This window comes from Sebastes umbrosus, chromosome 13, assembly GCF_015220745.1.
Source record: "Sebastes umbrosus isolate fSebUmb1 chromosome 13, fSebUmb1.pri, whole genome shotgun sequence".
Classification (NCBI taxonomy): Eukaryota; Metazoa; Chordata; class Actinopteri; order Perciformes; family Sebastidae; genus Sebastes; species Sebastes umbrosus.
The window spans coordinates 1,281,927-1,423,460 of NC_051281.1; the positions used below are offsets into that span (position 1 = coordinate 1,281,927).

The following is a 141,534-nucleotide window of genomic DNA, read 5'->3' on the forward strand; positions in this document are numbered from 1 at the left end:
TGTAATTTAATAAGGTGTGTATTGCCAAAGTAATCAATAATAAGCAATATAAAATGTAATTATGATATAATAACAACAAAAATCAGTCAATAATGGTAACATAAAAAAATATACAACAGATCATCTTTGTTTTTTTCTTGTGATGCTGATGAGAGGCTGTCTTTACCCACAATGCACCGCGACACAGCCACTTAATCATCACCTAGAGTTCAGACCCATCATCATCATCATCATCATCATCACAGCTCTCTGTGTGTGTGAGCTGCCAGCTGCTAGCTGCATATGGCAGATTGCAATGTCCCTGATGACTAAATATATAATGTGACTAAATAAATAAATAAATAAAAAAGTAAATATTAAAATATATATATTATTATTATTTATTTCCAACAGTTCTCCATCTTCAGGTTTAACACATCTGCACACATACATACATCTATTTACCTGCATACCCACATAAATACAGCCATTATAGGGTGTACTTCTACTTTCAATTTATTTAAGATTTTAATATTAATTTTTCAGTTTAACTGGGAATAAAAACATATGTTTAATTTATAAATATTAATTTCCCTGATGTTTTATTACCACAGATCATCTGTGTGTTTTATTACAACAGATCATCTGTGTGTTTTATTACAACAGATCATCTTAGTGTTTTATTACAACAGATCATCTTAGTGTTTTATTACAACAGATCATCTTAGTGTTTTATTACAACAGATCATCTGTGTGTTTTATTACCACAGATCATCTTAGTGTTTTATTACAACAGATCATCTGTGTGTTTTATTACAACAGATCATCTTAGTGTTTTATTACAACAGATCATCTGTGTGTTTTATTACAACAGATCATCTTAGTGTTTTATTACAACAGATCATCTGTGTGTTTTATTACAACAGATCATCTGTGTGTTTTATTACAACAGATCATCTTAGTGTTTTATTACAACAGATCATCTGTGTGTTTTATTATTCTGTGATGCTGATGAGAGGCTGTCTTTACCCACAATGCACCGCGGCACAGCCACGACATCATCATCATCATCATCATCACAGCTGCTCTCTGTTAGCCGTTAGCCGTTAGCCGTTAGCTCTCTCTACCAGCAGCTTCTATCAGAGGATCCACAGGATGCTCCTCTCCTCCAGGTAGATATGAACACACCTCCACTCTCTCAGGTCACTCTCTCAGGTCACTCTCTCAGGTTACTCTCTCAGGTTACTCTCTCAGGTTACAGTCACACCTGAGTGTTCTGTTCAGGCTGTTAGCTGTTAGCTGCTCTCTGTTAGCTGTTAGCCGTTAGCTGTTAGCTTCAGGCTGTTAGCTGTTAGCTCTGAGTTGTGTTGGTAATGCTAGTAAGCTGTTAGCTTCCTAGCATGCTAACGTTAGCTGCTGTTAGCTGCTAGGCTGGTTCTGGTTCTGGTTCTGGTTCTGGTTGTTGGTTCTGGTTCTGGTTCTGGTTCTGGTTGTTGGTTCTGGTTCTGGTTCTGGTTCTGGTTCTGGTTCTGGTTCTGGTTGTTGGTTCTGGTTCTCTGATCCTGTAAACTGGCTGCTTGTTTTATAGAAACACGGAGCTGGTAGTTAAAGAGATTAACCTGATATATCCATGATTCTAACAAACAGACCAGTTTCATCATTATCATCAATATATCAATATAATCAATATATCATTATATTATATCAATATATTATTATATCAATATATCATTATATTATATCAATATATTATTATATCAATATATCATTATATTATATCAATATATTATTATATCAATATATCAATATATTATATCAATATATTATTATATCATTATATCAGTATATTATTATATTATATCATTTTATCAATATAATCATTATATCATTATATTATATCAATATATTATTATATCAATATATCAATATATTATTATATTATATCATTATATCAATATAATCAATATATCATTATATTATATCAATATATTATTATATCAATATATCAGTATATTATTATATTATATCATTTTATCAATATAATCATTATATCATTATATTATATCAATATATTATTATATCAATATATCAATATATTATTATATTATATCAATATATCAATATAATCAATATATCATTATATTATATCAATATATTATTATATCAATATATCATTATATTATATCAATATATTATTATATCATTATATCAGTATATTATTATATTATATCATTTTATCAATATAATCATTATATCATTATATTATATCAATATATTATTATATCAATATATCAATATATTATTATATTATATCATTTTATCAATATAATCATTATATCATTATATTATATCAATATATCAATATAATCAATATATCATTATATTATATTATTATATCAATATATCATTATATTATATCAATATATTATTATAATCATTATATCATTATATTATATTATTATATCAATATATCAATATATTATTATATTATATCAATATATCAATATAATCAATATATCATTATATTATATCAATATATTATTATATCAATATATCATTATATTATATCAATATATTATTATATCAATATATCAATATATTATTATATTATATCAATATATCAATATAATCAATATATCATTATATTATATCAATATATTATTATATCAATATATCATTATATTATATCAATATATTATTATATCATTATATCAGTATATTATTATATTATATCATTTTATCAATATAATCATTATATCATTATATTATATCTATATATTATTATATCAATATATCAATATATTATTATATTATATCATTTTATCAATATAATCATTATATCATTATATTATATCAATATATCAATATAATCAATATATCATTATATTATATTATTATATCAATATATCAATATATCATTATATTATATCAATATATTATTATAATCAATATATCAATATATTATTATAATCATTATATCATTATATTATATTATTATATCAATATATCAATATATTATTATATTATATCATTTTATCAATATAATCATTATATCATTATATTATATCAATATATTATTATATCATTATATCAATATATTATTATAATCATTATATCATTATATTATATCAATATATTATTATATCATTATATCAATATATTATTATATTATATCAATATATCAATATAATCATTATATCATTATATTATATCAATATATTATTATATCATTATATCAATATATTATTATATTATATCAGTATATTATTATAATCATTATATCATTATATTATATCAATATATTATTATATCAATATATCAATATATTATTATAATCATATCATTATATTATATCAATATATTATTATATCATTATATCAATATATTATTATAATCATTATATCATTATATTATATCAATATATTATTATATCAATATATCAATATATTATTATAATCATATCATTATATTATATCAATATATTATTATATCAATATATCAATATATTATTATAATCATTATATCATTATATTATATCAATATATTATTATATCAATATATCAATATATCAATATAATCAATATATCATTATATCATTATATCAATATATAAATAGCAGCAGAGGTTCATATCAATTGTGCCACCAAATTTAAAATAATAATTTGTCTAATTAACCAACATAATAACCTTTTTTTTACTAATTAATGAATGAATTAATCTATTTAATGTATTTGTTTGACACAGGATGTGGTAGAAACATGTAATGGCCTATATATAAAAAACACAGACAAAAGATAAAATATAAACATACAAAATCAATAAATCAGTAGATTTTCATTTAAAATGTATAAAACTGTAACACCAAATTTAAAATAATAATTTGTCCGCGGGACTCGAGCTCATGCATATCTCATTAACCAACATAATGACCTTTTATTTTATTAATTTAATTAAATAACTTTAATTTATTTGTTTCACACACGTAGATACAAATAACTTGATTGAAATATAAAGTATGTGTGAGGATGTGGTAGAAACCTGTAATGGCTTATATAAAAAAATACACACAAAAGATGAAATATAAATTTACAAAATCATTAAATCAGTACATTTTCATTAAAAATGTACTGGTGATTTAAGTAAATCATAATAATACATTTTAATATATTTCATGTTTCAAAAAATGTAATATTAAATACATTAAAGGGACTGTTTGTAACTTCTTAGACATATAAATCTATCGGGTCGTGTTCCCATGCGTGCTCGCGTGTGGCCGGAGTCTCTGCTCCTCTGCCTGCCTTCACTCACATACCGCGCTCCTTCTCTCTCCACCTCTCACGTGCATGCTGCTCACTCCACACTGCAGAAGAGTTAGTTTAGCTCTGAGAATATCTAGTGAATGTTCAGTGGACGTTTGTGCAGAAATAACTGCTGCAGCTCCTCCAGACCAACAGAGGTTTCCCGTGTCTTGTGAAGTGACGGGGCTCCGCAGAGAGAAACGTTATCGTCTCCGACCAAAACTCCGGTGTCTCCCCTGTTCCCTCCGGCCGCGGTCGGGAGGCTGAGGCGGGAAAAGCCAACACTAGGATCAGCATTGATTCATGGAGAGCCCTTCGTCTGGTCAGCTAACATTACTGCCAAGCAGCTGAAATATAGAGTGATATTGTGCTTTTAGCTGACGTGTGTCTCCTCACTGTGTTGAGCGATGCTCCTTCATGTCTATGTAGAGCGAGCACAAGCGCCAGCAACAGGACGCTGACTTTCGTTGACTTAACGGTCATCAGGTGTCGCTGTTAACAAGACATTCTGAAAGTTACAAATAGTCCCTTTAACAGACGGGTTTCACTAGATACAACCAAGACGTTTTGGTGCTTCCGTGTAGTTTGTGTTGGAGTCTGAGACTGAACAGCGTAGCCACACGGGAGCGCGCATGAGACAACGACCTGGATTGATTTATACGTGTAAGAAGTTACAAACAGTCCCTTTAATAATAATAATTGAACTGTATTTGTCCATCGTTGTTGTCCTTGTATGCAGGTCTCTAATGGTTTATTGCTTTAAATCTTTCTTAATAACAAAACACACTGTGAGTTCCCCCTCACTGTTTTTAGTGCTGTGACACCATAAAGAAGATCATTTGTCTTTATGTTTAGACATATGATTTAGACGGTTTGGGCTTAACATGATGCTCGGTTGTGGACGGTGTGACTCTCACTGACAGTTCACCAACATCACTCACTTTACATCCAGGTTTCAAAGGGATCTGGAGGAAATGTCAATTAGGCAGGATATAGATCGAAGGTATTGATTGAGAATTGCAAACACATTAAGTGGCCATATGTAGAAAATAGCAGTAGATAGCACTGTGAGCCACAGAAGGAAACTTTTGTAACTCTTTGGAAGAAAAGAATATATATATAATATATATATATATATATATATACATATAAAGGACCTGCACACCTATCGCTGCACATTTATTGCTGAGATGCTAAAATAAATTGTTGAATATTTCATGTTGGTTAATAAGAGAATGAACTGAATGAATGCTTGAGCCTTTTCCAGCAAGCAATGAAGTGAAGTTAGCAGTTATTGCAGCTTGACAATTATTTACATTACCCATATACAGCAGAATAATCAGCACATTGGTGCCATCCAGTTCATTTCTCAAATGTCTTGTAAAACTAGAGAATATAAATAAGGTCAAGTTGAATCAAATAAGGCTGAGCAATTTTTTGAAAATATCCAATTGTGATTGTTTTGACTGATATTGCAATTATGATGTGATTTGCGATATTACAGGGAATAATCATCATTTTCGAAACATATGAAAATGATTATGGAGTGATTTTTGCGGGGATCTGTACCAAACAAAGATGTTTTCTTAAGTCTGTAGAATATGATGTGTAGGACGGGACGTCTCTGCAGCACCGCAATATTTAATTTAAAATGGTATTTTGATGCACATTTCAATTTAGCAAATAATGCACCTCCTGCGGTTTGAAAATTTGCCATATTGCGATTTTGAGTGGGTCTGCAACTAACAATTACTTTTATTATCGATCAATCCATCAATTATTGATAAGTCATTTAGTCTGTAAAATGTAGGGCTGCAACTACCGATTATTTTCTTTATCGATTAATCTGCCGTTCATTTTTTCAAATAGTCGCTAACAGAGCCAAACGGGACATCTACAAATGTCTTGTTTTGTTCAACCAAATACTTCCAAATACTAGGGATGTCAATAATTAACCGTTAACCGACATTAAACATTTTAACTGATTAACGGGATCTTTAAGGAGAAAAGCTGGTCCACCTTAACAGCCCACCTTAAGAGGCGGAGCTGGAGTTGCAGGATACCGGAAGTTGGCTCCGGTCTCTCTGGCTCGCTTAAGAGGAGCGGAGGAGTTGTAGTTTCATAGCATTTATTCACCGACAAATAAACTGTAGACACACTGCTACACCTACGATCACAGCTAGAACGCCACCAACAACCTCACACTCACCGCCCACACACACACACAGTCTGTTGGAAACTCACTAAAGTTACTCAGACTGTGTGTGGCGGTGGCGAGCAGGAAGCCTCCGGCAATGCTAGAGCGGCTAACGTAGCACAAACACACACACTGTTTGTTGGACACTCGCTAAAGTTACACCGGACAGACACACAGCTGACAACCTGCTAAACTAAACTAAATGTGCGGTGGAGACTTTTACTGGGAAAGTGGCTGCATGTCCGCGACACTACACGCAGCATCGGAGCTGCTGAGTTAACGCTCCCGGACGGTGAACTGGAGACAGTGAACGCAGCATCGTAGCTGCTGAGTTAACGCTCCCGGACGGTGAACTGGAGACAGTGAACGCAGCATCGTAGCTGCTAAGTTAACGCTCCCGGACGGTGAACTGGAGACAGTGAACGCAGCATCGTAGCTGCTAAGTTAACGCTCCCGGACGGTGAACTGGAGACAGTGAACGCAGCATCGTAGCTGCTAAGTTAACGCTCCCGGACGCTGAACTGGAGACTCCTGTCAACCAATATCTGTTGTGCTCCTGCAGCTGGTACACCGCTGCATGCGAGGCACAAATCTTGTCGGTTAACGGTTAATAATCGGTTAATGAGAGTCCGTTATCGGTTAAGAACATTTTTCAAAATGAGCATCCCTACCAAATACCCAAAATATTTAGTTATGAATGATAAATGACAGTGAAAAGCAGCAAATCGTCCCATTTAAGAGGCTTGAATCAGAGAATATTTGAATTGTTTCACTGTTTCTGGTTGAAAAAGACTGAAACATAAAGTTGTGTTAATGCATTAAAGAAATTAGAGGTGTTAAAACTAATTTGCGTTAATGCGTTGTCACGTTAAGTTTGACAGCCCTAGTTTGAACAAAATGCATGGTTAATTAGATATTGAACATATTGTGAATACACTCTCAACAAACCTTCTTCCCTTTCTGATGTGTGTCTGCAGGGCTTCAGTGAGACTGCCAGAGCTGTAAGATGTCGATGGTGGTGTTTGCCTCTGTGGTTCGGGTCGGGGACGGCCTGCCGCTCTCTGCGTCCACTGATTATGAGCAGGACAAAGAGCTCCAGGAAACCAAGAAGCACCTCAAGGGTCTCTCCAAGAAACTGGGCCAGTTCCCCGACCGCTGCACGCTGAGGACCGGAGCGTACAATGTCAAGTAGGTCATATGAGATGTTCATTTAAAGGCTCCCTTTACATTCAACCCACACATTAATTAAACACAGTATACCCCGTTATTATACTCTGAGGGTAAAACTGTTCATAAGTGCGGGATAGGGCTACAAATTCATTCACTCAACGTATTTTCAATACAGTTTAGAGAGTTGACACCCATGGGTGATTAAGCAGTCTACTGCTGACGGTCTGTCTGCTCTCTTCTTGACCCTCTCACACAACTTTGATGGAAAAATGCTTTTTAATTTGAGTGATGTGACAGCTCGGCCCTCATTTGAGGTGTCAAACTGTGTCTGAGAGCCCCGCTGGTGCTCAGGGAAATGCTTTGAAACTCTCTCAAGCGCTGTTTGTTAAGAGCTAATTAGTCTTATTAAGACAGAGAACATGAACTCAAAATAAACTCAGAATCATCAATGAGCCAGTTGTTTATAGCTTTTCAACAACCAGAGTCTCTTTCATCAATGAGAGCCAGAAGAAGAAGAAGAAGAAGAAGAGGAGGTCAGATTGAGGCAGACGGTGTTTAAAGTCAAAGGTTAATCTGTTCTCTGATATTCTGACCCTTTAGACGCTGTTATGTCTCTTAGACGTCATGAAAGCAGGAGGAGATTCCTTGTATCATCCTACGTGAAAATGACTCATCGGTGATTTATAACGTTAACAGCTGAGTTAATTTGGACATTTTTGGAACACAAGGTCACTTGTTTTATTAGTATGTTCTGTATGTAGAGATAAACCCATCCATTATAGTACTTTGAAAGAAAGAAAATTGTCCGGTGCATGTCTTGTATTGACACAACTAGCTTGATGGTGTAAAAAAAAATATGTAAAAACTAAACAAAATAACATCTATTTGCAAAGAGGACTTTCTACAAGCTAAAAGCATGAAACACCATTCAGACATGTGTGAAAAATATCCCAAAAATGTGTGAAAAATAGTGGCGGTGTTTTCTTCAGACATTTTTCAGATCTTTTTTTAGGTCTTTTTTTTCGGACATTTTTTCATACATTTTTTTCAGACTTTCTTTTCAGACTTTTTTCAGATATTTTTTTTCAGACTTTTTTTGTCCGACATTTTTCAGACTTTTTTTTCGGACATTCCTTCTTCAGTCAGCTTGGTTCTCTATTGGCTCTCGTTCTTTCCCACGTGACGGCGTTCATCTTTAGAACCATCAATAAATCCGGGCTTTGCTGATGATCGTCAGGAAGAATCGAGCCCAAAATCAGCTTGATTCTCATGTAGTGTGAAACCGGCATAAGGTGCGCCCGCCTCTCTGATATTTGTGTTTTAGTCATACACAAATTCTACATCATACAGGCATGGATGTAAACTGAAGCTTGACTGGTGGGCGGAGGCATACAACCACGAGGCGCTAATTTTAGTTTTATTTTTTGTTTGTTTAGCTGCATGCTAATCATGACATCCGCCGGTATTGACATTTATGTTCCACATCAATTTAGATGTTGTTGTGATAACCGATGCTCCCCTCAGTCGTTGCTCTGAGCTGTTCAGATAATGTACAAGTCTTTGTATCTGGGGAATTTAATTTGTGCTCGGCGTATCAATTAACACCGCAGGGCCAAAAGATACGAGTGTCTGCCGAGGTGCATGTGAATGTTTGAATGTTTAATTAGCTGTGAACGTGTGAATTTTAGTCACTAATGTGCTGAAATAGTGTTTGTTCTGTGTTTTAGAGCTGCAACCAGCAGAATCCCAAATGCCATTCTGTGTTAGTTTGGCATCCTAATTACAGTTTCCCCAGTTTCTGTCAACAGAAAAGAGTGCAGTGCATGAAGTGTAAAGCAGTAATGTTTGTGTGTGTTTCAGTTTTACGAGTGCGCTGGGCGTTGGGTACCTGATGGTGTGCACCGCAAACTACCCCAACGTGCTGGCCTTCTGCTTCCTGGACGAGCTACAGAAGGAGTTTATCGTCACCTATGACTCCAAACGAATCCGCAGCGCCGTGCGGCCGTACTCCTTCATTGAATTCGGTGAGCTCCATTTACAGTTTTACAGCCAACTGTCACGTGGTAAACCTTCTGACGCCAGCCGCTCATCAATAATACGCAACATAAGAAGACGTACGTAAAGCTGGCGTCTGAAAGAAGACGTGATATGGAGACGAAATAGGCCCAAATCTCTAAATTGACCAGTGCATGAAAAAGCAATGACATTGCCTGGGGGGTATCTCCGCTTAAGTAATTCTCTGTTGATTGATTTATTAGTACTGAGCTCTTGTTTTGACCCTTCTCTGTGCATGTCCCTTGTGTTGCTCCCTTGTGTTGTTAACCACGCTGACTTTCCTCCGTCAGACACCTTCATCCAGAAGACCAAACAGCGCTACAACAGCCCGCGCTCGCTGTCCACCAAGATCAACCTGGCTGACATGCAGACGGAGATCAAGCTGCGACCGCCCTACCAGCTCTCTCCTGAGGACCTGCGGGCCATCAATGGATTCTCAGTGCACACGCCCTCCAAATACAAAGGCATAGGTAGGACGTGAGCTGCTGACACACACACACACACACACACACACACGCACACATCATCCTGGTATCAAAGAGGTTTACTATTGTAATGCTAACTACTTTGTTTCCCTTCTGGGGATCGATAAAGTGTTATCTCATCTTATCTTACTGTCATTAACACTCGTAGAACTGCTCTTTGTGACACGATGACACAGAAAGGTCACTGGTGATTCCTCAGAAGACTCTCTCTGTTACTACACCAGTAAAGGAACAATACTGGAAGCACCGGTGCACCTGTCGTTGTTCATATCACTTGTTGAGCTGTTGGGTTTTAAACCAGTTCATATTGATCAATGTTTAAAGAACCAGAGCTCATTCACAAATATGCATTTTTAGTAGGTTATCTTCTGCTGTCCTGTTTTGTACTGTAGCGCATCAGCAGAAACCTTTTTTTAGTTTATTAAATATGTATTAATTTAAACACTTGATTTATTGGAATTGGTTTATAGACTTAAAATATCACATGAAAACAATTCCATCTTTCTGTTGGAAGGTACAGTACTGAACGATATCAAGGGCTCGTTGTTTTCGCTTAAAACAATTATAGAATTTGAAAAAAATAATTGTGAAAATCTTATTTAAATCAATTTAAATAATTTAAAAAATCATTTCAAAACACGTTTGCAGCATTTTTTGTTTTAATAAATTTCAAATTTTTGGTATAAAGTAGGGTTGTCAATCGATTTAAAGTCGTTCATTTTTTATCTGTTCAAAATGTATCTTAAAGGGAGATTTGTTGAAATATTGTCGGACAGTCGGATGAATTTCTGAAATGTCAGAAAGTTTGGTCGTCCGACAACGCCACAGACCCCTGGCTCCTTTTACGTTCACACCCTCCAGCTGGCTGTTAACGAGGGTCTTTTGGCACAGAGAAGTACTCGTATCGGTACTCGGTATCAGCGAATACCCAAATGTAAGTACTTGTACTCGGTCTGAAGAAAAGTGGTATCGGTGCATCGCTATTCTCTACTATCCACGTCTTCCTCACCACAAACTTTATCTGCCTCGGAGCTTTCAAACTTGTCTTTATTGACAACTGTCAACAGCACTCGGGTCGTGGCTGACGATCGGACCGTACAAATCGTGAGCTGTGGTTTTACATCGCAAACAATCTACTTGTACAGACGGAGTAGGAATTACACAACACCATCTCTAAAATCGTACCGTGTATACCCATCTTTAGAAACAGAAACATGTGAAAGTAGGTTCCAGGTTGAAGAGTTGCTCCCCTTTAAGGAAGCTGCATGGTGGTCAGATAGCACTTGGTTTAGTCCGCTCCGTTGCTCAGCCTTCCTTCCCCCTCAGCTCCTCCAGACGACAGCCCCTCTCGTACGCCCCGTCACACCTCAGCCGCCCCGAGCTAAGCGATGCCACCTCGGGTCACTTAGAGCTGTTGTGTTCCCCCTGACATCCTCTTCAGGGCAGCTCTCTCCACGCTTTGTTCACTTTCTGTTGGTTGCCCTTGCCCGTCTCAGTTTTCTGAGAACATAAATCATTTTGTCCTGAGGGAGGAAGTATGCTAATCTGATAACGGTGACGCATCGCTCTCTTTTTTACCGTGCCAGAATACATTGGAAGATTTAAAAGCAATGTATGCTTGGCTTTTCATTGCTATTCAAGGATTTACTCTTTTATCCTGCATATAAATGTCTTTATACATAATTACATTGCAGATAATGTATACATTTTGTCCTTTGGAAAGCAGATTTCTTCCTAATGTTTTTGTAGTTCATTTATCAGGCAGATTTTGCTGAGCCTGTAATAACACCGTGTCCTTTCTCTCTCTTCCAGCTCCTACCCAGATGTTGGAGCCGGTGACTCTCTCCGGCATCGTGTCCTGTGTGCTCAGCATCCTCTGCGGAGGCCTCAACCTGCTGCGAGGAGTCCACGCTATAGAGAGCATACTGCAGGTGAGCACATAACACTTTCTCTTAAAGGGAAATCTGGTTTCATACCACCTTGGTTTTTTATTTTCATAGTAACAAACTTCTGAGATCTGGGAAGGTTAGTCAAACGTAGCTGAGAAATCTGTAAAATTATAACCAAACTGTATGTTGTAAACATCCATCATAGTTTATAGAGCGACTTCCTGGCTCAACTAATGACAAAACAAAATAAGACAGGATAAGTGTACACGTGAAAACAACAGAAAACATAAAAACAATTCAACAATTTAACAGTTTGAGACTTTCTGAAAATGTAATAAAGTAGATTTAAAAGCTACATTAACTGTAATAATAGTAAAACAGTGTAAAATAAAAACTAGATTATTAAAATAACATTAAAATAGAATAACATTTTACAACTTAAATAGAATCCAATAAGGGATTAATAAAAATAACAATAAAATATAAAAATGTACAACTTAAATACAATAAAATAAATGATTTATAAAATTATAAAATTGTACATCTTAAATGCAATAACATTTAAGTGATTAATAAAATAACATTTAAAAAATGTACAACTTAAATACAATAAAATAAGTAATTAATAAAATATAATAACATTTTACAGCTTAAATACAATAAAATAAGTGATTCATAAAATAACAATAAAGTTTTATAAAATGTTTACAACTTAAATAAAATAACAATAAAATAGATTATTTTTACAGCTTAAATACAATAATTGATTAATAAAATAACAATGAAATAGATTAAAATTGTACAACTAAATTACAATAAAATAAATGATTAATAAAATAAAATAGTGTTTTACAGCTTAAATACAATAAAATAAGTGATTAATAAAATATCAATACAAAATAATAAAATGTTACTGGTTAAATGCAATAAAATAAATGATTAATAAAATAAAATAGTGTTTTACAGCTTAAATACAATAAAATAAGTGATTAATAAAATATCAATACAAAATAATAAAATGTTACTGGTTAAATGCAATAAAATAAATGATTAATAAAATAAAATAGTGTTTTACAGCTTAAATACAATAAAATAAGTGATTAATAAAATATCAATACAAAATAATAAAATGTTACTGGTTAAATGCAATAAAATAAATGATTAATAAAATAATGAAACTGAATAACATTTTACAACTCATATACAATAAAATAAGTGATTAATAAAATAACACAAAAATTGTAGAACTTCAATACAATAAAGTAAGTGAATAAAATAATGTAAATAATGTCTATAAACTTTTGTTAATCAAAGGCCTGGCTGAATAGGAAGGTTTTAAGTTTACATTTAAAGATTTCAACATTTCTAGCAGCTCTCAGATCCTCAGACTTCCAGCAGCTCAGATCAATACAGAAACTGACAGGCAACCACTATAAGGACTTTAAAACAGATGTATTGTGTTCTCTCTGGTCAGCACTCGGGCTGCAGAGTGTTTTTGTCCTGTATCATTGTAGTTCTGTGCGCCCACAGTTGATTACTGACATTACATGTCGGGTTTCACCTCCTAATAAAGTGGTTTAGATCATCTGTCTAATTGTGTGACTACTCCTGTCCCAACATTATCATACATTGTAAAAGTCATAACTGATAAAACTAATGATTAAAACTACCAAAATCAGATCGTCATTAACCTGACTTTTCAGTCCATTCTGTTTCTTGATGTCAAATCAAATTCCTATTAAACAAGTTGAGACTAAAAAATTAATTTTCGTGTCATGTTTTTTTACGACACCTCTTCGAGACACTAAAAAAAATGTCCCTTTTCTTCCCGTCCCGCAGAACGACGACGAAGACTTTAATTACGTGATTGCCTTCTTCCTCGGCACAGCGGCCTGTCTGTATCAGGTAAGTGATAGTCTGCGGTAAGAGCAGCCATCGCTGGCTGACTGGCTGACTAACAGCCCTGCACTTTACAGCTCAGCAGCTTGTCAGCTAGACCAACATTAGCAGAAGCTCGATGCCTTTCAGCCCCACTTTCTTCCTCTGAGACGTTTTCATCAGCTGCTTGTGTGCAGCTCCTGATACTAAATGCAGGGAACTACTACTTACTGAGCAGACGTATTGTCCCATGAAGGACATTAATGATGAAAATATGTCACCATATATCATTTCAGCATCGACGTCGTGACGTGTGCATGCAGAATAGTCACTTCGCAGAATGTGCGATGTCGGCAAATTAACTCAAAACACGTCATGCTCCAACTTTTTTGCTGCTTGATACAAAAGGAAAACTTGCATGGTTCTCATTTTTCATAATTAATCCAGTGTTTCACATTAATAACTTAAAGTCTAGATAGACCCGCCGCCACAGTTTCATAACCAACCGTCCATATTTTTACACGTCTCGGTGTTACCGGTGTTACACGGTGTTCGATCATACATCGATTACATTGCTTGTCCACCGCACCCGCCGTTGTTTGGCTTTTTTTAATAGAAATAAAACCCATTTAGTTAATTTTTGCATATCAGCGCCGTGATATGTAAGGTATAATGTACATCGAGCCGGTCATTGTTGTGAAACAAACCCCTTCAGGGCGATACGGAGGAGTCTTACATTCTCTCTTACAGACTCTGAAGCGATCCTTCAGAGTCCGACATCACCGACCAGAGAATGCTGTGATTGACCGATCAGTATCGAGTATTCGACAAAGCCGTGTAATAACAATAGATAGTCGGACGACGGACGCTACAAACTGAAAGTGAATGTGTCTGCTCCGTACGGAGTCTCAGCCCAGAGCAGCAGGAGTCACATTTAACATGTTTATTGTCACTCTGGTTATACAAGTACGATCGTGTGAAATGCTTTCGCTGGGAGGCTCCATAAAGGAAAGAAAATGAAGAGTAAATATGAAATGACATGTAAAATATAATAACAAACAAAATATAAGAAGCAAAGAGGTTGCATAATGCACAGTGACGAGATGATGGCGGAGGATATTGTGTCAAAGCGAAAAGCAAAAACACCTGTTTGGCAATATTTCTGATTTAAACCCAATGCTCTACAGATATTGAGCTCCATCTCTCCTCGTAAAAATGTCCGGTGTAATCGGTAACACCGGTGTTGTCACAAGTTTATTAACCGGTGGGAAAATGTTCTCACCGTGACAGCCCTATTCTTGACGGATGCAGCGCAGTGTGCTGGGGGCGTTTAACTTGGCGTGATCCTCTCCCCGCTGCTGGCTGGCCCTCTCTGGGCGCATTTCGTCCACATGTGCCACGACCAGTTTTAGTATTTGGGCTTGGAAAGGCCCAGGATGAAGGAAGGTTGCGGCTCCAACCGTGAGCTTTACAGCATCCGTTGCCTGGACCTCGCCGTCTTCCCGGGGCTTCTCCCTGCAAGGATGGACGGGGCTCCTGACACGACTTTCATCCAGCGCTGCAGCAATGTCGGCGACCCACCCGACCCGTCTCGAAACACAGAGCCCGTCTCCTTCAGCATGCTGCATGACTGTTTTGCCGTGTCATCACCATTCTTCTCTATGCAACCAACGTGTTTATGATTACAGTGTTTACAAGTGGACAAAATTGCTTGATTTTGCTCTCAAAGTGCACCAGATTGATTTTCAAATATACAAAACTTTGAGTGAATAATTGTGTATCTTTTCATATTTATGGCAGAATATGAATAACTATTGCAGCGTCAGTGCTCTCCTGCTGGTCAACGTCACACAGAGTGTGCAGCATTGAATTTCTTCTCTGCCGTTCTCCTTTCAGTGCTACCTGTTTGCCTACTTCTCTGTCTGGAGGAACAGTAAGTCCTTCCTGGCATTTGCACTCATCTGTCTGTCCAACATGTATCTGTTTGAACTGAGGAACATGTGGCAGATCCTCTTCCATGTGGCCGTGGGGGGCTTCATGACCCTGCAGATCAGACTGAGGCAGCCACTGGGCAAAGCGCCGGACTACAACGTCTGACACAAGTCTTTTAAAACACAAAGAACAAATGGGCCTTCAGTCAGACGCTCCCGCACATGTTCTGGAAATACAGCGGAGACGGCGCTGGAGACAAACTATCCTCCTGCTTCAGGAAGAAAAACCAAAAAAGTCTCCATCCCAACACCAGTGGACAGATCTCAGCGTGGACTCGGAGGAAACTCTGCCCGACATCATTCATGGATTTTATTGGATTGATTGTGAACGTTGTCTACTCCCCACCGTTGTCTGATAAATGTATTTACTTCCTGTCAGAGCAGCCATAGTTTATATCAGAGTCCTGCATGTGTCCAGTTTGGCAAAACTCGTCTTCTCCCTGCACCCGCAAATTAAGGATCGGAACCGACCTGTTACGTATCGTACAAATGCAAAACCTTCCAGTACCAGACATTTGATGACAGCTTTCGATACTCGATCTACAGACACATTTCTGGTTGTACCCGAACATTTGTAACCTTCAATAGACCCTTTTACAGTTGACATCATCAAAAACTCTGCGTGTGCATGTTGGCAACAGAAGTTGCGTTTTGCCCCAGCGAACCTTGATGAGTTTGCAAACTTTAAACATCGAATTGAAACGGATACCAGCATCAAAATGTCTTGATTGCGTGTTCGGTTGTGAGAAACAAGTTCTACAGAATTCCGACAAGATCAGGACCGTTTCACCGCGGGACGGAAGACTAGAAAAGCACTATATAAAAGCAAGTCCATTTACCATTTACCATTTCAGAGCAACAGGTGTTTCAGTTTAACGAGTGACCGTGTTAACTGGTGACTTTCAGCTGTACATGTGTGGTTACTCATAGTAACTTACATAAGTGGTTGGCATAGATGATAAACACAGATTGATTGGAGGCTTTTAAGAGGACTGGACTGGGCAAGATGACAATATATATTGTCAAAATGATATACAAATATCCATCATATATATGTTTCTAGATGGTTTCTAATCATGATATAGGCTAGACCTTTATTTATTTATTTCCTTTTTCTTTATAAATTCATTTAAAACTTTGTTTGTTTTGCACTCAAGTTCTTAAAATGAGAAAATACTTATATACCAAGTAAAAATACTTACATACTATAGTGATAGAAGATTTTGGCCATATCGCCCAGCCCTGTTTTCAACAGCTGTCGTCACTGCGAGTAACCACAACATGTTTGGCTGAGTCACCAGTTAACACGGTCGCTCGTTAAACCATAACACCGGCGGTGTCCGTGGCTGCAAGTGTTCACTGACCTGAGGACACAATCTAAACTGCTTGTGTTTTTAGTGACCATTTTAATACTCTGTCATGTTCTGTATGTTACGTTCTGTGCATGAACACAGATAACGTAACGACGTTACATGCTGGGTTTCTCCACCAAATGCATGTATACATCTGACCACTGGATATTGGGCCACTTGCTAATATCCTCTACCTACTCTCTCACTGATAGCACACTAATCTCATTTTGTTTCCGTTGCAATCTTTGGTGGATATTGTCCTTAATACGCATAACTTGACAAGCTATTGCACTCCGCCGTACTTCCGTTGCCAAGCTGCGTCTGCACACTCCACTCCACTGTAAACGGGTCTATACCCAGCCCTGTTATTTCTTTGAGCTTGGCCAACAACCCGTGTGGACTTATGGTTAAACAGATGTTTAACAGCGTACAGCTTGAATTAAACACACAGTAATCTCTGTTTTATGTACGATGTAATTGTAAGCGGTTAGGACTAAATTTACTTCCTGAAAGATGAACATAAAAAGACTACAAGACGACTGGGCATTCATTTCAATTTCTTGTCACCCACAACTCGTTAATCGTTTTTTTTTTGTGTGTCCGTTACATGCACTCTTTGCACATGTGCTCGTCGTACACCTGACCCGGTGCAGGACTCTGGTTTAGGTCTTTGTTCAAACTATGCAACGCTGCCTTGTGTGTGTGTGTGGGCATACTTTATTTTGCAGATATTTGTCATTTTGTAGACAATTAATTTTGCTATTTATTATTAATGAAAATCTGTAGATTTTATTAGTTTAATTTGTTTTATAATTGCTCCATTTTTTAATGCAGACTGACGCCTAGTTGTCACAGAGTAACTCCTGCTCCAGCATTTCATATCCGACTCCCTCGCCCACTCAGCCTCGAGCATATGCCAGTGTCAAGTGACTATGTTAATAAGCAGGACCGCGTTGGCAGCGGTAAAAGATGCGTCGCTGTGTTGTCGAAGGCCAGAGGCAGCGCGTGTCATCTGAGCAGCCTGTGGCATGCTTTTCCTTCCGTATACAAATAAAAAAAAACTCAGCATACCATATTTACAGTCAGGAGATGGCACATTCATCGTTATTAAGCAGCGTGAGATTTGTTCAGGGAATTATGGGAAGATTTCCTGCATCATTCCAAACCAATAATGGCAAACAACTGGAGAAGGGTAGAGGAGTGAGTCAAGTCTTTATTGTTCATGAGCAGCTCTGCCAGGGTTTTTAAAACAATCTCTCGCTCACTGGAAGAAAATAAAAAGGAGTATAGCTGCACAGCTCCGCTCCGTGTCCATCTGGCATCTGCACTACAGATCTGTCGGGGGAGCGCCGCAGCACTTCAGCCTCGTATGATTCATCATCACACTCTCTGAAATGTTCCTTAGCGTTCCAACAGCGGCACCACACCTACATGACCTAATCGCTCTCTTCACAATACGGCTCCATTTGGATCTGAGCTGGGCCTCACTGGCTCACATTGTTTGTGTTCACTTTCTCCTTTTTCCTCAGCAGTTACAGTAAATGTGTAGCGTGGGTGTTTGTGTAGAATAGGAACAGTGAAACTCAAGGCTTTTTATACTGGTTTATATCCAAGTGTGGAAAGTGAATGGGGTCTAAGAGAGGTCTTTAAAACGTGGGAATGAACTGCTGAAAACTTATTGTATGTATTGTTGTACTCATTTTTCTTATTTTAAAGAGGACCTATTATGTGTTTTCCCGTTCCTTTAGTGTGCTATAGAGTTTTTTGTGCATGTAAAGTCGCAGAGTTACAAAGTCCACCCCAAAGGGAGTTACTCTGCCACACAGAAACACTGCTCCTGAACTGAAACGCCTCGATTAAAGTCCCGCCTTTTCTTCCGTAACGTGGTGATGTCACCAAGTAACACGGACATGAGCTGACGTGGAATCGTGACGAGGAAACGTTTGGATCTTTTATACTCCGTGCGTGTTTCTCCTCGCGACAAACCGACGCTCTCAAAGCTCTCCCAAGTTCTCTATTTTCTCCGCCAATCTGCGACCGTATGTTAGATCAATTTGGATGTGTGCGCACCGGTGAAAATCCGCCGCACAGACACCCCAGGAAGGGCCGTGTCTGATGGTGTGACATCACTTTGGTCGCGCGGACACTCGTGAACCTCACGGATGACGCTTAATACGTGCCAGGGTCTGAATTAACTTTTTAAAGTATTTTGTTGTCTGACGCTCAGAAATTTTCTCTCTGCACTAAATGAAGGAATAACATTTTAGATCCCGTGTCATTCAATGTTTGATATATTTAACACAAAAAACATGATATACACGGTAAATTACAGTACGCTGCTGTACTTTGTTATTGTCATCTATAGTGGTTATTTGCATAAAAACACAATTCAAATGATTAGGAAATAAATGATTGTATTTTTATTTAAATATTTGCTTTGATTAAAAAACATCTTGGCATCAGTAGTTCTAATTATGTATTATAAGCTGCTCGGTGTTAGTATTAGGAAGTTAAATACATCATGATGACGTTGTAATTTACCTTCGCCTAATCATTTTTACTGAGCAGAGCTTGAATGCATCATAATGAACTGAATGAATGGCACCTCCGTTAACATTAGTAGCTCCGTTATTTATCCAGTCAGGACTGTGCTGCTAACGGCTGCTAACAGCTAACATTACTAACTCTCCTCGTGCTGATTTTTGTTGTTCAGTGCTGCATTATCAGGGAAAACATCGGGTGCATCCCCTCAGGTTTAGTCGTAGTAGCGCCATGCTTTTGAGCGCTTTTTTTCTCTCTACGTCATGGCTCCGATCCCAAACAAACTTCATTGTGTATGCGTAACCGTTGGAAAGCATCACTAAGAGGAATCGGTAGTCATGGAGGCATGAGATGCCAAGGAACCAACTAGGAACCGATTCACTATTCCCATCACTAGCGTTTTCTCTGTCTGCCAAAGTGACGGCTGGCCCGACAATTTTACCCGCCACTGCCAACAATTTACCGGCATTTGGCGGGTGCTAATTTCTGACCCTGATACCTGCTTAGCAGCTAGTTCGGCACGCCCTCAAACAAAGCTAGTTAGAGCGGAGTCTGAAGAGTTTGGTTCGGTTGACCAATCGGAGAAGGCTGGGCTTTTTTGGGGACACAAAATAAGCGCTTTTCTTTAACACTAAATCATGTAAACATGTTCTAGTAGAAAAACCCCAAATACAAGTATGAACCTGAAAATGAGCATAATAGGTCCTCTTTAATTAGTTTTATTTGACACTAGAGTGTATTAAACACCTTTTTAAAGTTCCCCCTTCATGATTAGAATACACAAATATTATGAACAATTATATCTGATGTTAAATTCAGCAAATGAAGATCTGGATGTGAAATGTAAAATGTGTTGGAACACTGGATTTAAAGCATATCTGAGACCAGAAGTGCTTAAATGATTTCTGTTTTGCTCTTCTTCAGTCCATTTGAAACATATCTGCTGTTGTGTTTGGGAGAGTCTTTGTCTCTGAGCTCGACTCTGGAACGGTGAACATTAAATAAAACTGGGACATTATTACCATTACAATGAGATCTAACGTTGAATGTGGTCTTTTATTTTTTTAACGAGGCTCTCGATGAGATCTGATGCGTGTTGCTGTGATTATGAAAAAGATTGTGTAATAAGAGGCATATCACATCCAAGTCCTTTTATAATTTAAAGAACACATTGAGCTCACCTGGGAGGCTGCAGCCTCCAGCAGACGCTAAACGAGCAGCGGTGGAGCTTCAGCTGCTCAATGTGTAAGAACTGCTGAGTTCAGGTTAATTCCTAAAGTCATGCAGCAGATTACTGAAACACTTTCCAGGAAGCACTTCTTCTTTTAAATTTATTTCACCAGTTAATGGCACAAGATGTTATTTGTGGGCGCCTCATTATAAGCAACAGCAATTTCCTCCAGATGTAGATTAATGGAGCAGGAACAGTTTTTTTTTTTTTTCCCTGTGCAGCAAAATATGTGGATTTTAATGACAAACGGGAGCCGCAGGTGTAAATTGCAGACTACTTGAAGCACAATTTGAGCTCAACGTGCTATAAGTGAATGTCAGTGGTGATGATGTTTTTTGTGTCAAAGCTCACGCTGTCGGGCGCTCGCGGGTTGGCTGTTCAAAAAGGTCACAATCATTACGTCTGTTTGCTCTCTTTGAGTTCCCCTGAGAAGAGCTGCTGTTGTGGCTACCGCCTGCAGTATAGTGGCCTTTTATACCATCACTGAGCTTTCCTCCACTCCTTACATTTGATCTCATTTAAATAGAGAAAAATTAATTAAAATAAGTTGAATTAACTATTAACCAAGCCCCTTAATTCATTCTTAAATCTTAATGTAACAAGCAGTGGTTTGACTTCTATATAAATATTAGATATTAAAGCTGTAATGGATGAAGTAACACTCAGGCTGCTAATCAGCAGATTAGCATTTCATCGTCCCTCTCGTCCATCATATATAAACAGTAATCAGGATGAGCAGAAGACAAAGGAGCTCGTCTATACACCGAGTGATGCAGTGCTGCTGCCATCTGTTGGTGAGCGACGGGAACAGGATTAACAAATCCCAAATGATGCACGAGACGGCTTTAAAACAGAGATAGTTTCTCACTATAGATGCTTTATGGCCAAAAGTATGTGGACAATCTGAGCTTTACACCCACATGTGATTGTTGAACATGCCATTTAAAGGAATACTTCACCCCCAAAATGATCATTTCTAGGGCCGTCAATCGATTCAAAATGAACCTTAAAGGGAGATTTGTCAAGTATTTAATCCTCTTATCAACATGGGAGTGGACAAATATGCTGCTTTATGCAAAATTAATGTATATATTTATTATTGTAAATCAATTAACAACACAAATCAATGACAGATATTGATCCAGAAACCCTCACAGGTACTGCATTTAGCATAAAACAATATGCTCCAATCATAACATGGCAAACTGCAGCCCAACAGGCAACAACAGCTGTCATGGTACGTGTCCACAGGCTCCGTCATTTCAACGCTCCCCATTCATTGTCTATGTAAGCAGCCGCGCAATGCATTCTGGTAGCGTGGCGTCGCGATTTGAGACTAGGCGTCACAACGCCCGCTCCTCATTTGCATAAAGTTGAGGGCTCGTCTATATGCAAATCACGGGCGTCTGACGCGACTCGCCGCCTCTCAAAACTCCCGAGGATCTTTTAAGCTAAACGTTGTTGATCCAAAATAAAGACAGATTCATCAGCTGCATGGATTATTTCTCGCCTCAGATGTTTTCAGAAACACATTTCAGTGAACTATTTACGTGAAATAAGAGAAGAAAGTTTCCAAACGAGCCTCCAGACTGGTTACGGTTTGAAAGCTGGGAGCAGCAGCCGGCGGCGGGAGATCGTTCGTCCAATCAGGAGCCGAGTGCCTTGTTTCTAGGGACAGCACACCAAGCGTCTGATGCTGGGAAGTGTCGCGTCCCCTCGCGATAAAAAACGCCCCTGTGAACACGTACCGTCAGTGTCAGTTTTTCCTCGCCAAAAATTAGCACAAGTTTGGAGCGTTATTTAACCTCCTTCATGACCAGCTAGTCTGACATGGTTGGTACCGATGGATTCATCAGGTTTTCTAGTTTACTATGATACCAGGATCTTCACTCTGAGCTCGCTGCAACCTAAAAATCATGCGTTATTATCCTGTTAACTTTGACAGCCCTAATAATTTCTATACCAACTACTCACCCCGTGTTACCTTGAATTCTTGAATTGTTTCTCTCTCATGCCTCCACGGTGAACGGAGAATCAAGAAAAGTAGAAAGGTCTTGATGAACTGGAGTAAATGGAGGCCGTGTCACAACTGGTGCAGAATAATCCAACTCTCATTGATCCAGTCGGATGATCACGACTTCTATTTACAGCCCTGTCTCCCAAAAGGAACGTTCCCATACAACTAAACTGCAATCTCAATTATGTTTTGAGGGGAAATTATATATATATTTTGACTGTTTGTCTTTGACGTAACACAAATACGTTTGTAATGACAGTCCGAGGAGGGCTGTAGCATGAAGCGACGTAGCACAACGAGCGACGCACAGAGCAGGTGACGGAGTAGAACAAGAGAGCATTAATGGAAGTTACGTGGAATAAAAAGTGTTATAATAACTAGTAGAACTACGAGTATAACTTGCAGGTTTGTGCAAAAACTCTCGTGAGACTACCCGACAACCTTTCCTGACCTTTCCTAACACGCTGTCCTCTGGTGGAGAGACGGGTCTGTTGCACACTGTGGCGTGATATCAGGTTGCATTGTCATGTTGAAACCAGAATGGACGTTCCCCAAACTGTTACCATAAAGTTGGAAGGACAACATTGTTTAAAACATCCTTGTATGCTGCAGCATAAAGATTTCTCTGAATTGGATCTAATGTACCAAACAACAGGGTGTCCACATACTTTTGGCCATGACGTTCTGTCAGGGATGAAAGACTGAACCTTTATCTGCGGTGCTGTACGAGTCTGCTGAGACGACAGCTTGAACAAAGCAAACATTCATTCATGTAAGTCTGTTAGTGAGCTGACAGAAGAGATGAAGTCGTGTTGTACCTGTGAAACATCAGCAGTTTATTGGACTGTAAAAAAAAAAAAAAAAGAGCATAGTGTTTGGCATGACAACAGAAAGAACCCACGCTGCCTCACCTCGTCGTCTCATCATCAGGAGGTTAGAGATGAGGAGGAGGTGAGCAGAACCCCCTCACCTCTGATCCTCCTCTCCTCTCCAGCCCCTCCTGGTTTCTATAATGGCACATGTCTGCACAGTAAAGAGTAGAAAAAGGGCTCACATGGGCGTAGCATGGCACCACGTTCATTGAGCTCTAGTGGTGGTGGTGGTGGTGTGTGTGAAGATAAGATAAAATATAATAGATCCAGCAGTACAGTACATTAAAACAGAAACCACCAGAGTGGACCAGTGCAAGGTTCAGTTCATTCTAACGACTCAGAGCAGCAAACGTTTGGACCAAATGACAAGTTTCTCTTTCTCTCTCTTTTAAAAGCAAAAACAGCAACAGTTAAAGGAGAAGACTGATGCTAATAAATGGATTTTAATATGTATCACACGAAAAAAAACTAAATCATCAAGTATTGCCCGTGTAGCAAAACCCAAATATATCTTATCAATTTTAAAAAGCTGTTACAACTTATTTAAATATATTTGCATTTAAATGATGGATTATAGAACTGTGAGTAAAATAGAAAAATAATAAATTTGCTTTAATGAGTTTAATACATTTCCTAATTCTGACAAAATCATCAAATAATATTCCATTTTTAAATGCAAAGTAATTTAAAAGAAATGTTCTTAACTTTAACCTTTCCATTTTTTACCTTTGTTTCCATTTCGGGCCCAATTTACGGTAATTTAAAGATGCGTCACCTAAAACAAACTGAAGCCCGACGCACAGAGTAGCAACAGGAGCTCTGATTGGTCAGACTCCTGCCAACACGTTGCAGCTGGCCAATCAGAGCTCAGCAGCTGCTCTGTGGGGTTTAATTATCTTTCTAATGTCTAATTATCTTCCAGTATTTTCTATTAACTCAAGAGTTTTTTTGTGCATAATTTTAATTAAAATTGAATTAATTAAATAATTAATATTAATTAATTTGTAATTCATTTCTGACAACTATTTGAAATTTACATATTTATGAATGGATTCTGTAAAAGTCTATAATATTCCAGTGGCATGGTCAAGGCTCCATGCACTAGTTGTATGCAATGTAGTTTATTTGGAGTCAATGCCAGTAAATACTCACTAATGCAATCCACCAAATGTATATAAAATACACAAATAATCCCAATAAATGCTTTATTTGCTCCTATTTGAGTAACGTTTGCTAAAAACGACAGTGATTGATGATTTCGTTTTTTTCCGTAAGATTTGTTGACAACAAAAAATATATAAAGCTAGCTTCATCCTTTAAAGGGACAGCACAGCACAAAAATCCAAGCTACATATTGTTCCTCTGCCCTTTAGAGCTATTTATCAATCTAGATGTTTTGGTGTGAGTTGCCGAGTGTTGACGGGAAATGGACAAAAATAAAGAGAGATTTTGGTTATTTTTTTATATTTATTAACTACATTTTAGTCTCGTCTTTTTTCGTCAACGTTAGTGTTTAATGACGTTGGTGCCGTTTCGTCTTAAGTGGTGGACACACTGCCCGCATGAGACGCGCGTCTGAACACGCAGTCACTTTGAGAGCTCGAAGAGTTGATAAAGTTTGGGGTTTAAATCAACACCTCCTGCTTTCATTTTGAAATAAAAGCCCTAAAGCGGGTTTTCTTTGCACAGAATTCCTTCATTTGTTAACACGGGGCTTTTATTCTGAAATATGTGCCGGACAGTGATGTGGAACAAGCAGTGACTTGGAAAGCATCATAAATGAATACAGTACGGAGTTTTAATTGTGGATTATTACTATTATTTACGAATAACCACACGTTTCTGAACCTTTCTCTGTCTAAAATAAATATAAATGATATTTATCATGAAGTTAAATGGCCATTAAAAGGCAAACTCTATGCAGAAAGAAAGGGCTGACAGCAGCAGCAGAAACACAGCTGACAGGCAGCCGACACGCAGCCGACACGCAGCCGACACGCAGCCAACACACGTCTAGTGTGAACACCAGAAGCCTGCATCACGCAGCCACCATGCGACGCAGCCGCCAGGCGCTCTTGATGCGGGTAGTGTGCCCACGGCTTTAGTCGTGGAAAAAAAGGTCGTTGACAAACATATTTCATCATAGTTTTCTAAATGAAATTAACACTGCTGTCGAGTTTTTTTTGGCGATTTGAGCACCACAAACCGAGAGACTCTATGGCCGATATCTTCAACACCAAAACAATGTAGATAGATAGATAGATATCACTACAGGTAAGAGGAACAATATGTAGTTTTGATTTTGGGGTGAACTGTCTCTTTAAGCTTGATATATTCCTCAATATTCTCAGGTAAAAACTTGACACTGTGTCCAGACATTTACTGATTATACTGTAATCTGTGACTCAGCCAAGACAAACAGAACCAGCTGTAGTGTTTGGTAATAACTAAAAAGAAAATCAAAAGAAAAATCACTGAAACCGGCAGATTAAAGACAGTTAAAGTTTGTCTGCTGAGTAACGAACGCTGTAATACTGAAGAACTGCTCTGATTGGAGAAAAACAAAGAACAAAATAAACCAGCAGATTTAAAGGAAACATTTCCTCGTGGGCTCGTGTGTCCCCGTCCACAGGATGAGCATCAGTACAGAGTTCATATTAAAGGCCTCATCGGAGATCATTTGACATTCATTGGGTCGTACCATCTGATTGAGCAAGCAAAGACGAGGGGGGGGGTGCAGAGAGGGGCGGACGGCTGAAAGCACTGGAGTGCAAAAAGACAGATGCATTCGCCTCTCGTCCTCTAGTCTCTCATTCAAAGTGCGAACACGCTCGGTTCGGACGGAAATAATCAGAAATAAACGCTCCAACGAGGCGTTCAGGGGCGTCAGTCAGCTGTGGCGCTACGTTAAGACCAGGCAACGCCAGCGAGGACTTTGATGAGTGATACAGTATGTACATCTGAATACACATTGGTGTTTATAGATAGCTCTCTAATATATATTAATGTACAAAATATAGAATCTTAAAATATCTGCTAGCGTTTGGTGTTCTGAAGTCAGAATACAAAATGTCGAAGATTAGAAAAAGTTGACATCCTCTTTGTGTGTTTTCGTGTGTTTATATGCTGATGATACTGTAGTGTACGTTGGTGAATTTACACGAGAAGCTTTCTGTAAACACCGCGGAGTCTCTGTTCGTACAAAAAGCAGTCTCACCTCGTCTCCGATAAGACACGACTTCTGTTAATTACTGATCAGATATTGATACGAGGGGACGGATAGTGCTGCGGCGCCGGCTGAGCGTCCACACTCGAGTGATTCGTACCACGACAACATGGACATTTAACGTACAGTACATAAAATAATACACATAAAAACTGTCCCGTGTTTTACATGTATACTTCAGCAGGAGAAAGGCAGAGAGGAAGAGGAGGAAGTGGCATAGGTCGCGTCCCGCTGCAGGTTTGTCCCAGAAAAATCTGGCAAAATCTCTCGGAGAACATTTCTTCCTTTTAGGAGTTCGACTCACACAGCTGGGAAACATCTGTCTTTATGCACTGATTGGACGTCTTTGGTCTCCATGGCAGATTCAGGCTAGCTAGGCCTCTCCCACTCAGTCTCCCGCCGTTGAGGGGACGCTTCAGTCGAGTCTCAGGCCGCCGTTTGCTATCAGGGGTCCGTGAGCCTGCTCGCTGTGTCCATCGGTCACTCAGTTGAGGTTAACTGCTCGGCGGTCCATTGGTGAGGAAGTAGGTCATCATCTCACCTTTGCCCTTCACTGTGACCAGCCCTCTGTATTCCAGTGTGTAGTTATAGGAGCTCAGTACCTGGTACAGGTCGGCCGTCACCTGAGGACAGACAGGGGAAAGGGACAGTGAGTGGACAGCAATGTCTTTATTAAACTACTAATGGCGTCCATTTCAAAATAAAATCATTCTAAAATTATCTAATTTACTTATTTTGAGAAAAAGCAGAATTGTATTTTATTTCATAGCTCTTTAACGTCATCTTGGTTTTTGGCCGTCGCCATCTTGGTTTTTGGCCGTCGCCATCTTGGTTTTTGGTAGTCGCCATCTTGGTTTTTGGCCGTCGCCATCTTGGTTTTTGGCCGTCGCCATCTTGGTTTTTGGCCGTCGCCATTTGTTTTTTGTTTTTTGGTTTTATACACATTATTTTTTACTGGTTATAAATAAACAAACAAAGTAGAAAAAATGTGAGAAATAAACTGTAATACAAACTATTTACACGTTTTATCTGAATTCTATTTGTGGCTTTTTGGAGACGGGTACGGTCCGTTAGCTAAACCTGCAGGTCCAATAGATTTTTCTATTTGATTCCAGGTCAAAAACGACCTATAAATAATTTAATATTATAATATCTCTTCATTTGTTGTTCTGCACTGTTGACAAACATAAAAGACATTCTGTATAAAAGCTCCTTTCATCTCTTTTGACAGGTTTTATGGGAATATTTCATGTTATTGTCAGCGGTTCCAGTCGTGGCGTTGCTTTGTCACTTTCATGTTAATCAGGAGGCGGCGGTGCATGTTGGCTCCGGTGTAAATGAGTTTTCAGAAGGTGCAGCAGAGATGAAATTAAAGGTCCATCTGTGTTCAAAGTAGCTTTAATGATTTTCACATCTGATAGAGCAAAACCAATAAGTCCGTTTTTAATTAACATTTTTCATTAACGTGAACAGACTTTTTCTGAACCCGTCAGCTCCGAGCTATTCTGGTCAGAAATTAGAAATTCATTTAATGTGCTCAAGCTCTGAAAATCTGCCCTTCACACAGCAGACGCTGCTTTAATCACTTCAGTCTCAACATTAACGTCTTCCTGAACTCTGGCAGGAGGACCAAATTAATATTAGGAGAATGCCATATTATTAAACTACTAATACAGAATGTGATGGGATGTATAGAAACGAGAGTATGCGATGGTTACTTTAATTAAAATCTTGCTGTGTGACGTCTTCTATTCGTGACATAAATAATAACGTGATTTCAAAAGTAAAATGATTCTAAAATCATTTAATTTACTTATTTTGACAAAAAGCAGAATTGCATTTTATTTTATGGCTTTTTACTGTGTTTAGTGAAATGACTCGTTAACGCCATCGTGGTTTTAGGCAACCATCTTGATTTTTGGCCATCGCCATCTTGGTTTTGTCCATCGTGGTTTTTGGCCGTCACCATCTTGGTTTTGTCCATCGTGGTTTTTGGCCGTCACCATCTTGGTTTTGTCCATCGTGGTTTTTGGCCGTCGCCATCTTGGTTTTTGGCCGTCACCATTTTGGTTTTGTCCATCTTGATTTTTGGCCGTCGCCATCTTGGTTTTTGGCCGTTGCCATTTTGGTTTTGGCCGTCGCCATCTTGGTTTTTGGCCGTCGCCATCTTGATTTTTGGCCGTCGCCATCTTGGTTTTGGCCATCTTGATTTTTGGCCGTCGCCATCTTGGTTTTGGTCATCTTGGTTTTAGGCCACCATCTTGTTTTTTGGCCGTCGCCATCTTGGTTTTGGCCATCGTGGTTTTAGGCCACCATCTTGTTTTTTGGCCGTCGCCATGGCGGTTTTTATTCTACAGCTCTTTACTCAGTGAAATGACACGTTAATAATAAGAGAATATTTAGTCAGTGCAGCGTTACCTGGATCCTCTCCGGTACACCTGTGCTGTCCATGCGACTCGCCACATTCACCGTGTTCCCCCAGATGTCGTACTGAGGCTTCCTGGCCCCGATCACCCCGGCAACCACCGGGCCGATGTTCAGACCTGAGAAACAAAACAAATTAACAAATAAAAGACTTATGAAAGAACTTAATCTTACCTTTCACAATAAAAGCCCTCGACAAATAATATTCACAGGCGAGTATTTTGCATTTTCGTGATGTTTATCCGTCACGCCGCCGGAGGGTAAAGCCCTTCAGTCTTTCTCTTCTGAGAGTAACCGTTAACGACGTATATAATCTCAGAGCAGCAGCATTATTCTTTTCTGCAGCTCACCTATTTTCATCTTGAAGTTGTTAAAGGAGTGCTCGTTGATGTATTTCATTTGGTCCATCATCCTCATGGCGTAGTCGGCCAGGGCGCGGATGTGCGAGCGCCCGGCCTTGTCGTACGTGGAGTCGTTGAGGCCGGAGGCCGCCATGTAGGTGGAGCCGATGGTCTTGATCTTCTCCAGCTGACGGAACTGGTCCTCGCTGATGATCTGATGGAGGCAGGAGAGGAAACGTTATATATTTATTTATTTATTCTAACAAAGCTCCTATTGATTTTTTTATTTCCTCTATTTATCAGTAACAAACAGCGATTTACAAAACACACTGAAACCTGCATTTAATCTGTACTTCTGATATTTATATGGTCTATTGTTGCAGACTATCTGATGATAATTGTAGAGCATTTTAGCAGCTAAAGAGACAGATATATTTCTCAAACCAGACATAAAGGAGAGAGAATATTAGACTTAAATTCATCAGGTGATAATAAACATGACTCCAAATGCATGCTAGAGTTGCTCCGTGTCTACCGGAGGCGTAATGAACTTTTATCGTTATTTTATAGTGCGTCTATCTTGAAGTCTAAAGCATTAAGAACATTAAAAACCAGACAGAAACCAACCTACTCCTGACTTTACTGTGAACCAACAGGCTCATAAAGCACCAGTGACACCAGTAGGTCCCACAGTGGAAGCCACAGATTTACATCCTCACCTCGTCGAAGTCGGCGATGATCTCGTTGAGCAGCCGCAGACACTCCACTCCCTCGTTGTTGGCCTCCAGCTCCACGTAGAACTCTGAGAAGTTGCTGATGGAGGCGAACATGACGGCCACGCACTCGCACGACTGGTAGTAGAGCTCGTCGTTACGCCGCTCGCGCTGCAGGAAGTGGGCCGCCACGTCTTTGGGCAGGATGTTGTGGAGCAGACGGCGGTTGTAGGCCTGAAGCTCCTCCATCTCCTCCTTCTCCTCTGTGGCCTGTCGGCGTTCAATACAGAAATTACACATTAAAACTATACTGGTGAAATTTAGTAGAGATATTCATGGTCTCCAGAGGATGATGGAGCCATAAAAAATAATGAATCTGTAAAAGGATAAGAAAATAAATATGGAAATATAAAGAGAAATAAATAAAAGAATTAGTAAATAAAAAACATGGAAATATAAACAGAAATAAATACAAGTATTAATATGAAAATAAATAAACAGGGAAATATGAAGAGAAATAAATAAAAGTATTAGTAAATAAAAAACATTGAAATATAAAGAGTAATAAATAAAATAAATAAATGGGGAAATATAAAGATAAATAAATAAAAGAATACATAATTTAATAAATAAACAGGGAAAACACAAAGATAAATAAATAAAATTATTAGTAAATAAAAAACATGGAAGTATAAAGAGAAATAAATAAAAGAATAAATTAAATTGGAAACATAAAGGCAAATAAAATATGAAAGAATAATTATGAGCATTTTCTTTTATTTTCACATTTATTTAATTATTTCTGTATATATGTTTTCATATATTTCTTAAAATATATATATATATATATATATATATATATTTTTCATATAAATTACTCTTTTTAAAAATTAATTTTATATAATTTAATTTATTTTTACCCCTTATTTTTCGTTATACTTTTTCCCCAAACGTTGACTTATTTGCTACATAACTTCTGCACTTAAACAACACCACTTCCGTAGTAAGCTTTTCCTAACCAAGTTGTTTCCTGTGAAGACGGATTTGTATTTTGAAAAGACTGTATGAACTTGACACGTGTTGCTGGACATTCGTAGGAGAACGCACAAATAATGAGGACTAACTTTTCGTAAGATATCCTACGAACCGTTGTACAAGGACACGCTGCACGTGCACACACACACACGCACACACTGACCTGCAGCTTCCAGAGGAAGTCGAGTCTGGCCGTGGACTCCACCTGCTGGGCGTGAAGGTAGAGGGCGAGAACGAAGACGGTGATGACCACCGGGGTCATGATCTTCAGAGGAACCTTGGTGTCCATCACGCAGCTGGAGGTCCACACACACACACGCACACACACATTAGGTTTACAGATGTACTGAACACCTCATCATACAGGTGTTGAGTGATCCTGTTTGGGTGTAAAGACACTTTACGGGCACAAAAAGCAGCTGCCCTCTAAATCCTGTCTCGTTAGCGTTGGCATCTGTTGCCTGCAGGTCATTACAGTTCCATGCACGCTGCTAATGATGCTGTTAGCTTAATCAGATGACAGAGGTGATGCTTGGGGTCTCTGCGGTAACAGAAGATATATCATCAGTCTCACCTTGTTCCGTTCATGTGCTCGCTGTGAGGGGAGGAACAGAAGAGAGCCAATCAGAGATCACATTGAAACACTCCAGGCGTAATAAGAACACACACAGCCACAGCGGCGGTGACTCACACTACGTTGACGGCGTTGGCCATCACCAGCAGGTCCTGGTTGTCGAAGAGGATGACTTTGGGCACCTCCATGATGAGGAGGTAGAGCAGCTCGATGAAGAGCATGAGGAAGAGTTTACCGAGGCTGCTGATCTGCAGGAAGACGGAGCAGGCCAGCAGGCTCAGCAGCACGCAGGACGAGAAGTACTGAGGGGACGTTAGGAGACGGGACATTTCACTTTAATGTTTATGGCTCAGACTGAGTGAGTCACATCCAGACGAGTTATAAAACACACAGCGTTGACCACTGAACTGCTAATTTAAACATTACATTCATACCTGCTATTACCCTCACTTAGCATCCATCTGTTCTGCTACTGTTCAAAATGATATTCCCTCGTCTGAAGCATTGGCATTTTAAAATATACAATTACAACAAGTCACTGTGACAGAACATTTGTATCCTTTTTATTGCAGTGATGTATTGTTCTAAAAGCAATACGGTACTTTACAGCAACAAATGAGAGACGAAAAAGAACATTTTGCCTCATTTTACCCAGGAATTAGTCTGCTGCAAATTTTGGCAATCTACATAATGTCATGTATGTTAAGTAGGACTGTCAATCGATTACATTGTTCTGTTCTAAATTAACATTAAAGGGAGATTTATCAAGTATTTAATCCTCTTATCAACATGGAAGTGGACTAACATGCTGCTTTATGTAAATGTATGTATATATTTATTATTGTAAATCAATTAACAACACAAATCAATAACAGATATTGATCCAGAAACCCTCACAGGTACTGCATTTAGCATAAAACAATATGCTCCAATCATAACATGGCAAACTGCAGCCCAACAGGCAACAACAGCTGTCAGTGTGTCAGTGTGCTGACTTGACTATGACTTGCCCCAAACTGCAGTTTCATATGATGCCAGTATCTTCACTCTAGCTTTAAAACTGAGCCGCTACAACCTAAAAATCCGAAGTTGCATTAATGCGTTAAAGAAATTAGTGGTGTTAAAACGAATTTGCGTTATCATGTTAACTTGTGACAGCCCAAGGTTTAATGTTCTTGTTCATGTTCTGATGACATTTTATGCTTCTGTGCCAAGCTTGCAGCAGCACTAAAGTGTTCTTTGGTTAACGAGGCTGACTAAACATTTGTCACAGATGTATTTGATCAATTAGTCACAAACGCATCATGGTGAGTTTTCTTGCAGAAACTTAATTGGCTTCACTGCTTCAGACACAATAGTTCTGTTCATGGCACCACCAGATTGGCTTGTTGTTGAAAGAAACAATAGAATAAACGGTGTTCTTTTGATTTAAAAGAAGGTATTTGCAGACAACACAACAGACGGAGAACAAGGCGCTCCTGTACCTCCGGTAAGCTGCAGAGGAGGGCGTCGTCTTCACAGGGGATGTGCTGAGAGTCCAGGCTGTAGTTGAGCTGGTGGGCGTGGCACGCGTTCACAGCAGGCAGACTCATGTTGAGCTCCGCCATGATGCAGCTCCGCAGGTCCATGCTGCTGCAGGTGAACTAGACGAGGTCAAAGGTCAGTAAGGACACATCAGAGGAGAATGAGGCTTGAAGGTTTCTAACTGAGTGAAATGACCCAGAAGTGTCTGAGCAGCAGCCATGATGAGAGCTGAGAGAGTCCTCTAAATGCTCAGTAAAGGTGCTTCAATGCTTCCTTTATCATCTCCTTCAGCGTCGGGTCAAAGAGGCTACACACAGTGTTTTATGAAACGTGACTTGTTTATGAGATTTCAAAATGCTCACTGCTTTGATTATCTTCTTATTCCTCTTTTGTGAACTGTGTTGAACTTACAATGTTGATGAAAGCAGAAAGAAAGACGACGATGATGGTGAAGACGCCCACCAGGGTGCTGTTCAGTCTGGACTGGACTATCCTCTTGGAGAGAGTCTGCAGAGGGACCGGGAAGAGCTGGCGGGTACGGAGGGTAAAGTAGAACATCAAGAGAGGAACTCAGTCAATGGATATTGAGTTTGAACTCATTTAGATCTGATAAATAAACCCCCTGAATACTGCAGGTTACAGTCACCTGATGTAATATCTGACATGTATCCTCTCTGTGCGTTCAGGAGATATATCCAAACAGAACCATGAATCAACAGTCCCTGATGACCTGTCAGCCGGCGCTGAGAGCAGGAAGTGGACGGATTAAAAGCCTCCTGAGGTTTGACCTTTGAGATCTGCTCTTTGGCATCATCGCCCTTCCTGTTGTCTTAAAGCTCAATTTCTATTTATCACCAATCAGTGAAAGTCTCCCAGATGTTCACTGATGCTTCTATAGAAACGATTTTAATGTTTCTAAGGGTTAAAGGTCTGACTGCATAAAGAGTTCATTACTGAGCTTGTGAATGAGACATAAATACGACAACATAATTATGTTAGATACAGAGCACTTCCGCACTTAAGTAACGCCACTTCCGTAGTTATTTTAACCCAAACGTTGACTTATTTGTTACGTAACTTCCGTACTGAGCTGCAATAAACAGGGAAAATTCACAGAGATTGATGTTTTACTAAAAAACTATTCCTTAAATCATCCTTACTTTATTTCAATGCTGCCTAACAACCTGTTTAGCTGTCAGAGGTCAAGGGACCCTTTGAAAATGGCCACGACAGTTTTTCCTCGCTAAAATTTAGCGTAACTTTGGAGCGTTATTTAACCTCCTTCATGACAAGCTAACGTTTCCTTAGGTTTTGTAGTTTCATATGAAACCAGTATCTATCTATCTATCTAGCTTTAAAACTGAGCCCGCTACGACCTTAAAATCTCATTAAAGAAATTAGTGGCGTTAACACGTTGTTATTATCACATTAACTTTGACAGCCTTAGTATTTTTATATCACGAATGGTGACGTCTGCACTTTGCAACAAGGAGTTTAGTTAAAACTCTCATCTGAAAGAACTTGTTATGAGGTCAAGAGCAGACACTGACATTATCTGGAATCAAGAGCAAGTACGGCATCAAACCACAGCCTGATAAAACGTTTATCAGATCTCTCTGATACTGAAGTTCCATATAAAGAAATAAGAGCCAGCCCTTCTCTGTTCTTGCTGAGATAGATATTCTACAAAACTGCATCCTCGTAAAAATCCTAAAAGGGCTCCTATCTCTTATCGCTCTAGAAAAGATCTGCACCAGGCGTCCGGTTTATTATGGTGATTTCATTCATCACAGGCGGAGAACACTCACCCCAAAACAGCAGTACACAGTGGAGACGAACATGACGGCCGTCAGGATGACGAGACAGGTGACGAAGAAGCCGATCATCAGGCTGGAGCTGCAGACGACACAGTCAGGATGTCATTATATTTCATATCGGGTTTATTTCTGGCTGCGTCTCTGTTTGTTTCTAGGAAGGTAATAACACTGACATTAGTTTCAAGGCAAGCACATTAAAGAATGAGAGGTGGTGAGGAGACGAGGAAGGAGGGACTCTGAGGTATTAAGACAGGAATAAAAGATGAGAGGGGAGTGGTGGGATGAAAGGAACAAGGAGAAAGGTTAATAAAGAGACGGACTAAAGAAGATCGATACTGAGAGATGGGCAGAGAGAAAAGTCTGAGTGTAGGAGAGATTAAAGAAGAAGGAGGGTTTGCCTCCAGACAAAATCTGTGAGAGCTCTTTGAATCTGGCTTCAATGACACTGATTTAGATTTGATATTCTCTTTTAAACCTCATCTGTTCAGCTTTTCCACTTTTATAATAGAGAATAGAACTGGCTATAGATGCTGTAAGGACGAAAGCAACGTGCAGGAGTTCTGAAGACTAAAGGTACACACTGAACAGATTAGCCACAGTTTAAAGAGAATCTCAGGGATGTATAACAAACTGATTATGTAACTAATCAGGCTGATCACATTTATTGTTTGTTGTTATAACTACGAAAAGTAATGCACTGTAATTCGTATATATATCCCACGTACTGTATAATCCACGTAATCGTGAACCAGGAAGTTTAAGGAGCGTGAAGCGCCGCGTAGGGAGGAGGTCGGGGTGGATGGATGTTGTGTTTATCACACAACATCTGGACTCAAGTTACGCCACTCCCAGAGTTATTTTAACCCACACCGCCATCTTTTCCTAAACCTGAGTAGTTTAGTTTCCTAAACCTAACTAACTATTTTTGTTTCCTGACATATTATCTTGTGACTTTTTATGACATTTTTGATGACATAATATACAATGACTTTTTTTCTGACATACCATAGTATGATTTTATATAACATACTGTGCTACGACTTTATGACTTTTTAATGGCATTTTTTTAAGTGACATATTATATTATATATATATGTATTTTTTTTTTACAGCGTTTTTACGACATACTATAATATGACTTTTTTCATGAAATTTTTCATTTTTGGACTATACTATGACTTTTTTTCCTTAAAACTTTCGACAAACTATACCATGACTTTTTTTTCATAACATTTTTGGACATACTATACTATGACTTGTTTTCCTTAAAACTTTCGACATACTATACAATGAATTTTTTTTTTCATAACATTTTCTGTCATACTACACTGACTTTTTTTCATGACATTTATCGACAAACTATACTATGACTTTTTTCCGTGAACATTTTCGACATACGGCCATGACTTTTTTTTCATTAAATTTTTCGACATACTATACTATGACTTTAAAAAAATAAATAAAATTCGACATACTATACTATGACTTTTTTTTCATAGAATATTTCGACATACAATACAATATTTTCGTGAAAATTTACCACATTATACTATGACTTTTGTTCGTGAAATTTTTTCGACATACTATGACTTTTTTTTTTACATATCCTACTATGACGTCTTGACATATTTTCGACACACTATACTATGACTTTTTTTGGTGAAAATGTTCGACGTACTATACTATGACTTTTTTGTCATTACTATTACTATTTCGAGATATTTTTGGACATACAATTCTATGACTATTTTCGTGAAATTATTTTCGACAAACTATATGATGACTTTTTTCATAAAATATTTTTGAAATACTATACTTTGACTTTTTTTTGTGAAAGTTTTCAACATACTAAAACTAGGACTTTAAAAAAAAAAAAAAATTCAACATACTATTCTATGTATTTTTTTCGTGAAATTTTTCAACATGCATAAATGTCATATTAAATCATTCTATTTCCTCATTCACAACATCTCTTACTAAAAGGCAGGAAAAGGGTATTGTACCTACACAAATATACTATGAACTGTGCTTATCTTTGACCTATGACTTTTTTTTGTGAAAATTTTCGACATATTATACTATGACTTTTTTGTCATTACATTTTTCGACAGCCAGCTCAGGAAGCTCAACCTGCCTGGGAACCAGCAGCAGAGAAAGTCTTTGGTGCCAGCCTGCCCTCCATCCAGGACTTATACATCTCCGAAATCCAAAAACAGGCAGGAAGCTACACAGCAGACCTTTCACACCGCGGACTCAACCTTCAGGTTCTCCCCTTTAGTAGATGCTAAAGAACACTGTACGCCAAAACAACCAAACTCATATTTTGTAATATGTACACCATCTGTCACTGTCAAAATGAATCCTACTAACTGTATATACAGTATATAGACATCTTTACATGTACATACTGTTCATACCCATCCAGTCCGTGTATAGCCATTCAGTATTTATTTCTTTGCACTATTTGTTTGCAGCTTACAAAACACTTGACTTGTATTGAGACGTTTTATTTAATTTCTTGTTTTATTGTTGGTCATTTATACCACTATTGTTTCACTCCTTGTGTACATAACAGTACTGTCAATACCTTGTCATTATTTGTCCAGCTTTCTTGTTCCTAGCTGTTATTTATATTCCTGTGAAAGTAGATTGAGAGAGATTCATAAAACCAGACTAAAACTCCTTGTATGTTTATATTTTAATAAATCTGATTCTGATGACTATTTTTATGATTTTTTTTTTGGCATCTTTCTTTACAAACTATACTATGACTTTTTTATAATATCTTTCTGGACAAATTATACTATGACCTTTTTTTCATTACATTTTTGGACATACTATACTATGAATTTTTTTCATAAAATTTTCGACATACTATACAATGAGTTTTTTCCGTGAACATTTTCGACATACGACTATGACTTTTTTTCATAAAAGTTTAGACATACTATGACTTTTTTTCAAAAAAAATTTGTACTATGACTTTTTCTCATAAAGTTTTTTGGACATACTATACTATGACTTTTTTCCCTTAAAATCTTCGACATACTAATATGAATTTTTTTTCATGAAATCTTTCAAAATACTTTTTTTCATACATTTTTGGACATACTATACTATGACTTTTTTCAAACATTTTTTGGACAAACTATAATATGCCTATTTGTTCATATATTTTCAACATACTTTACTATGACTTTTTTTCATGAAATTTTTCGACATACTATACTATGACTTTTTTTCCTTAAAACTATTGACATTGACATGAATTTTGTTTTTCATAAAAATTTTCGACATATACTATACTATGACTTTTTTCCGTGAACATTTTCGACATACGACTATGACTCTTTTTCATGAAATTTTTTCGACATAATATTCTATGATTTTTTTTCATACATTTTTCGACATACTATCCTATGACTTTTTTTCAATTTTTTTTTGGACATACTAAAATATGATTTTTTTTCATAAAATTTTTGGACATACTATACTATGACTTTTTTTTATAACATTTTTGGACATACTATACTATGACTTTTTTTCATAAAATTTTTAACATACTATAATATGACTTGGTAAAACAACAGTAATGACACAAGTGTCTCTGAGGAGCCAAATAACTGTCACCCAATTTTTGAATAGCACAAATTTGAGTCGGTCATGGGGGGGGGGCATATTTCAGTGAGGGGATGAAGAATTTAAACAAATCTTTGGCGTAGTATTTCAAAGTGTTGACTCACGATGGCACAATGACGATCTGGATGAAGCAGATGAAGAGAAAGACGAGGGAGGCGCAGGCCACGTAAGCCCCGAACCTGGAGTCCACCTGTTTGGAGTACTGTAGGAGGGAACGAGGAGGACAATGACAGAATTTAAACATTTTTACATCACACTTTTCCTTTCTGCCCCTCTGAAAGCAAATAATAAAAAAAAAATTAGCCAAAAAATGTGCAAAAACTAAGACTTGACTTTTGGCTTTTTTGTAAATTTGTGGACTGTATTCTTAAAATAATATGGCTTTATAATTGAAATAACTATTGTACAGGTAAAAATGCCATGAAAAAGTTAAAATATAGTATGTCATAAAAATGTTGTTAAAAAAAGTGAAAGTATAGTATGTCATAAAAATGTTGTAAAAAAAAGTTAAAATATAGTTTGTCATAAAAATGTTGTTAAAAAAAGTGAAAGTATAGTATGTCATAAAAATGTTGTTAAAAAAAGTGAAAGTATAGTATGTCATAAAAATGTTGTAAAAAAAAGTGAAAGTATAGTTTGTCATAAAAATGTTGTAAAAACAGTTAAAATATAGTATGTCATAAAAATGTTGTAAAAAAAGTTAAAATATAATATGTCATAAAAATGTTGTTAAAAAAGTTAAAATATAGTATGTCATAAAAATGTTGTAAAAAAAGTTAAAATATAGTATGTCATAAAAATGTTGTTAAAAAAAGTGAAAGTATAGTATGTCATAAAAATGTTGTAAAAACAGTTAAAATATAGTATGTCATAAAAATGTTGTAAAAAAAGTGAAAGTATAGTTTGTCATAAAAATGTTGTAAAAAAAGTTAAAATATAGTATGTCATAAAAATGTTGTTAAAAAAGTTAAAATATAGTATGTCATAAAAATGTTGTAAAAAAAGTTAAAATATAGTATGTCATAAAAATGTTGTTAAAAAAAGTGAAAGTATAGTATGTCATAAAAATGTTGTAAAAACAGTTAAAATATAGTATGTCATAAAAATGTTGTAAAAAAAGTGAAAGTATAGTTTGTCATAAAAATGTTGTAAAAAAAGTTAAAATATAGTATGTCATAAAAATGTTGTTAAAAAAGTTAAAATATAGTATGTCATAAAAATGTTGTTAAAAAAGTTAAAATATAGTATGTCATAAAAATGTTGTTAAAAAAAGTGAAAGTATAGTATGTCATAAAATGTTGAAAAAAGTCATACTATAGTCTGTCCTAAAAAACGCCACAAAGAGTCATAGTATAGTATGTTGTCAAAAAATGTCATAAAAAGTCACAGTATAGTATATCATTAAAAATACTTCTTTATTCTCTAATACTCTGTATGACTCCTTCAAGATGTGTCTTGACTTGTGACAGTAGAAAGCAGAAACTTTAAAGACTCCAATTTTAAGATGGTAAAATCCCAGAACAATCAAAACTAAATAAGACAAGACAAGAGGTCGATATTATTCATCATTACAATAAATTATTAGTTCTGTTATTTAAAAATGATGCATTTCTAGGCGGCTCAGTGAGCCCCCTGAACCAACACACCATGATTTCTTGAAGAAATGCCGATTATGTAACATGCTAATATTGAATGTATTGTATTCAGACCTTTGCTCACTCAATAAAAAAGATTGTAACAAAAAAAAAATCATGTTTATATATTATTTAGTTTTTGATCAGGTGAACTAACAGATTGTGAGATAATTGAGAATATCTAAAACCCTGTTTAGTTATCTAAAAAATAAATAAATCAACATCAGAGACCTTAAAGAGAGGTTGTTTTTCTCATTTCATTTAATTTGACATATGACAGACTTGATACTCTATTTGCCCCATAAGTTTTAAAAACACCTCTGCATATACAGTAGTTCCTGGAGTGCTTCGAGGCTCAGACAGCTGGTAGCTGTGTATTACTGTTGTTTTCTTGTCTGCTATCAGACTGAGGATCTATAGGATGACGAGGCTGCGTATGAGTCCAGGTACTGAAGGCTGAGATGATCTCATCCTCAGCAAGCTGCAGGCTCACATAAAGTCCTTCTGATCTGCTACTGAGTCTTCACTTCTGAACGCTTTTACCGTGACAGGAAGAGAAGTGATTGAAACTTTAAAAAGCAGGATTCAACTACTTTTTCCCAGAACTCTTTCTGCAACGACCCGAGCTCTAACCTTTCTTCTCGGCCTGTCCTTCACTGTCTGAAGCAGTCTTCCTCTTCCCTTTAGTGGCCGTCTCTCCCCTCTTTAAACCCCACTTCCTTCCTTTCTGCGTTATACTTTGCTTTTGACCGACTTCCTCGAGGGACAGAAAAGAGCGAGCCGGAGGAGAGCTTTTTGCACGGGGAAGATTGCTTGTCACGGCCAATTATTTGCTGCTATATTGGCAGTGTGTGTCACTACGTGTGTGTGTCACTACGTGTGTGTGTGCATGCTAACCTTTTTCTCCAGGTCAGGCTCTCTGAAGGTGAGCAGAAACTTCTTGACGTGTTCGGAGCGCAGGCGGTCGATGCTGCGTGCGTCGATGGCTCGGCCCAGGAACTCGTCCACCTCGTCCTCTGGGTTCAGGTTCTCCTGCGTGTTTCTGAAATTGAAATGCCTGCATGACACAAGATGAGACCAGGTGACATCCACATGTCAGGACGACTGGCTCTGCAGATGTCACTGCAGCAAAACAAACCTGCAACCGGAGCAGCTAATTCCCTTAAATGATGTGTAATTGTCGTATGGTCACCCTGACAACCTGCCCCGAGGTGCAGTTACATTTAGCTAATCATACGCAAAGTGAAAAGGTGTAATTGACCTAAAAACACCGTCGCTCCCGTCGGTCTCAAAAGACTCTGACGAGCCGGTTCCTTTAGGACTAATCAAAGAATCTGCAAAACGGAAAATCACTTACAGTGATTGAGATTCTGCGGCCTCGTTGACGAGCGCTAATCAGCTGATGGAGATGTCACGCTCCTGTGATCACAGTGATTACGCTACTGTGTGTGTGTGTGTGTGTGTGTGGGGCATTTTACTGTCTGTTCCTCAAAAGAATGTTGTTGATGTGAAGCCCCAGTGAGAGCAGGGTGAATGAATGAATGCGACAGCACTTAGAGAACATGCATGTGGTGTAATGAGATCTTGATCTGTCAATTGTCACTTCACTTGGATGTTTGACCATCACTGTGCAGAGTGTCAGTCCAATATTCTCTGTCTTTTAGCTCCGTTTTTGGTCTCCACCATCTCCTAAGGGAAATATCTGTCTCTTTCCTACCAGCTGCCATCTCCCCATACAACCAGTCCTGTCCAGTTAGGACACGGTGGTCGGGAAGTGAAGCCTCACAGTTTCTCCCTGACAGACTAAAGACTAATACAAACATTCTCACCCTGGACTCCTTTTCTCTCACATTTAAATGATCTGACCCAAAAGTACACTCGTTTTTAATTAATACTTTTTTGCACTACTTGCACTATGTCTACCTCATAGCATTACACATATACTGTATATACAGTAAAAATATACTCAGATTTTATATTGCTAAATTTTGTTGTTTATTGCTATTTTTGTATATTGCAAAATTTTGTATAATGCTGAATTTTGTTTATTGTTAATTATTGTATATTGCTAAGTGTTGTATATTGTAAAATTTTGTTTATTGCAAAATGTTGTATATTGCTAAGTTTTGTATATTCCTAAATTTTGTATATTGCCAAGTTTTGTATACATCTAAATTTTGTATATTGCTATGTTTTGCTTGTTAGTTTTGTCTATTGCTAAATTGTAATTACTGCTAAATTTTGTATATTGCTAATTTAAGTTTATTGCTAAGTTTTGCATATTGCTCAGATTTGTATAATGTTAAATTTTGTTTATTGCTAAATTGTGTATATTGCTATGTTTTGTATATTGATTAATCTTGTTTATTACTCATTTTGTATATTGCTAAATTGTGTATATTGCAAAATGTTGTATATTGCTCAGATTTGTACATTTTTAAATTTTGTTTATTGCTAAATTGTGTATATTGCCAAGTTTTGTATACATCTACATTTTATATATTGCAAAATTTTGTATATTGCTAAATTTTGTATATTGCCAAGTTGTGTGTATTGCTAAATTTTGTATATTGCTAAATTTTGTATATTGCTAAGTTTTGTGTATTGTTAAGTTTTGTATATTTTTAAGTTTTGTATATTGCAAAGTTTTGTATATTGCTAAATTCTGTGTATTGTTAAGTTTTGTATATTTTTAAGTTTTGTATATTCCAAAGGTTTGTACATTGTTAAGTTTTGTATATTGCTAAATTCTGTGTATTGTTAAGTTTTGTATATTTTTAAGTTTTGTATATTGCAAAAGTTTGTACATTGTTAAGTTTTGTATATTGCTAAATTTTTTATATTGCCAAGTTTTGTATATTGCCAAGTTCTGTATATTGTTAAGTTTTATATATTGTTAAGTTTGTATATTGCTAAATTTAGTTTTCAATAAACCAAGAACATTGCAGTTCTCACCTTAACCCCTAAACCATGGAAGGTGTCCCCAGATGAAAGACTAAAAAATCTTAATCCTTGGCAAATAAAGCCATAATATCATGTTAAAGAAGTTTGTTTTGTATCAGTGAAAGAGTCTTTCTTCACTCCTGAATCATCTGCCTGGAGTCGTGGTTAACATTCAGGGTACGATACTGGTCAGAGAGGATTCTCGGAGTCTAATCCCTCATAAACTCCTCATAAATATGGACTCAATATGTGACTGCTGGCTGCACCAGACCACTCAGCTGTACAGACACATTTCCAGGCTAAGCTGTGATATTGTATCTGGCGATGCTTTCTAACAGAGCATGATAAAAAACGCAGCGTGTACTTCCTGTCAGTCTGTGTGCTGTAGCCCGGAGCGGAGGCTGTCAGCGTGGACGCTCCGGCTCAGCGTGATGTCAGAACAAACGCACAGATACAGAACAGATTGGGAGGAGGAGAGGAGGAGGAGGACAACTTCTTTAGAAATGACTGCAGTTCTTTGATCACTGACCGCCTTCGGGGGCTAAACTTCCCCTCCTCTGTCTTTATATTCTGGAGGAGACAGTCGCTGCACCACTTTATGAGCCGACAGTGGATGATATCATCTTTGAGTTTAGACAAAAAGAAACACTTTCCAAAGACGCTAAATCACTTTGTGCCCACGTATGTGGCTGCATTGCTTACAAAAGCTGCTAAATTATAATAATCTGTCAACACTAATAGTGTCAGAAATCATGGCAACAGATGGCAGACAGAAACTGCATCAACAAAAGAGATCTCAAGCTCAAACTAGCAAACGAAAAAATGCTAAGTGAAGCTTAAAAGGTACTATATGTAACTTTCAGAGAATCCCTGTTATTAATAACACCAATGGCTGTAAATATGTGAAAACTGAACTAAAAAACAGCTATGTGTAAAGAGGCTAAAAGCATGAAAAAACATTCAGAAATATGTGAAAGATATCAGAAAAAATTCTGAAAATTATTAGTAAAATATGTGAAAAATATCCAAAAATTATTAGTAAAATATGTGAAAAATATCCAAAAAGTATTAGTAAAATATGTGAAAAATATCTGAAAATTATAAGTAAAATATGTGAAAAATATCCAAAAAGTATTAGTAAAATATGTGAAAAATATCTGAAAATTATAAGTAAAATATGTGAAAAATATCCAAAAAGTATTAGTAAAATATGTGAAAAATATCCAAAAATTATTAGTAAAATATGTGAAAAATATCCAAAAATTATTAGTAAAATATGTGAAAAATATCCAAAAAGTATTAGTAAAATATGTGAAAAATATCTGAAAATTATAAGTAAAATATGTGAAAAATATCCAAAAATTATTAGTAAAATATGTGAAAAATATCTGAAAATTATAAGTAAAATATGTGAAAAATATCCAAAAAGTATTAGTAAAATATGTGAAAAATATCTGAAAATTATAAGTAAAATATGTGAAAAATATCCAAAAATTAGCAAAATATCCAAAAATTATTAGTAAAATATGTGAAAAATATCCCCAAATTATTAGTAAAATATGTGAAAAATATCCAAAAATTATAAGTAAAATATGTGAAAAATATCTGAAAATTATAAGTAAAATATGTGAAAAATATCCCAAAATCATTAGCAAAATATCTGAAAAATATCCAAAAATTATTAGTAAAATATGTGAAAAATATCTGAAAATTATAAGTAAAATATGTGAAGAAATATAAAAAAATATTGGAATAATGTCCGAAAAATGTGTAAAATATCTTTAACGCATTATGCAATTGTTCTTTCGGAGGTTGAAGCAGGCTCATCATATGAAACTATGTCTAACCTAACACCCGACTCCGTTACAGTCGTAGACGTCCTGCAACTCAAAGTAATTCATTCTGACTTTTCACTGTTCATTAACGGCGTCAATTACATTTCCTTTCAGGGCTCATGTTTGTTATTGATTTGGCTCATTGATTCTTTCTTTCTCAGTTCTTTTCAGGGACCAGATTCATTCAGACAGGACGAGAGGGAAGACACAATAATGTGGAGATGCAGTCACTACTCACTTGTCTTTGGGGTCCTCAAAGCCCTGCAAGACAAAAAAGAGAGACAGAAAAGTGAATTAGGATATGGAGATTAACCTCTTTTACCTGACAAACCTGGTACCCGGTAAGTGTATACTGTCCAAACAATGTTTAAAGTCAGAATCTTGCGAGAATAAAGTCATAACTTTACGAGAAAAAAAAGTCGTAATATTACGAGAATGAAGTCATAACTTTACGAGAGAAAAAGAACATAACACGTAAAATTACTACTTTATAATATTATGACTTTATTATCAGAATACTACGACTTTTTTTTCTCGTAAACTTCTGACTTTATTCTTGTAATATTATGACTTTATTCTGGAAATCTCAGATTTATTTTTTTCCTCAATTTGGCCCTAATATTCCGTCGTACCGTCGTACCATAGACCTACAACAATGATAAATAAAAAGCCACTGGAGAGGAGCTGAAGAGCTGCAGGTTGCTGACCTCTGACCTCTGACCTAGGAGAACCACATCTTCCAGCACCCTAGAAGATTAAAGCTTCTAGTGTTCAAACAGTCTGATAGCAAACTTTATTTTGACCTGTTTCAAACCAGACTGGTCTCACTTTTTTTTACTTTACCCCTAATAATCAATAACAAAACTGGCACAGGTTTATGAATCTCAAGTGACAGAATATGATGTTGTTGTTTTTAAATCGATTAAGTAAATTATGAAGCGATGATGCTAAACGATTACCGCTCCCAGCTTCTCAAATATGACAATTTGCTGCTTTTCTCTGTTTAATCTCTTTGTAAATTTAATTATTCTGACTGTTGTCTGGACTAAATAAGCGATTTGAAGCTCACTCTGAGCTCTGGAAAACTGTGATGAGCATTTCTAATTTTATAGACAATAAGGGATAATTAGTAAATGATGAACAATAGACAGAAGGAGTTCTATTAGTTCAGCTCAGCAGTGATGGCCACACAGTTTAAAGCTGAATTATACATCTACACTAAATGATTTAGACAACATTTAGTTTTGATGGTGCTATAACGTCTATTGAACCGCTGCAACAAATCACTTTAATCTCCTACGTGTCTTTTTTTTTCTAAATTAAAAACTGAGTTAAAGAGCTTCAGCCCACCAATCATCCGTCAGACGACACATCAGCTGGTTCAATACAATAATAATAACTGTCAAATTCAATGCTGGCACCGTAATTTTAAAAGCTAACTGTTTCCTGGAAGTCTAATGACATAATAACTAGGCTGAGAAAATGAAATAAAACAGGAGGGATGGAGGGAAAGGTTCCCCGTGGCTGCAGGGAAAAAACAATCAAGCAGGTGTCTGATAGAAAAGGAGAGATATTTGCGTCAAACTGGGCTGAAGATCGGCAGCGCTCTATTCTCATCTCAGCCCGCCTCAGCTTTGCACAGCAGGAGACAAAGAACGTGGTCAACACGCAATTATAACGACAAGTACTGGAAGATAAAGGGAGATGAGAAATAGACAAATATGACGATTTCCACCTGTTAGTTTTGCTTTTTCTTTTCCCAAAATGCACCTGAGTAAGAGTGGAAAGCATCGAGGTTCATAAGTGAACATGAAGAGGAACGGACAAAAGTCCACGGAAATGCTCCCGAAGCCGAAGCCGAAGCCGAAGCCGAAGCCGGAGCCGAAGCCGAAGCCGAAGCCGAAGCCGAAGCCGCTCCCACGTTTGCCACAACACTCCCAAGATCCCCCCCCCGACAAACCCAAAGGGGAACACCGCTTCAGCTTACCAGGAAAACTCTGCACCATCACACTAAACACGCACACGAGAACCCGCACATGTCACCCGGTCCACCTGCTACCAGCAGAACCAAAACCCGGCACCAGGAACTAAATCTCTCCCTACCAACTACAAGGTAAGAACCAAAGCTACAAAACGTATATTCTAAACCACATACAAAACTCCACAAATCAACTTACCCTGCTAAACCTGTCATATTATTTGTCATAACCCGGCCCGTGGGAGATGACAAAAACAGGAACGGACACAAAATGCCAAATAATATAAAGTATTTATTATAACAAATAATATAAAATGAGAATCAAATTTAGTTATGTAGTGTGTTAGTCAATGCGGGCGTGCTTGAATAAGGTAGTTTGAGGTGTTGTGAAGTAAAAAGTCCAACAGAAGCTAAGCAAAGTAAAAGTGCCGCAGGCAGCCGGCAGGGAGAGAGAGAGAGAGAGCGACGCACGGGAAGCCGGGCCTTTCTATCCGGTAGAGCACCGAGCACCGGGCCCAGGTGCTCCACATCTGCCAGGGATTCAAATCAGCTCCTTAAACACAGCACATCACTAATACATCACACCTCTGCAGACAAGCAGGGGCCGTCACAAAAGTCAGCTGAGTTTTCCTGCTGAAACATTCGTGCTGAAGTCGATTATTCTCTAAGTTTGTTACGTTGTACGTCTGTTTTATTATTATGTGGTGCAATGATTTAAATTAAATAATTGTCAATTGCTTTCAGTCTTATAATAAGTAATAATAATAACCTTACAGTAACAAACATCTTTACATAATCACACATGACCTTGGACAATATTTTGTACATTCCTTTGCAAAACTCTTCATTTTTTTAAACACATTTTTTTATTGTAAATGTTTTTTTATTTTACTTATGTTTCTTGACTGTGTGCAGTATTTGCTTTAGTCTTTTATTTCCTCTTAATATGTTTATTGTTATGCACCAAACACCAAGACAAATTCCTTGTATTTGAAAACCTACTTGGCAATAAACCTGATGCTGATTCTGTAATACAATGAAGTGAGCTACTGCGTCTCTCTAACTCCCTCTTCTGGACAAACACACCAATGTCAACGCTGGAGAAGCACAGCTGGATTCTACATGCAAAGACTGCAACTAACAATTACTTTCATTATCCATCAATGACTTGTGAATCTATAACCTTGTCAGAAAACATTGATAAACATTGTTATGTCTCCTATTCTAAAATAGTGTGTTTGAATATTTCTGCATACAGGGGTCCCTAAACAGTCTTAAATTACATAAATTGTGTCTCACTGTAAAGCTGAGACTCTGGTGGATCCAATGAGCCCAACTGTATTCATGTGTGATGATGTTAGTCCCCATAGGAGACATTTCATTGACCTCACTGTATAAAATGACCTGTGGTGACCTCTAGGATAATCACAGCCTCATGAAACTTTACAGCCACAAACTAGAGACCTAGAGCATTCAGAGGACGGATGGATAGGACTAGAGACCTAGAGCATTCAGAGGATGGATGGATCAGACTAGAGACCTAGAGCATTCAGAGGATGGATGGATCAGACTAGAGACCTAGAGCATTCAGAGGATGGATGGATCAGACTAGAGACCTAGAGCATTCAGAGGATGGATGGATCAGACTAGAGACCTAGAGCATTCAGAGGATGGATGGATCAGACTAGAGACCTAGAGCATTCAGAGGATGGATGGATCAAACTAGAGACCTAGAGCATTCAGAGGATGGATGGATCAGACTAGAGACCTAGAGCATTCAGAGGATGGATGGATCAGACTAGAGACCTAGAGCATTCAGAGGATGGATGGATCAAACTAGAGACCTAGAGCATTCAGAGGATGGATGGATCAGACTAGAGACCTAGAGCATTCAGAGGATGGATGGATCAAACTAGAGACCTAGAGCATTCAGAGGATGGATGGATCAGACTAGAGACCTAGAGCATTCAGAGGATGGATGGATCAAACTAGAGACCTAGAGCATTCAGAGGATGGATGGATCAAACTAGAGACCTAGAGCATTCAGAGGATGGATGGATCAAACTAGAGACCTAGAGCATTCAGAGGATGGATGGCTTTCCTAGCTAGATTGACAATAAGGGGGTTTCTGAGCAGTTCACTCTGTCCTCTCATCTTCTCAACATATGAGAGCAGTAAACAGCAGTAAAGGAAAGTACACGTGTAAACTGGTACTCATAAGTCATTCACAGTCCACCGCTCGGCTCCATCTGTATCTGGATGGAGGGAACGATGGAGAGTATCCATCATGAAACCGCTACCTGCCTCCCGTTTGGATAAAGAGTCTTTCTCACGCCCTCTGTGCGTCTTTGACTCCTCTCTCGCTACGACGAGCTTTATCTCCGGAGCTCGCCGGGTGATTAATGAGCAGTACGGAGAGAGAGAGAGGGAGTGATGGGCAGGAGGAGAATAGAGGCTGGAGGATGGAGGAAAGGCTGAACGGTGGCAAATAAAGTTGATGTCAGAAACGTTAATGTTTCTGCAAACTTGTGAAGGGGGTCCGCGAGTCAGAGCGTGCACACACACAGACACTTTGGTGACACACTTGTCTGATATAAGACAAACAAAGAGAAACCACCAGAGCCGCTGACATGTTGTCAGGACCAGTAATTGAATGTACTCATCCAGGACGACAGCAGATAAGTCTGTAGTTTTCCTTTAGCAGTCTCAGCTGTAGTGGTTCAGCTTCCACTGTCAGAAAGGTCAAATCAGTTCCTTTGGTTCTGTGTTACTGTGGTCGGAGTTTCAGTAGGTGGCAATCTTTCCTTCCTTTGTTCAGGCTGTTTAACAGAACAGTGGGGCTGCTACAGAGCCCCCTGGGGGTCACGTCAAAATATACAAACTAATTATCATATCGAAATGTGGAAATAATATAAATCACATCATATAAAAATAACATAAAAAGTCATAGTACAGTATGTCATAAAACAATTATGAAAAATGTCATAGTATAATATGCCATTAAAAATTCATTGTATATTATGTCATACAAATTCTATCTAAAAAGTCGTGATATATATAAAACAATAATATAAAAAATATAAAAAAAGTCATGGTATGTCATAAAAAAATATTGAAAAGAAAAGTAAAAATGTAAAAAAAAAAGTCATAGTATAGTATGTCATAAAAAGCCATAAAAAAGTAATATTATTGTATGTCATAAAATATTTAAATAGTCATTGTATAATTTAACATAAAAAGTCAAAAAGTCATAAAAAGTCATTAAAAATCCATATTATATTATGTCATAAAAAAGTAATACAAAATATTTATAAAGTCAAAATATAGTATGTCATAAAAAATTATAAAAAATGTCATAGTATAATGTGCCATTACAAATTCATAGTATATTATGTCATACAAATTCTATCTAAAAAGTCGTGATATATATAAAACAATAATATAAAAAATATCAAACAAGTCATGGTATGTCATAAAGAAATACTGAAAAGAAAAGTATAGTATGTCAAAAAAATATTTAAAAAGTCAGAGTATAATATGTCATAATAAAAAAAAGGTCATATTATTGTATATCAATATGTAAAAAAAGACACATAAAACGGCATAAAAAATCCATATTATATTATGTCATAAAAAAGTAATACAAAATATTTATAAAGTCTTAGTATAGTTTGTCATAAAAAAAAGTCATAAAAAATTCATAGTAATATAGTAAGTCATACAAAATTTATAAAACAGTCATATTATAGTATATCTTTTGATAAACAGCAATGTAAAAGTAAAACGTGTACAGCACTGTGCACGTGGCCTGGACTTCCTCACATTCTTCCCCATAATAGATTCACTGAGAGATGGTGGGTGGACTGGGAATAAACAAGAAACCGCGTGTGTGTGTGTGTGTGTGTGTGTGTGTGTGTGTGTGTGTGAGTCACTGTTTGCAGCGTTGTCTCAGCAGAGAGAGCTACAGCACGTAAATATAAATGAATCTCAGTATGGTCCCATCACTCTGCTGCTGCTGCTGCTGCTGCATGTCAGGCTCTTCCTCCCAGGAGAGGTTCAAGTTCAGTTTAGGACCAACACTTTGTCGTGGTATTCGCTTCATGGCGGCTGCCTACATGCATCGCTGTTGTCTCCCTGAGAGCTCCTGAGAGCCTCTCAGGGCCGAGGTGAGGTGTGAGAGGCGGAGTGTGCCATGAAGGGCCATCGCCGCCGCTGCTTATCAGGACCGCAGATCAAAGGATTATGGGTATTAACGATGTGTCGGCTTCATCACCAAATGAGGGCTGAGATATAAGATACTGTTACCTGGCTGTGGCTCTCTAATAATACAGATAACAGAGGGGTCAGGACAGCGTTTAACTGTTGAACTCACCATCCTCTTCATCTCCTTGGAGACCTGGTTGCCTCCCAGGTGGTTGTAGAAGGGCCGGTCGGTCCAGTGGCCGCTGTTGTGGGTGACGGAGTTGGTCCTCTGTCGGTTCATCTTGGCGATCATCGCCTTTTCCTCTTTCTGTAAGAAATAAAGATGCAGAAACGGGCCTCATACTGTGAGAAGTATTAATACAGTACTGTATGCATGTTTTATGCTCAGGGACAGTTCTGCTTCTGGTGTTAAAAGATGGTTTCTGATGATGCTATCTGTAACGCTCTGATATCAGAACCACACACTGGCTCTAGGATGTATTTTAGAAATAAAAAAAAGGAACCAGAATAATTAGACGACACAATCTTCCTTCTGTGTGAGAGCATGAGGAAGATATCATTTCACATGACATGCTATCTATAGTCGCAGCTTGTGACGCCGCTGCAGGACAAAAGACGGCTGATAAAAGCAGTCCAGTCATAAACAAACCGGAGCTCATGAAGCGAAGCGGAGATGAACCCGCTCCTCTCTCAGAGAAACACAGTTCACATGGGACAGAACGGCCCGTTGTAAACAACCATATATACACTATGTGTTTTAAACAGATAGCTCCATCAGGAGCAGCACTTTAGTTTTGGTTATGATGATGATGATGATGCATCAAAATGTTCTTCGCTTCAGAATAATTCGACGCCCACACAGAGATGGTCTCAGAGGATTACAGTGGATTTACATTGGGTTATTTCAGGCCTTAATAAACATCTACCATCAGCCTTCAGCTTCAGAGTTAAAGATGCCATACACATGTCTGAACATGGTTAAGGCTCATTGTTTTTCACTTTTTTGTTATTTTAACCAATAAATACACTGATTTTACACATATTCTATGTTGTTTAGGTTGTGTTGCCTGCTGCTAGTGGGCGCCTATCAGCACATTTTATAATAAACTGGGTCAAGCAGTGAAAGAAAAGAAGAGTTTAGTAGAAACAGCTTCTGTTTATGATGTGAATCTGATCCTGAAAGTTATTAAAAACTAATAAATGGTGAAACTCCAGAAGGCTTCACTGTAACTGGTATTTAAAGAATGATATTTTTAGTTTCATTGTATTCACGCTAGGGCTGTCAAAGTTAACGTGATAATAACACCTTAACGCGGATCCATTTTAACGTATTAACAAAACTTGAGATTTTTAGGTTGTAGCGGCTCAGTTTTAAAGCTAGAGTGAAGATACTGGTATCATATGAGACTATAAAACCTGATGAATCCATCGGTACCAACCGGGTCATATTAGCAAAGGAGTCCCTTGACCTCTGACCTCCAGATCAGGGAATGTAAATGGGTTCTATGGGTACCCACGAGTCTCCCCTTTACAGACATGCCCACTTTATGATAATCACATGCAGTTTGGGGCAAGTCATAGTCAAGTCAGCACACTGACACACTGACAGCTGTTGTTGCCTGTTGGGCTGCAGTTTGACATGTTATGATTGGAGCTTATTGTTTTATGCTAAATGCAGTACCTGTGAGGGTTTCTGGATCAATATCTGTCATTGTTTTGTGTTGTTAATTGATTTACAATAATAATTAAAGCTGCAAGCAGCTAAAAACGGCCCCTCGCACCTTCCCGCGCGTCGGGGTTACTGGTTACAAGCTGCTGGTGGACGTGGCCAGGCACAGTGAAACCAGAATTTTGCTGAGTCCAATAATGCCTCCCACAAGACTCTACGACAAACGGTTCAAGAGATATGAAAGAGGGCGTGGCTGAATGTTAGGGACGGGGATACACTTAACCAATGAAACAGGAACTATCTGGTGAGTACAATAATACCTTCCAGAAGACTCTACGACAAACGCTTCATGAGTAATGAAGGGGGCGTTGCTAACGTGTAGGAAGCATGGCTATGAGTCTATATTGGCATGTAAATGACCTCAGGACTTATATTCATCAGGTGGACAGAATCATGACTCTAATGGGATAAACATGTTGAACTGTGTTTGCTTCATGTGTAATGTCTGCTAACACAGCAGCCACAACAACTTCATAAGGTGATAATATGTCCGTGCTGTGTGTCTGTCAGCTTGTTGTGGACTTCTTCTGCCCCCTAGTGGCTAAAAAACAATGAATGCAGCTTTAAATAAAGCAAAGATAAGAAGACCTGGTGTATCTTGTCATGTGTGCACTCTGGCCCTGGAGCGTACCCGTTTCTGACTGCAGCCCACAATGAGGTAGGTTTCTATGTTGTGCTTCTTCAGGTAGCCGTTTCTTTCTCCTCCTGCTCCGTCCTCCACGTCGTAGTCCCCGTTCAGATAATTCAGAGTGGCCTTGGTGATATGGATACGCCTGAAAGACACCCAAATAGATCTTCATTATTCAGATTCATCTAAACAGACCGGTTAGTAGTTGACTATAACTGCAGACACGTACCCAGCTTGGCCGCCAGCCTCCATCTGATTGGCCAGTGTGACGTCATTGGACCAGACGTCAAACTGCCACTTCCTGAGTCCCAGCACGCCACAGTGCACCCTGCCGCTGTGGATGCCCACTCGCATGTTCACGTTCACCCCCGTCACCTCACGGACCAGCCTGCACAAATATTAAACATTAGAAATGATGGTGAAGTGACAAAGTTACTAATCTGTAAAGGTATTGTTTCTAACATCTTTGGCGATGCATGCTGACTGCTGTGGTAGAGATCACTGGTGAATCAGAGTTTTTATGATGTTACTTAACAAGATTTATTGTTGATTACGTTTCTATGGGTGGCATCAGTAAATAAATGATCATCTTATGTTCATGAAGTGATGTGTTTTCCTGAAGTAGAAGACGTGTATGTAAGTCTGGATCAGTAATATCCTCCACTGTGTTGGACGACTGAAGGGACATGGCGGCGATCAACCTTCATTTATTAAGGAATCGCCAACGCTCAGGTTCAGGTAAGATCACTAAATAATTATTAGACATGTGTATAAAACAAACGTTTGTTTAACAAGAGATGAATGCAGACGAACTCGTCAAAATCACAATCCAAACATACGTCAGATTGTGTTGAAGTCTACGAGATCTTCTGTTTTCTGTCCGTATCCGTACGGGCCGGTCTGATGTATACAGACTAGATTACTATTCTGAGCAGCATAAGCAGGTACAGATAACGGACAGATAGATGGATGGATTCATAGAGAAGCAGATCAGCTGCAACGGCTTAGAAATTTGGAGCACTGTTGGAAAATATAAGAGACATGGCAGACCCTTTGGGGACCACAATCACTGCATCAGCCTCCAGTCTTGAACTGTAACCTCAACTAATTGTGAAGAAGAGTGGAAGCACCAGAAGTATTTGGATGTACAACAGAAAAGTATTCCTATAAATACTGATGTTATCTAATACTATTCCCACAGCTAATAATAATAATAATAATAATAGTTCCCATGATATATAATCAAAACTGCATCTGGAAATCACCCATTGAACAGTTTTCCCACCGACTGACCCGCTACTGAAGCAGACTGGAGACGAGAGCTTCTATTACCGTTTTAAAACAAAGCACAACAATGTTTTTCATATTCTCTTAGGTCTCCTACATATGAAATAGATTCTTAAATAAAAACATTTTATAGTAAAAGTGGTTAAATTGACAGATATTGTGACCCCATAAATAAAATAAATGCAAAATAAAGCCAGGCCGAATGGGAGATCATGCACCTAAACTCATGTAATGTCATAAAGTAAGCTCTGATTGATCCCAAATTTGGTGTGATGGTGACCAGGGGGTTCCTCTACATGTGTGAGGAAACAGAATGTGAATATGGGCTCAATCAGAGCTTACTTTATGAAATGACATGAGTTTAGGTGCATGATCTCCCATTCGACCTGGCTTTATTTTGCATTTCTTTTGGGGGTCTTCCTTGAGCCTGATATGTGTGAACATGAGCTACTCTCTCTCTCAAAGCCAGAAACCAGAGAAGGAAGTCCCCCCCCCGCCCCCTTTAACCATCGATGCCCTGTTAAACCGTGCGGTGGACTTACGAGATGGCCTCTATCATGTCCATCCCCATCTCCACGCAGCAGTGGGCGTGGTCGGCCCTGGCCTCCGGCAGCCCAGACACGCAGTAGTAGCAGTCTCCCAGGATCTTGATCCGCAGACAGTGGTTCTCCTGTCAGGAAACAACAACTCACTGGATAAGTAACCAACTCATAAACTAAAAGCAGAGTTTACATTTACTTTAACATGATTTCCCTTGGATACAGTAAACTGTACAGCTTGTTCTATTCACACGCCACAGGTTCATTCATGCTTCTATATCACTGGCTGTCGGTGGTAGGTGGGGGGGTGGTAGGACCCCTGGGACCTGGAGTTTATAGCGTGTGTGTGCTTGTGTATTTGTGTTTTATAGGACTATTGTATGTACTGAAATAAAGATGCCTTCTACCAACCAAAACCACACAACAGCAACGTCGTCACTGTCAATGTGTAAAACAAAGCGAAGCGCAAGTAGCCTCAACTCCCAAAATCAGAGTGCAGAGCGGTGTTCAGAAAGTGAAGGATTCAGGTTGTAAGAACAGAAATTAAACCACTGAAACAGCAGAATGGCCACATGTTATTGATTTACTTCCCTTTTGCATTTTAGCCTTTTCACGTGTCATCTGTACGCCACGCAAACGTCCGCAGTTATGGTTCGTGTCAACTGGGGCGTATTTTTATCGTGAGCGATCGCCTCTCTTCCCAGCATTGGACGCTTCATGAGCCGCCACTAGACACAACACACTCGGCACCTGATTGGACGAACGCTTTCCCTCCGTGGGGTTGCTGCTTCCAGCTTTCAAACTGGAAACAATATGGCGGCTCGTTTTGGAATCTTTCTTCTCTTATAATCCCAAAAATAGTTCACCGAAATGTGTTTCTGGAATCATTTGAGGCAAGATATAAGCGATGCAGTTGATGATTCTGTCTTTATTTTGGATCGACAACGTTTAGTTTAAGAGATTCTCAGGAGTTTCCAGAGGCGGCGGGTTGAGTCGGACGCCCATGATTTGCATAAAGTAGACTAGACCTCAACTTCATGCAAATGAGGAGCTGGCGTCGTGACGCCTAGTCTCTCGAATCGTGACGCCACGCTACCAGAATGCATTGCACGGCTGCTTACATACATGTAGACAATGAATGGGAAGCATGGAAAGGACGGATCCTGTGGACACGTACCATTCGGTTTATGCAAGAAAAAGCACTTAGTTCTGGTAAAACGTCGTGGCAGGGCTTCAAATAAACAAGTAAACTAACTGCTGAGAAGAGAGGACTGTGTATTCGCAGCGATGAAATGCTGTTACATGGACAGGGAAAGCAGGATTTCTACAATCTCAGCATTGATTTCACACATTACGCCGGAGAACTCAAAGACCTCTCGGCGAGCATGAGGGGCGGCCGTACTGTGATATAGTTTGTGTGGATCTGCAGGGCTTCGGAGAACACGGCGTCTCATGATAGCCACCTGAGTGTCTCTCCGGCAGCACATGGCTCTGGGGAAATACAAAAAGACCAACTGTATGAAGAGCACAGGCAGTGTGTGTGTGTGTGTGTGTATGTGTGTGTGTGTGTGTGTGTGTGTGTGTGTGTGTGTGTGTGTTTGTGTGTGTGTTCAGATACAAGCACATCTGGCACGGACATAAAAGTGTCAGTAGCAACGCTTCTGCTTTATAATGCCATTACGCCGGCTTCACTCATAAACACACGGAGCATTAGCTGGACAAACAATGACAAAGAAAACATCAATATTCATGAATGTGCTGTTTATGAAGCTGTGGTTCAGATTATTGGACATGTGCTATAAACACGTGTGGCTGCAGGATATCGATGGCAGATAGGAAGCATATTCAGGAGCTCTGTGTGCAAATGTCTGGATTTATGCTGGCATTCACATTATAACTATTTCCGCTGTCTTTAAGATGCTAAGAGTGATGATATCTGTTTTTAAATTTAGAAATTATTGTAATAAGGACCTAGTAAAGTGAAGGTGTGTTTAAAGGAACAGTGTGTAACATTTAGGGGGATTTATTGGCATTATATATAATGATATATCTGTATTTATATATCACATTCCTGTCTTTTCTTTACCTTTATTTATCCAGCTGTGTTGTCCTTGCCTCCCTAGCTGTTATTTATATTTCGGTGTAAGTACATTGTACTGTACGTGTACGTGCACACGTACTTGGCCAATAATGATTGTGACCCCTCTGATTTATCTCGCGACCCCTCGGGGGGCTGGGAACCGCCGGTCTAAGTTAAGTTGACATGAGTATGCCCGATATGAGCCGTGCCATCGGGTCGCGTTTCAACAAATGAATGCTGAGCAACAGAAGGTGTTTTGTAAGCAGTGAAGTCTTAATGTCTGATTACACTCCTGAAGGATAAGAACTAGTTTATGGATTATTAAGCATTATATTATCAGTGTTTCAATTCCAGATATTCAGACAGTTGAGGTGCTATAAATACCACCAACACCTCAAGGTCTTCTTTGACATGCAGTTACTGTACTGCTCAGCTTTTCCTCCTCTAGTCCTCCTCTAGTTAAGCACAGGAACTTGAAAAAGAGCCGTGCTCCTCTAGTCCTCCTCTAGTCCTCCTCTAGCCCTCCTCTAGTCCTCCTCTAATCCTCCTCTAGTCCTCCTCTAGTGCTCCTCTAGTCCTCGCCTAGTCCTCCTCTAATCCTCCTCTAGTCCTCCTCTAGCCCTCCTCTAGTCCTCCTCTGATCTTCGCCTAGTGCTCCTCTAGTCCTCGCCTAGTCCTCCTCTAATCCTCCTCTAGTCCTCCTCTAGTCCTCCTCTAGCCCTCCTCTAATCCTCCTCTAGCCCTCCTCTAGTCCTCCTCTAATCCTCGCCTAGTCCTCCTCTAGTGCTCCTCTAGTCCTCCTCTAGCCCTCCTCTAATCCTCCTCCTGTCCTCCTCTAGTCCTCCTCTAGTCCTCCTAAACGCCTGTACATAGAGGATACATGTGAGTGATTGCGTTCTTACCGCTGCCAGCTTGTCGAAGCGGGCGAAGAGTTCGTTAAGAGTCATCACCAGCTCCTGCGCCGTGCACTGAGACGCCAGGCTGGTGAAACCCTTGATGTCTGCAAATAAGATGCTGCAGAAACACAAAGACAAGACAAACACAGTTCAACGTTATTCATGCTCTCAGTTCAGTAATAACTAGTTAATAACCCTCTACACTGCAGTCTTCATCTCTGATACCTGTACGGTTCACCTGGTGAGGCTGCAGACGGACAGGTGAGCACACACTTCCTGTCACCTGCTACCAGTGAGCTCTAACAGGAAGGTGAAACTCAACTTAAGATGGAATTATGCTTCTCCTTTTTTAAACTTTTTTACATTTTTTAAATTCTTTATACTATCTACAAAGCAATTTTTTTCAGACAAACCTTTCTTCTGCCTTTTTTGGAAATTTTTCGGACATTTAATCGTCCATATGTCGGACTTTTCTTCTGACTTTTCTTCTGACTTTTCTTCGGCCTTTCTTCGGCCTTTCCTCTGTTATTTTTCTGCCATTTTTTCAGATTTTTTTCGGACATATGTCGGACTTTTCTTCTGACTTTTTTGGGATATTTTTTAAAATTCCCTCCAGGTGTTCCTGTTACAAATTCCTTCCAGGTGTTCCTGAGATATTGCGTTCATAAGAATAGTCCGGAGGGATGGATAATCCAAAAACATAAGGCCTTCGGTCCTGGATGACGCCAGGAAGGAGGCATAAAAAAAACTAATGTCACAACTCTTAAAAGAGAAAGCGTTTTGTCCTTTCAGCAGAATTTAAAAACAGGAAGTTGTTCGGGACGGCTGATTCAATGACTCTGGTCAAGATGTACCAGTGAAGCCACTGATGGAGATGAAAGGTGTGAGATTACAGTCATGTCTGAATGGAATATAATGTCTGTAATCTGGTGTTAAAAACGACTCGATGTAGCGTCTGTTCTAATGAGGTCTTGTCCTGGCTAAATGGCGTGGAGAGAAAAAGACACCTAATACATTACGAGTAGCTTTGCAGTTGTAAAGAATGAGCTGCTCTTCCCTGAGAACACGGTAAACTGATACGAGGAAGGTCTTTTTGTGACTGAGGCATTTTCATTACTCTCCTGCTAACACTGGCAACAACAGCAGGACAGATGATGTCACCGGGCTGAATCATTTCTCTCAGAGAGAAGCGAGGACAAAGAGGCCAGGTAGCTGGCAGGTAGAGAACACATTCAGTCAGGTCGGCCTCACGGATAAAAAAAAAACCATAAGCGTGTCCTGAATGTCTCAAGTTGTTCTGTGAAGCATCATAACCCTTCACCTCTCACACTCTGTACTTCTGTCTTCAATAAGCAGTTTTATTCTCTGGACACCGATTTGCTCCTGAGGGTGAAACGTGATGAGCTTCACACAGTCAGAAGGAAACACCAAGTAGGGCTGGGACGATTCACCAATCTTCTGATTCGGTAACATCACGATACCTGGTTGACGGTTCGAGGACGGAATTATGCTTCTCCTTTTCTCAACTTTTTTATTGTTTTTTACATTTTTTTTTGCTCATTTTTTTAGTTATTTATATTATCTACAAAGTACATTTCCAGACGTTTTTCGGAGATTTGTCAGACTTTTCTTCTGCCTTTTTTTTTTTTTTTTTTTACATTTTTCTGACATGTTTTCAGACATGTGTCGGACTTTTCTTCCGGCTTTCTTCGGCCTATCATCTGTTTATTTGGTCATTTTTCGGACATTTTTCGGACATTTTTTCGGACATATGTCGGACTTTTCTTCTGTCTTTCTTCGGCCTATCATTTGCGTTTTTTTGGAAATTTTTCGGACATATGTCGGACTTTTCTTCTGCCTTTTTGGGGATATTTTTTACGGACATTTTTTTTTACTTTTTTCGGATATATTCCTCTTGGCTGCCAAAACGTAGAAGCTTCTTGTCATGTTTTGTTTTTAGCTTAGTTAGAAACCTGTCATGTAGCACGTTTAGGCTTCTCTGAAGATGCCCGTAAATGTAAACGTAATGAAATTCCCTCCAGGTGTTCCTGCGAGAAATGATATGTATAGCGATTTTTGAGTATTGCGATTCTACAAGTATTGCAATTTATTGTGATTTTTGTTAACTTTTTTAACACTAGACTAGACTGAAAAAGTTGAATCATACACTTTTAGGGACTCTTACTTTGGAAACCAAACAGAGAATCATAGATTTATCTCCAAGGAATTCATATTTTCACATAATTTATTAAGAGATTATCATTGTAAACCCTTTCATGTCTGTGTTATCAGTTGGCCTTCAATCCCTGAGGCTTCAAAGAAGAACATCAAATAGCTTGAAAACCCTTAAACATTACATTTCAGCTTTATTTATTTAATCCAAATCAAATGTCCCCCATGTTTCCCCTGTGAGACTCAGTCCAGGATTTCCTCTGAACTCTCCGTCTCTTACCATAGAGCCCAGGATTTAATGTTGCGTACTAACGAGTGACTCATCACTGAGGAAGTGATTAAATGGGCCTTAAAGACCCCAGGTCTCTTTCTCATAGCCTCTCTCTCAGCTCGCCACCCACCGCCGCTTCGCTGGGAAGAGGCCTCGCTCTCTGCTCCACCGTGAGGACGGATTGATAATCATTATGTATTTGACTTCAGCATAAAGCAGAGAGCACGATCCACTGCAAAAATATACATTCTAAATAATTGAATACGTTATTGAACATTGAATCTAATGAGAAGGTTTCTGGTGTGTGTTTTTCTGGGATTCTTCTTGAATCATGCGTCTTTCTTAATGAAATGTTCTGCCCTCAGTTTTTAAGAGAGCTTATATAACTGTTGAGTAAATAAATAGCACAATCTTTCCCCTATAAATTGAATTTAATAGCCATAAAATGAACCCATCCAGTCCTCTCCAGGGTTTTACCTCTTCAGTCTCAGGACCGGCGGCTAATATTAGTTAATCTATGCTAGATGTGTAGCTGATGTTACTGACTGAGTTCTCTGTCTTTAGGATTATTTTCTTCTTGTGCTACTGTTACATTTCAGTTTGTCACAGATGAACACATTCCCTCACTAGAGTACTTCTCTTATAACCATCTGAGACCCACAATAGACCCGTTTTAGTCTTCTTTCAGTGATTGGATGGCGAGCACTTGTGTTGTGTAAACTGCTCAGAAACCCCCTTATTGTCAATCTAGCTAGGAAAGACATCCATCCTCTGAATGCTCTAGGTCTCTAGTCTGATCCATCCCTCCTCTGAATGCTCTAGGTCTCTAGTTTGATCCATCCATCCTCTGAATGCTCTAGGTCTCTAGTCTGATCCATCCATCCTCTGAATGCTCTAGGTCTCTAGTTTGATCCATCCATCCTCTGAATGCTCTAGGTCTCTAGTCTGATCCATCCATCCTCTGAATGCTCTAGGTCTCTAGTTTGATCCATCCATCCTCTGAATGCTCTAGGTCTCTAGTTTGTGGCTGTAAAGTTTCATGAGGCTGTGATTATCCTAGAGGTCACCACAGGTCATTTTATACAGTGAGGTCAAGTCTCCTATGGGGACTAACATCATCACACATGAATACAGTTGGGCTCATTGGATCCACAACTCTTTGGAGCAACAGGTTTGGAGCGTTATTTAACCTCCTTCGCGACAAGCTAGTATGACATGGTTGGTACCGATGGATTCATCAGGTTTTATAGTTTACCATGATGCCAGTATCTTCACTCTAACATTAAAACTCAGTTAAAGCACTCACTACTGCGTCCAAACTTCCCTTCAGTCTCTCTAGAGCATCTCATCCTTCCTCCTCTTCCTCTTCCACCATCTCTGCTTCCTCCGAGCTCAGACACATCGGTCAGTGTCTGGTTTCACCCGACCTCTCATGCAACAGTTCACAGAAAACAATCAATTATTCTCAGAAATGTGTACCCCAGAGTGGGGACTCTTAATCCTTTTCAGCCTGAGGCACAAATTGAGGAAATGTATGCGTCTTGAAACACCAGGTTCATTAGAACATGTTGGTGCTGTTGACATGTGAGCAGCCAAGAGAACAAAAAACCTTACCCTAACACTCAGACAACACACAATGCAAACTCACACTCACACTCTTTCCTACATACATATATAAACTCACTGCCCACACATGGTGAACAAACACACCATGTTCTTGGCTGTGTAGCCGGCTCCTATCCTGTGAGATTCATGTGAGCTTGTTTGGTCTGAAACTTTAGTTTATTTATATCTCTCTCTCTCTCTTGTCTTTCCTGAGGCTCTGACTCAGAACGTCTTCTTCATATTCTGGAAACTGCTGCAATATGTGGCTTCACAACATCAAACAATGACAACGCCGCCTGGCCAAGTGTTATCACCACATCAGCTGGTTCTGTTGACCCGGGGTTTTATAATCCAGCTGTGAATAAAGGCTTGGAAACATACTCGGGAATCACTTTACTTTACCAGGAACCACAAAAAAATATGGTTGTTGCAGGAGCAACATGGAGGTAGAACGAAGTTACCGCTTTTATTGTTGTAGTCTGACGTCATATCCGTTCCGTATCCGTCAACCAAAACAAACCTCAGAGAGTCTAAAACGTTGGAGGGTCAGCGTGGATACGACCTGCACCCTCACATGTTAAATCCAGCGTGGTAAACACTACACATCCAGTAAAGGATGGAAACACTTTGGGTTTCACACATTGACAGGAAAAGCAGAGCTAGACAGAGAGGCACCAAACGGCGGTATTTGGCGAGTTGAGAGTGAGAACGGGTTGGTTTAGACAACAAAACTACTTGGTTAGGTTTAGGAAAAGAACGTGGTTTGGGTTAAAGTCTAGTGATGTCACGATACCAGAAATCTAGTAGTCGATACCAATACCAGTGAATTTCCACAATTCTCGATACCCAATTCGATACGACGGTAAAAAGAAAAAAGGAAAATGATGAGACTTCCTCAGGTAGAGCTCAGTGACTGTAAGAAAACAGCAGAGGCTGTACACGCACTCAAACTCTCTCTATATATATCCTCAGATTGCAAGCGGTAGTTTTTTAAATTCATTGACATGGTGACAGACCATTAGACCATTCAATATCTATTTAAAATGCTAATGTTATATTTTGATGACAATACAAAAAAGCACCACTTCTCAGAGATTTAGCAATAAACAACAAAAGATAGAAATTCAGTACAGTTCAGTTTTTTCCCCCACGAGTGAATCCTCTTCTCGAATAAATTAATAAAGGTTCATGATTAAGTGGATTACATACAAATTGATTTTTTGGGACATATACGAATTACAGTGCATCACTTTTCTACGAACGTTGTCTGAGAACAGCCTGAACTAGTTACTGAATGTTCCCTCAGCTATAAAATAACTGTACTCGTCATACAAGAGTTGAATGTTCCTCTTCAACCTCATGTTGGCATTTTGCTATTAATGGAGCCATTATTGGGATACTACCACAATAACGTATGTAATACAGTTAAAAGTGTGATGACAGGACAGACATAAAGGCAGCGCTGTCTGTGTCGGGATCTGGATGTGACTAATTTACTGTATGGCGGGTTTATGCTGGTTTTAGACGGAGAACATTCATGTGATCCAAACTGGTGATTTAACATCTTATCAAATCCTCTGACACTGATTTCTTCTGTTGATGCTGCTCATCTTACACTCACAAAGAGACCTTTATTTTCTAAAGGGGATTTCCTGTTCCACCCGCAGGACGCTAGCATTATGTAGAGCTCACACAACAAGTAATATAAAATAACTTATATAAACGTGTAATATATGTATTGATAGATGAGACTTTTGGGTCATCGTGGTCATTTCCTAATACAAGATAAATAATAATAATAAAACAGAAATAATGCACAGGAGAGTAAACTACCTCCCTTCAAAGCAGTCTGCTAAACCAACATTTTGAATCTTTTAAACCTAAGCTGATATTTTGTGGTGTTATTAAATGTTGAATGTAGAAGTGCATTATTATTACTATGGTTATTTAATTTGTTCAATTTTTAATTTTCTATTATTCTAATTTATTCTAATTCATCAATTTATTTAATTTTATTTAATTTTATTTAACTTTATTTCATTTAATTTCCTTTTATTTATTTATTTTTTTTTATTTAATTTAATTTAATTTAATTTAATTTTAATTTAAACTGCATTATATAGTATGTACTCCTTCTGTAATCCTTGGCTGGACAAACACAATTGTATTACCTCTTCTTCTTTTTTTTTTACCGGAGTATTTTAGAGGTGACAATCGTTTTTATTGGTTAAATTGTTTTGCAGCATATATTGGAAATTAAAGTGTATACAAGCATAAAACAGCTACATTATCCAAATTATTACAATTATAAAAGGCGCCGTACTGATGAATGTTGAATGATATATAAAAATAAAAATGAAAATAAAAATAGAAATAGAAATTATGCAATGATATCCATCAATATCACATACAGACAGTTATAGTAAGTGTCTTTAAATAAGGTGCAGCAGTGAATGTTGATATCTTCATCAGAGTAAGAAAAGGCAGTGACAACCTAGACATGCACTAAATACTGTATAATGCAGTGTAAATAAAATTAAAATTACATAACATTTTTCCAGTGAAAAAAAAGAAGATGTTATGCAACAATATCCATCAATATCATCATCATATTAAATAAGGAGCAGCAGCTAATGTTGATGTCTTCCTCAGAGTAAGAAAAGGCAGCGATAATGTAGACGTACACTAAATACTGCCGGGTTATTTTATCTACCCAAAACGCTGGGTTGAGCATGCTGGGTCATTTTATTGGGTTATCTCCACACTGTTGCGTAGTTTTTGTGAAATGTACAGAACTCTGTGTTTATTATTGTAAGTATTTATGATTTGCATTACCAAATCTTATAATCTTGTTTATTAGATTAGACCTACTGTATATCAAAGTTATTTTATGTATACTACAGTCTATGTAAATACCATTTTTACAGATTTTGCAGAAGGAAAATAACTATAACTATAATAGTATTTGTAACGTGCTGGGTTAGATTAACTCAGCGTGTAGTTTGGACCCAAATTGGGTTCTTTTCAACCCAGCATTTCTTAGTGTGTACTTCTTATCAGGAGGTGAAGAGAAACAAGGACAAATGGACAGAAAGAAGACAACTGGAGAGTAATACAGTCCCTTCTCCTGCTTCAGAGCCACCACCGTAAAATCTGTTCAGGGTCAAATCTCAGCTGAACCAAAGCTGTGCCGCGCTGGCATGGCCCGACCCCGTGACCCCGTGACCCCGTGACCCCGTGACCCCGTGACCCCCCCTTACGGCTGCTTAACCCCACTGCTCTGCCGGTGCCTTGCTAACCTCAGCCAGGAAGGAAATCCCACACAGTCCTTTATATCGATGTCTGGCTCTCTCTCTCTTATTCGGCTTCTTTTTCATCGCCATCATTCCATTCAGTCCTATCTACGACTGTCCATCGCCGTGTTCATTTCCTGTTCTGTCTGTCTTTTAGACTCTTGGCCGACCTTGTTGCATCCACTGTCTTTTGCAGGATCTTGCAGAACAGAATAACACAGTAGTATTGTGTTGTTAAATGTTAAATCATGTTAAATCCAGCGTGGTAAACACTACACATCCAGTAAAGGATGGAAACACTTTGGGTTTCACACATTGACAGGAAAAGCAGAGCCACACAGAGCAGAGCTAAAGCTGCATGCTAACATAACACCTGTAGTGTTTACCACGCTGGATTTAACATGTGAGGTTGCAGGTCGTATCCACGTTGACCCTCCAACGTTTTCTGCAACACATGACAGACTACACGTCGGTCCCCTGTTCCGACAATACAAACGCTCCCAGCACCGCCGTCTTAATATACAGGATTTCTGGGTGGCTGGATAATAAATAATTCCTGACAATGATCCTGATATAAACTCACCGGCCACTTTATTAGGCACACCTGTTCAATTGCTTGTTAACACAAATAGCTAATCAGCCAATCACATGGCAGCAACTCAATGCATTACGTCATCTAGACGTGGTGAAGACGACTTGCTGAAGATCAAACCGAGCATCAGAATGGGGAAGAAAGGGGATTTAAGTGACTTTGAACGTGGCATGGTTGTTGGTGCCAGACGGGCTGGTCTGAGTATTAAACTGCTGATCTACTGGGATTTTCACGCACAACCATCTCTAGGGTTTACAGAGAATGGTCCCAACAAGAGAACATATCCAGTGAGCGGGGGTTGTGTGGACGGAAATGCCTTGTTGATGTCAGAGGTCAGAGGAGAATGGGCAGAGTGGTTAGAGATGATAGAAAGGCAACAGTAACTCAAATAACCACTCGTTACAACCAAGGTATGCAGAATACCATCTCTGAACGCACAACACGTCCAACCTTGAAGCAGATGAAGACCACCTGGTACTAGCAAGGTGTACCTAATAAAGTGGCCGGTGACTTGTATTTGACTTCAGGACATCTCTGACTACACACATGCTGAAAATCAAACATTTTACTGGATTCATTTAGAGATTTTCCAAAGTAAAAGTCCCTAGAAGTGGATGATTCAACTTTTTCCCTTCATGTTCTAGAGGTAAACAAGTTAACATAAATTGCAATAAATCGGCACCAAAGTATCGTGATCGTATCAAATCTGGAGATAGGTGTATCGTCCCAGTCCTAGTTTCAAAACGTGCATATTATACGCACTAATTATGGTGGGAAAATGTTTTTATTTTTGTCTTCCCAGTTAAACAAGCGATTTCATCCTTACTTGTGTATAAAGGCAGCGAACATCAACTGGTTTGATGTATGTTGCTGTGTGCTCACCAAGGACAGATTCTCAGGTCAGGCCTGACTCCACCAGCATCAGCAGAACGGCCTTATATAACACACACACACACGCATAATTATAACAGCATCACACACACACACACACACACACACACACACACACACACACACACACACACACACACACACACACACACACACACACACACACACACACACACACACACACACACACACACACACACACACACACACACACACACACACACACACACACACACACACACACACACTAACGCCATGTGCTGCACAGCATCAATTCTTGTCCTTACTTCAATTAGAACACGGAGAACAAAGGTAAGGTCAGTTCCTTTTAATTTATGCAATGTTCTTCTTTCCATGTGTTTCTCTTCAGGGTGCTGCTGGCCTACATAACAAACAGCAGCAGCAGCAGCTTCAGTCACAGCGTTCGCTCCGAGAATATTTCCCCAAAACACTCAAAGCAGGGCGGCCCGGCAGCATCAAAACATCCGCCCCGAAGCCCTCTTGCATAATACCTGAGTCAGCACACACTGCTGAAGCCACAGGACATCATTTTAGTCCAGAGGACAAACACGAGTGGGACGCCTCCGTCTCAGGAAGAGGAGAACACAGTTCTGTTACTCCACAAGCATGAACAAATACAGCATTTGTTGGAAGTCGGGCTGTCAATCGATTAAGATATGTAATCCCGATTAATCGCATGATTGTCCATAGTTAATTGCGATTAATTGCACTTTTTTATCTGTTCTAAATGAACCTTAAAGGATGATTTGTCAAGTATTTAATACACTTATCAACATGGGAGTGGACAAATATGCTGCTTTATGCAAATGTATGTATATATTTATTATTGTAAATCAGTTAACAACACAAAACAAAGACAGATATTGATCCAGAAACCCTCACAGGTACTGCATTTAGCATAAAACAATATGCTCCAATCATAACATGGCAAACTGCAGCCCAACAGGCAACAACAGCTGTCAGTGTGTCAGTGTGCTGACTTGACTATGACTTGCCCCAAACTGCATGTGATTATCATAAAGTGGGCATGTCTGTAAAGGGGAGACTCGTGGGTACCCATAGAACCCATTTACATTCACTGATCTGGAGGTCAGAGGTCAAGGGACCCCTTTGAAAATGGACATTGTGGCTAACATCGGACACCCCAGACAGCGCCATACAACCGGAGGGCTTCTCCGTGCATCGCCTGGACCGCTCGGGGGACGCGACCAGCAAGTCAAAGGGTGGCGGGGTGTACTTTCTAGTGAACAACTCGGGGTGCACCGATGTGGAGGTCATTTCCTACTCCTGTTCACTGGTTCTTGAACACCTCACTATCAAGTGCCGGCCTTTCTACTCACCGAGAGAATTCCCCTCTGTCCTGCTAACCGCCGTCTACATACCATCCCAAGCCAACGCCGCGGTAGCTCTGGAGGAGCTCCGTGGCGCTATCACCGGCTACGAGAACCAGCACCCGCAGGCCATTTCCATCGTGACGGGGGACTTTAACCACTGCAACCAATCAGTGCTACTGATATATTACCAGCACGTCAGCTGTTCCACCAGGAGCAACACGACTCTGGATCACTGTTACTCCACCAGGAGCAACACGACTCTGGATCACTGTTACTCCACCAGAAAAGGAGCGTACAGGTCTAATTTTGGGAATTCAGACCATTCTTCTGCGCTCTCGTCTTTATGTTGCATAATTATCATGGTTCATCTGTGAATCTGTGAGAACTACTCAGGTATTTCTGTTTCTGACAGGCAGATGGGTGGAAACATACCGACTCTAATGCATATGTGCTGCAGCAACAAGCTCCAGACCCCCTCCGCCTCGTACTCTTTAGTCGTAACAGTGGGAGCTGTCACTTCTCTTCCTGTTGTTACTCGGCCTCGCAGCAGAGCCCCAATTACCAGAAGCCACAGCCCGCTCCCCGACAGGCCCCGGTCACACCTGGTTAGCTGCCCATTAACCACACACTTATGACCACAGACAGAACTCAGCCAAGCTTAGCGGATGCAGCTAATGTGCCGCCTACTCCCCCTGTGAGTCACTACAGCAGGACGAGCTCCAGCACCCAACCAACACTTCACCTTCGTTTTCTGCTTTTAGGTCTCTCCGTTGTGTTTGCTCCAGCTGGAAATACTCCGTTTGATCTAAAGGGTAACTTCTAGGGCTGTCAAAGTGATCGCGATGATAGCATGTTAACACAACTTTGTTTTTAACGCCACTAATTTCTTTAACTCATTAACGCAACTTGCAATTTTTAGGTTGTAGCGGCTCAGTTTTAAAGCTAGACTGAAGATACTGGTATCATATAAAACTATAAAACCTGATGAATCCATTGGTACCAGCCATGTCAGACTAGCTTGTCGCGAAGGAGGTTAAAAAACGCTATGAATTTACGCTAAATTTTGGCAAGGAAAAACTGGCCGTTTTCAAAAGGGGTCCCTTGACCTCTGACCTCCAGATTTGTGAATATGTGATTGTTATTTTCCGAAAAAATGTCAGAAGAATGTCCTATAAAAAATCAGAAATATTTCCAAAAAGTGTCCCAAAAAAGTCAGGAAAAAAAGTCAGAAAAATTACTAATAAAAAATCTGAAAAGTTACCAAAAAGTGTCAGAAAAAAATTTCAGAAAAAAAGTCCCAAGAAAGTCTGAAAAATGTCCAAAAAATGTCCAAAAAATGTCCAAAAAATGTCCAAAGAAATTTCTGAAAATTATCAGAAGAAGAGTGAAGATCCTGGTATCATGTGAAACTATAAAACCTGATGAATCCATCGGTACCAACCATGTCATACTAGCTGGTCATGAAGGAGGTTAAATAACACTCTCAACTTACTCTAAATTCTGGCGAGGAAAAACGGTCATGTCCATTTCCAAAGGGGTCCCTTGACCTCTGACCTCCAGATCAGTGAATGTAAATGGGTTCTATGGGTACCCACGAGTCTCCCCTTTACAGACATGCCCACTTTATGATCATCACATGCAGTTTGGGGCAAGTCATAGTCAAGTCAGCACACTGACACACTGACAGCTGTTGTTGCCTGTTGGGCTGCAGTTTACCATGTTATGATTGGAGCATATTGTTTTATGCTAAATGCAGTACCTGTGAGGGTTTCTGGATCAATATCTGTCATTGATTTGTTGTTAACTGATTTACAATAATAAATATAAACATACATTTGCATAAAGCAGCATATTTGTCCACTCCCATGTTGATAAGAGGATTAAATACTTGATAAATCTCCCTTTAAGGTTCATTTAGAACAGATTAAAAATATGTGATTTAATTTGTGCTTAAATATTCTAATTGATTGACAGCCCTATTAACTGCTTCACAGGTTGCTGAATACTTCCACTGTGAACCAACGTGACCTTCTTGGTGTTTGCCTCTTAATTTCAGACACAACTTTATTGTTATAATGGCTAAACGTCTGTGTGTGCACGCTCTATTCACATGTGCTCATGTGGTTCGGTGCACATTGGTTTCAGTAACTTCTGTCACATGCTCTGTAACACCGCGGCCCAAACAATCTGCTCTGAACTCAGCTCCTACAGGCCATAAAAAAAAAAGGATAATTCCTGATAATGATCACACTGATGAAAAGACCCTTTTGTGTATCAGAGCTCTGTGTACGTGACCTGATGCTGTAACCCCCCGAGGACTCAAAGGGCCGCATCAAAGTGATGAAGGGCTTCAAAAGCACCTATTATGTGTCGATGCTCCACCTGACTGTGACAGCTACAGGCCAGAGGACTCTCACAGAGCTGTAACAAGTCTGTTTCTGTGCTGCAGTGTTCTGTTGCTCCACAGGGTGGTGCCAAACCTGACCACAGCCAGTCCTCTTGGGTATTTTATGAGCTCAGTGTTCAGTTATTAGAGCAAATCCTCATCATACACACCCAGTATACGTCCAACCAGGGATTCAACAGAGCATCCCTGAAAGTGGATGAACACTGGAGCTCGATTAGGAAGAGGTCAAACTCATCAATCAGGAGTCAACGGACGACCAGATAAAGATCAAGGAGGTCGTTAACATCTGGCAGAGACAGGGGTTATCATCTCCTCTCCATATACCTGCTATCACATGATGGAAATTCCATACGTACAGGGAATCCACATGTGGCGCGTAAACACTACTGAAGCATCTATTCGTTCTAGGGCTGCCCCCTCTTATTTCATGCTGAAGGACTTATTTCTAAGAATCTTCTGAGCACATCTCTGGTACACACCAGATTTAAAGTGGTGCTTTCTGTGTGATTCTTTGTGGAGGAACTCATCGATTAGTCGAGGACAGACCTAATTCGTTCAATTTGACGGTCTTCACCAGGCTGAGTAACATCAGAAATCTACAGAACAAAAAATGGTTTCAAACAGGCTCCATTAAGGGAATACATTACGACAGAAATGCTTCAAATCGCCCCCTTTAGACCACGTGAATGAAACTGAACCATCTACCTGACAACTGAGTAAACTCTGATGAAGTTGCTTTGTTTTGAAGTGGTGCTTTACCTCCCTGTCAGACAGTCCTTTCTGATGGGGAACTGAAGCCGTTATCTATGCTCTCTTCACAGCCACCAGACTCCATTGAAAAAAACAGTAATTTGACCTCTCAGAACACAGGAGTTGCTGCTCTACCGCTGCGTCGATCGGTTAGTTTGTGTTATTGTGTGACTTTGGTGTTTTAAAGGGACTATTTGTAACTTTCAGAAATGTCTTGTTAGCAGCGACACCTGTGGCCGTTTAGTCAACTAAAGTCAGCGTCCTGTTGCTGGCGCTTGTGCTCGCTCTACAGACATGAAGGAGCATCGCTCAACACAGTGAGGAGACACACGTCAGCTAAAAGCACAACATCACTCTATATTTCAGCTGCTTGGCAGTAATGTTAGCTGACCAGACCAAGGTCTCTCCATGAACATGATTTAGATCTGATCCTAGTGTTGGCTTTTCCTGCCTCACCCTCTCCTGCGCCCGCAGGGAGACACCGGCAACCGGAGCCTCTCCTCCGCTGTCTGCTTGCCTTCACTGACACAGCGCGCACCAACAGAGGTTTTCCGTGTCTTGTGAAGTGACGGGGCTCCGCAAAGAGAAACGTGAACCATGACACCGGCCCCCAGACCGCGGCCCAAACAATCTGCTCTGAACTCAGCTCCTACAGTGTCCAGTGTCTCCCTGCGGGCGCAGGATGGAGACGGTAACGTTTCTCTCTGGAGGAGCTGCAGCAGTTATTTCTGCACAAACGTCCACTGAACATTCACTAGATATTCTCAAAGCTAAACTAACTCTTCTGCAGTGTGGAGCGAGGGCGCATTCACGTCTAAAGGTGGAGCGAGTACGCTCTGTCTGGGTGAAGGCGAGCAGGCAGAGGAGACGAGGCTCCGGCCACATGCGAGCGCGCATATGAGAGAGCGCATATGTCCCGACCCGGTACATTTATACGCTTAGAAAGTTACAAACAGTCCCTTTAAGCTGAAATAGCTGGGTTTTGTTAGATAGATTTTTGTTGGTGTCTAAAATGCGTTTAGCTGCTGCCCCTGTCCACAGCAGTACATTACTTTACTCCCGTGCTGGTACTCCTGTGAGTATGAGTTTATTCTAATTTCTAGATATTATATTAAGCTCTGTATGGTGACTGATACTGTATTGTAGAGACAGGTGAAAGATACTCTGGGAAAATACCATGCAGCCTATTGTCATGGCAACGCCTGCACGACTCCCTCCTCCTCCTCCTCCTCCTCCTCTGCCTGTGCTTGTGGGTGGGCTGCACCATTCAGGATTAACCTGGATTAAATCATGGTTTATTTTACAATTCTGCTGCACTAACCAACGTTTTAAACATGATTCCAGACATTTATTTGACACTGTGTAAACTGGTACGATGCACATAAACCTCTACTTAATCCCTCTGAAGGTATAAACCTGAGACAGCCAACATACTTCTATGGTTATTAGTGGTGAGTTTACTTTTATAATTTATCATATATCTGATAAATATGCATCAAGTTGCACCAACAAGTATTAATCTAAACAAAGATTAGGGTTAATTATAATAATAATAATAATAATACATTTTATTTATATAGCCCTTTTCAAGAAACTCAAAGACACTTTACAACTAAAATTGTTGAGAATGACATGTTATTTATAGCAGCTTAAATCTGTTTCCCCTCATCACCCCGTGCGTGCGTACGTGGGTGCCCCCGGTGTTACCTGACGTTGTCGTGCTTCTGGATGTAGATCTTGTGAAACATCATGTCCTCCTGCTTGGCGTTTATGTCGGCTTTCATCTCCATGGCAACGTGGCGGGGAAGCACTGAGAGCAGGAGCCGCTCCTGCAGGGAAAGCGTGGGACGTTAATAAGTGCAAGGTAAGTTAAGAGGTGGAGGCTTTGTCTGTCTGAGGGGAGGCAGCGTGATTAACAACCTCCAACAGTAATGCATTAAGAACTACCGTCATATTTACAGCAATTACCTCGTGCAGGTCTCAAAATCATTTTGAATGAACAGTATAACAAATATTATTAGTATAGGAACAAATATTTTATTATAACAATAACTCTCTTCTTCCTCTTCTGCCTCCTTTTCTTTTTGTTTTCTGCTTTTGTCTATTTTGTTAAATACGTCTCGTATCCACCTGTGGTAAATAATAATAAAAAAATATGAATAATAAATAATTCTGCAGTAAAAGACAGCAAAATTATTTATCCATTTATCAATTTTATTATTATTTACCACAGGTGGATAATAATAAAAATAATAATAAAATACATAACTCTGATGTAAAAGTCTGCAAAATTATTTAGTTATTTATTATTTTTTATTATTATTTACCACAGGTGGACAATAATAAAAAAATAATAATAAAATAAATAGATAAAAAAATTCTGCAGTAAAAGTCTGCAGAATTATTTATTTAATTATTTTTTATTATTATTATTTACCACAGGTGGATAATAATTAAAAACATAATAAAATACATAATTCTGCAGTAAAAGTCTGCAGAATTATTTAGTTATTTATTTATTTTATTATTTTATATTATTATTTACCACAGGTGGATAATAATACAAAATAATAAAATAAATAGATTAAGAAAATTCTGCAGTAAAAGTCTTCAGAATTTTTTTTTTATTATTATTATTATTATTTACCACAGGTGGATAATAAAAAATAATACAAAAAAATATATAAATAATTCTGCAGTAAAAGTCTGCAGATTTATTCATTTATCTATCTATTTATTTATTTATATTATTATGTACGACAGATAAATAAAAATAATAAAATAAATAAATAATGTTGCAGCAAAAAAAAGGAGAAAAAAATAAATCCTCTGCATGAAAACGTGTTAATGAAAATTGGATTAATTGTGTTAATGGTAAATATTTGTCCCCAGGTGTCATTTTCTGAGGTTTTCTGTGAAATGTGTTGGTTAAACCTGCAGTACAGAACATGAAACAGTTTGTAAAACTCAGTGATCAATGCTTTGCTGATGGGTTAGTGTATGTTGGGCTGTGTAGAGTTTCTTGCAGCTGCCACTTGCATGTAATTCAGGTTTGATAGAGGAGGAAAATTGATGGCTTTGGATGGAAAATGCATCACTTTTTAAATGATTTGAAGAAAAAGAAAACACTAATGGATGCAAGATGAGTCAGGGAAGGACACGAGTGAATCTCATATAAACATTTGCCAGTAATGTGCATTCATTCAAAAATTGAACTTTTTCCAGAAAATAGCACCATTTTTTAAATATTGAAAACATCAATAAGCAAACATGACATCATACCAATGTCTTTTGTCCCCCCTGGCTGCACGCCCATGTGCTTTTAAAATAGCAATGAATATATCCGTCACACAACCCATTTTATAGCTCAAGTATCCCGTCTCCTGTCACCGTTAATCTGAGCTCTCTCTCTCTCTCACCTGCTGCTGGTTCTCTCTCTGGGAGTGGAGGCGAGCCTGGATGCACTCCCTGGTCTCCTGGAAGGCCTGCCTCTGGGAACCCTCGGCGGGGTAATGGGTGCACACTCCCACAATGTTGGTGCAGGAGAAGATCAGCACGTTGGACACGATCTGTGGAAGAGAGAAGAGAGAGGCATGAGGTACGGTAAACCATGAGGACGGGGCATCTCAACCAACAACTGTACAACTATCAGTCCCTTTTAAATGCACACAACCAGCTGTTGAACATGAACCTTTGCCGAGTAGTTAAGGTGCTGCTGTCTGTACACGGACATCTTTACTGAAGAAAATAAATACGTAAATGTTAATTTTACTTCTCTCTACTATAAGAACACCAGTTCATCAGGCCTTTATTTACATTTCTTAACATCTGGGGCCAGATGTGACACATACTGTACACACAAAAGAATGAATATGCTGCTTTTCAAACTGACACTGGTATTGTGCATCCCTCAAGTATGGCTTGGCGATATATCGAATATGGTCGACCCCGCCGGCATGAGACTCGTTTTGGCATTTCCCTCTCTCCCTCCGGTAGTCCGGCTCACTCTCACAGATACACGTCACAGACTCCGCCTCCATCCAGACTCTCTCCTGGGCGAGTGTGTGGCGCATTCGGCCGGCGTGTTTCTGTTTATGGAAGGACGCAGTGGAGAGAGAAAGACGGAGCCCGGAGAAAGCCAAAGAACTGACGCGGCAAAGCGAGTACGGTATCGAGAACACGACCAAAGCAACCAGAACCAGCCCAGAAGCTAATGACTCTGGCTTCCTCGCTTTCCAAAACAAGCTCATATGACAAAAAAAGTGCAAAATGGAAAGAAATCAAGGCCGCTGTAACCAACTACATCGTAACGCCGGTTAGCGTAGTTGAAAAGCCCGGATTCAAAAGACTCATTAAGACACTCCATCCAAAATATGAACTGCCTGGTTGCAAATATTTTGCGGAGAAAGCTCTACCAGAGTTCTACATCTCAGTGAGAGAAAAGTTGGTCAACCAGCTTTCATGCAGCTTTAGCTCTGCTCTGTCTAGCTCTGCTTTTCCTGTCAATGTGTGAAACCCAAAGTGTTTCCATCCTTTACTGGATGTGTAGTGTTTACCACGCTGGATTTAACATGGGAGGGTGCAGGTCGTATCCACGCTGACCCTCCAACGTTTTAGACTCTCTGAGGTTTGTTTTGGTTGACGGATACGGAACGGATATGACGTCACGTTACTCAGACTACCACAATAAAAGCGGTAACTTCCTTCCACCTCCACATAGACTCAGATGAAGCAGATATAAACAGGTGAATCGATATTTTACCCCTAATACAGTAATCAGGAAACAGGATGTTGAATCATGAGGTAAAATAAGAGAGTAGTGTTTCCAAAATAAGGTCGGGGTCGGATTGCTCAAGCTGTTCGATTTCTCTGAGTAACCTGATTTCTCTCAGTAACCCGGTTTCTGCCGACTTATTGAGTTACAGAAGCTACTGGAACAAAGGAGAGGAGCTGTGGGAAACCCTTCTGTTGGTGCACACGTCCATGTGTGTGCCCCACTAAAACTTTTTAATTTGCAGCAAATCAATACGTTTCAGGTTTCATAGACGCCGTCCAAGTTTCCACCTATCAAACAGCTTGCAGGCTGTCATGTGTCCAACTAGGCAGCTCCAGTGCTAAGAAGGCATTGTTCCCAGTCAGTGGCAGGCATACAGCGGGCCCTGACTGGGACCGGCAGCCAGCAGCCCATTCTTCTTCTCACAGAGTCGGTTAATGGGCTGAATCAGCCAGCTGAATCACATTCACACCGCGGGCCTCTCTGTTGCCGGAACAAACTGAACAAACACAGCACGTCTTTATCGAGTCAAAAACCCCTCAGCAGGTCTAAAAACCCAGCTCACTCCGAGGAGGAGGAGGAGGAGGAGGAGGAGGAGTGACTGGCGGAAGACTGAGGAAGTGAGGCACGACCAAGGAAAATAAAGAAATGAGGTGTGAGACGGAGAGAGCGTGGTGAATGTAGAAAAGGTTACCATTTGCTATTTCTGCCTGTTTATCCAACTGAAACTCTGTTAAACTGAACTGGACTGAACCACAGAAGATAAATGATTGTTTAAATAATTACAGTCAAACCACGACAAGAAGCAGCGTCACTTCACTAAAAGAAATCCGTTAAATAATATTATTCATTTCTTTCTACAGTAATTAAAAAAACACTCTGAATGACTCCTGATTCTGAACAGGAAAAATGTGTGAAATATTACCTCACATTTACTGTTAAATTACAATTAAAATCTATACAAATAGAGTTAATTACCATTAAAAAACATAATATTAATGTCATCTTAAAGGGACTATTTGTAACTTTCAGAAATGCTTCTTAACAGCGACACCTGTGGCCGTGAAATCAACGAAAGTCAGCGTCGGGCTCGCGCTTGCTCGCTCTAAATATATCTGAACGAGCCTCGCTCAAAACAGTGAGGTGACACACGTCAGCTAAAAGCACAATATCACTCTATATTTCAGCTGCTTGGCAGTAATGTTAGCTGACCAGACGAAGGTCTCTCCATGAACATGATTTAGATCTGATCCTAGTGTTGGCTTTTCCTGCTTCAGTGCAGGCTGAGGCAGCGGGGCTCTGCAGTGTGTCTCCCTGCTCTCTCCGCCCGCAGCCGGAGAGAGCAGGGAGACACCGGCACCCGGTCGGTAACGAGATGACAACGTAACTCTCTGCAGAGCCCCGTGACTTCACAAGACACGGGAAACCTCTGTTGGTCTGGAGGAGCTGCTGCAGTTATTTCTGCACAAACATCCACTCTACATTCACTAGATATTCTCAGAGCTAAACTAACTCTTCTGCAGTGTGGAGTGAGCGCGCGTTCACGTCTAGAGGTGGAGCGAGACAGCGGTGGAGGCGCTCTGTCTGAGTTAAGGCGAGCAGGCAGAGGAGGGGAGGCTCCGGTCACACGCGAGCGCGCATACGCGAGCGCGCATATGCGAGCGTGCATGTGTCCCGACCCGGTACATTTATACGCTTAAAAAGTTACAAACAGTCCCTTTAATATTATATTATAAATTAATAATAAACTCCTAAATTTCCTTCGGGATCAATAAGGTATCTATCTATCAATAAATTGCCATAGAAAACATAATATTAATGTCATCTTGAATTATGGTCAATTATTTTGTACTTTTAGGGTTTAAATTGCTGCAAATTTCTGTAAAACTACAGGCTTTTTGTTGTTTTATGGAAAAAAGGAAAAATCTGTAAAATGTTGCAGAACATTTCTTGAAAAAACACCGGACTCTTAACCAGGAGACCCGCGTTGTGTTCGAGGCCGTTATTGACCAGTGTTTTGTTTTGTAAGTTACGTTAGTGGCGTTTGTCACATGACGATTGTTTTCCTTAGTTGTTTCCGTACATATTTTACTTAGTTTACATACTTATTTTTAAGCCCAATCATGACGTTTTCCCTTACCTTAACTAAGTGGTTTTCTTGCCTAAACCTAACTCTGGACCTTTGCATGGTGTACAAATGACACACGATAAGCGGCGTACAAATAACGTGCCGAAATGCTAAAATGCGTACCCACGACACGCAGAATGTCCTGGTAATTACACGCCTTCCCGTGAGACCAAGTTGGACCATCAGAACTCACTCATGCAGCTCATGTTAACACGTTTAGCAGCTCAGAGGAGACTTGTCGTATTCGGTGCAGCCAGCCGTGGTTGAAAAGCCAAATATAGACGACCGTATGTAGATGAGAACAGAGAGAGAGGAAGCAAATGGCCTCGTGGAGAAGTAATCCATCCCAGTCATCATAGAGACAATCCTCTCAGCACACAGAGGGGAAAAAAAGATTTCTCTGCATGATGTTGCAGTCGAGTAAATGTCTGTTACAGATCTGTGCACGGTTTTAATCTCAGTTCTAAGGATTTCTTTTGTCCTAAAGCGTTGAGGAAAAGCCCCGACTTTGCACAACTCTTTGACGTTCAGTGAACAAGAATGTATTTCAGGTGAAATCCCTCTTGACAGCTGAAACTCGGCTTAAGCACTACGGAGAAATCATTAAAGTCCTGACACACCAAGCCAACTGTCGGGCGTCGGACAGTTTGGGGCCGTCGGTGAGCGTCTAGTTTGTTTTGTGGTGTGTCCCTCAGTGTCAGCTCTACTCTGCCCATGCAGGAGGCTTTTAAGGCAGTTAAGTATAACAATTGTGCATTTTGTGATAAAAGCAACTAGGGATGCACCGATACATTTCAGACCGAGTACGAGTATTTACATTTGGGTACTCTCTGATACTGAGTAGCGATACGAGTACTTCTCTGTGCCAAAAGACCCTCGTCGTTAACAGCCAGCTGGAGGGTGTGAGCGACATACGGCAGGCTGGGGAGTCCGGCGGTGCGCCGCCACCGGCTCTAGGTCGGCTTGGAAAGGCTCGGGGCAAAGGTGCTTCCCGGGGCCGTGGCAAAAGTGTCACCGGGGCGGACTGTCCTCAGTGTGCCCCAACCGCGTTGTGCCCCAGGGCGCGGCTTGGCCCACGAAAAAGGGCCAAGCGTCGATGTCTGCAACCCAACCGACCCGTCTCGAAACACGGACCAAGGAGTCTAACGCGTCAGAGGGTGCAAGCAAAACCCCGTGGCACAATGAAAGTGAGGGCCGGTGCGCGCCAGCTGAGGTGGGATCCCGGCCCTGCGGGGTCGGGCGCACCACTGTCGGGGAGGTTGGAGCGATAGGACCCAAAAGATGGTGACGAGAGGTTAACGTCACGCTGCCGTAAAGTGGTATCTGTGCCGTTGTATCGGAGCCGTTTTGCGAGTACATGAGCACAGTATCGGTCCCGATACCCGATACTGGTATCGGTGCATCCCTAGTTTTCATCTTTTGACATCTGATCTAATCAGCTTGAACACACCTTGGAAATCATCAAGAGTCATAACAATCTGTTTTCTGCAACATTTAGGAATATTTAAATTGATGCATTGAAATAGCTGCAGCGCCCCGATATCTATATCTATATCTTTTCATAACATATAAACCTACATCTGTGCCAAATTTGCTGCTTTTATCGCAAAATGCACAATTGTTATGTTTAGCTGCCCCGCTATAAGGTTGCTGTGGAGTAAATGTCTTTATTTAAGAGACCAAACTGTTACAGAATTGCACAGATTTTTAATCTGGTAAAGATTTTTGTGGTAAAAGGTTGAGGAAAAGCACTGACTCTGCACAACTCTCACATGCAGTGAACAAAGCCTCTTGACAGATGAACATCATGAGGTTTTCATTTCCACGAGGGGCTTATTAGCATAACAAATGTGTTGGAGGCATGTAATCAGCAGAGAAGGATGTACTACTTTGCTCCGGGGAGAATTGTTCTGGAGTCTGACCGCTGGAGTGTAAAGGTCTGTGTGTTTCTGTTTAAGACCAGGAAATGAATGTGGGAAAACTCCTGCTTGAAACTGTCGAAGTGTGACATTTAAAAGGAGGGTTCCTTCCTGCTAGCAGCCGGCTGCAGCTGGAGCTCAATCCACCGCCGGCCTCCCGAGCATCCCGCCCCCACACTGCCATGGAAACGGCATGCATCAGATAAAAGTCTTTCAACAGGTCAATACAAATATTCCCCAGCAGCGGTCTTATTCTATTAATACTAGCAGCGCTCACCCAGGCCTTATTTGGAAACCTATGGGCTTTCCTCAGCGCAGAGGGAAAGAAAGAAAAACAGCTCACCGTATTTAATACAGAGATCATCATCCCCGAGGAACCAACGCAGAAATCTGTTAGCAAATAACAACTGCTCTGCTGATTGTCGGCGTTAATAAATCTTCTCAACATACATAATCAGATCATTTTCAGCAATCCCCCTCGGTGATTCATGCTTATTGTTTTTGCTCAACGCGCTCACGCTGACTCATTTTAATACCATTCACAAGCTGCTGAAGCAAAGTCGGTCAAGAAAGAGCAGTTTAAACAACCTGAATACAACTCAAGGTCCCTAAAGAACCCACGACAGGGAGGATGCTCTGAGCAAGCTGCTGCTGCTGATGATGATGATGATGATGCACAAAACAGCTGGATTCAATGAGGAGGAGAGATGTGATGTAACACTGTTACTCCCCACAGGTATTTCACCCTTTACTCTGCTTCTGCTATCGACGGATTCATGGAGGTCAATCAGCACCAGCAAATAAACATCTGCAGGTCGACGGTTACTCAACACCAACACATCTGCCTCATTATGGGTCTTCTTTATAAATAAAGCAATGCCATATCAAAATAAAGAATGTATATGATTATTGTGATGTTCATTTCAATGCTATAGCCCAGCTCTGATGTTAGGACATGATCTATTCAGGCTGTTCTCACACACCATTCGTAGCTATACCTGTAAAAAGTAATGCACTGTAACTCGTATATATAGCTCACAAAATCAATGTGTAACTTAATCCACGTGAACCAGGAAGTATAAAGAGCGACAAACGGCGTGTAGGGAGGAGGTCTGGGTGGATGGGAGGGTCAAAAAGCACCAGACTTTCACCAGGAGACCGTGTGAAACCAGAAGTCAACGTTGACTTCCGTAGTTTAACCCTGAACCACGACCTTCTCCTAAACCTAACCAAGCTGTTTCCTGTGAAGACGCAGGTTTATTTAGAAAAGATGTAACGAGCGGAAATTGACATGTGTTGCTGGACATTCGTAGGAAAATGCACGAAAAAATACTTTTTCTGAGATATCGTATGAACCATTGTATACGTTGAATTAATGAGGGGGGCAACAGCTCCAGCAGGAACTTCCCTTTCCCAGGCCACATTAACCAGCTCTGACTGGGGGATCCCGAGGCGTTTCCCAGGCCAGTGTGGAGATATAATCTCTCCACCTAGTCCTGGGTCTTCCCCGTGGCCTCCTCCCAGCTGGTTGTGCCTGGAACACCTCCCTAGGGGCATCCGTACTAGATGCCCGAACCACCTCAACTGGCTCCTTTCGACGCAAAGGAGCAGCGGCTCTACTCCGAGTCCCTCACGGATGACTGAGCTTCTCACCCTATCTCTAAGGGAGACGCCAGCCACCCTCCTGAGGAAACACATTTCGGCCGCTTGTACCCGCGATCACGTTCTTTCGGTCATGACCCAACCCTCATGACCATAGGTGAGAGGAGGAACGAAGACCGACCGGTAGATTGAGAGCTTTGCCTTCCGGCTCAGCTCTCTTTTCGTCACAACGGTGCAGTAATGCGAATGCAATACCGCCCCCCCGCTGCTCCGATTCTCCGGCCAATCTCACGTTCCATAGTCCCCTCACTCGTGAACAAGACCCCGGGGTACTTGAACTCCTTCACTTGGGGTAAGGACTCATTCCCTACCCGGAGTAGGCAATCCATCGGTTTCCTGCTGAGAACCATGGCCTCAGATTTAGAGGAGCTGATCCTCATCCTGAATGCTTGATTATTAAACAATTATTTGTAAACCATAATGTAATGTTACTTCGGCTGTCAATCGATTCAAATATTATAAATCGCAAATTAATCACAATTTTTTTTATCTGTTCTAAATGTACCTTAAAGGGAGATTAGTCAAGTATTTAATCCTCTTATCAACATGGGAGTGGACAAATATGCTGCTTTATGCAAATGTATGTATATATTTATTATTGTAAATCAATTATCAACACAAAACAATGACAGATATTGATCCAGAAACCCTCACAGGTACTGCATTTAGCATAAAACAATATGCTCCAATCATAACATGGCAAACTGCAGCCCAACAGGCAACAACAGCTGTCAGTGTGTCAGTGTGCTGACTTGACTATGACTTGCCCCAAACTGCATGTGATTATCATAAAGTGGGCATGTCTGTAAAGGGGAGACTCGTGGGTACCCATAGAACCCATTTACATTCACTGATCTGGAGGTCAGAGGTCAAGGGACCCCTTTGAAAATGGACATGACAGTTTTTCCTCTCCAACATTTAGTGTAACTTTGGTGCGTTATTTAACCTCCTTCATGACCAGCTAGTATGACATGGTTGGTATCGATGGATTCATCAGGTTTTATAGTTTCATATGATGCCAGTATCTTCACTCTAGTTGTGTTAGTCTGTGTTAGTATTTTGTAGTCAAATGGCTGCATTACGGGTGGAATAAAAGTACCAACATTTCCCTCATTATCGGCTGTAAAGAAAACACGGCTCCATTAACTTCAGTCCTTTAAAAGGAGGCTTGAGCTCCGGGGGTCTAATGTGTTGGTTTATTATAGCAGCCTCATTGGGTTTACGCTGACCTGAGGTGAGTACGATAATAACTCACATCTCACTTTGAGGTGGATGCTTTTTATTTTACATCCTATATATTTCCAACAATGATAGTAACCATGGAAGGTGCCGGTCCAGCATTACTTCAGCAGCTGATTAATAATTACCAGCAGAGGCCATAAAAACAACGGAGCTAAACATCAGAGGTGTCAATATTTACCCTCCTACGTCTCTCCCACACCTTTCTGTGTTTCTGTGTTTCTAACATCCACCCTAAGGCGTCAGGTTTCTTCTCTACTCCCGAGCTCCCGCCACGCTTCCAACAGACTTTTCATTTATACTCGTGTATCTCTCAGAGACGCCCAACATGATGTCTGTGGAGGACTGGCGGCCAACATGCAGCCCACACAAGCGATGACGGCAACCAAACCACATGGCAATGCAAGATTCTGTATTTCTGAAAACACTTTTTTTAAACTTTGGTTCACTCGCCGCTAGTGCTGCCGTCGAGCAGGAAGGAGAAAGTCTAAAACGTTGGAGGGTCAGCGTGGATACGACCTGCACCCTCCCATGTTAAATCCAGCGTGGTAAACACTACACATCCAGTAAAGGATGGAAACACTTTGAGTGACACATTGACAGTAAAAGCAGAGCTAGACAGAGCAGAGCTAAAGCTGCATGCTAACTCTGTCACGGACAGGAAACGTAATGGTATGGCGGCAACGTGGCGGTGGAGCCGGTCGTCGCTCTCGTCTCCGTGGTCAAGTGGGCCGACGCTACGACTGTAGAGCACCCAGATACTGACATTTGTGTTCTCTGCATTGAAACGGCCCCGATGGAGCTGACCATGGATGGATAAAGAGAACGGAGCTGACGGGAGAGCTAGAGACCACCTTGGAGAAGTTAGAGGAAGTAGACACGTGGGACTACGTCAGCTTTTCAAAATAAGGTGTTAACAAAGGGAACTGTGTATACAAAATACATCTATAGAAATCAGATTGATGGATTATATTCACCAGAAGTATAAAACATTACATGTCCCCTATAAATTATAAAGAAAACCCCACTAATCTGTGAGGGAAATGTCTTTATTCTTTGATTTCTGGGTTGCTGGATAATCAATACTTCCTGACAATGATCCTGATATATTTGACTTCAGGACATCTCAGACTACATACATGCTGAAAATCAAACATTTTCACTGGATTCATTTAGAGATTTTCCAAAGTAAAAGTCCCTAGAAGTGAATTGTTAAACTTTTCCCCCATGGTCTAGTGGTAAAAAAGTTAACAAAAATCACAATAAATCTTTATATGGAATCGCAATACTTAAAAATCACAATACATATTGAATTGGGAGCTAGGTGTATCGTCCCAGCCCTATTAAAGGTGTGCATGGTGACCTAGAGGTTAGAGAAGCAGGTGGTAGAGCTTCACCTGCCCCTCCCTCTGCTGAGATGCCCTTGAATCAAAATTCAATCCAAGTACAAGAAAGGAGGCAGTAAGTGCAACACATACAGTTTGCAAAATAAAATCGCTAAAATTCCTGTTTAAATACAGAATATTCTTTTTTTTCTACAGGAAATTTACTCCCCCAAAAAACCCAAGCAACACTTCAGTAAGTTTAGGAGAAAACGTGTTTAACCTTCAGAATAAAAATCCCTGCTTAATCCACACAGGATTCAGGAAGTCCTGAAACATTCAAAGAAGGCTTTGCAAATGTTTTAAGGAGGTAGAAAATGCATTCATTCATTCACGCTGTTGTTAGGCCCCACTGTTCTAGAAAATCCACACTCACAAAGCTCATATTTGTCGTGGTGTTTTTGTAATTATTGTGGGAATTGATTGCACGGTGAACATTCCTGAGATAGTCAGCAGACAGGAAGTTGATGTACTAAAAGGGCATTTTGCCCTTAATCAAACTCAAAGTATTTACTCTCCCACACAGAGTACTACTCCCAAGCAGCTTCATGAATCACATGTTTAGTTTGAGGAACATTATTATGTTATTAACTGGAAGGTTAAATATGGTTTTGTTGACATTTGAATTGGTGGAGCTCATTAAAAGCAATGCATAGCCTGTAATAAAGCAACGCAAAGACTCATCTACCTCTGGGAAAATATTAAAGATATGATTCATGATATGTCCCCTTTAAAAGGTAGAGTGTGTAGGATTTGACGGCATCCAGTGATTGCAGATTTTCAAGACTGTGTTAACGTGAGCCGCGGAGTGCAAAACCGTGGTAACACCGATTACCATGATAGCACTACTTTAAAGGGACTGTTTGTAGCTTCTTACACGTATACTTACTGTAGAAACACGGAGGACTCCATGAAGAGGACCCGCGATTCTTAGTTTCAGGTGATTAAACACTAATGAAAACGTTGTTAATATTATATTCCATTACTGCCAGTAGATCCCCTGAACGCTGTTATTGATGTATTGATGGTTTTTATTGACGTATTGATGGTTTTTATTGACGTAATGATGGTTTTATTGATGTAATGATGGTTTTTATTGACGTAATGATGGTTTTTATTGACGTATTGATGGTTTTTATTGACATAATGATGACGTAATGATGGTTTTTATTGACGTATTGATGGTTATTATTGACGTATTGATGGTTTTTATTAACGTAATGATCGTTTTTATTGACGTAATGATGGTTTTTATTGACGTATTGATGGTTTTATTGACATAATGATGTTTTTATTGACGTATTGATGGTTATTATTGATGTATTGATGGTTTTATTGACGTAATGATGGTTTTTATTGACGTAATGATGGTTATTATTGACGTAATGATGGTTTTATTGATGTATTCATGGTTTTTATTGACGTAATGATGGTTTTTATTGACGTATTGATGGTTTTATTGACATAATGATGTTTTTATTGACGTATTGATGGTTATTATTGACGTATTGATGGTTTTATTGACGTATTGATGGTTTTTATTGATGTATTGATGGTTACACACTGTTCCTTTGGAAGGAAATTAGAAAAAAAACAAGCTCTTTCAAGTAACACCAGATTGTTTCATTGTGAAATTAAAATTACTGCGATGGCATGATCACAAGTTCCCGGAGGAAGTGGCTGAGGCGAACCATAAACTTTATTTTGAGCAGAAATAAACAGACCTCTGTTAGCTGTGTTCTGGCCCTCGGTAAGGACTGCAACACTGCGTCTGTCCCATTCTTACTTCTACTTCTGATTAGATTATTAAATTGATTACCAGTGTACGCCCCCCTGAGCGAGCACACTGAGGCACATTGTGTGCTGCTGTGAGGAGGATAAATGCAGGTCATGTGCCTCATGCCGATTACTGTGAGCAGCCCTCATTCTGCAGGCCGACGTACAACGAGGTGAAAGGCTCTCACGTGAGCGCCTCGTCGCCGGATTTTACCACGAAAAGCTGTCAGCTGCTGTATTAATGCCTCCGTAACATGCAGCACCAAACCTGAGGATCACATTGCATGAACCAGAGACAGGTTTAGCTGCATAAGTTCTGTGTATGTAATATATTTCATATCCTATAAGGCTGCTATTATTAGACTCCTGTGTTGTTTCTGCTTTGGGAAGTGCACTCTGCTGTACATTCAATTAAACGTATCTAATGAAAACTGAAAGCTTTTATTATTAGGATATAATCATGTGCATTACCTACATGTACTTATTCTAACAGGAGACTGTGAATATGCACAGTGTGTATAGTCTGGACTCATCCATCCATTAGAATATAGAACAAAGACACGGCTGCTTTTATAAAACACATATCTGTGCTTCACAAATAGATGCATGCATTTATATAAAAAGGAAGCAAAGAGAGACTAATAGTATTTCAAAGGCAAACCGACCTATACGTATACACCTACAGGCTCGCACATACATATATGACATCATTGAGGACTACTAGTTAAATGCTAAAATACACCTACAACATACAACAAACAGCTAAAAACATGCACATTTCTATCCGTGCTGTGTACAGGTCACTTTTTCCGTTTGTGTAATCTCCTCCAGGAACATTTTTAAGGGCATTTTCAGTTTTGGCCAACAGAAGCATTTTTCCAGTCGTGAGAGTTTGGTGAAGTGTGAAAACTAATTTCAAATTTGGGTCCAACACAAAACTGTGGTCCGGGGTTCGGTTCAATGCGGTTATTAATATAACAATATTGATTAGTGCAGCTTTAAAGATGCAATGTCCACCACTGGGAACATTCAATCTAAATTTACATTCAACAGTTATATAAAAAAAAAAACATTTTCTCACTCCCGACTCGTCAAATAGCGCTGCTTGGTCAGTGCCCCTTGCCATCAGAGACCTAGTACCGAGAGGCATAGTGTCATTTCAAAACAAACTTTCGTTTTCACAGGAAGTTAAGTCAACACAACCACTTAGTTAGGATTAGGAAACGGTCGTGGTTGGCGTTAACTTCACTGACTTGCAACTGACGATACTAACGAGTCACGTGACTAAAGACTGACGAGACAAAATAAGTCAACGTTATTTTTAGTTTCACACGAACAGCGATCTCCTGGTTGAACGTCTGGTGTTTGTTTGACTCATCCACCACTCTTGTTTTTCATCGCCCTCTCCCGGTTTCCTCCCGGGGTCACATTCTCCCACATTTCTCCCGATTTACGGCTTTTTTGTTTTCTTTTTCGTTACCTCAACCTGTTTCCGGCGCTGTACAGCGAGTATAAGCTCTACTGTTTCCACCCGGATGACAATAGAGCTACACCTGATATATTTTTCTGGCGGAGGAGAGCTGCGCTTAAAGGGACTGTTTGTAACTATGTAAGCGTATAAATGTAGCGGGTCGGGACACATGCGCGCTCTCATATGCGCGCTCGCGTGTGGCCGGAGCCTCGTCTCCTCTGCCTGCTCGCCTTCACTCAGACAGCACGCGCATTCTCGCGTATTCGCTCCACCTCTAGACGTGAACACGCACTCACTCCACACTGCAGAACAGTTAGTTTAGCTTTGAGAATATCTAGTGAATGTACAGTGGACGTTTGTGCAGAAATAACTGCTGCAGCTCCTCCAGAGAGAAACGTTACCGTCTCCATCCTGCGCCCGCAGGGAGACACCGGGGGCCGGTGTCACGGTTCACGTTTCTCTCTGCGGAGCCCCGTCACTTCACAAGACAAGGAAAACCTCTGTTGGTGCGCGCTGTGTCAGTGAAGGCAAGCAGGCAGCGGAGGAGAGGCTCCAGTTGCCGGTGTCTCCCTGCGGGCGCAGGAGGCTGAGGCAGGAAAAGCCAACACTAGGATCAGCATTGATTCATGGAGAGACCTTCGTCTGGTCAGCTAACATTACTGCCAAGAAGCTGAAATATAGAGTGATATTGTGCTTTTAGCCTATTTAAGATAAAAATGCTGTTGCAGTGTACTTATTATTTTGTTATTTTCATTCTTTAGAAGTCACCTCACCAGAATGAAGGAAACAAAGTCTCTGAAACTCGTATTTTTCTGGTGGAGGACAACCAGACCCCCCACGTTGGTTTTGAAATCCTCCCTATTTTTGAGGTCTCAGGGTTGGCTATGCTTTGATAGTTTGTTTATTGGATTAAATCCAAAGTGGCAGAAATGGGAAAAACAAGTTGTATTACAAAACAGGACTGGTTAGCATGCTCATTTCAGTAGCAACACAACACATAGAAGTCTTTAACTTAACGTCAACACTGTAACCTCTTCACATCCTGCCTTTAATATTTTACACATCACACCTTTAAGAAGGTCCGCAGGCAGCTGAAAGCACTGTTTGCATTGAGAGCACCAAACACATTGATAGGTTTACATTTGATTCTGTATTCCCCATCTCAATAACTGACACAGACTCACGTATCCGAGTGTGAGAATGCCCTGAACCGTGTCTCTGCATGTCCTCTGACCTCCGATGTCACAGCTTGAAGCACCGAACAAAATCTATTGTTCAGAAACTAAATGTGAGGAGGAAGCACTTTACCGGAGTTGGGCTTTGACTGGGAACATTTTTCTGGAGTCCGACTTCAACACGGGGGCATAAAAATGCTTTCAAGCAGCCCCGATGCCTCACAGGAGACGCTGAACTCCTGGGAACTAAAAAGGTCATTCGGTGAGTCATGCCTTTGAAGAAGAAAGACAAGCCCACCGACGAACAGAAGAAAAAAGCACGTTTAATTTTTCATCTCTTGCTTCAAAAGAGAAGAGACAGAGAGGGGACACTGACTAACTGGAGATTCTTCCAAATATAGAGCCTGCATTTCAACAGACGGGAGACAGGGCTGCGTGGGACTCTTTGATGTCAACACCTAGCACTCAAATCTATTTTCCTCTGATGCTTTGGAAACTCTGACAGGAAACAAATCCATATTTTAATAGCCAGGTAGGTCGGAGCAGCCAGTGTGCACCGCTATCCACCTTGACAAAAGGAAGAAATGACAAACTCTCTGCCTGCACAGATTTAGTGAAAGCCGGGAGGTTAAAGGATTGAGTCTCCACAAGGCCTCAGAACCAACGCAGCCTCATGAAATGGTCTAAAACAATGCTACAAATATCCTGTAACACACTGGCCGTGTTACAGGAGAAGCCCGGAGCTTACAGAGAGAAAAGAAGTGGACTGAGACGGCGTCCCCGAGTCTGCCTGAATGATGAAACACGATGAGAAACACTAATGTGTCTCCTGGGACGACTCGTCCTGTGGATGTACTCGACGTGCATTCCCTCGGCTGGTGAAAAACGATTATTAACAACAGTGTTTATCCCAAAAATATATTCTTAGCAACAGAACCAATTTAGACCACAGCACACTAAAACTTGACCCACAGGACGGCGGGCAATCCTGACCGTCTTTACTGTCTTTCAGAGGCTGTAGGAGGTTCAGTTTAAGAGCTAGAGTGAAGATACTGGTATAATATGAAACCAGAAAACCTGATGAATCCATCGGCACCATGTCATACTAGCCTACAAGGAGGTTTTCAAAGGGGTCCCTTGACCTCTGACCTCCAGATCAGTGAATGTAAATGGGTTCTATGGGTACCCACGAGTCTCCCCTTTACAGACATGCCCACTTTATGATCATCACATTTGAATATTTCTGCATACTGGCCATGACGCAGCATCGACTCCAATCAGGTCTCATTACGGCTCATTCCTGCCTCCTTCCTACCTGTTTCCTGCCTCCTTCCTGCCTCCTTCCTGCCTCGTTCCTGCCTCCTTCCTGCCTCCTTCCTGCCACCTTCCTGCCTCGTTACTACCTCCTTCCTGTCTCCTTACTACCTCCTTCCTGCCTCCTTCCTGCCTCGTTCCTCACTCCTTCCTACCTCCTTCCTGCCTCCTTCCTCCCTCCTTCCTGCCTCCTTCCTCCCTCCTTCCTGCCTCATTCCTGCCTCCTTCCACCCTCCTTCCTGCCTCCTTCCTGCCTCGTTCCTGCCTCGTTCCTCCCTCCTTCCTCCCTCCTTCCTGCCTCATTCCTGTGTCTTTCCTCCCTCCTTCCTGCCTCCTTCCTACCTCCTTCCTGCCTCCTTCCCGATCATGTTTTTCCTCAACAAAATTTAGCGCAGTGTTTGGAGCGTTATTTAACCTCCTTCACGTTAAAATGAATTTGCGTTAACTTTGACAGCCCTGATGGGAACACTTTGTCGGAGGAGACCATGTCGAGATGAGAGGTATATAACCCAGATATTTAGTTGTATGTTTAGTTGCCATAATAAATTGCTAAAATAAAGTTAACTTAAAGCAGCCGTCCAGTGAGACGGACGTAAAGTTGGCTGCACACTGAGAACTGGCGTTTTATATATCTCGTTTGGATTCAGTTCTCCGGTGGTGGAGTAAAATAAATATGTGTATCTGTGTGCCAGCTGGCTGTCGGTTATCTCAGCCTGCAACATCAGAGACAACTGAACACTGAAGAAGAAGAAAACAGAACAAACTCTCCTGTTTTCTGACTTTTTAATTAAAACTGACAACAAATCAGGAGGCTTGAAGTGGATCCGCGGAAACTGATCTGAACTTTCTGTTAGCAGGAAATCATAAAAGACAACAGGAGTGTTTAACATATAAAGTTATGTCAAGTTAAAGCCTGGATGTCCTACATGATCCAAGGATGCATGATGTGAGTGAATCACGGTCGTCTCAACAGTTAACAGCTGAACAGAACAATATAAACGCTGGTTGTGTGTTTGAGAGAGAGAAAGTGCCAACCCTCCAACATACCACGCATACCATCTCTGACCCAACAGGGAGGAACTATTAACACCCAGCAGCCTCCGTACATGTGCAACTCTACCCTGTTCACTATATCTATTTATTAATATTAATAATAATACATCACATTTATATAGCGCTTTTCAAAGTTCTCAAAGACTCTTTACATACTGTAGAATAAAATAAAAACAAGTTGTAAACTCTTTAATAGAGATACAAAGATAATAAAATAGAGTGTTGTTGAATAGGAAATGTAAAACGAGGCCATATGTAGCCAAAAGTGGCTCCACAAAGCGATATGCAAGTATGACTAATTATTACTTTTAAAGTAAAATATGAAGCCAAACACAGCGCTGATACTTAGCACTTGTATATCTGACTAAAGATAATAATTTTACAACAACGTGTGCAGTGGAAGTGGAGGGAGCAACATCAAAGTTATTCTAAGAGATTCAAAATGAGCATTAAAAACACAGCTCACAAGATACCGAGACTATTAAAAGAGCAAAGGAGATTATAAACAATGACTGAGCTGCTATTTAATAAATTAAATATTGTACAGTCAATCAATGTGTCATGATTAGGGCTGAGTATTAGGCAAGAATCTGGTGATAAAATTAGATTTTCCTCGATTCAATTTAAGGAAAAACTGTCGCAATATAAAGAACACACCAGAAATACACCATTTTTAAAATAGAACAAAACAACTAATTAGTACTGCATTCAAAAAACCGCATGTGATTATCATAAAGTGGGCATGTCTGTAAAGAGGAGACTCGTGGGTACCCATAGAACCCATTTACATTCACTGATCTGGAGGTCAGAGGTCAAGGGACCCCTTTGAAAATGGCATGTTTTTCCTCGCCATAATTTAGTGTAAGTTTGGAGCGTTATTTAACCTCCTTCAGGACCAGCTAGTACTTTTTCGGACTTTATTTTTTTTTCATTTTTCAGACTTTTTATTGGACATTACTCTGACTTTTTTTTAAGACTTTTCTTTTTATTACATTTTCTGACTTTTTTTGGAATTTCTTTCAAACTTTTTTTAGACTATTTGGGACGTTTTTTTAAAGACTTTCTTTCAACATTTTTAAACATTTTTCAGATATTATTTTTTCTGACTTTTTTGGACATTTTTCTGACTTTTGTTCGGAAATTTTTCTGACTTTATTTTGGACAAAAGCCCTCACACATTCACTGATCTGGAGGTCAGAGGTCAAGGGACCCCTTTGAAAATGGACATGACAGTTTTTTCCTCTTCAAAATTTAGTGTAAGTTGGAGCGTTATTTAACCTCCTTCATGACCAGCTAGTCTGACATGGTTGGTACCGATGGATTCATCAGGTTTTATAGTTTACTATGACACCAGTATCTTCACTCTAGCTTTAAAACTGAGCCGCTACATCCTCAAAATCACAAGTTGCGTTAAAGAAATTAGTGGCGTTAAAACTAATTTGCATGAAGGCGTTATTCTTGTCATGTCAGCCTGCTGCGCACCGAAGCTTCAAAGCCCAAAAACTGGTATTTGGGACAGCCGTTAAGTTTTCCAAGTATTGTTTTTTGTTAGTTGATAAAACACAATTAATTAACCCATTTGAGGGGTGGTGGCGGGATATTCTCAGCTTATAGGAACTAACCAGGGTTACTTTTAGGAGCTCATGACTTCAAGACAATCTGAGTAAAGAAGGAGGAGAATAAAAGTTAGTCTGATAAATGAAGTTTGTTTCCCTTCTAATAAATGTCCATCAGGCCTGAACTCAGAGGCAGTTAGGCGTCCCATGATCCTCTGCTCTGCTCTCCACCGGCTCCACAGTTTTACCCACACGGCCGGCCCCTGTGATGTTCTGTGTCAGCCCGTCTGGTGTGTTTGGGTGTCTGGGAGCCGTCCGGCGGCCAGCGGCCAGCGGCCATGACAGTTCTGTCTGAGTGATCAAACACGCCCACGCTGTGATTTCCACAACGGCGAGCCAAAACAGACCGGAGGCCCTCGGCGTCTCGGTTACAACCGGCCCGTTCGCTGACAGTTTACACCGTAACACCTCTCACAATATGCCAACCGCACCGCTGAGCCTGCCAGAGGCCTTCACACTGTTGTCTGGTGGAGGAAAACATCTCTCTGCATATCTACAACAACGCTTCTCCACAATAACCTGGAGTCTCGGAGTCTGTGCTGCAGAGGAGCAGCTTTAGATATCATCATATAGACATCACCTCAAATACATCTCAACATCATCTCCACTGCCATATAGTGACAGGAAATACTAGCTCCAATTTGGCTTGTGTGTCTTTAATTTAGCACTTTATTGTAGTTTTATTTCTGCACTCTAGACGGCTTATTATCCCCTTATCAAGTATTTGATGTACGACGGCGTATTAGGGCCATTGTAGGTAAAACAATAACTTCTGAGCTGGGGGAGGGGGTAATACTCAGGGGAAAACTCAGAATTTCCAAGATTAAAAGTCGTAAATTTACAACTTTAATCGTGAGACTATAAAAGACGTACATTTATGAAAAAAAAAACTAGAAAAATAATAAATACATTTTCCTTTTTAATCTCAGAGAATATCCAAGTTTCTTTCTCGTAATTTAACTACTTTAATTTCGGTTAGAAACTGGCCAAAATATGGTTAAAAAATGTTTTTAGGACTGAATTATAGACATAAATATGATGGCGTAATAGGGCCATTGAAAGTAAAAATAATAAGAAAATTACAGAGCCGGGGGAGAAAAAAATGTCTCTATATTCTCTGAGATTAAAGTGGTAAATGTATGGCAAAAAACACAAATTTACGATATTATAAAGTCATAAATTTACAAGAAAATTAGAAAAACAAGAAAAATAGTGGCGTGCAAAAGCGTGGGAACGCCTGCCACCGTCTGGATTTCGTAGCTCCTATAGTAGAGTTATTATGGTAAGGGTGAGAGACGGTAAGAGAATATCCAAGTTGTTTTCTTGTAAATTAACCTCTCTCTTTCCCCTCCCTTTGAGTTGTGTGGTGATTTAAGTTCGTAATGTCATTTGTGTTAAACTGAGAAAAAATAAGAATTAAAAAATCAGTGCCTCTTATCATTAAACAAGAGAGAAGAAGTAAAGTTGTTTGTGAGCGGTGGAAGAAGTATTCAGATATTTTACTTGGGTAAAAGTGACAATACTACAGTGTAAAAATACTCTGTTGCAAGTAAAAGTACCATATTTGTCTACAAAAAGAAGAAAAGCAGAATTATAAAGTAGCGTAAAATAGAAATACTCAAGTTAAGTAGAAGTACCTCTTGTACTCAAGTAAATGTACTTCACTACATTCCACCTCTGGTTGTTGTCCTATAAAAAAATCAGAAATATTTCCAAAAAGTGTCCCAAAAATGTCAGGAAAAAAAGTCGGAAAAATGTTCAGAAAAAAAGTCAGAAAAAATACTAATAAAAAATCTGAAAAATTACCAAAAAGTGTCAGAAAAAAATATCAGAAAAAAAGTCCCAAGAAAGTCTGAAAAATGTCCAAAAATTGTCCAAAAAAATGTCTGAAAAAATATCAGAAGAAGAATCCGATACTGGTATCATGTGAAACTATAAAACCTGATGAATCCATCAGTACCAACCATGTCAGACTAGCTCGTCATGAAGGAGGTTAAATAACGCTCCAAACTTACACTAAATGTTGGAGAGGATAAACTATCATGTCCATGTTCAAAGGGGTCCCTTGACCTCTGACCTCCAGATCAGTGAATGTAAATGGGTTCTATGGGTACCCACGAGTCTCCCCTTTACAGACATGCCCACTTTATGATAATCACATGCAGTTTGGGGCAAGTCATAGTCAAGTCAGCACACTGACAGCTGTTGTTGCCTGTTGGGCTGCAGTTTGCCATGTTATGATGTGAGCATATTGTTTTATGCTAAATGCAGTACCTGTGAGGGTTTCTGGATCAATATCTGTCATTGTTTTATGTTGTTAATTGATTTACAATAATAAATATATACATACATTTGCATAAAGCAGCATATTTGTCCACTCCCATGTTGATAAGAGTATTAAATACTTGACTAATCTCCCTTTAAGGTTCATTTTGAACAGATAAAAATGTGTGATTAAATATCTTAATCGATTGACAGTAGGTCCATTCAGACACTCAAACAAAACAACTAACTAACAGCGGTTCTTCTGTTGTTACCAGAATACCTGCGGTCGTCTCAGCTGTCAGCTGTTGTTCTGCTGCTTCTGACCAGTTAAACTGAGAAACATTAAACACAGCTAGCTCGGTGTTTTCATGACAACAGCTCCAGCAGCTTTCTGAGGACATGACAGCTGGATGGGTGAGAAAGACGAGGTGGTCACTATTTTTAGCAGCAATAATTGCTTAATATCCTCTCATAATAAACATCTCGCACCTCTGGACGGTTTGATGGCGAGTGGATTAGTGTCTCAGCGTAGATCAGAGCAGCGACGTAGTGCTTCACTGTTCTCAGCTCCCATTAGTGAACAAATCTGTTCACTAGCCTGCAGAGAAAGAAAAGCTGCAGGAAACGTCTCTCTGCTACATGTAGTCCACATCTGCAGCTTTGTGCACGCTCTACATAAACTGTACTATTGTACTCCGAAGAGTTTCCGTAGCATAATATCTTTTTTTCTGCCCATAATCACACCTCGCTGCTCATATTTACGAGCCCTCGCTGGCTGGTTCTGCTCTTTTTAAGAGTGGAAATTTGGCCCAGATAACGACGCTTAATGGATCAGTGAAAGAATCACAGTCAGTCACCCAACTTGTTTAATACCTCTCATGTAGTTGTTGCATATTAACCGTGAAATGTAGTTGGAATCTGAAATAATCTGAAACTTTCTTTTTTTAAAAAGGGTAAAAATATATAAAAGTACATAAAGTCAATCCAGAGGAGTTTGATGGGTTGTGAGCGTCAAAGTGAGCTCCCACTGGAATTAAAGCCTAAAGGCTCAGACACACCAACCCGACACCAAAGAACCAGCGGTGATGAAGGTCCACTGTTGCATCGCCTCACGTCGCCTTCGTCAAAAAGTTGCATCCGAACACGCCGCAAAGACTACAGCCGACGGCCGACTACAGCCGACGGCCGACTACAGCCGACGGCCGACTACCACGTACGTTCTGAGCCTGTGTGAGAGGAAATAACTCTACATACCAGCAGGCGGCGCTAGTCTGTATTCATCATTCAAAAAGGGAAACAGGAAGACAGAGGACGGCGGATATTCTTATACATACAAGAAACAAAGCGGCCTTCAAGATGCCTGAAACGGCCAAAAAGCCTCCGACGCAGGCAGACTAGACCAGGCCGACAAACACTCACTGACGGCCTCAAACCTCAGCTCGCAGCTAACGATGCTAACAGTGAAAACAACGGCTGAAGTGCTGACAGTGTTTTAAAATATACACACAAAAAATAAATAGGTAGGGCTGCCTCTTCTTACCTATTTATCGCAATTTACATTTACATTTTACGATTTGAAATAGATGTTTTAATGCCAGAATGGATATATCTGCTTCATCTGAGTCTATGTGGAGGTAGAAGGAAGTTATCGCTTTTATTGTGGTAGTCTGAGTAACGTGACGTCATATCCGTTCCGTATCCGTCAACCAAAACAAACCTCAGAAAGTAGAAAACTCGAGGGTCGTCGTGGATACGAGCTGCACCCTCACATGTTAAATCCAGCGTGGTAAACACTACACATCCAGTAAAGGATGGAAACACTTTGGGTTTCACACATTGACAGGAAAAGCAGAGCTACACAGAGCAGAGCTAAAGCTGCGTGCTAACTCTGTAACGGACAGGAAACGTTATGGTATGGCGGTAACGTTGCGGTCGAGCCGGCCGTCGCAATAAATCCCAATATCTAATCCCAATGCTTGTAGAATCAGGAGATCGGTGTATCGTTCCAGCCTTATGTGCTGTGCAGAGTGTTTACACCACTGAAACTTCCTCTCTCTCTCTCTCTCTCTCTCTGAAGTTGTACTATCATCCCCTGACATCCTCATGCTGCCTTCACTGTTAACTCACTGAATAGGATTCATTTACAGGCAGAGCCGTGATGAGGATGACCGCTCTAACTGATCCCTGACCTGTAGCTCATGAGCAGTAGCGTCCCGCGTTCAGCTTGTAGAAGCAGCCGAGGTTTAAACTGCGTCCATATAAGGCCAGGTGAGGAAGACTCGGAGCCTTATCACACCCTCCGACCTGCTCCGCCTCGAGCGGGGAAGCATCGCTGGAGACGGATCTGAGGACAGCCGACCACAGAATAATGATAACCTCAGAGCTGAGAGACGGACCATCTGTAATTTCAGAGCCACTTTTAGCTCAATATAACCAGCCTGTTCTAAATATAACCAGAATAAACACTTCTGTCTGTGAGGGGAACCATTAGGATGCTGCAGTTTACAGGATACACCGTTAGATTCCCCACAGTGAGACTATATAAGACACGTCAGCTATATTAGCATATGAATAATGCTGACGGCTGCAGAGTGGATCTGTAAACTCATTAAAAACAGACTCACTACTGTAGGGCTCATCGTTTACAACAATCTGATCATCAATCTTCTGGATCCAGCTTCTAAAGAAAATGACACGTTGCTGCTGATGCTGTGCACACTTGTGAGTTGTATTTTATCTACAGCTGTCCTCGACCGAAGAAATTCTTAGTTGACTAACATTCACGTGATTTTGTCGATTAGTTGATTTAAATCAACAGATCTGTAAAACTGAGTTTCTCCACAAAGAATTAACACAAAAGCTCCACTTGAAATCTGGAGCTTACCAGAGATGAGCATGAATAAAGCATAGATAAAATGACTAATCGAGTAAAGAAATCTAAGTAAACTAATAGGTTGTTTTGTTGACTAAGAGGGGGCAGCTCTAATTTTATCGTTATTGTATTATACTTCATATTATCTCATTTTTATACCTTCACAAAGGAAATTTTAGAAAGCATTTATTTATAACTTGTTATGCTGTTGTCTATATGTATATATCAGAGTTGGGACGATTCACTTATCTCCTGATTCAATACTATCACCATACTTGGGTACCGATTCGATATTTTACCACTAGACCATGAAGGGAAAAAGTTGAATCATCCACTTCTAGGGACTTTTACTTTGGAAAATCTCTAAATGAATCCAGTAAGAATGTTTGATTTTCAGCATGTATGTAGTCAGAGACGTCCTGAAGTCAAATATATCAGTTATTGTCAGAAATTATTTATTTTCCAGCAATCCAAAAATCAAAGAATAAAGACATTTCCCTCACAGATTAGTGGTGTTTTCTTTTTCATTTATAATGTTTTATACTTCTGGTGAATATAATCCATCAATCTGATTTCATCAATTCTGATTAGATGTATTTTGTATATTCAGTTCCCTTTGTTAACACCTTATTTTGAAAACCAGACGTAGTTACCACTTCCTGTAACTTCTCCAAGGTGGTCTCTAGCTCTCCCGTCAGCTCCGTTCTCTTTATCCATCCATGGTCAGCTCCATCGGGGCCGTTTCAATGCAGAGAACACAAATGTCAGTATCTGGGTGCTCTACAGTTGTAGCGTCGGCCCATTTGACCACGGAGACGAGAGCGACGGCCGGCTCCACCGTCACGTTACTGCCATACCATAACGTTTCCTGTCCGTGACAGAGTTAGCATGCAGCGTTAGCTCTGCTCTGTCTAGCTCTGCTTTTCCTGTCAATGTGTGAAACCCAAAGTGTTTCCATCCTTTACTGGATGTGTAGTGTTTACCACGCTGGATTTAACATGTGAGGGTGCAGGTCGTATCCACGACGACCCTCCAACGTTTTAGACTTTCTCGTTTTGGCTCGCTGCGGTTTGTTTTGGTTGACGGATACGGAACGGATATGATGTCACGTTACTCAGACTACCACAATAAAAGCGGTAACTTCCTTCTACCTCCAAATAGACTCAGATGAAGCAGATATATCGATTCTGACACCCCATTAGTTGGAGCCCTGAATCTGAGTCTGTTACATGTCTGCTCTTCATGGGACGTTTGTGTCCTGATTGGTTAGCGCTCCTCATGCAGGCGGTTTAATTGGCGACGGGCACGCTGCCCCACATCCGTCCGTCCTCTGTCATGCACTCTCCCTGCAGAGCACGCTGCTTTATGTCTCGCTCACAATGGCGCCTCTATAAAAACTCTGAACGGTACCAAGTAGAGCAGCTCTGTCTCTCAGAACATCAGTAAAAGATTTGTGGAGAAATTAAGCTAAAAATATATTTGTACAGATCTGTAAATAGGCTGCTATGATTATCACATCAAGCACCGTCATTTCATCGGTGAGTCATCTGTAAATGTGCAAGTGAGTCTCTAGTATGAGTACCAGAAAAACACCATACCCCCCCACCACCACCCTCTACCCATCTACGACCTGAAGACAGGACAATGGATTTGCATTCATTACTGATGATAATGGAATTACTTTCCACAATTAGCATAATGGCACATAATGGACTCAATGGACTCTTCGTGCCACCTTGACAAAGGCGGCCTGTGAGGCGCTACGTAACCGTAACTGTGCATGCAAGCACACTGTGCACCACCAGCAGCACCGCGTACATGCTTCAATCCCATCAGGGCTCTTTAACCAGCGCTGTCTGAGGAGAGGAATAGCTGCACACGCTCACTAACTGGGTTGGTATTAGATAGAGATGTTCCTTCCCAATACAGACTCCGATACCTGAGTGTTGCCATACTTGTGGTATCGGCTGATACAAGTACCGATCCGACATCAGTGTGATAATTAACAGCTGTTCACTACTGATGATGTTTGATTGTGATATGATTACTATCTGTGTTGTACAGCCTGGCTCAGGTTAAACTCTTTCATGTCAAGCATGAACAAACACTGACAGAGGATGAATGCAACCTTTTATTATTCAGTTTTACTTGTTGGATTTTCCACTGTGAAATATGACATTTTCCTGGCTCTGACTACCGTTAAGCTCTCCGCTAGCACCGCACTGTTGTTGTTCGCTATCGTCACATGACAAAACTACATGCAGTCAGTTCTTCTTCTCTGCTCTAAAACAGTAGCAGCCAGTGGCAGCCGTGATACCTCCAGGGCGACAGCACAGTGAAGGCTGCTGTTTTGGAGTGGCGAAGAAGATTTTTTTTTTTCTGGGTTGATAAATTATGGTATCAGATAATCGGTGCGTAGAGAAATATCGGGCCGTATCGGATGTATTTCCGATACTGGTATCGGTATCGGAACAACTCTAGAATTAGAATACTTTTAGAGCAGTGGCAGGCTGTGTATTTTAGACTGTCGGTGCTATCCTCCAGCAATTAAACCACGTAAACACCCCTTATTCACAGTGACAGGAACGTTTATCCAGTGGAATTAAGTGATTTACTCCAGAGTTGACAAGTCTGCTCATTTTAAGCGACTTTGGTCTTGTTTTCCTGGAAAGTCGCTTACTAATATTAGTAGTCATGGGCTGCGTGTCTTTAGGCTTGTTTCTAAAGTGTAGTTGCTTGTTTGGGTTCCTCTCATTCTCCTGTATATCGGTCTAGTTTGTCCTGTTGCAGGATCCGTACAACGACCCTGATCCCTCCGTTCCTCCCCGTCCCCCCATACATCAAGATGACTGACAGTCGCTCACCGCCACCGCCACCGCCATTCAGAGTTGTTGTTGTTGTTGTTGTGAGACAAATCTTTGCAGGGTTGATGGAGTTTAGCTCACAATGTCAGGTACTAAGTGGGCGAAATAGGGCAAAAAGCACAGTAGAACAAAGACTGGGAAAAAGAGAGTGGACTTAAAGATTGGATTCATTCTCAAGTGGGGCGACGGATTCGAAGGCAGTTTGCCGTTTTTGTAAGTGTGACATACAAGCACATCATGCCGATCTGGTTTGACAAGAAAGAACAAGAAAAATGCAAAAATGCAATGAAATGCATGCAATCCAAAATAAATGCATACATATATATGAAGTGATCGAGTGGCCGCCTCTTCTCTGTAGCCGACTTGTCTCAGTACAAAGACTCAAAGTCCAAATTTATTGAAGAAAGATAGATGCAATCATTTCCAAAATTCACAACGTTTGTATCTAACGAAATATTCTGCTTCAATCCATTTTTGTTGGCGTTTAGCCTTTCAAAAACAATATTTTCACTGCGGCACAACATGGCAAACTCAAAATCTGACTGGTGAAAGATCCAGTCTATGGTTTACAGCTTGTTCTGCTGCTCCCAAGAGGCCAAAAGCAATTCATCCTGCTCTGAGGGATCTGTTTTCTTGTCACTAACATGTTCCAAACATCGGGCGGAGGTGCAGCTGGGTATAAATACTGCAGAGTAACACCTTGCTTTCACATGTGGTATTTACAACTACACTTTATGACACCGACATGCCATAAATAATCACCAAACCGACCACAAACGGGAGTGTTGAAGAAAAAAATAAGTCTCTGGTTCAACTAGGAAGCATCTGGCAGGTGGAAGGAGACAGTAAATCCAGCCAGGAACAGGAACTCTAGCCGTTTCCCTGGATATCATGATGGTTTTACTCATGAGGCCGGAGACACACACACACAGGTCGTATTCATGAGGTTGAACCTGGGATCTGATTCCTGCTCCGGCTGCACAGATTCACAGAGCGCCTCTGATTCATTGATTATGAGGTAAGCCTGGGAGACGGGAGAGGAAAACAGAAAGAGAGGGGGACAATACATCATGTCCTCGTCTCAAGCCGGGTTACATTAAAACACTTAGTCGCTGCTATTTTTAAACCACCATCTTTTCTCTCCAGCTAAATGTTACAGGTCAAGGATTTTACTCTGGACCGGAGTCCTGCTCTATGAGGTCACTCCAGACGTGGACTAAAACAACAAGGTCCTGGTTGTGGAGGCTGGCGGGTCGGTGCACTTCTCTGCCACGGTACAGACACCGGGACACGAGGACTCTTCTAGGAAAAGGGCACAATCCTCCAGGAAACAAATGTCCTTATGCTCAAATAGCTCTTAGAAATATTTAACTATTTGGTTGCACCAGCGAGAAGAGACGACAACAAGCAACAGGACAAAAGACCTCTCAGGTTTTCTCTCTTTACTGACTCACTGTGAGAGTTTTCACCATGCAGAACAATAATTCATCTAACACAGGAATACAGAAAAAGAACTCCTCTATGGTTAATGCAAAGAACGTATATTAATAAGAAGTGAAAGAGACTACCAGACGCCAGTAGAACGTCCTCCTACAAAGAGACGTACAAAAGTAAACAATATTATTGTCATATTTAATGTCTCTACTGAAATGTCCTGTGTTGAACAATAAAAATACTATTATAACTATTTACTTATTTATTTATTAAACTTTTTTGCCTAGCTGCTTCCCAGAGGAGCAGAAAGTGAGCGATGGACATAAGTGGAAGTTGGAAAAATCCAGATTTTGAGATCAATCTCAAACTTTTTCATGTCACGGAGAGTTTGGGATCATCGGTGAGCGTCTGTCTGTCTAGTTTTTGTCGGTGTGTCCCGCACCGTTGGCTCTAGTCTGCCCGTGTCAGAGTTTTTTTCGGCCGATTCAGCATGTTGAATCGGCGGTGGAGCTCGTCAGTGAGAGAAATCACTCTGATTGGCTGTTCAGCTTAAACCAATCAGTGCACGAGAAGAGAAACGGAAGTGAGGAAAGCAAGAAAACGAGTAAAGTCAAGAGGAAAAACACAACTCATCTTCATCTCATCTGATCATAACCTCCGCCAAGGCCGAAGGCCTAGGAAGGAGGTTATGTTGGCTTGTTGGTTTGTTGGTTTGTCTGTTAGCAGGATTACTCCAAAAGTCTGCGATGGATTTGAATAAAATCTTTTGGAGGGGTGGGGTGTTGCACAATGAACAATCCATTCGATTTTGGTGGCGATCCAGATCATGGTCCTGATTCAGGAATTTTTTTAAGCATTAAGATCAGCCAGAACATTAACACCTCTGGGTATAACACATGCGCAGTGTAACTGCCAGATTGCCAGCAGAGAGAGGGAAAGAGGGACAGCGGGTGTCACATGTGGATGATGGCGCAAGCTGAACGGCGAGGGCACGGCTTGGATCATTTGTTCCTATTATGAAATCGCCCTTAAAGACATACTTCTTACTACAGACCTTGGCGGAGGTCTGCGCTCTCCGAGTGCACTTCTAGTTCCAGATATTTTCACGGCGACATGAACATCTGGAATGAAGCTAAGCGGTGAGTGAGAGCGGTGTGAAAATGGTCGGCAGACAACGCTTTGTTTCATGTACGTATCATAACAACAGTATATCCGCCGTCCTCGCTCTTCCTGTTTCCCTTTCTGAATGATGAAAGCAGACTACCGCCGCCTGCTGGTGTGGAGAGGTATTTCCTCTCACGCAGGAGCAGAACATACGTGCTAACAGGCTGTCGGCTGGAGTCTTTGCGGTGTGTTCGAGTGCAGCTTGTTGGCCAAAACAAAGGAGACGTGAGGCGACGCAACAGTCGGCCTTCATTGTCGCTATGTCTTTGACATCGGGCAGGAACAAAGCGGCGTAGTAGGCCACCATAGAGATGATGTTATAAAGCCTGCAGTGACCTGTGTTACAAACGATCAGCTTGTTTTCCCCCCAACTAGACCTTCAGTGAAAACATACACATTAGAAACTAATGACTCATACAAATAAATGACACATGAATTGAATCTGATGTAGTGCTCAGTAATAGAACCGTGTGGAGAATAGTAACCGCTAGATCAATCACAGAAGCAGCATTTCTTCTGTTCATTCAGAGAGAACATGAACGGTTCTAACTTTACCTTCTGCAGGACAACTCTATCCAGAGGTTTGTCTTTATTTTGGTAGAGAAACGTAACTTTACGCTCTGAAAAGAAGCAGCGTTTTTGTCCTCCTTCATATGAAAGTCACCTTCACCTTCCTCCGAGGGCATCATCGAGAGGAAGTAATCACTCGTGGCTGTGTTACACATATACGTTTCAGTTATAGTGTACCTTTTTAGAGGACACAGTTCTCATTAAGTCGTTCATAAAGGAGAAATCATGGCAGAAACATCCGCTGATCCTCCTCGTAGCTGTCAACAGAAGGTAATACAGCCGCCACACAGGGCTGACCAGGAGAAATGACCTGACAGTCGCTCACTACTGCAAATAAACTGAGTCAATACCGAGGTCATGAGACCGAGCCGTCGCACTGAGATTAAAAGGTGTCTTTTACACACATTAATCAAGCCATAATGCACGAGGTGATATCCATTCAAATATAATAAATACATCATTATTCTACCGTAGTTAATGCCGCCGTATCACCCGTCCTGTAAAAAACTATTTTCCATTAACAAGTCAGTCTAATGTGCTCCGGGCCGCACTGATGAAATATGAGTGCAAGAGATTTCACTGAACCAACAGCAACATCATTAATAAATAATATGCAAGTATACATTTTATTTATTACTCACATCACCAGAAACTATCCACCTGCTGTAAAACCCGTTTTATAGCCACAGGGAGACGCTGGTTGTGCTGCAAACATCTAGTCTTATTATTATTATCTCTGTAGACTTATTTTTCTTTTCTTTCCATAAGAAAAATGCCTACGAAAACCTAAACCACAACAAATAAAGTTATATATTCATATAATAACGTTCAGTAACTGTAAACAAAGTATTCAAAAACAAGGGAGGAGAAAAAACTAAAACAATAATTTTAGATTTTTAATTTAATATATATATATATATATATATATATATATATATATATATTTATATATATATATAGTATATATACACATATATATATATATATTATATATATATATATTATTCATTTATTTTCTTGTTTTGTTTAGTTTTTATCTTTAATCTCTTCCTTGTTTTTATTCCTATTATTATTTTATCCTTTCACTTTAAAATATATAAACATTGTAGGAATTATATAAATGAACCACATCATATTTAAGCAAAGGTAAATTTATGTTAACTCCTGCAATGAAGTATGATAATAAATAAATAAGAAATATTTAAAATAGAATAATAATAATTTGATATTATATAAAAATAAATTGTGTTTTGTATTTTATCCCTTATCTTTATTATTTATTTTATATATTAGTTATTATTTTCTTTTTTCTAATTAACTTTAATTTTTACTTTTTTTTTTACTATTCAACATCATATTCAAGCAAATGTAACTCCTACAAAAAAGTATAATAATAAATACAAATATATAACAAATTAATAATAATATTATCCTTGATCAAACCTTAATTAAAATATGTTTTATTATTTATTTTATATATTAGTTATTATTTTCCTTTTTCTAATTTACTATCATTTTTCCTTTTTTCACTATAAAATATATAAACATTGTAGGAATTATATAAATGAAGAACATCATATTTAAGCAATGTAATGTTATATTAACTCTTGCAATAAATATAATTAATAAATAAATAAATTCTGTAAAAACTGTATTCCAATTAAATGTAATTTTGTTTAGAGACAAAGAAAGCTCCACTTCTCATATTGTTTCTTTGTTTACACAAATTTGATGTCCTCTGTGTCTTCTCCTTCTTCTTCTTCTTCGTTTACTTTTTTTAATGTGCTCTACTAATAAGGTGACTTAATAGTCAAATGTGTGAGCGTGAACTGTTTACTTCCTGGGTACATTATTTAACATTATTTACTGCCTAATATTGTATCTCAGTCAGTTCTCAGAGGCCTTATTTAGAAAAAGGTTTTCTCACAACAAACCGCAGGGTCACATCATCATCCAGTAATGTTAACAATGCAGATAACGAGGCTGGGACATGTAGTAACGCTCCCACGTCTGGCACTAATCAAGACCCACGATTCAAATCCTCAATCTGGAGGGAGTTCTGAACAACGACGAGGACCGACTCTCCCTTCACCTCAACTCTCACGATCACAGCCGGAGAGGTTCAAGGTCTTGATTCGCAAATGCAAAACTAAGACGGATCTATTTTGTTGTCAGCTAATAAAAACTGGGTCATCACCAACTGCAGACTGTTGCCTGGAAATAACCTGCAGCAAAGAGCTTCTTCACCTCCTGCATCCAGGTCAGGATGTCACGCTATGTGCTGAAGGGTGTGTGTGTGTGTGCGTGTGTGTGTGTGTGTGTGTGTGTGTGTGTGTGTGTGTGTGTGTGTGTGTGTGTGTGTGTGTGTGTGTGTGAGTGTGTTGCACATGACCAGTATCTCATTAAGAGCCGCTCTCAATGGTATAGACACTGGGCAGCTCCCAGTATAAGATGAAAAAAAAGACATAGTAAACGCCAGGCTAACTACTATGGAGGATGGAACCTGCCAAAATCAAAAATAAATAAATAAATAAATGTCATTAACTGTATCATAAAAATATTAAAAATAAATGTAGCATTAATTAATTAATTGATAAAATGAGACATAAATTAATATTTCTGTTTTAATTTGCTTCTTTATTTATCTATTTTTGTATTAATTCCCTTACCTATTTACTCATTTAATTTTCTCTTTTATTTATTTATGTATTTATTTTTATTAATTGTTAAATGTATTTATTTTTTATTTATCCATTTATTTTTTGTAATTAGTATTTTATTGATTTCTTTTTACATGAACATTGTCACATTTTGGTCAACAAATGCAAAATAATATTAATATAAAAATAATTTTAAAACTAAATAAATAAAAAACAAATCTCTAAAAAAACAACATACAAATAAAATACAAATACATAAATCAAATACACAAATCAAATACATATTCCTACATTAATATTTATTATTTTTATTTTTAAATGCATGTATTTATTTATGTAATTTTTGCATTTATATATTTATTAATTTTCTTTCTTTACGCATTTCTTTTTACATTTCTTTATGCATATAATAATAAGAAGAAATAAATACATACATAAATAAATAAAAACAGAAGAGTAAATAAATTAGGGATTTAATACTAAGAAAAATCAATTAAATCAATAATTGCAATTTATGTCACATTCTATCAATTAATTAATACATTTATTTTTAATATTATTTTTGCTAAATTTGATGACATTTTATTTATTTATTTATTGAGTCATTTATTTATTTATGCATGATTTTCCCTTTGCATGTGACCCCTTATTTATTTCCCCAAACTTATTTATTTCTGTATTCTTTTCTCTACACATTTTTGTTTACCTTTCTTTATGCATATGATAATAATAATACAAAATAAATACATAAATAAATAAAAGGGGAAATTAAGCCAAAGTTGAAATAAATAAGGGAATTAATACAAAGATAAATAAATAAAGAAGCAAATTAAAACAGAAATATCAATTTATGTCATATTTTATCAATTAATCAAAGTCTACATTTATTTTGAATATTATTCTTGCTACATTTAATAACATTTTATTTATTTATTGAGTCATTTATTGATTTTTATTGATTTTCCATCCTCCATAAATTACGCCGTGCTAACGCTAATAGAGCTTCTGTCAGATCCTGTGGGTCAGGGGGCAAAAAAACACAACAGACTGAATAACGAAGCGGCAACAAAATGGAAATTCAGTCTAAATATCATGAAGATTAATAAAATTATCATCACAAAATATGAGCTGGTCAGCAAGAAGCAGAATCACATTATTATAATCAGACGAAGTTCCTCGCTGGACAAATAATTCCATACAAGAGATGTACAGTATGTGTACCATAACTATTTATAATTCCCCCTGCAAATAATAAAGTCTGAATTCCTACAAACTAATTAAAGTTAATGACTGTCAGATGAGCAGAATGAAGCGATGAAGTGCCGCTCAACTCACCACAGCGGAAACACAACAGAGTGGAAACAGCCCATCACATTTAAACTTCACTGTCAAACAATCTGCTGGTGATTAACATGGTCAAATATGCAGACATCACAAAGAGAGGACGGATTCTCTTTACTGAGCATGCAACAAGCTGTTGGACGAAAAAAGTCTTCAACTAATGAAGAAAAGTCATGATTGATGAAACATCCAAGCTAATGCAACACCAAGACTTTGATCATTTTGGACTGAATCAAATGCTTCCAAACACTGAATCATGACTGCTTCATAGTAGGGATGCTCATTTTGAAAGATTTTCTTAACCGATAACCGACCCTCGTTAACCGTTTATTAACCGTTAACCGACCGTAACCGATTTGTGCTTCGCATGCAGCGGTGTACCGGCTGCAGGAGCACAACAGATATTGGTTGACGGAAGTCTCCAGTTCACCGTCCGGGAACGTTAACTTAGCAGCTCCGATGCTGCGTGTAGTGTCGCGGACATGCAGCCACTTTCCCAGTAAAAGTCTCCACCGCACATTTAGTTTAGTTTAGCAGGTTGTCAGCTGTGTGTCTGCCCGGTGGAACTTTAGCGAGTGTCCAACAAACAAACAAAGTGCAGGAGGAGGTTCTCGTCCAAACGGGGTCCCTCCAGAAACAAGTTGAGAAAACTACGCTTCTTCAAGAGAAAACCCGCATCCTGCAGGATGAGGTGAGGGATCTCAAAGTGGCTCACAAAACCAGCCTAGAAAAGCTCCAAGCTGTGCAGGAGGTCAGCGACTTTCACGACGTGAACGTGAAGATGCTTACCACCACCGAGCAGCAGAGAAGCAAGACCCAAACCGACAGTGTGTTCCAATCCGCGTACTTCTGTACTTACACTTACTACTCTGAGTGCATAAGTGCGTTCACACTGGGAAGTACGGCAAAATGCAGTGCACTCAAAGTACCCGGATGTTGTACTCAAAACGGTCAGATCGTTGAGTGTGGAACGCTGGACACTTTCCACACTCAACAGTCGCCATCTTGGCTACGTAGCGGAAGGGGCGGAGCCACGACCACTATTCAAACAGACGTAGATAACAGAATAAAACAATACAATACGTAAACATACCGGTGCATTTTCAGCCAACAGGAGGACACATCGTAGGCGACGACGTTGGAAACGTAATTTACACTCTGCTTTAATTTTTTTCAGAAGATATTTTGGCGGGTAGCGACACGCGGTCAAATGTTGCGATCGTCATTTCCGGTCAGTGCGCCGCAGAGTATTCGATTTGAGACGACCCTACCCCGCTGAAATTTACGCACTACTCAAGTGAGTACAGAGTGCACAACGTGCACTACATTGAAGTGTACTTCTGGAAGTACGTGGATTGGAACACACTGCAAGTCTCTCCAGAAAGAAGTGGCAAACTTGAATGATGACCTTCAGAAAAAAAACAGCAACAGCAGCAGCAGCCGGCCATATGAGAGAAGAACCCGCATTTTTACTAATGCTAAATATGCTAATGCTAATTATATATATATATTTAAATATTTAAATATATATATATATATATATACACACAAAAAAGTGTTATTAAATAAATAATCATCATCATCATCATCGTCGTCATTATCATCATAAAATCATTCAAAAAAAACGCTCTCCCTGTCAGGACAGAGCTGCGTTCACAAACGGCGATTAGAGAACGCCCTCTGATGTCCGTAATGTGCCGGCCCGAGGAGCACAGCTGCTGATATAAAACTGTATTAAAAGAGGTATAAAGGCCGGTAACAGGAGAATGAATCATGACCTAATGGGCTCTCTGTATCACGCTGCTGGTTTGGAAGATGGACTGAGTGCAGGTTGCATCACTTACTGGGTTTATTTTTAGCATGAAGAGCAACAAAGAGAAGAAAAAGTTCCATTTAGAAGCTACTTAAAGATCTTATAAAACTACTAGCTGTATAAAAACACACCTTGTAACTATAGCAGAGTACACGGTGTGAAGAGAAGAACAACACAATGACAATACAGAAGTTCTGTGTCTCAGCTGAAACAGACCGATGAGCCGGCCGTCCACGTCTGGAGGTAAAACACACACCGGAGCTCCTGGGGAAGCTCTGAGAGGAGTTGGATGGTGTTTGTGAAATAAAATCTGTTGCTAAGTTACAGCAGCTCAGTTTTTCTGGACTCACGGGGGGCTGGGGGGGGGGGGGGGGGGATGCGTCAGCAGTGGTTTCTGAAAGGTACTCATGACTTGCCCTGCATCCATGTTTGGTTCAAATATGATCTCCAAAGCAGCAGCATCCTCCGTCACACTCCTCAGCCTCCGGGGGGACGGGGGGGACGGGGGCTCCATTAAACAAAGCTAACTAGAGATTTTCACGCTGCCATTGGGGGACGACGAGGAGGAGACGACGAACCCAGCGATGTGAAATCTGATGTTTACATTCAACACCCCCCCCCCCCCCCGAGGAACTATCTCTCTCATCGCTCGTCCTGCAGGGGGGGGGGGGGGGGGATGGTTAAAAGTCTGTCCACAGGGGGGGACGAGTCTCACCGGGAAATTAAAAGCAGGTTAGGACCACAAGGGACGGGTTTAAGAAGGCAGGTAAAGGCAGAACGATGATGTTGCACATCTGGTTTGAATTTCCACACATTACGAGCAACGAGCAACGAGCAGTTCAGTTAGAGAAGCAGAACACTCCGTTTACCACCGGAGAGCTGCCGACTGAGACCGGTCCACTAACGGGAGATTTAGAGAAGAAACAGGAAACTCAAGAAGTAACTCAGGAGTTTAAAGCTCCTACGACACACTCATGTTGTCATTTATCTCCAGAACTGTTAAGAGTAGTTGAGTTAAAGCAGTAACACAACACAGAGGAATTGTGTTGTTCCACATGACTTTCTGCTGTGACGGATGTTGTGAAAGGAGATGACGCTGTAGAGAGGATCTTTTTCTTCTTTTCCAGCGTTACAGATGTTACAAAACCATTTCACTTGTGATTTCTGCTCTTTTTACACTAAACTGAAGTCAGATACATAACATCATAAAAGGGTCGTTCACATGCCAAGTTTTTGCGCCCTCAAATCCACTGAGACGTGCAAAAGGTGCGCTCAAAAGCCAGAGCGATGCTGCCGTGGCGCACAGGTCTTCCCAAGCTCCTATTTTTCAGGATGCGACGGCGGCGCCCTGAGATAAAAATAGTTAATCTTTTGGAACACGTACAGCATGTCACGATGTGGCGAGGCATGTTTTGCCCTCGTTTAGTTTAGTCAGTGATGTTTTTACTCTAAATAACAGCGACTTCATCATCATCGCAGCACGCAGGTTTTGGTTGCTAAGCGCAACCTCCGAAGCACCTTGGATAAAAAGGTTGAAAGCAGCACGGCGGCTGGCGTTTTCCACTCGTGACGTCACTTGAGTCGGCTTCAGTCGGGACTGACAGACTATACGCAGACTGTGAGGACTAGAAAGAAGTGAGACCTCTGGAGCTCATCTCTGCTGCAGACTAGAGGCTCTCATTGGCGTTTTTGAGTCCAAAAAGGCGGCAGCGCTACCGCAGCAGCTGTTGTCAAAAAAGCACCAGAGTTTCCCCTCTTTGTTTCTAGACTCTTTGACAGCGATCAGCTGAGAGTACCGCCAACACTGAGCGGGAACAATCAAATAGAGAAAAGCACCTGGTACCAAAAAGACAGTGGAGTTGAGCAGAGCCAAGCCGTACCATGTGGTGGAAACACGAGGCTTTGGGGCCACAAAAAAAGAGAAAAGTGGCAACGAAAAAGGTCATGAATAAACTCCTCTTAAAATGTACTGCAAACTTTTACTAGTTTAACCAACAGCTCAGATATGTATCCACAAATGAACATGAAAGTGAAAGTAAAAACCTCATTCGATTTCCGGTACAACTGTTCTAAATGAGACGGAGCATCAGGAAAAGGTCTCAAGGTCGACTGCATCTCTAAAGACTCAGCATGTTCCTGGAGCTGCTGCAACGCGTAAGAAGAACCGGCGTTATCTGGCGATCTCCCATAAACAGCGGCGGTCTAACGGAGAGATGACTATGTAAACAGGAGGAGAAGAGATATGCTAAAAACAACAGCGTGGTGAGGAAAGAACAACAAATACAGCAGCTCGTTCCCACACACTCAACATCAGAGCGTCAGATGACAACGTGGCTCTCTCGTAGAAAACACAAATAGATGCTGGGTCACATGCCATTCACACAGAACAACCAAACCATCGGCCCCGGCTCTGCTTTTATAAGCAAACATTAGAGACCTAAAGGAAACAGAAAGGATGTCAGACCCTTCATCCTCTCCGGTGTTCAACACATTCTCTGCACATCGATGAAGACGTGACGGTTCATGTTCTTCCACTGTTCTCTTTCTAAAGATGGAGACGCTGCTGATGGCCCAGATAGAGAGAGAGGGACATTTTCTCTTTCTAAGTTCTGGAGCACATTGTCTTGTTTTGAAATATGGCTCATGCACGAGCCTCTTTAAAGCTTCAAACTTACATAATATTTATTTATGCAAAACTATATGAGACCTGAATGTGATTATTGAACATCTCATTCTAAAACAACGGGCCTTATTCTGCTGCTCTAACAGCCTCCACTCCTCTGGGAAGGCTTTGCTCCCATTCAGCCACGAGAGAATTACCCCCGATGCATCGCACTTTGGCTCCATCTTGGCGACGGATCCTTTCCAAGCTGGCCATACGGAACCACTATATATGCATGGATATATTTCCATAACTATTATGTTGGTGCCCAGCTGAAGCCTCATCATCTCAGCTGTACAATGAAGATCAGAATGACACGTGGTCGACATCCACGAGCACAAACTTCTTCTTTTCCCTTAAAGGAGCAGTGTGTCGGATCTGGCTGCATGTAGCGGTGAGGTTGCAGATTGCAACCAACTAAAACTTCTCCCGTGTGCCAAGCGTGTAGAAGAACTACGGTGACCGACATGAAAACATAAAAACGTGAATGTCCCTATCTAGAGCCGGTGTTTGGTTTGTCCGTTCTGGGCTGTAAACAGCTCATTCTAAGGTAACGAAAACACAACCACTCTTATTTTCAGGTGATTATACACTAAAGAAAAACATACTTATTAATATTATATTCCATTTCTGCCAATAGATCCCCCTGAAATACTACACATTGTTCCTTTAATATGTCTGGGGGAGTTTATTGCAGATAATTCACATCTGAATGTGAGTAAGAATATAATTATTAGTGGCAGGATGTGTGTGTATTTACGTTTCCATAAGTGAAAAATGATTTGCTGCTCCACAAATGAATGCGTTCTTCTTCTACTTCTTCCTCGGCCCGCGCTACACCCTTCTACCAAGTTCCATGAAAATCAGGCCGGTAGTTTTAACGTAATCCTGCTGGAAGTAGAAGTAGAAGAAGAAAGACGGACTAGAGAACCAAACATGACGTCGTCGGTGTGAATGTTTTTCACAGTTTCAGAGGAAGACAACACGATTGTTATTTACAATACAAGTTTTTTGATGTACTTTACTAGAATAAATGAACGAACATTTGAAGAGTCAGAACTGATGGTTGTTTTTGTTGTGTTAACTACAGTGATGACGTCGGTTAGATTTGGTTTCGGTCAGAGCTCTGGAATATTAAATCATCCATCTTTGCTCACTACATCTCACCCTCCGCTGTGTATAAACTACGGGTTATGAACTTCTTTTTAAAATACTAAAAATGTGAAGTTATTGGTTAGGTTATCGGTATCAGCCCTGAGAAGCAGATAATTATTGATTATCTGTATCGGCTGGAAAAGAATCCATATCGTGCATCCATAAACCGAACCTAAAACATAACCTCCATGGTGAGGGAATAAAGACAAGTAATTAAAAGAGTAAAGCATCTGGTGGAAATGGCCTCAAACTGTTGCCACAAAAAATATCATTGTATGTAGCATTAAGGTTCCTCATAACTGGAACAAAGGGCCGAGCGCAAACCATGACCATGTCTCAACATACTTTTGGCCAAACTGTGTTTCAAAATTCAAGTTGAACCAACTCGTTTCAGGGAGGTCTTTAGATGCAAAAGACATTAACAACAGAAAACTATCTCCAAATATTCATTCTGACGTCTTTATGAAAGCGTTTACATTGTTAGAGAAGATGGTTATGAGCAGCAGAAGGCCGGATATAAACCAAGCAAAACACACATACACAGTTTGGAGTTAATAATACCGAGTTGTGGGACGAAGCAGACAATGCAATCAAGTGTACCTCTAAATAACGGTGGAAAATGAAACCACTTGTGTTCCAGACGAAGCCCAGCAGCCCTGCAGAAATGTTTTAAAAGTAAAAGTGATGTTGTAAAAGTTGGAGTTTATGAGGAACGTGGAGGTTCAGTATCGACTGTTAGCTCATTACAAGTCCACATGAAGTAAAAACAAACAACCTGAATCAGGGTTTCCAAAGCTACAAGCCAAACGGCTAATTCCTCTTTAAAATCAGCTTAGAGTTCAGATATTTAACCCTTACTTTATAATCAAATAATCAGACGTAAATATAGGATTCATATCTGTGGTTAAGGCCAGCATTAAGAGGATTTATATCTAAGCTGCTGCTATAAGACAAAAATAAAATGTCCCATAAACATCCTGCGTTCATTACGTGGAAGAGACTGGAAGAAGAATATTATAATAAACAATCAACGGTCATCCATCCTGACAGGAAACTACTGCGTGACAACAATATTCATCCCTAATGAAGACATGCTGAGTTGTGGTGCATTATGACACTTAGATTGTGTGCAGAATTAAATGTAATAGAATTAATTAAAGACATGTGATAAAAGATCAGGACAATATTCTGACTGTTGGTGGTGATGGACAAACTTTATAATCTACAAAATGCCTCCAAGTTACAGTCTGATATAAGAAAGACACTGTGGTAAGTTGTCTGAATGCCTGAGGAGAAACAAGCCAGCTGATATCATGTTTCCATGGCAACCAGCAGCTACATCCCATAACAAGGCCTTTGTCTACCAATCAGGAGTGCAATTTATCAATTAAAGCTACTATGAGGAACTTTGAGTTGATTTTGGCGGTCCCTGTGGACACAGTGTTTCCGAGCACCAGAGTCCCTTTAAAAAACCTCTGATTTGACTGCAGCAGGGTCTGACAGTCTGCCCCCCTCTCAGTCCTGGTTCTGGTCCTGGTTCTCCCGTGCCCTCCCTTCCCTCTAGCGGGCCCAGTAACACGGCCTGCAGGCCTCCAGCAGCATGGTGTCGGTGCCGGCTCCCAGCGAGGTGAAGCTCTCCACCTCCCGCCGGAGCTCCGACTGCTGGTCGAAGGCCAGTTTCTGGAGAACCTGCGTGCTTTATGTTTTTGTCTAATTTCACACAGAATCGGACCAAGAATAGAATCTCTGATTACAACACACACAGAGGGAGAGAGACTTCATTCTCTGCTCAGGTAGACATTACTCCTCTATATCGTTACATAGACAATAGTTACATCCGTCCATTATCTGTTATCCTATCCTATCCTAAAGTATTTTGCTAGCTGCAAGCTATAGTTGGTATCATGGAGCCAATGGTCCAAATAAAATATAGGAACATCACAGAACATCAGGCTAGGGAGAATGCCCGACGAGCTGTCCAGTATCAGGAATTAATGGACGACGTGGAGAGACGTCAGGATGCTGACTGCAGTTTGGTTAACAGCCACAGGTGTCATTAATAACAAGGATCTTCTGAAAGTTACGTATAGTACCTTTAATGTTTGTTGAAGAGAAAAAACATTTTGTTTTGTGCTCAAGTGCCCTTTCATTTTCAAAAACCTTTACTCAGGATTGGTTAAGACCAGATGGGGCTCTGCCAAGCATCATAATATCCCCCAAAAGTCCCCTCTGATCAGCCAAAGTGCACGTAAATGCTATTAAGTTAGTACAATAACCTGCAGGTACAATGTAAGCTGAAAGGCCCCAGTGTGGTTCAAATAATCACATCTGAAGACAGAAGTGATTCTACAGCAGTCCATAGTCCATCTCCAAGGACTCTGTATCTTTTGAGCATCTCTGGTAGTTTTGACATGATGAATAAATCACACACTAATGGAGTCAATAGTCTCTCCTCAAGAGCATTCACTGTTAGGAAACACAAAAAGAGTGAAGAATTGACCCTGAATGTATCATTTTCATGGTCTTTCGCCTCTAGAGAGTCTGATCCACAGCTGTGAGGAACTTTTGCAGCCACACTAACACAACACTGCACCCCCCCGACAGATCCACTAATAAATCCCAGGCTACTCATATGAACACACTGCCTGGCACAGCTGCTCTCTGACACTGAGAGGAAACAACATCAGGAGGCTTTAAAAGGGACTGGTTGTAACTTTTTACACGTATAAATCTACCGGGTCGGGATCCTATGCGCGGTCGCGTGTGTCTACGCTGTTCAGACTCAGACTCCAACACAAACTACAGTGAAGCACCAAAACCTCTTGGTTGTATCTAGTGAAGCCCGTCTGTTAAACAGTGTTAACTCTTCCTGCTCCAGCCCCCCGACCACGGCCAGAAGACACAGGGGAGACCGTAGCTTTGGTCTCCAGGGCCGGAGTCTCTGCTCCTCTGCTCCTCTGCCTGCCTTCACTCACACACCGCGCTCCTTCTCTCTCTCGCTCTCCACCTCTCACGTGCATGCTGCTCACTCCACACTGCAGAAGAGTTAGTTTAGCTCTGAGAATATCTAGTGAATGTTCAGTGGACGTTTGTGCAGAAATAACTGCTGCAGCTCCTCCAGACCAACAGAGGTTTCCCGTGTCTTGTGAAGTGACGGGGCTCCGCAGAGAGAAACGTTATCGTCTCCGACCAAAACTCCGGCGTCTCCCCTGTTCCCTCCGGCCGCAGTCGGGAGGCTGAGGCAGGAAAAGCCAACACTAGGATCAGCATTGATTCATGGAGAGACCTTGGTCTGGTCAGCTAACATTACTGCCAAGCAGCTGAAATATAGAGTGATATTGTGCTTTTAGCTGACGTGTGTCTCCTCACTGTGTTGAGCGATGCTCGTTCATGTCTATGTAGAGCGAGCACAAGCGCCAGCAACAGGACGCTGACTTTAGTTGACTTAAGGTACGTGTCCACAGGGCCGTTTTTTATCACAAGGGTACGCAGAGCTTCCCAGCATTTTTACAAAATAAAAGCCCTCAGGTGTTTTTTCTATGGACCGAATTCCTTCATTTGTTAACACAAGGCTTTTATTCTGAAATATGAACAGTCAGTGATGAGGATACCTGCAGAGACTTGGAGAGCTCCATGAATTGATAAAGTATGGGGTTTTAATCAACACTTCCTGCTTTCATTTCAAAATAAAAGCTCTCAAGCGTTTTTTTCTGTGGACAGAATTCCTTCATTTCTTAGAATAAGGCTTTTATTCTGAAATGTGTGCCGGAAATTGTTGTAGAACATGCAGTGACTTGCAGAGCTCCATGAATGAATATAGTACGGAGTTTTAATTGTGGATTATTACTATTATTTACAAATTACCACACGTTTCTGAAGACAAGACAAACTATGTAGAAAGAAAGGGCTGACAGCAGCAGTGACACGCAGCGACACGCAGCTAGTGTGAACACCAGACGCGTGAATCACGCAGCCGCCACGCACTCCTGACGTTGTATATGTGCCCCGAGCTTGATGATGATGAACGTACCTGTTTCCACAGGAAGCTGTCCATCCCGTTCATCACCATGGAGACAGACACGTGGATGGATGACAGGATGACTCCGGTGATGACCGCAGCTCTCATCCGGACTGGCAGCAGCGTGTAGACCACATGGATGAAGAACACGGTCCACCAGATGCCCTCCGAGGCGCTCCGGGGCTGCACCAGCAGAACCCCGATCACCTGGACCACCAGCACCAACAGGATCACCACGTAGCACACGATCCACATGTGGTCCTGGTGGAACCCGGTCCTGTTGCACACCACCATGAGGACCAGCGTGAGGAAGATGGAGACGGAGAACACCGAGACGAAGGTCCAGCTCGGTGCTCCTCCACCGGCGCAGTGAAAGACCAGCATCACCGAGAAGACCAGGACCAGAACCGCCATGAGCATGGTCAGGCTGCTCTGGTTCAGACGGAAGAAGTAGCGCTGGTAGAGCCGCTCCAGCTTCTCAGACTGGAACTTCTTGGATTTGAAGATGTGCATGATGTTGGAGCAGCAGGCCAGCAGAGACAAGTCCACTTCAGGCATCACCTCCTGGTCCGAGTCCTGGTCCTGGTCCTGGTCGCTCTTGGGCTTAGTGGCTCTGCGCTCCTGCATACCCAGCTCCACGGACCTGGGTCTCACCTCTCCATGGTCCTGCCAAGCCGACCTGGACCTGAAGCTGACCCTGCTGACGGTGGTGGTGGTGGTGGCTCTGCCGGGTTCATCCTCCTCCTTCCACCGACTGCTGGTTCTGGTTCTGGAGGGGTTTGGGTTTGGGTTTGGACCCCCGTTGGACTCAGACTCCCCCCAGGCGGATCTGTGCTCGGTCCCTCCCCTCAGCCCGGGTGCACCGACTCCGGGTCCGGGTCCTGGTCCTGGTCCTGGTCCTGGTCCTGGTGGGCTGACACTGTTCGATCTGGACATGATGGACACAAATAAAACACTTTGTTCCACTTGGAAAAAAAAACAAAACGCCTATTTAGTCCCAAAGATGAGGCGAGTTAACAGTCCCATAGCTGGGTCACATGAAGAAGTCTCTACAGGAGATGATCCAGAACTACAGGAGATGATCCAGGAGGAGATGATCCTTCATCCAGGAGCAGCTGTGGGAATAAAAAACTATTGAACATGCGCAGAAGTCCCAGAGGAGGAGGAGGAGGAGGGGACATAAGATCCAGGTGGATTTGACTCTACATCATCAACATCATCCAATTAGCCAGCATGCATCCGTGGAGAGGTCGCTGTGGATTCAATAAAACCATTAAACTCAGATAGTCCTCCAGAGATCAACGCGCAGCAGCATCAGTGAAGCAGACATGTTTCCTGTATATTCCTGCGAGCTGCTGCTGCTGGAGAGGAACCGAGAAGGTGAATCCGGTGTTAGTTAGTGTCGATGCACCTGCACGGAGCTGAGACATCAGAGCTTCACGTTTTGGCCCAAAAAGCCTCATCCATCACGATGCATCCATCCATTTGGTAGAAATGTAATTGTTTTTTTATATTCTTATTTTATTCTAACGTTTTGATCTATTCTTTTTGTTATTATTATACTGTTTGATTTGCACCAATAAAAACCAAAGCAAATTCCTAGTTACACCTCTCACACCTGGTAATAAACACTATTCTGGTTCTGGTTCTGGTTCCTAGTGGAGGAGAGAAAGTCAGCCGCTCCTCCTCCTCCTCTTCCTCCTCCACAGAGAACAGCCTCCTCTCGGTCCATGGTGTCGGTGTCGGTCAATTACGCATCAACCTCTGGACCCGAATCAATGTCCCAACAGCTGTCCATCACCATCACCATCACCAGCTCAAACCCCCCCAGAGACAGACTCCTGATCTGATCTGCAGCCAGACCCTGCAGACCCAGACCCTGCAGACCCAGATCCTGCAGCAGCGCGTCTCCCGGTGCCTCAGTGCGTCTCCCCGGTGTCACGGTGCGCTCCTCCGGTCTGCAGCCTCGGACAGTCCTCCGCTCCGTGCGGGCATCACAATAACACGTTTTTCTCGCTGATTGCTGCTTTAAACGGCTCATTCAACCAAGTGTGCTTCCTGCAGGAACCGCCTCTCCAGCGCGCTCCCATTGGAGGAGGGATGGAGGTGAGTCACTCTGAGGCGAGCTGTGATTGGACGAGAGGCCTGTCAATCAAATAAAGAAAAGAGAAAATCAGAGGCTGTGGGGGGAGGGGGGGAGGGGGGGGGGCAGCTTTCGATGAATGGGCGGGCCTGTTCTCACACACACACACACACACACACAGACACACACACACAAACACACACACACACACACACACACACACACTCAGAAACACACGAAGACATACTCACACACACACACACACACACACACACACACAGACACACACACACACACACACGCAGACAGACACACACACACACACACACACACACACACACACACACACACACACACACATAGACACACAAACACACACACACACACACACTCACACTAGGTGTTGAGTCCACTGGTCTCTATTCTCAGATTATGATCCCAGGTCTCATTTTATTCTCTTTCACATTAATGTGGTAATCATCAGTCTGAAGGTGATAAAACCCCTTTTGTTACACTTCTTGTCATGGATGGATTACTGAAGGCCCCTGACCTTCACCTGCAAAATGTCCCTTAAAGAGACACATAAACTACCAAAAAGATATGAAAAATGAAACAATGAAACACTAAAAGACCACAAGGAGTTGCAAACCAACCAAAAAGACACAAAAGACTGCAAAAAGTGACTGGAAACGACCAAAAAATACATAAAATGACCACAAAGAGACACAAAACGACAAAAGACATTAAATTACCTTTTAGAGACACAAAATGACTACAAAGAGACAAAAATGACCTTAGAGAGACACAAAAACAAACAGAACGACCAACAAAAAAACATTATATGACCTTAAAGAGACACTAAACAACAAAACAAGACAGTAAATGACCTGAAAGAGACACAACACGACTATAAGGAGACAAATGAAAACAAGGGACACAAAACGACCAAAAAAAAGACACAAAATGATCTTACAGGGACACAGAATAACCAAAAAGACACTCAATGACCACAAAGACACACAAAACAACCACAAAGGGACTAGAAACGACCAACAAAAGACACTCAATGACCACAAAGACACACAAAACAACCACAAAGGGACTAGAAACGACCAACAAAAGACACAATATGACCTTAAAGAGACACTAAACAACAAAAAAAGACATTAAATTACCTATTAGAGACACAAAATGACCAAAACAAGACAGTAAATGACCACAAAGAGACACAAAACTATCAAAATAAGACACTAAATGACCTGAAAGAGACACAAAATGATTATAAGGAGACATAAAAACAAGGGACACAAAACGACCAAAAAGAAAGACACAAAATGATCCTACAGAGACACAAAACAACCAAAAAGACACTCAATGACCACAAAGACACACAAAACAACCACAAAGGGACTAGAAACGACCAAAAAAATACACAAAATTATTTGAAAAGAGACACAAAACAACCAATAAAGACACAAAATGAGTCCAAGGAGACACAAAAATACACAAAATTACCAAAAAAAGACACTAGAAAAACAACAAGGAGACACAAAATGACTACAAGGAGACACATAATGACCAAAGAAGAGACAGAAAATGATCAAAAAGACACAAAATGACTTCAAAGAGACACAAAATGACCAAAAAAGACCACAGACAGATGCATAACAGCTGCAAAGAGACGAACTGTGTGTCCTGTTCTGTGTAGGAGAGCTGGAGGGCCCTTTGTCTCATAATCGGCTTCTTTTATAACCTTTTATTTAAACTATTGTAAATTGAAATGTTTTATAAAACCTATTCAACAACTTCTGATGGGGATTTCTCACCATTCTTTTGATGTTTTATGAACTAAATGTTGAATTCATTAATTGGGGAAAATGATGAAGAGTGAAAACTGTCTCTTTATATCCTCTTGCTGGTGATGTGTCTGCAGGACGACGTCTCCTCAGACTCTGATAGAAGACATAGTAGTGGTGAGTCCTCACTCAGTCCTGGTGTCGGTGGTCATTTCCATAACAGAGCATTAGTCTGATTTCAGCTCCCTCTGTGTGCTAATGGATGCAAATTTGAGGCATCATGTGACCAGAGGCCTCTCATGTGTTCACCTCCAGCTGAATCCTCTCTGGGTGAATCTGTGTTAAAGGAGAGAACAGCAGCTCCATTCAGCTAATAAAAAGAGGAAGTCAGATATTAATCAGATTCACATTAATCTGGATTCAACTTGTTCTCTCTGCTGGTCTCATGACTGCCTGTTTGCTTCTTCTTCTTCTTCTTCTCTTTGCCTCTCTCTCTCTCACATCTAACACTATTTATTATTAAATAATACCAGGAAATAGACATCTGACCGTGTTAAACTCTTTTAATTAATGTGAAGAATCAGGTTCATTCACTCCTCAGAAGAGTACTCAGTATCGGTACCTGTACTTTAGTTCTTGTTTAATGCTACTGATACTTCCGCTTGACTACATTTCAGAGAGAAGTTATTGTACTTTTCACGGTTGTTTGACATGTAAATAACGTCACTATTAAACAATAGTATGCAGACACACAGACAGCACATGGCATTTTAAAACTAAGGTAAACTCTTCTGGTTTCAGACTTTCCACCAGATTTTGGAGCCTGGTGAAATGCAAAGGGAAAATTGTACATAAATAAATAAATAAATAAATAAATAATGAATAAAAACGATAAAAAAAATGCTAAATGAATAAATAAATAAATAAAAAGAAATGCAAAAATAAATAAATAAAAAATGAAGAATAAATAAATAAATGCAAATATTTATATAAATAAATACATAAAAATAATGCAAACATAATAAATAAATAAAAATAATGAAAAAATAAATACATCAATTTAAAAATAAATACATACATAAATAAAGGGGAAAATAAAGAGAAGAGTAACTTAACATTTTATCAATTAATTATTATTTTTGCTACATTTAATAAGATTTATTTATTTGTTGAGTCATTTATTTTTTTATTTTGGCCGGTTCATCCTCCATACAGGTGAATAGGGTAAAATATACTAAAAATAGCTAATCACCATGAAACTTCCCCAGGTGATTACTGACATTAAGACCAGATCGTTTTTTTTATATTATAAGTTTTCTGAAATGTTATGTTTAAATATGCAAATGAGGCATTATCTAATACTAACTTTGGGTGAATTTAGGAGAAATCTACAAATAGACAAAGTAGTAAAATAAATGTTTTCTTTCCACTAGTCTGAAAGAAGACGTGTTATTGAGGCAAAATAACCCAAATCTCTAAAATGACCAGTGAAAATGTTTCTCTCTGGGGCGTCTCTGCAACTGGTAGAGTATAAACTGTATTACAATTTAATTAAATACCGAACTAAATTATATACCTTAACCTAACCTTACTCACACAATCTTATCTGATCTGATAATAATTATAATAATAATTATAATAATAATAATAATAATAATATAGAAAAATAATAATTATAATTATAATAATATATCAAAATGTAAACAAATAAAAATAAATTAATAAAATAAATTATTATTATTATTATTATTATTATTATTATTATTATTATTATTATTATTATTATTATTATTATTATAAATAAGTACTACAAATACATTCAAATAAAATACAAACAAAATGAATTAAATAAAGGTCCATGTCCAGGACCTCTCCAAGAAGATGTTTTGTTGAGGGACAGTTGAGGTCAAGCTGAGCTAAAATCTAAATAAATCTAATTTACACACCTTCACAGTCTAGTGTGCATTATGTACTCGTGTTCTCTCTATCAAAGTCAAAATGCTTCTCACCTGTAACTTCTAAAGCAGCTAAATGTTCCCTGTTGGTTTGACGCAGAACTCTACTGCCATCATCTGAATGTTAAATGAACATCATCATCACACACACACAGAGAGAGAGAGAGAGAGAGTCACACACATCTAATCTCATCTATACAAAGGGAAAATCGTGCAGAAATAAATAAAGAAATAAATAAATGCAAAAATAAATAAATACATTTAAAATTCAATAAAAATAAATACAGAAATAAATAAAAGTAAAAATTAAACAGAAGAGTAAATAAATTAGGTAATTAATACAAAGATAAAAAAATAAAAAAATAAGCTAATTAAAACAGAAATATCAATTTATGTCACATTATTTTATTTTATCAATTAATTGATGGCTACATTAATTTTTAATATTATTTTTGCAACATTTAATGACATATTTATTTATTTATCAAGTCCTTTATTTATTTAATATTTTTCAATTTTGGCAGGATCGCCTATGGAGCTCAGAGAAGAACACTAAAACGTCAAACTGATCACATAAAGGAACATTACACAACATAGACAAGACAAGAAGAAGAGACGAGCTTTAACACAGAACAGAGGTCATGTGTGCTCAAACATCTACAAGTTCATGACAACCAGCTGAGGAAGACTGTGTGATGTGATCAAAAGCTCCAGAACAGAGACTAAATATAACACTTAAAAACGGTCATGTGATCGTCTGCAGAGCGTCTGACTCTGCGTTCAACCCTGAACAGAGGTCAGAGGTCACTCACTGGAGTCAGTAGTGAAGCAGACATCTGATGCTGAAGCTGTTGACCTTTCTGAGATCATCTGACCTTCTGCAGCGTTAATAAGTGCTCGATGCGTTTCCTCGTGGCTCCGACGTGTCTGAGAGAATTTCTGTAGGAGTTGATGTGATCCTATAAGGAGCCCGAGGACAGGCGGCGGCTGGATGTAAGAAAAACCCTCTTGTGAAGGCAGCAGCCGTCCTCCATGTCTTGCTTTTAACCTTGAATTATATTACACAGAACCAGCATTCAGTGGAGGAGGAAGACAACAAACAGGCATTTAAGTGTGTTGTGGAAAAGTTAAATAATAGGAATAAATGAAAGGAAGTTGGAGAAGAAAGAAATCTTTTCATCTTTAAAGAGGACCTATTGTGCTTTTGTGCTTTCTCCCTTTCCTTTAGTGTGTTATATAGTTATCTTTGTGCATGTAAAAGGTCTGCAAAGTTACAAAGCCCAAAGTCCATGCCAGGCAACAATAATTACTCGTCATAATCCAGAAACACAGCCAGCATATAGAATCATCTGGTTCAACGCTGCAAACAGGAATGAATGAGGTTAAATGATTCACTCTGACTGGAGCCTCCAATCAAGGACAAACACTGTTTACAGTCCACTGAGGCGTTGTGCATATTACAAACATCTTGCACAAATAAACGTGTTCAGTGTCCCCTTTGTATTGTTTATTATGACCCACATGTGCTGGCGATGCCTTATGAACATCATAACGACCACATGGACCATTCAGTGACGTCTAAAATAGCATCAGGTGCTCCAGATGTTCACAAAGTGCGTGATCTCGTGGCTGAATGAAGAGCTGGAGGAGACACAGGAGGAGGAAGATGATGCAGCCCACGTGAGGATAGTTTTATTCTCTCGTTCATAAAAAGGAGAAAATGCAGAGCGCTGCAGCGTCGTGACTCATCCTGCTGGAAAACGACCTTTGCAGTCACTCTGTGTGTGTTTGTGCGATCACAACACACACAAACAGTCACATATACAATCTGTTGTTGTGCACACAGTATGCAATAAGTGGAACTCACACTCAGCCACCCACGTGTCTCAGATATTGTGTTTGCTATTTGAGGTTCAGATTAAAATAGTCACAGCTTGACAGCATCATTCTGTGGAAAAGGTTCTGTTAGAACATGTAACTCCTATTTTAAAATCATTGTATTGGTTGCATCAGTTTTAGAACTGATTTAAGATTTTATTACTAGTTTTTAAATCACTGAATGACACCAGTTTAACTCTCAGATCCTATGGAGGAAGGAACCTGCCAAAGTGAATAAATAAATAAATAAAATAAAATAAAATAAATGAATAAATAAATATGTCATCAAATGCAGCAAAAATAATATTAAAAATAAATGTAGCCATTAATTAATTGATAAATTGTGACATATTGATATTTCTGGTTTTATTTATTTATTTATCTTTGTATTAATTCACTTATTTATTAGCTCTTCTGTTTAATTTTTTCTTTTATTTAATGATGTATTTATTTTCATTAATTCTTAAATTTATATATTTATTTTTGCATTCATTTTGTATTTATTTTGTTTATTTATTTTTGCATTTATCTTTTATTTATTTTTAGATGTATGTATTATCAATGTATTCATGCATTTATTTCTCTATATATTTCTGCACAATTTTCTATTCGCATTTCACCCATTATTTATTTTTCCAAACTTGTTTATTTCTGTTTTCTTTACATATTTCTTTATGCATTTCTGCCTCGTTATGCAAATGAGGGGTCTGTCACTCAATGTATGTCATGTTTATTTTTTAGCTAGCTAACATTTATTTAAAAATAAATATAAAAAAAAAACTATATGCAAAAATAAATAAATATATATTTTTTTAAACTAATAAAAATAAATAAATAAATAAAAGGAAACAATTAATACAAAGATAAATAAATAAAGAAGCAAATTAAAACAGTAATATCAAATTATGTCACATTTTAGCAATTTATTAATATCTTCATTTGTTCATAATATTATTTTTGCTATATTTAATGACATATTAATTTATTAATTTATTTCTATCTCTTGAGCCTATTTATTCCAGTTACTTTTATTTATTTGAACAGTTTATTGTTTATTATTGTAACATTTAGTCTTGCAAAATTCATTTATTGTTGTCTATGTTTTTGTTTTCATCTTGCTCTGTGAAGTACTTTGGGCTGGATGATTGTATGAAAGGTGCTATATAAATACTATCATATGTTATGGGTAGGGCAACAGAACAACTGACTGAAATATAGAATTATTCTAAATATATTAGAGTATGATTGCATGTGAGACTCTCTACATTATTTGATCAGGCTGACAGTGACAGAATGAGTTGTTGTTTTCTCGTTGTCAGCTGATTGACTGATTGATCCTGCTGCTCTGCAGACATACAGATGCTTTACATCAGACGCCAGCGAGAGGATGTGAAACCAGATGAAAGGCTCATCCTGACCTGCTGCTGCTACGTGCATCTAATCCATTTCCATTAGAGAGTGAATGCAGAGCGCTGAGGCTGATGGGTTTGAAGATACGTTGGTTTGTATTTAGCTGGTGAAGCCTTCCAGCACAGACAATGTTCCCTCCTACGTGGTGCACGACAGAATGAGTCACCGGTGCATTAAATGAAAAACATCCACAAGTGCACTAGAACACATGTTATCGGTGCATAATGAAAAATAGTGAATATGCTTCCCATGTTATAGGTTTATTGTAAATATATATACTCAGTATTCATACCTGTACAAAGTCTGCTGGCCCCATGCAAAACATTTGTATCAAAACTTTATTAAGTAGAACCAGATCTGGAGTAACATATGCCATGCTTTTTGTATTTTTTTTAACTTGTAACACACATCATCATCATCATCATCATCATCATCATCATCATCATTCCAGGCATCCAGATATTTTCCTCTTTCATGCAGTTTGACAACGAGCTGCACGTCTGCACTCCAGCAGAGACATTTCCAACAAAGTGTCCCAGATCATGCTCGGCCATGTGTGAGGAAGAGGAGGAAACATTACAGCCACGAGCTGCTCGCCGTGCTACAGAGTAGAGGAGGGTTATGATGATCAGGACAGCAGGCAGAGTGATCAGTGGTGCTGAGAACGGGTTCAAAGAGGCACGCTTTTTAAAGGACACATGACAGCAGCGACTGGGAACATTAAAGGGTCGGTTCTCCCAATTTACAAACTTACTCGCCTCGAGTAGATCAGGATTTAGACTACGTCCACACTAATATGTTCTCTGTCCAGACGAGCGTTTTAGAGTCAGGTATGAAAAGATCCAGAATGAACACTGTAAGTGGACTACTTGGTTATTATAAAACGGGTCAGCAACCTGCAGCTCTTTAGCCCCTCTCCTGTGGCTTTGACAAAAAATTATATAGAAATGATTCTTACATTGGTGCATCCCGAACCTTTACACTGAATAATAAAATACGTTTTAACATTTCAGTCAACTCAACTGTGTGTCACAGCCTACGTACGTCCACGGCCCGGCACTTATCCTCTAATTTTGCCGACCCTCAACAGTGTTGGCTAGTCTTGAGTTTCCCCTAGCTACAGCAGGTTTCCAAATCCAAATCCAGATTTGTTTGCTTTCTGTGGCGAGAAATTAGCAAACAACAAAAAAAGTAATTGAAAGACATTTCCAGAACAAACACACTGGAAGCTCCTGCTGAAAAGACGGTTCTTCAGTGTCCTGCCTCTCATTTGCACTTTAGTCCTCTCTGCATTAGACTTAATAGGCGGTGTTACCTTCATTATGAGGCTTATATATGTTTAGCGGCCGGCTCCAGACAGATTTTTTTATTTATTTTTGGGCCAAAAATGTCTCTTTTGATAGTAAAGGTTGCCGACCCCTGCTATAAACTAAATATTTAAACAGCGTTTGAATAGGAATGATTCTGTCCCAAGACTTTTGGTCCATGTAAGCGGTTCATCACTGTAAATGTGATCACAATAAGCTCTATAATATTCCATTTCTGCTCATAGATCCCCCTTAAATCCGACACACTGGCCCTTTAAAGAGTAACTAAGCTGAACATCTTGTTTTTGCTGCAGTACAATGTATTGAGAAGGGCAGAGGAGGAGTAAACGTTTTAACTAAATCAATAACAGAATTCTTTTCAGTTCCTCTCTGAGCAGCTGCAACTCAAAATATACATCGAGCATTACAACTCAACAGAATGTCACAAATGCAGGCGAACATTAGTCCAAAACACTGAGCTAACATTATGGAATATGCATATCATTAAAAGTAAACATGAATCACAGCTCATTATTCCCCCTTATTGACAGCGACACGTCACTTAGGATTAGCTTTTCAGCTGACACAGTTTTATATAATTTAAAGACCACCTGTTTTATGTATTAAAGTATAGCGACATCACTCTGTATTTCAAAATAAAAGCCCGTAAAGTTGAACATCTAGCGTATATTTAGGCTACAATGCGTTTTAGTTTGTTTCACCAGAAAACACAGTTGCTACTGGATGTTGTGCTGTCTGTTCTTCTTCTATTAAGTGTCCCCTGCTCTTTAATTAATCAATTAGAGAGCTTAATAAAGCTTGAATGAAAGTGTGCAGGTTCTAAGTATCACATTATTGGAGCTACAAACGCTAACATAAGTTACTTTTAGATTAAAAAAATAAAATAAAATGCAGTCACATGAAGAGAAGAAGGATGTTTGCTGACTCGGATGGATGAATGACGGGAAAACAAACCACCTAAACATTAAAAACTATGAGGAAATCAAAAGTCACAACTCACAGTCATCGCTGGGAAACATTAAAGGGAGAGTTCAGGTGTTTCTCAGTGTGGTTGTATGAGCTACTTCTCCATAGTCAGTGTATTACTACAGTAGATGGAGGTTAGAGCAAAGTAATGTACTGCTGTGGACGGGGGCGGCAGCTAGACACATTTTAGACACCTAAAAACACTTATATCAGTTAAAGTGTACGCTATATTTAGAATATTTTCACTGTTTTACGTTGCTGTCAGACACCTCTGACCTCCAGATCAGTGAATGTAAATGGGTTCTATGGGTACCCACGAGTCTCCCCTTTAGACATGCCCACTTTATGATAATCACATGCAGTTTGGGGCAAGTCATAGTCAAGTCAGCACACTGACACACTGACAGCTCTTGTTGTCTGTTGGGCTGCAGTTTGCCATGTTATGATTGGAGCATATTGTTTTATGCTAAATGCAGTACCTGTGAGGGTTTCTGGACAATATCTGTCATTGTTTTGTGTTGTTCATTGATTTACAATAATAAATATATACATACATTTACATAAAGCAGTATATTTGTCCACTCCCATGTTGATAAGAGTACTAAATACTTGATAAATCTCCCTTTAAGGTACATTTTGAACTCCCCAACACAGGAGTTGCTGGTCTACCGCTGCATCAATCAATTAGTTTGTGTTATTGTGTGACTTTGGTGAATCCGAACTAACCCTTCACAACACCAAAGTCTCACAATAACACAAACAAACTAACAGATCGAGTCAGCGGTAGACCAGCAACTCCCGTGTTCTGCAAAATAAAATTACAGGTTTTTTTCAATGGAGTCTGGTGGCTTTGGGATGTCGCTGTTACGCTGTTTCTCCAAACTCCATCTACTGTAGTAATACACTGGCTATGGAGAAGTAGCTCACACAACCACACTGAGAAACACCTGAACTATTAATCCTTTAAGCGTTTAAAGAGTCAACATGATGGATGTGAGAAGTCAAAACTAACATCCAAATAAAACACCAAACAAAACAGCAGCGAACACACGAGAGACAGAAAAACATGCAAGCACAGAATGGAAAAGGTTTATTGAAGTAAATTAGGAATGTAATCAAACTGAAATGAATGAAAGAGAAACAAACAAACGTGGACCACAGTTTGCAGCAGTAGATGCAAACACACCTACGACCTACTAGTCTTCATTATTCTTTCTACATCGCTTCTTAAAAGGTGAGCTGAATCTATTTCTACAGTGACGTTTAAAAAAAGGAGGTTATCGTTTTCTATCAGTGCATCGTTCAGTTCAACGTGACCGAGTTCTGCTCAGCGCTCAGACAGCAACTCGACGGTACCCAGGTCAAGATACCGCTTCTTTACAGCTGCAAAGCTCCCCGACTAAACAAAAAGGAACTGTTCATTCATAAATTAAAAAAACAAACAAATAAAGGTTTGTTCAATGATCTGTGAGCATCTACACAACCCGGACAACAGCTGGAGAAAGAATAGAATAAGAGTTGCTTGATAACTGGATGTTGGTGCCAGGTTAGAGGTCTGCTCTGGCTGGTTCTTTAAGCAGACGTGATTTTTGTTCCTCTTCTTCTTGTTGCTTGTTTTGGTTTTCTTTCTTTCTCTTCATCAGATCTTTCTGAATGCTGCCGGGCTCACTCCACTTTGCTGTAGTCCTCCGCGTGGCCCAGAACCTTCTTCCTCTGTCGTATCATGTGGAAGTAAAGCTGGGGGAAGACTGGTGAGGAGGGGAGGCAGAGGACGATCAGTATGTTACCAACAACAGACATCACGTTAGAAGAGTGGCTCACTAAAGGTTCAAAGAATATCTACATTCATTTCATAACACAAAGTTACTTCGCAAACCCGTTGACATTTTGAAATCGATATATCTGCTTCATCTGAGTCTGTGTGGAGGTAAAAGGAAGTTACCGCTTTTATTGTGGTAGTCTGAGTAACGTGACGTCATATCCGTTCCGTATCCGTCAACCAAAACAAACCTCAGAGAGTCTAAAACGTTGGAGGGTCGTCGTGGATACGACCTGCACCCTCCCATGTTAAATCCAGCGTGGTAAACGCTACACATCCAGTAAAGGATGGAAACACTTTGGGTTTCACACATTGACAGGAAAAGCAGAGCTACACAGAGCAGAGCTAAAGCTGCATGCTAACTCTGTCACGGACAGGAAACGTTGCGGTATGATGGTAACGTGTGGTGGAGCCGGCCGTCGCTCTCGTCTCCGTGGTCAAATGGGCTGACGCTACGACTGTAGAGCACCCAGATACTGACATTTGTGTTCTCTGCATTGAAACGGTCCCGATGGAGCTGACCATGATGGATAAAGAGAGCTGACGGGAGAGCTAGAGACCACCTTGGAGAAGTTAGAGGAAGTAGACACGTGGGACTACGTCCAGAGAGTCTCGTAAGAGTTTTTGCATGATTTTGCAAGTTTTCGCAATTCGAGGGTTATACTTTCGACATGACCGCGTGTCAGTCGGTAAAAGATGAAACGTCACCAAAGTCCACAGCAACATTTTCACAGGACTTTCCGGCTGGTAGCGGTCTACGAACAGAGAAGGTGAAGGAGCTGAAAACAACAGTCTCTGTTCACCAAACCGACGAAGAAGGCTTCGTTTAATGGCGCACATCCTTCATAACAAAACACAAAAAGCCCTTTCGTCGATGGTGGGGTTGTAGTAGAGGCGATGACTGCGGCGATTCGGGTGAATGCTGCATTCACATGGAATCAGGCAGACGGACAACACCTTCTGGACGGCACGGGAAACACAATCAAACAGTCCGACAGAATGGCGGGACGTCAAAACAGAACAAGCTTGACAGCATGTTGCTATGGTGATGGAATAAAATATATAAAATGATTTTGTGTCTACTATTTTATGTAATTATTTTAGCAATGCATGTAGCTATGTTATGAAGATTTCTCTTAATATTCTGTTGCAAACTTTCTCTTTGTGTCAGCGAGCTACGTTACACCCGGTTGTGGTAATGTCGTCTACCGGTAACGTTACCGGTATTCTCTGCAGGCCTCACCTAATTTTACCGTCCTGCTCTTGTCCACTAACATGATATCCGATATGCCGTCTACCGTCTGCCTGATTCCATGTGAATGCAGCATTAGACAGAAATGATGACTGCTATTGGAGACGTACAACGTGGTGCTGGGAGGAGCTCTTGGCTACTTTCACTTTATCAAATTAGCTCAGAGGAGAAAAAGGTTGAAGACTCCCTGGACTAGAACAACAACAGGTACACCTGTACAATCGAATGCTTCTGATGCTTGCATTAGAAAAAAGAATTACAAGAAAACATCTCCAGTTTGTCTTTACTTTGATAAATGCTATGAACTTCTGTATATTTGTGATTTAAAGCGAGTCCTTACTGGAAACACAATATCATCGCTGCCTGTTTTACTGTCACAACAAAATGAGAGGAATCAGCTCGTGGACTTACGGGGAATGTAGGAGATCATGACGAGGATGAGGAAGGTGTAGTAGTCGAAGGAGAAGTTGTACTTGTTGGGGAGAGTGACGGAGTACAGGCCCGTCTTCTGCACGTACGGCAGCGCTGCATAGATAGTCAGCAGTTCCCCCGTCACTCCCATGGGATACAGCACGATGAAAAAGGTGTACCTGCAGCAGAAGTAATGAATCATGTGTCCTCATTATTCCTTGTTTATGCAACACGAGGGGGGGGGTTGGCATAGCGGATATAAACAGCATAACACCGAGGGAGGTATGCAGCATGTGGCTGCATGTTAATCAGTCCGGCTCTAAACTCAACACAAGGTCACCGAGAGGTCAATAAAAACCTGAACATACTTCCTAACACTAAAACAAAAAACACATTTTCCTGCTAAGGAAACAGAATACTAGAGACCAAACGATGAAGAACAAGGTCTAAAAAAAGACACTTCATCCATAGTTTGGTTCTATAAAATGTGCGCGGAGCAGAAGAGAATAATAAATCGTTGTCAGAGGCATCAATACCAGAAATATGAGGAATGTTTGATAATGTGCTCAAACTCTGAAACAAGTAATTCAAGAAGTAAACCACCAACTAAAACAAATCAATGTCCTTAAAAGAAAAGAAGGACATGTAATTGTTGGTACTTATATTATAATATTATGTATTTCCTTTCCCTTTTCTCTTGATTATTATTATTATTATTATTTTAATGAATTTATAACCGGTCATTTATTTACTTAGCATTATTATTCTTATTGTTATTGTTATTATCATTAATATAATTCATATAATTTTTATTATAATTATTATTATTTTATTTTATTTATTTTCTATTTATATATTTTTTACATTTATTTTTACTTCTTTTTTTCTTTTCCCCTCACATATAATATAATAAATAAATTAATTCATTAAAATAATGCTTTTGGATTTACATATGATGATTATGTCATGGCACGTTCTTTATCTTATTCATTTATATTGTACGATGAGATGTATGGAGGACGGAACCCGTCCGAAATAAAAAATAAATAAATAAATAAATATGGCTTTAAATGAACCAAAAATAATATTAGAAATAAATATAGGTATTTGTTTTAATTTGCTTCTTTATTTATTTATCTTTCTATTTTAATTATCCTATCTTTCTACACTTCTATTTCATTTTCCCTTTCATTTATTTATTTTTTTTAAGTTTTTTAATTCATTTATTTTTGCATTTTTTTATTTATATAAATGCAAATTTATGTATTTAGTTTTGCACCTTTTTGATATTTTTAATTTTGACAGGTTCTGTCCTCCATATAAGTAGTAAAAAGTAGTAGATGTATGGATTAATTGAGTCAATAATTAGTATATCTCTGCATTTAAGACGTGGTGCCTGTTCCAACTGTTGACAGGCTGCATTCACACTATTTAATCCCAAACCAACTAAACATCTGACACCGATCGTACACCGTGATTTACATTATTACACCCAAAACTGTAAAATAAACATCAGATAAAGAGGAAACAGCGCTGCCTCTGCATGCTTCTAAATATTTAATCTCAGAACTGTTGAAGCCTTTTGAAGAGAAAAGATCACAATTACATACGAGAGACGGACTGAACTCCTTTTCTTCCACTGAGGATGAAAATCAAAGAGAGAAAATTAAACGTTCAGTCTCTTCCTTAACTTCTGATCCTTCATTGAATTTTCAAGCGGATGCACGGCCAGTTTTTTCTGCCTCTCAGGTTGCGCCTCAAACTGAAAGTCGAATACCAATATAGCGGCGGTCTCATTTGCTACCTAGCAACAAGAAGACCGCGGGGATGGCACTTAACTACTGTTGTCTTGGTTGAGGATGCAGATGATGAATCCCATCAGGCAGAAAGAGACATGCAGATTTGACATTTTTACAGATCTGTTGATTAAATCAACTAATCGATTAGTCGACAACGAATTTCTAAAAAAAATAAATTATATTAATAAATAATAAATAAAATAATACATTTATAAATAAAATAATGAATAAATCGATAGATAAATAAATAGATACATAAATAAAATAATGAATAAATAGATGGATAAATAAATAAATAAAATAATGAATAAATAGATAAAATAAATAAATAAAATAATGAATAAATAGATAAATAAATAAATAAAATAATGAATAAATAGATAAATAAATAAATAAAATAGATGGATAAATAAATAAGTAAAATAATGATTAAATAAATAGATAAATAAATACATAAAATAATGAATAAATAGATGGATAAATAAATAAAATAATGAATAAATAGATTGATAAATAAATAAGAATGAATGTCTCCTGGTCTGACTCTGACTCTCAGGTTGCTGTTCCTACCTGGCCCATTTGATGAGGTATGGCAGGTGATTGAGGAGGCTGAAGGTGTAGAAAGAGTAGCGGATGATCTCGGTGACGGTCCACGCCGTGACGAACAGCAGCACGCTGTCCTCACTCTGCACCTGCAGGAATAATCACAACATGAAGATGATGGGAGGAGAACGGAGCATCAGACGGTCGTTACTCTGCTCTACTGTCGGCTAATCTAGACTCGTCATCACAGAACCATGCTGTTTGTTTCAGATCACACTGCAGGCAGATGGTCACCATCCTCAGATATTAGGGTTAAAACCAACGCAAATATGATGTTAAAAACAACTTTCTACACTCTGACATGAAAAGGGGAAAGAGAGAACAGCTTGAGAGAAATGTAAGTGCAGCATCATTCGATAGACACACAAAGAAAACACGAGAGCATCCAGTACGTTATTCACTTCACTATCAGTCAGCAGATTCATTCCTGCAGAGCTACAGTCGGATCTGACGTTACTTACACATTTATTTACTCCTCTCCGATCTATTAACAGGGCAAACAGCACATCAACGGGTCACTTTTACATAACTGTCATTCATACTGAGTTTCATGTGATTTAAAGCCCCCCTCAAGTTGGCTTTTTTATCATATTTCATATTTATTTGAGTCATTTCCTGACAATGTTGATTAGCCACACTGTTCACCAATTTTTTCTTGATAAATAACTTATTTTTATGCTCAAAGTTAAAAAAAAAAAAAAGAAGGTTGCTGCTAAAACCAGAAGACGACGTATGACTATAGTAGAAGCTGCAGGTCATACGACGATCTAGAGTCGGCACTGGCTTGAGATAAATTAATGGAAAGCAGCCGATGCCGCACGCCGGTGTCGTGTCCGGCAACAGCGCACCACAAGACGGATCATAGACGTCTCCAAAACGTCCTGACGGCCGCCTCGCCAGGAGGAGACGGTGAAGAAGAGAGCGAGTGAGAGAGAGTCGGTGTGTTGAGTAGGGATGCTCATTTTTAAAAATGTTCTTAACCGATAACCGACCCTCGTTAACCGATTATTAACCGTTAACCGACAAGATTTGTGCCTCACATGCAGCGGTGTACCGGCTGCAGGAGCACAACAGATATTGGTTGACGGGAGTCTCCAGTTCACCGTCCGGGAACGTTAACTTAGCAGCTACGATGCTGCGTTCACTGTCTCCAGTTCACAGTCCGGGAGCGTTAACTTAGCAGCTCCGATGCTGCGTGTAGTGTCGCGGACATGCAGCCACTTTCCCAGTAAAAGTCTCCACCGCACATTTAGTTTAGTTTAGCAGGTTGTCAGCTGTGTGTCTGTCCGGCGGAACTTTAGAGTGTCCAACAAACAGTGTGTGTGTTTGTGCTACGTTAGTAGCTCTAGCATTGCCGGAGGCTTCGTGCTCGCCGCCGCCGCCACACGCAGTCTGCGTAACTTTAGTGAGTTTCCAACAGACCGTGTGTGTGTTGGTGGCGTTCTAGCTGTGAACGTAGGTGTAGCAGTGTGCGTTAATCGGTTAAAATGCTTAATGTCGGTTAACGGTTAAACGGTTAATTATGGACATCCCTAGTGTTGAGATTCTGGTCTCATTTGTGGGCTGGTAAGTAAATTCAGCTGGTTTCATCTAAACTGGGTTGAGAAACGATGCGACCTGGTTGCCATGGTAACGAATTACATCTGACTATTAACCACAACCCCCCATTCTCTGTTTAAAAAAAGAACATCAAACCAAAGAACAGGAAGTAACGCCGGCCGGAGGGGGGGGCTTTAAGTTAGTAAAAACAGAGAGGAAGTCTTCGTACCTCCCTGACGCTGTGTGTGACGGCCCAGGTGAGGAAGACCCGGGACAAGACCTGGAATCCAGTCAGGACCACAGAGGACGGGACGATTCCTGGGACAAAACACAAACACTTTTATACAAGGAGGATGCAAGAGCGCTCTGATAGTCACTGAATACATGTGAGAATCACAATATACTGTATATGCGTGTGTGTGTGCGTGTGAATGACATCACCGGCACGGTTTCTGTTATTTTCAGGGAAAATGTTTTTTCAACTGTAGAAAGTTGACTTTGTGGTAGCTCAGCCGTTATAGTGAGGTAGTTTAGGTTATTTAGTTTAGGTATTGGAATTGGTACCAGAAGAAAAATGCATTCCTACGAATCACTAATGTTGTCATTTATTTAGGAGATAGTAACTGATTTTATTTGGTTGCTGTTTTTTATTTTGCTTCATGAAAAACAGCTTGTTTGGACCTCTGCATTCAAATGCTTCTTTTTACATCATCACATATCACATGAAGTGGAAAACTTGTCAGAAAAACAATGATGATTGACTGGAGAAATACTTTAACTAAATCCAGAGGACAACTTGTGTTAAATTAGAGATGTGTGAGCGCTCAGATCCACACAGAAAGGACATGTGGATGAATGTTGCTGCAGTGTCTTCAGCTGACCAGTAGACGGGGACACAGAGCTGCAGGGAGTCCAGATAATCCCTCATTAATCCCAGATAATGAAGGGAACGCACTGAGAACAGCGGCGAGGTGAGAGCCACCAGAGCGTCTCTGCTCTCTCTTTGACAAACACTTCTGATGAGTCATGATAATAAATGACACCGCTGGTCAATCTCATAATTTAAGATACTAACCACTCTGTTATCTGACAACTTGTCACAATGAACTGAGATATCTGCAAACACATTAGCGATAGTAATATAATGAATGACTTAACTAATTACTTTTGATACCAACTAATAAGTGAAGTAATTAAGTATTATTACACTTCCTGAGTAACTTGGCCAACACTGGAGGCTGAAGTCTAACTGGTGTGTCAGAGAGCGGTGGAGGGGAGAGACTCACCTACAGCACAGTGCAGTATCTGTGACAGGAAAAGATAACAGAAGATTACTCAACATGCTTATTTTAACTCGTACAACACAGTTTGCATGGCTTGCTTACTATCTGAATGCACACAACTCTATAACACAAAAACTGATTTCTTCATAATGTGTTTTGTGTGTTAATAGACTTGAATCCGACGGGCACTGATTAGATCACCGTGGTGCGGGTAGTGTTCAGTCTCCTCTCACTGAGCTCCAGAGAGTCTGGACAGGATCACTGAAACACCTCATGTATATAACCTTTGACCTATATACACACATGAGTGTATAATGTGAGTGCTTGTGTGTATGAGCACACGTCTTTTACCTAGTTCTGAAATCAGTAGTGGACTTTGTTCATCAGTCATTTTCAGCCACTATATTTTCATAAGTTTGAAATCTTAAAGTCATTATAAACTCCTCCTTTGGTTCTTTGCCTTTCACACGGTGTAACCAGGCATGCCGGTGTGTTATAGAGGACATATTGTACCAAACAGCATTCAGATAATAGCAGGCCTGTAGAAATCAGCCCCACTACACCTCCACACCTGAAACCAAGACTCAAAACCAAATTTACTGATTCATTCATCCATTTAGTGACCAAAATCCTCACAGTGATTTTAGATAAATCATTCAATCCAGTGTACAGTTGGACAATAGATAGATGCATCTGTAGTCATCAATAGTGCTGTAAAAAACAACTGTTGCATCCCTGATACCTGCATGTATAAACTGGATGCTGATTAAGAATAAGAATAATCATCTTTGAAATATTGCCATATTATACTGTATATACATAGTAGGGCTGACCCAAATGCTTCGAGGCTTAGAAACTACAACCGCTGCCATGGTATTCATCATGGTATTCATCATGGTATTCATCATGGTATTCATCATGGTATTCATCATGGTCCATCAATCCATCTTCAAACCTCTTATCTGGGATCGGGTCGCGGGGGCAACAGCTCCAGCAGGGGACCCCAAACTTCCCTTTCGTCACAACGGGTTACTGAAACCTGGTATGAAATGGCTTATTGACATTTGAGATTTGTTTCCAGCGAGTTATTAATGAGTTTATAAAGTGACATTACTACTGCTGCTGCTGCTGCTGCTGCTCTAGAAACAACATGTAGCCTAGTTATATTTAAAATATTCAATTTTAAGACAACCAGGCTGACATAGGAATATATAGCTAATATGCATGCACTTAAGTTTATATTTATTGAAAGTCATATCGTCATCGCAATATTGAATAGTGTTATCTCACATTGCAGATTTTGCTCATATCGTGCAGGCCTAGTGTAGAGATGCGTTGCAAGGCTTTGAATACCTTTGAATATTTCTAACCGAACCGCCGAAAGCCCAAAAACCGGTATTCAGGACAGTCTTAATGCATGCTGTAGTTAATGATCTCACCTCCAGAATAGCTCCCGTCTGAAAGAACTTGAGAGGCTTCTCTATGGAGTAGTAGAGCCCGTGGTAGCTTCCTCTGGCCAGGTACGCTCTGACCAGACCCACCGCGATCACCAGCCACCTGGAGAGCACGCCAGGACACAAAAAGAATTAATACAATTACATCATTTCTCTAAACATCAATCTACTAACTAGACTGGAACTCATAGAATGACTAAATATTTTTATTTTATGTAAATATTAAAAAGTAAGTGTTACGTTGTTTTTCTTCTTTTTTTAAATATATAATATTTTTTTGCATTTCTTGCCTTTGATTGACAGAAAAAGAGTTTACCATGTTATGATGTGAGCATATTGTTTTATGCTAAATGCAGTACCTGTGAGGGTTTATGGACAATATTTGTTATTGTTTTGTGTTGTTAATTGATTTACAATAATAAATATATACATACATTTACATAAAACAAGCATATGTTCCCACTCCCATGTTGATAAGAGGATTAAATACTTGACAAATCTCCCTTTAAGGTTCACTTAGAACAGATAATCATGTGATTAATTGTGATTAACTACTTTGATCGATCGGCAGCCCTAACAACAATATAATGTAGTAAAAAATATAATAATACTGCAATGTGATGCATTACATCATTCAGGACTAGTTGTCCCCCTTCAACACAGAGGTCAGAGGTCAGCTGCAGAGCTTGTGGAGGTACGACAGTAGCTGTGAGAGTCGCTTAAGTTTCAGTTTGACAGATAAAGAACGTGACTTGTTTCTACTAGACCTCAATCTGATGAATCTCAACATCAGGACCAGTTGGGCAGAAACTGACCACGTCTGAATGCAGACGTTAGACGAGCGCGTACGACACCCTGACAACATGTGCTCAGTACAAAGGAAGGCCCTGTGTGGCCCATCAATACTGACTGAGGCCTTCACAATGTGACCCGACTGGTTGGAACAGCGAGCGAACAACACCCACCATTCAGTTGTGCAACAGTCTGAAAACCAGAGCAATAAAAGACACGGCGCAGAGATTTATCAGCTCACGGTTAACTTTTGACACTTTGACACATAAATCCAACTGTAATCATTCAAAATGCACAGCCAAATATCCTGACTTTTAAATATGCAAATAATCTCTGCATTGTTTATGTAAAAACCTCAGCTGTTTACTTATAATAACCCACGCTGAGCAATGCATGGTTTAGTTTTAGTTTAGGCTAGTGATAGTTCATTGTGGTAAACGTGACGACACCTGAGTTAAAAGGACAATTTGAGTTTGTGGATAAAAAATAAACCACTCTATACT

At 39.8% G+C, this 141,534-nt stretch overlaps 3 protein-coding genes across 3 annotated transcripts in view; 1 reads left to right on the plus strand and 2 right to left on the minus strand.

Moving 5' to 3' along the window:
• Positions 1-931: 931 nt before the first annotated feature.
• On the plus strand, positions 932-19,365 carry sec22a (SEC22 homolog A, vesicle trafficking protein). The gene is made up of 7 exons (XM_037789942.1): positions 932-1,151; positions 7,452-7,662; positions 9,505-9,668; positions 9,990-10,169; positions 11,997-12,115; positions 13,913-13,978; positions 15,848-19,365. Exons 2-7 carry the CDS (start codon positions 7,481-7,483, stop codon positions 16,046-16,048), a joined length of 912 nt encoding a protein of 303 aa, XP_037645870.1. The 5' UTR covers positions 932-1,151; positions 7,452-7,480; the 3' UTR covers positions 16,049-19,365.
• Positions 19,366-26,048: 6,683 nt separating this feature from the next.
• On the minus strand, positions 26,049-120,726 carry adcy5 (adenylate cyclase 5). Its single transcript, XM_037790103.1, has 21 exons — positions 118,676-120,726; positions 75,756-75,905; positions 74,044-74,165; positions 59,007-59,118; positions 56,028-56,155; positions 54,428-54,586; positions 54,202-54,343; positions 52,011-52,148; positions 45,899-45,921; positions 41,780-41,939; positions 39,353-39,450; positions 35,601-35,688; positions 34,204-34,320; positions 33,753-33,911; positions 32,386-32,570; positions 32,269-32,289; positions 31,858-31,990; positions 30,666-30,929; positions 29,956-30,160; positions 29,600-29,724; positions 26,049-27,804 (listed from the first exon to the last, which is right to left on the minus strand). The coding sequence occupies exons 1-21, from the start codon at positions 119,597-119,599 to the stop codon at positions 27,676-27,678; spliced, it is 3,582 nt and encodes a 1,193-aa protein (XP_037646031.1). The 5' UTR covers positions 119,600-120,726; the 3' UTR covers positions 26,049-27,675.
• A 10,425-nt stretch (positions 120,727-131,151) lies between these two features.
• The window catches only part of hacd2 (3-hydroxyacyl-CoA dehydratase 2), a 12,119-nt gene continuing 1,736 nt past the window's right edge, over positions 131,152-141,534 (minus strand). The window contains exons 2-7 of the mRNA XM_037790551.1: positions 140,225-140,342; positions 138,789-138,807; positions 137,732-137,820; positions 135,931-136,052; positions 133,562-133,740; positions 131,152-131,827 (exon numbers count right to left, since the gene is read on the minus strand). Of these exons, the coding sequence (XP_037646479.1) occupies positions 131,745-131,827; positions 133,562-133,740; positions 135,931-136,052; positions 137,732-137,820; positions 138,789-138,807; positions 140,225-140,342 (610 nt within the window). The 3' untranslated portion in view covers positions 131,152-131,744. The remainder of the gene's footprint in view (positions 131,828-133,561; positions 133,741-135,930; positions 136,053-137,731; positions 137,821-138,788; positions 138,808-140,224; positions 140,343-141,534) is intronic.

Coding starts and splice junctions, on each gene's coding strand:
- sec22a (XM_037789942.1), top strand. CDS start 7,481: ATGTCGATGGTGGTGTTTGCCTCTGTGGTTCGGGTCGGGGACGGCCTG. Junction 7,663..9,504: donor ACCGGAGCGTACAATGTCAA/GTAGGTCATATG, acceptor TGTGTGTTTCAG/TTTTACGAGTGCGCTGGGCG. Junction 9,669..9,989: donor GTACTCCTTCATTGAATTCG/GTGAGCTCCATT, acceptor TTCCTCCGTCAG/ACACCTTCATCCAGAAGACC.
- adcy5 (XM_037790103.1), bottom strand. CDS start 119,599: ATGTCCAGATCGAACAGTGTCAGCCCACCAGGACCAGGACCAGGACCA. Junction 54,344..54,427: donor GAGGCTGGCGGCCAAGCTGG/GTACGTGTCTGC, acceptor GGTGTCTTTCAG/GCGTATCCATATCACCAAGG. Junction 39,451..41,779: donor AGCCTGACCTGGAGAAAAAG/GTTAGCATGCAC, acceptor TCCCTCCTACAG/TACTCCAAACAGGTGGACTC.